Source organism: Stegostoma tigrinum, chromosome 40, assembly GCF_030684315.1.
Source record: "Stegostoma tigrinum isolate sSteTig4 chromosome 40, sSteTig4.hap1, whole genome shotgun sequence".
NCBI lineage: Eukaryota > Metazoa > Chordata > Chondrichthyes > Orectolobiformes > Stegostomatidae > Stegostoma > Stegostoma tigrinum.
The window spans coordinates 12,342,681-12,457,722 of NC_081393.1; the positions used below are offsets into that span (position 1 = coordinate 12,342,681).

General features: G+C 41.9%; 1 protein-coding gene across 2 annotated transcripts; it reads left to right on the forward strand.

Moving 5' to 3' along the window:
* Positions 1-265: 265 nt before the first annotated feature.
* Positions 266-98,606, forward strand: LOC125448010 (pleckstrin homology domain-containing family A member 2-like). Of its 2 annotated transcripts, XM_048522881.2 has the most exons (13): positions 266-652; positions 21,516-21,679; positions 42,231-42,287; positions 53,924-53,972; positions 56,979-57,076; positions 58,883-59,017; positions 72,434-72,583; positions 74,880-74,948; positions 79,146-79,210; positions 80,007-80,070; positions 84,811-84,894; positions 91,384-91,611; positions 95,420-98,606. In XM_048522881.2, exons 2-13 carry the CDS (start codon positions 21,527-21,529, stop codon positions 95,519-95,521), a joined length of 1,254 nt encoding a protein of 417 aa, XP_048378838.1. In that variant the 5' UTR covers positions 266-652; positions 21,516-21,526; the 3' UTR covers positions 95,522-98,606. The 2 variants fall into 2 exon arrangements, with proteins under 2 accessions (XP_048378838.1, XP_048378837.1); XM_048522880.2 differs by having other exon boundaries at positions 91,384-98,606.
* Positions 98,607-115,042: the final 16,436 nt, after the last annotated feature.

The window sequence follows — 115,042 nt, forward strand, 5'->3', positions numbered from 1 at the left end:
AGCCCTCGTCCCGTAACTCGCCAGTGCAGTCACTGAACAACTGACGAAAGGGGAAATAAAGCTGGCTACAACTTGATTTCGATAGGTTTTGTGTTGTAAAGACTTTTACAAATAGGGAAGTCAGAGAGGGGTTGGGGGGGCGGTGGGGGATGCGGGGTGGAATCTTCGTGTTGGGCGAAGCCGCACCCACGAGCAAGTCCAACCTCTGAAAACTTTGCTGGTTATTTGCATCCAGCGACACGCCCCACCCACCCCGTCATTAGAAACTCGCTTATAAACTCTTGAAAGGCTTTCTTCCCCATTCTGCCTCACATCTGCAGTTCAAATAATCTGATCAACTGGTCTCCCTTGTCAGAAAGAGAGAGAAAACTTGGCTGACAGTTACAATTTATAGTTAACGTTGACATCCGGGTTGGGTTTGTTGGTTAGCTCGCTTTGCTGACTTGTGTTCATGTAAATTTCACCCGGAAAAAGACGAGCGAAACAGACAAAACTTTGTGTTTAATCTGCCGTTTGAACCCGCTGCGGAAAACAAAAGAGTCGGATTTTATTTTTTTTTGGAAAAAAATCCGTGTTTGAACTCTGCATTTTGCTCACAGGCTTGTGCAGTGTTGCTAGGCTGCGTGCAACAGATTCTCCTGGTTCTCGCCTGGTAAGTTGATGAATAACGATGCTTAATTTTATTGACCTTCCCCGGCCTCCTGTGTGACAGTGTTCAGCACCTTGTTGATCGGCAGAAGCCAGAGCTGCAAGGTGGCAAGTTACGACCCACCTCTTCCCCTCCGCAAACACTCTCCCCACCCGAATGCTCAGTTTTCAGTCTCGGTGTATTAAGACTTGAGCTTTCTTGCCGGGTTTTGCATCATTTAGACCGACCTCGTCCGTACCAGCGGCTAGCCCGGTGCGAGTCGAGGTGGTTCGCCGGCAGCAAAGGTGCTCTGGTTCCGGGGTTCGGGGGAGCTGTGAGGATAGCCAAGTCAAGCAGAAGCGCACGGCTATGGCGAATTCGGACACTTGTGACCCATCGTTTTGGCCGTGTAATAACGTGACCTGCGCGCTCTGCAGAGAGGTCCAAATTTGGCCAGACTAGCTTAGCTGTTTTAATTTGCGCCGACTGTTTCTGCAGCTTCCACCGAGTCTGGAAGTGAGGTGGACTTAGTCATGTTGGTTCAGGTACGACACGACATGAAACTGTCTCGAACGGCTACAGAACTGGAAACCTTTCTCGTCGAGAGCTCTAGAATTCGAGGAGGTAGAAGTCATGCTTTGTCTAGATCAAGTTCTGGTTATACCACTAGTGGAGTCCATCCAGTAGCTCTGACCAAGTCATTACGAAGGCTGCATTGGCTTTGGAGACGGTGCAGGGCAGATTTATCAGAATGCCGTCTCGCCTCAAGGGTTAAACTACATGGCGAATTTGCACGAACTAGCATGGTTTTGCTCGAAATAGGGAAGTTTCCAAGGTGATCAGATCAATATTTTCAACAAATGGAGTGTTGCAGACTCTCAATGCAACCTGTTTCCATTGGTTGGGCACATGAGGCGAAGGGGGCACAGATGAAAAGTGAGATCTAGACCCTTTTTATTGTCGAAGTTTGGGTACAATTGTACACATGAAGGATGGTAGATGTTTGGAATTCGTTTTCACCAGTGATAATTGATGTCAGGCCAACAGTCCTTTTTAAAAGTTGAGTTTGAGAAGACATCAGTACTTCAGAGATCAATGGGGATGTGGGATATTCAGTTATCAATTCACTGTGATCTGGTGAATGAGTGAACAGGTTGGAAGGGCTAGGCTGCCTCCTTTTGTTCTAATGCCTATAAATTTGTGACAGCGTGATATGGGGAGCCAGCAGAAATACCTCACCCACAGCCCTGGGTGTGAGACACAAGTAACCGTTCTGCTAGACATTGGGTGAATCCATCATACTCAAATGATGCACTGCCTTCTGTTAGATAAACCCAGATTTAACAAAAAATAGATCACTACATCAGTCAGCAGGCATGTTTGAGATGTTGAGGAGATAGATGTGACAATTCTTTGTCTGAAAGAGCCTTATTGGTCTGATTTTCTGATTGTAAATTAGATTGTAGCAACTGGCTTTAAAACACAGATTCTCACTTGGCAGCTGTCACAGGCATCATTATTTCTAAATCTGGTGCAAGAGCACTCAGCTCTTTTTCAGAAGCACTGCGGCCCATGCGGTAACATGACAGTCTTTGGGATGAATATCAGCAAAAAGCTCAAATGGGAAGAGAAGACTTGGACACATTGGTTGTGCATTTCACACAATTGAGATAATGTCGCAGATGAGGGAAAAGCTTGGTCAAGGAGATCAGGCGTCTTAATAAAGAAAAGAGAGTCTAAGAGGTTTATATTGGTAGCTAGCAAGCTCAAGATCCAAGCAGTTGAAGGCACACATATCAATAGTGGTGCATTGAAAAGCAGGCATGGTCAGCAGGTCTGGATGACCTTGATATCTTGAGTTTGTGGGGCTGGTGGAAATTGTAGAGATAGGGACACCATGTCTCACACCCAGTGCTGTGGGTGAGGTATTTCTGCTGGCTCCCCATATCATGGCTGTCACAAATTTAGAGGCAGTAGAACAAAAGGAGGCTGCCTAGCCCTTCCAAACTGTTCACTCATTCACCAGATCACAGTGAATCGATGACCGATTATCCCACATCCCCATTGGTCCGAATGAAAAGGGTCTAGATCTCACTTTCCATCTGTGCCCCCTTCGCCTCATGTGCCCCCTTCGCCTCATTTGAAAATGCAATTTAAAATTGTTCGTTTGTTTGACCCCAAGCCAAGCACAGGGATGATTGCTAAATGGAATTTGGTTCAAGTAATGGCATGGGTAGAAGTTTCAAATGCTCACAAGTTTCATGAGGTTGGTTGAATCTAATCGCAATGTTTTCAAAGTATGATGTACTGTTGACAAGCAGGAATGCATTCAACATATCATTCCAAAATATTAACGGTGGAGCCAAGTTCATCCTTATAGTATTTGTGGAAAAACCCATCGGGTTCACTACTGTCCTTTAGGGGAAAGAAACTGCCATCCTTACCTGGCCTGGCTTACATGTGACTCCTGACCTACAGCAATGTGGTTGACTCTTAACTGTCCACTGGGCAATTAAGGATGGGCAATAAATGCTGCCTAGCCAGCAACTCCCTCATCCCATGAGTGAATAAAGAAACAACAATTTGAAATAATGTCTGGCCAGACATATATTTGACACTCTACTGATGTCATTTTACACCAGACTTCATCATGAACACAAAATCTTGCTGTGATACCTCCAGAGGATATCTGAATTTGCTTTGCAAAGTTGTGCTTTAAAAAAAGGCAGTTAGTAGTGCAAACAACAAGACTTCACAGTTGAAAATGTAAGCAATTGCTTGTTAATCTGTTCTGGACGATATTGCTTCACAGACATACAGTTCGACCAGAATGATAAGAAAACTCTGCTTGGTGCGAACAGTGCAGCAAAGTCACCTGACAAATTGTAAAAGGTGCAATTACTAGCAATGGACTATTCCAGCACTGCACTGAAGTGAACGTTTTAGAGCCGAACCAGTTTGATCAGTTGCTTGCGTGTAATTTCACAATACTTTGTCATAAATGATGTGACCAGTGTCCATTCAATCTGGGAAACCATACACCCATTTCCCCTCCAAGACACCTCTCTGTGTACACAGCACTAAAGGGTGTTATTGTTCTGCAGGACAGCTCTGATTTGATGTACGCAAACTCGTGATTTCATGCATAAATATCTGAAACAGTCTGATTCTTAAGATGGTGACTTATATAAAGCATGGCTGTTCTTGCAGTAATACAGTGGCACGTTTAGAGCTCCGAGGGTGTGTCCAGAAAGAAATCCACTGCCAAAAAACCACTGATTTTACTGTGCAGTAATTTTGAAGAGTTTCATTGTCTACTTCGACTTTGCAGGCACATCACAGACTTGTATTTTAGGCTTCTTGGAGTTGAAATTCTACTTTTTATCAAAGTCTGTGATAGAAAAATAAACTGTCATCACTGAATATTGACAACTATTTGACCTATTTTGGTTGTATCTTTTTCTGTTTGTTTCTCTTGCTAATTTTTGCTCCTACTCACCAGTGCTGAGAATTTTGACTATTCATTTATCCAGTCAGCAGCAATATTATTAACGTTAACAGTGTACACCAGGAAGTGATTTATTGTTTTGGACACGGGGCCCAATGGCCCATCTAAAACCCGTGCATTTCCACTGATGAGTAATAGGGGGCAGGGAACCTGGCTGACTTCTCAACCTTCCCCAGAAGTAGGACCCAATCTCTCCCTGAGGTCAAAGGTAGACAGGCCATAGAGCTGGGCCTACCTTTGTCTGTTGTGATGCAGTGATTTGTTGGAGAAATGTGTTGAGTCAGTGCAGGACAGCATTGGAAAGCAGAAATTGAAAAAGGAAACTGACTGTTGTCAAGTAAAACGTGGATCTTGGAATCAAGAGCTTTAAATTTGTAATCAGTAGTGATTCAATCTGCTGTTGTGGTTAAATAGGTTAGAATAAAACTGGTATAATAGTTGAATGATTACAAAGAATTTCTTGTATTGTTTCCCAGTGCCGTAGTTAAGGATAACATTTCTTATGTATTATCTGGGATGAGGATGTAAAACCTCTTGTTAACTTGCATTACTTTTCCCAAATTTACCAGCAGTCTCCTCCTTAGTTGGGAAACTGTTGCAGACTGGTGCCACCCCATCGATACACATACATGCAGACACACATGCGCATACACAAACACGTGGCATAAACATTTCACTGATAGTGACTTTGCAAACCTGCTTGGCTCTGCCCCAAAGAGATTCTCCTTGGAATCGATGTTCCTGTTACCTTCACCCAGAGAAAGTACCTGCATTTGGTCTTTCGTCCTGAGCCAAGCAAGTACTTTTGAAATATAGTCAGTGTGAGCCATTCTACTTACCATCTCCATTCTAGTTGCTATGAGAGTAAGATCAGATGAGCAAATACATTGCATCTGAAGGGAAGCTGAGATCAAAATGTTGCCTGAAATTCTAACCTGCAAGTCAGGAGTTTCCACAGGACGGTGGAAGAGGTTGGATAAAGAGAGAGGCATTCACATGTAAATTTATTCAGACAAATACCATGAAGCCATGGCATTCACAAGCAAGTTGTCCTTTTGTATTATGCCATTGTATTCTGTGATAATCTGAAGGTTTCTGGAATATCAAAACTAAGTTGGCAGAGGCTGTTTTGCTTTGACAAGCTGTCAGATAGTGATAACACCAAACAACTGAGTGGAATTCCTTTTTATTTGTAATACATAGACTGATAAGTGATTTGGCCAGGGCTCGTGCTTATATGTAATTAAAAAGAAGTTTTAAAAACAAGCTTGAATAAACTGTGTCAGACAGCTACAAGCTTTAAAGGCAAAGGACAGGGTGATGTGAATTGTTCAACATCAGAACCATTTTTGGTTCCATTTCAGTTAATTGTTATTGCACCTCCCCTTCATATTTCGCATGGAGAGTGTGACAATTCCAATATAATGTAAGGTGAGAAGCAGATTTGAGGGGCTGAATGACTGACTGTAATTATGTTTGGGACATCACAATAGTCTGGCTGTTTTCAGCGCAAATTTTCTCTCCAACTGTTGCCGGGTATGTTTCCATTTGCCCAGCTCGCTCTGGCACTTGGTCCAAACACCTGTTATTCACCAAAATGTGAGGCTGGATGAACACAGCAGGCCAAGCAGCATCTCAGGAGCACAAAAGCTGATGTTTCGGGCCTAGACCCTTCATCAGAGAGGGGGATGGGTTGAGGGTTCTGGAATAAATAGGGAGAGAGGGGGAGGCGGACCGAAGATGGAGAGAAAAGAAGATAGGTGGAGAGAGTATAGGTGGGGAGGTAGGGAGGGGATAGGTCAGTCCAGGGAAGACGGACAGGTCAAGGAGGTGGGATGAGGTTAGTAGGTAGATGGGGGTGCGGCTTGGGGTGGGAGGAAGGGACGGGTGAGAGGAAGAACAGGTTAGGGAGGCGGAGACAGGTTGGACTGGTTTTGGGATGCAGTGGGTGGAGTGGAGGAGCTGGGCTGGTTGTGTGGTGCAGTGGGGGGAGGAGACTAACTGGGCTGGTTTAGGGATGCAGTTGGGGAAGGGGAGATTTTGAAACTGGTGAAGTCCGCATTGATACCATTAGGCTGCAGGGTTCCCAGGCGGAATATGAGTTGCTGTTCCTGCAACCTTCGGGTGGCATCATTGTGGCACTGCAGGAGGCCCATGATGGACATGTATCTCCCCTTCCCCAACTGCATCCCTAAACCAGCCCAGTTCGTCCCCACCCCCCACTGCACCACACAACCAGCCCAGCTCCTCCACTCCACCCACTGCATCCCAAAACCAGTCCAACCTGTCTCCGCCTCCCCAACCTGTTCTTCCTCTCACCCATCCCTTTCTCCCACCCCAAGCCGCACCCCAATCTACCTACTAACCTCATCCCACCTCCTTGACCTGTCCCCTCCCTACCTCCCCACCTATACTCTCTCCACCTATCTTCTTTTCTCTCCATCTTCGGTCCGCCTCTCCCTCTCTCCCTATTTATTCCAGAACCCTCTCCCCATCCCCCACTCTGATGAAGGGTCTAGGCCCGAAACGTCAGCTTTTGTGCTCCTGAGATGCTGCTTGGCCTGCTGTGTTCATCCAGCCTCACATTTTGTTGTCTTGGATTCTCCAGCATCTGCAGTTCCCATTATCTCTCACCTGTTATTCACCTGCATGTCTGAATGGTCTGTGTTGGGTGACTGTACACCATTGGAAGCATCACAGCCAAATCCCAAATCTGTCAGCACATGTTCAGAGAATTGTTTTTAGAAAAGGGCTTTGTGGTTAAGACAAGGATAGCCTAACCTAAAATCGTTCGGTATGGTATATCTGAGCAAAAAAGGCCAGCTGAGCTAAATGCTGGGGTGCATCATGTTCATCCCTTTGCAGCTGAACTAAATTTACCATGACGGCACGGCTGGCAACAAAGCATTAGGGGTTTTAATGGGAAAGAGAGGGTGGCATGTTGCAGTAATCCCAAGTCCTGCACAAAATCATAATTCACCCGTTTCAAATTCCAAGTCCCACTTTCAGAATAAGAATTCAGTTTAAATCAAAAAAACATTACAAGAAATTGAATCTAGTTTGGAAAATAGATAACGCTGTCTTTGTAAAAGTGACTTTAATGCTGTCAGAGAATTTGCTTTGAGAAAACCACAAATGATTCAAACATTAGTGAAGAAAACCTGCTCTCCAAATCAGTATGTGACAAATGTTCCTCATCATGGTGCTTCAAATTTAACTGTGCACTGAAGTGTCAACAGCTCAGTTGCATTATATTGCTTCCGTCTTCTCTTATTTTGTTAATCAACCTGTTCAGAGATGTTATTATACACTTGCGGAGCAATTGGGTCTTGAACCCAGACCTCTCCATACAGGGATAGGGACATTACCAGTAAGCCACAATCTTAGTGAGAAATGGGAAATCTCCACTGATAATACCCACTTTATAAGAACAAATGTTTTATTGGAGAGCCCCTTCATGCAGAAATTACACATCATTTCCTTTATACTGTCCTTTGAACTAAAAAAAACACACCAACTGTTAAGACCATTCCACATGTATAATCATTTCTGTTCTGGGTTCTTCTGGTGCAGTGGTATTGTCCCTAACTCTCAACCAGGTGACCTGGGTTCAAGTCCCACCTACACTAGAGGTGTGTTGTAACATCAGTGAACATAGATACAGATATTTTCAATTAAATCTATGATCTAAGCCTTTGTACCAACTTCAGGCCCATGTTCCTTAATGCCTTTGCTTAACTGAAATCAATTGATCTCAGTTTTAAAATTAACAGTTATTAATTCAACATTACCAGTTTGTGTTGGAGAGATCCCAACTTATGCTATCATTTTGTAGAAATAAACTTGTTTCCAAATTTCACTCCTGAAAGGTTTGGTTCTAACATTCAGATTTTGTCTCCTGTTCTACACTCTCCAACTTATGGAAATAGTTTCCTTATCTATTCCCATAAGTATCTCGGAAACCTTGATTAAGCCAATCTTCAATCTTGTAAATTCCAAGGAATACAATCGAGCTTTGTTTAGTAATTCCTTGCCATTAAAACTATGGAGCATAGATTTTATTCCAGATGTTATCCTTCATACATTTGGGGTCCAAAGCTCCCAGTGTGATCTGACCAAAGTTTTATATGCTTTAAAATTTTCCTGTCATTTCTCCGAATGTGCAGTGGGCCTTTCAACAATGTGCCCTGTACCATCTTGGTAACAGAGTTTCCTAATCTCTCCTGAAAGTACCTACGCATCATCCACTGAGTAATATTCCATGAGGTGGGGTCTATCATTTGGGACATGACGTTGGCATGATCAAAGTGACACATGCCCACTCAACATGAAACAGAAAACGATTTCCCACATGTCCTTGTTGTAGAGTGAGTGCAGACAGGGTAGCATGCTGGCTTAGTGGTTAGCACTCACCATGTCAGGGACCTGGATTCGATTCCATCCTCGGGTGACTGTCTGTATGGAGTTTGCGCCTTCCCTGTGTCTGCGTAGGTTTCTTCTGGGTGCTCCGGTTTCCTCCCACAGTCCAGTGATGTACAGGAACTTTGATGGATTTCCCACTGTCCACGCAGGAGTCTAACCCCATTTCACGCACGTGCATAAACAGGAGCAGGTTATTGAAGAAATAATTTATTTTATGCTGAGTCCCTTCAAGTCTTGTAATGAGAGAAGTCTCATTGTGGCTATTTTCTGGATCTTGTTAAAAATCAGTGTGGCAGAAAGCAGGAATTATGTGACCAGTGGCAACTGCAGGGGCACGACACGTTTTAGGTAAATGATGAAACACTTCCCGTACTCTTGCGGGATAGTCAAGTTTCATTTTCCCCTTCAGAATGGCATGGAACCCACATTAAAACAGTCTGAGGTGAAAGCTGATCTTCTGTCTGCCAGCCCCGTGGGTTTCGCTTTGCAGCTTTTTCAGTGGGTTGCACTGTTTTCTCTGAGGCTTTTCACAAAATCCTGTTGCTGTTGCTTTCACTTCAGTGACAACACTGGTTGTTTTGTCTTTATTGTCCAGGTTGAGCCAGATTCGACTGGTAACTTGTTTTGTTACACATCTTCTGATGGCTGCCCCTTGTTTCGACAGACTTGGTTGACTTGTCACTCAGATTGTGTTATTGATTAGTCTTTTGCATATAAGGAGAGATTTCAATAGCATGGAATTCCCTATTCATTGTAAAGTCACTTTCAGCCGTGAGCTTGAGCATTTAGTCACCTCTCCTAATATTATCTGCAGCTCAGTGACTTGTTGGCTTTCATAACGACATTTTAGCATGTTGAAGGTGGTATATAAATGCAAGCTATTGTTGTAGCTTACAGAGGAGTTTTATTATGCACAATTAATATTTGAAGCAGTGATAATGGGAACTGCAGATGCTGGAGAATCCAAGATACTGAAATGTGAGGCTGGATGAACACAGCAGGCCCAGCAGCATCTCGGGCGCACAAAAGCTGACGTTTCGGGCCTAGACCCTTCATCAGAGAGGGGGATGGGGTGAGGGTTCTGGAATAAATAGGGAGAGAGGGGGAGGCGGACCAAAGATGGAGAGAAAAGAAGATAGGTGGAGAGAGTATAGGTGGGGAGGTAGGGAGGGGATAGGTCAGTCCAGGGAAGACGGATAGGTCAAGGAGGTGGGATGAGGTTAGTAGGTAGGAGATGGAGGTGCGGCTTGGGGTGGGAGGAAGGGATGGGTGAGAGGAAGAACAGGTTAGGGAGGCAGAGACCGGTTGGACTGGTTTTGGGATGCAGTGGGTGGAGGGGAAGAGCTGGGCTGGTTGTGTTGTGCAGTGGGGGGAGGGGACGAACTGGGCTGGTTTTGGGATGCAGTGGGGGAAGGGGAGATTTTGAAGCTGGTGAAGTCCACATTGATACCATTGGGCTGCAGGGTTCCCAAGCGGAATATGAGTTGCTGTTCCTGCAACCTTCGGGTGGCATCATTGTGGCACTGCAGGAGGCCCATGATGGACATGTCATCTAAAGAATGGGAGGGGGAGTGGAAATGGTTTGCGACTGGGAGGTGCAGTTGTTTATTGCGAACTGAGCGGAGGTGTTCTGCAAAGCGGTCCCCAAGCCTCCGCTTGGTTTCCCCAATGTAGAGGAAGCCACACCGGGTACAGTGGATGCAGTATACCACATTAAGCAGAGGTTCACCTGCACATCTGCCAATGTGGAAAGTCATCTTGGGGCCTGGGATAGGGGTGAGGGAGGAGGTGTGGGGCATGTGTAGCATTTCCCGCGGTTGCAGGGGCAGTTGCCGGGTGTGGTGGGGTTGGAGGGCAGTGTGGAGCGAATAAGGGAGTCACGGAGAGAGTGGTCTCTCCGGAAAGCAGAAAGGGGTGGGGATGGAAAAATGTCTTGGGTGGTGGGGTCGGATTGTAGATGGCGGAAGTGTCGGAGGATGATGCGTTGTATCCGGAGGTTGGTGGGGTGGTGTGTGAGAACGAGGGGGATCCTCTTTGGGCGGTTGTGGCGGGGGCGGGGTGTGAGGGATGTGTTGCGGGAAATGCGGGAGACACGGTGAAGAACTTGGACATCTGGGATGCCTTGAAGAACTTGGACATCTGGGATGTGTGGGAGTGGAATGCCTCATCGTGGGAGATGTCCAAGTTTTCTTGACCGCAACTTTTCCCCCCACAGTGGTCGAGAACGCCCTTGACTGCGTCTCGTGCATTTCCCGCAACACATCCCTCACACCCCGCCCCCGCCACAACCGCCCAAAGAGGATCCCCCTCGTTCTCACACACCACCCCACCAACCTCCGGATACAACGCATCATCCTCCGACACTTCCGCCATCTACAATCCGACCCCACCACCCAAGACATTTTTCCATCCCCACCCCTTTCTGCTTTCCGGAGAGACCACTCTCTCCGTGACTCCCTTATTCGCTCCACACTGCCCTCCAACCCCACCACACCCGGCAACTGCCCCTGCAACCGCGGGAAATGCTACACATGCCCCACACCTCCTCCCTCACCCCTATCCCAGGCCCCAAGATGACTTTCCACATTGGCAGATGTGCAGGTGAACCTCTGCTTAATGTGGTATACTGCATCCACTGTACCCGGTGTGGCTTCCTCTACATTGGGGAAACCAAGCGGAGGCTTGGGGACCGCTTTGCAGAACACCTCCGCTCGGTTCGCAATAAACAACTGCACCTCCCAGTCGCAAACCATTTCCACTCCCCCTCCCATTCTTTAAATGACATGTCCATCATGGGCCTCCTGCAGTGCCACAATGATGCCACCCGAAGGTTGCAGGAACAGCAACTCATATTCCGCTTGGGAACCCTGCAGCCCAATGGTATCAATATGGACTTCACCAGCTTCAAAATCTCCCCTTCCCCCACTGCATCCCAAAACCAGCCCAGTTCGTCCCCTCCCCCCACTGCACCACACAACCAGCCCAGCTCTTCCCCTCCACCCACTGCATCCCAAAACCAGTCCAACCGGTCTCTGCCTCCCTAACCTGTTCTTCCTCTCACCCATCCCTTCCTCCCACCCCAAGCCGCACCTCCATTTCCTACCTACTAACCTCATCCCACCTCCTTGACCTGTCCGTCTTCCCTGGACTGACCTATCCCCTCCCTACCTCCCCACCTATACTCTCCTCTCCACCTATCTTCTTTTCTCTCCATCTTTGGTCCGCCTCCCCCTCTCTCCCTATTTATTCCAGAACCCTCACCCCATCCCCCTCTCTGATGAAGGGTCTAGGCCCGAAACGTCAGCTTTTGTGCTCCTGAGATGCTGCTGGGCCTGCTGTGTTCATCCAGCCTCACATTTCATTATCTAATATTTGAAGCAGTAGTTTTGTACAGTCAGTAAATCGACATATATTCAACATCGGTGAGCTTGTTCACATCTCTGGTCGTGTGTCCTTGCTGCCTGAAATTTTACCATTTAATTAAGTTTGATACCTTGTTAAATGTGGCCCCAAAACTTCTCCTGATCCATCATCAGGGTTTAGGTGATATGTGAGCATGATACAGCATGATCTTGTCTCTAATTTGCTTCCCTCACCTCCATGCACAACTGTTAGGGAGTCACCAGGCAGCATTTGGTGGTTTCATACCCCAAAGCATTTCTGGGCTGAAAGAGTACATATTCCAGACAAACTCCTGCTGTGTGAGGGGTGCAGTGGGAGTGCGAGGGCAGGTTGGGAGTAGGGGTGGAGGTGCACTTTGAGGGATATCTGAGTCCCTGTCTTTATAATTCCTCAGTCTGATTATACAGCACTCTGAATCCAGAGAGGCAACCCTATGCACACAGGCTGTGTTGCACCACCATGGACATGTTCTCAGATACTCTGACTCTTATGAGACCATATGTCTCCAAGGGCCACAATTTAGATATCCTCTTGTCTGCTCTACAGCCTCCTGCAGAGTGCACATACTGTTAGTCAATGACTGTCCCTATCCATCTCGTGGTCTCCCTCCATTCTATTAGCAATGTCTTACAGTCTCATTGGAAATGATTACTCTTGGGCAACACACTGCTTCTAGAAGTTGGCTCCATGTAGTCAGCATGCTGATGTGGCACTTCAAAACAACTGTTCCCGCTTGACGCTTTTCATTTGTGAACTTGTGATGATCTGGAATGTTTGTGTTGGCAAAAGGGTGCTGTGAGGAGACATCAGGATAATTAAGAAGCCTACTGATGCAGGACCCTTTCCGTCAGCTCTGCTGTTGCAGTGGTCTTGCCTTTGAAGGCTTCTTGCAGGCTCTTTCCTTATCTTTTTATTGAATTGCATAGGTATCACATCAGTATGTAACTATTGTCGTTGGAGTTTAAGTCAAGTGTGAACTGAAACCATGATGGTGAGGAGAGGAGGTCAGTCCCTCCATTTCTCCCTTGGGTTAAGTCTGCTCTAACACCATTTACATCACAGCTTCAGGCAGAATTAGTCCAAAGTGAAACACGATTGTACTGTGAGAATATAAAGGCAGTGCCCGCTTCAGAAAGAACTATACTGCTGATCTTGGGGTAGATTGAAATGACAATTATGAAATACTGGAATCTTCCTGTGGCTTCAGAATCCTTTGAGATAACCATAGTCATTATTTATCCCACTGTTAAACACGCAATTATTAAAAGCTAAGAACAGTATCTGAACGAGTCCATCAGTTTTTGTCAGATTTTACTCAGTTTCAAAATGATGCAATTTCAAAGAATGTCTGTGCACAAACAGACTCTACTTAATGATTGAGTTGATGGATACATACACGAGTGGTGATATGAGACCCTATCAGCCTGAGGTTAGATTTCCAGCCCCTACGGGACTCACTTAGCCAGGAACTCAAATTGTTGAGGCAGTATCATTGGCTCCTGCAGTGCTAGGTTTTTTCTCTTCAATGTCCTTGCACCTGTCTCAGGTCATTTGCAGTGTTGCATCGTTTGCTTCTACTGTAATTGGCTGAATTTTGGTAGCCACATTTTATTGCTAATTATTCCAATGTTTGAAATCTCTGGCCACAAGTCCAATAGGTCATAGAGTGAATACACCACTGAGTGCGCCACATACCCCACTGGTGCCTGCATTCAGAGTCTTTGTTGTTTCCTTATTGGGATCATCTGCCCCTTCCATTGTTTTTGACTTCACATATTTTGAGGGGTGCAGACCCTTGTCAACATCAAACAAATCTAATGAGATTCTTTCCTGGATTAGCTCATCAGCTGAAATGGGGTACCAATCTGTGCGTTATGAGCTGCAGGGAGGCATCAAGAGATCAGGAAATGGTGGGACAACCACATTGAAAGCCAGAGTATGCAGGTGACAGTGAGTCAGAGACACCAATCCTGCTGGAGAAATCCCCCATGCACCTAAGGTAGAAGAGGGGAAGGTTATCCTGGATTCCCGCCTCTGATGGAATTGACTATGTCTGTTGAATGTGGATATATTGTTTGTGGTTCCTCCATGATAAACAACTTACTGCTGTCAGTCAACAAGACAAGTTACAGGCGGGGTCAGGACATGCTGCTGCTGTCTGGATAATAGAGCTGCACAAGGAGAAGTAACAGTAACGGTCCAAAACAGGGTCCAGTTAACAGAAAAGGTTTGGAAATCAGTAAAATTGATCGGAAAAGCAATTGATAGAGCAAGCTTGTAAATTCATTTGGTAAGAAATTATCACACTGTGGTGTCACATATTTGGCAGCAATCAGCTGGAAACTTGTGAACTCCAATGAAGGTGGCTGATTAGCTTTGGGCATTTTTAAACAGCAGCAATCATTGTGGTATCTCCTCTACAAGAGAGTCTCCTTCTTGAAAAACAAGAAACAGCAGATTTCTGATGTTATCAGACTCCTGTTGACTGGAGAAAAGACATGACCAAACAATCCAAAATGTCCAGTAGCAGACAGAATGCACAGAGCTAGCAGTGGAAAAGGAAATTTTATAAAGTTTACAAAGTGGAGAGAAGTCATCTCATGGGCATTGTTGGAGAGATGTTGAGGCAATGACAGCATTGACTGATCTCCTCTGTGGCCATCTTTTTAGGCTTCTGCTAATACTGGCCTTAAAATTGAATCCCTGTTTGTTTGTGTCACCACTATCTGTCAGACAGTTTACATCAGCTGAGATGCCCCAGAATCTTTACTGAGTTACAGCAATCATGGAGCATGACTATTGTAGACAGACGTGCCCTGCATTGATTTCTTAGGCTTTAATGTTACCAAAGACTGGAGGCAATCATCGAGAAATCAAACAAAGAATTCAAAAGGAGCTTGTTTCCTGGAAAGGGGAAAGATGGTGGAATTCACAGTCATTTAAATACTTGAGGTGACTAACATGAGTGCCTTGAAGGTGAAGCTGGAAAAGTACACAGGAAGAGAGGAAGTAAGTGCTAGACAATATCCAGATTAGGGCTGACAACTGGCGAGTGAAGTTTACAAACACAAATGCCGTGACCCCCTCCAAAAAGGGAGAATTGAAATGTCTTGATATTCAATGACATTATCATCCCCATTTCATCAATATCATATGGTAACCATTGACCACAAACTTTACTGGACAAGCTGCATAAATACTGTGGCTACAAGAGCAAGTCAGAGAATAGGAACATAACTCCTGAGTCTCCAAATCCTGTCCACCATTTACAAGGTACAAGTAATGAGTGTGATCGAATTCTCACCACTTAGCTGATGAGTGCATCTGCAGCAACACTCAAGAAGCTTGACATCATCCAGGTAGCCCACCTGATTGGCATCACATTGAAAAAAATTCACTGTCTCCACTTCATGTACTCAGTCGCAGCAATGTGTACCATCTACAAGGCACACTATAGGAATACACCAAGGTTCCTTGGATAGTGGTTGAGTTGAAACCCTGAGATTTTCTCCCTAATGACATTGTGGGTTGATGTACAGCACATGGACTGCACTGGTTCAAGAAGGCAGCTCACCGTCACCTTTAGAAGGATCACTAGGGATGGACAAAAACTGCTGGATTAGCTAGAGACATTCACATCCCATAAATTAATTTCAGAGTAAGGATCGTTCAAGAGTTAGATAAGTTAGCATGTGAGGATGCGTGAGTGAAACTTAAATGTTGACAAGGTCTGATTTAAATGAATTCCTTAATCATGGTATGTAAGGTCAGCCCAGAACTAGCTACAGCTACTTCCCATACACGATGGGTTCAGTCAATCACTTTGCTGTCGAGTTTAGGCTTTACTGGAATGCAATATAATTATTGTTACGTTCAGGTATCACATTGATGTATATAGCACTGCAGCAGTGCGATTGTTTAAACCAAGGTAAATCGGCGCAGGCGGTTGTATACCTCCTGTTGGAATGATCATCATGTGGATTGGGGCATACTGGTGGGTTTATCTCGGGGTGACAGTGGGTGGAACCCACCACTCCACCACTGGTCTCATGCAATGTACAACTGCTTGATCACTGCCAGCAGAGAATGTGAAAGTCAAAATCACAGTCACTGTTGCCTCACCACTGACATTTTTGAAGGCTGTAGGGCACAAAATTCATGGTAGACATTCCAGTGCAACATTGAGGGAGTGCTACACTGCCCGAGCTGTGTTTTTTTGACAGTTTGCTGTGCAACAGTTGGCTGCCATACATCAGACATGTCAATGATGATGCATTGATTTAATGAATCACAAAGGACAGACTGAAATCTTTGATCAAGTTGCCCAATTTGGCCCAAACCTCTGTGTTTCTCCCATTTCAAGTATTTGTCCATTTTCCCCCTTAAAAGAAATTGCCATCCGGATTTGAAACAAAAGGCCCAATTCTCAAAATAGTTTTGATCTGAATGGTACAAGACAGATAACAGACAAACTGCTCCAGCAAAATCTCAGCCAAAATTTGCACATCGGCGAATCTGTAAACTTCAGTCTGTGATGCTGGGAGGGGAAGATTTGCTTATGTCACACCATACATATTATACTTTAATATACTTCTTAACAATACTACTTGCGAAGGGGTTGCATTTTAATTCCGCAGAGAGGCTGCACAGGTAACTCAGGGCTCTGACAATAGAGCATCTGCTGTCACTTTGACAAGGAAAATGAATTGAGTGGAAACAAAATGAATGAAAGAAAAGGAGAAACCAATGAAAGAAGTCAGCTATAAGCAACAATAAGTATGATAAACTTTAGACATCATATATGACTTGCATCAGACATTTAATAGTTCTAATTGAATACTGAAGGGGATATACTCCACTGTGATAGCACCCAAACCACATCAAATTATAGTTCATAATTAATGTTATATTGTTTTGATGATACCTATTCCCTGTGAATGGATTGTTGACTAATTTGTTTCAAGAAAGTTGACATTATTTGATGAACGACCAGGATCACATCTCATCAAAATCAGATAGGATATTAGGTGTATAGTTGGGATGCAGAGATCTGTATGGCTGCATCCTATGAGTAAGTCTACTCTCAAAGCAAAGAATTGTGTCCTACTTCACCACTTGGCTTAGATCCATTTAACATTCCCCTGACATGGGAGAGCACATGTCATGAAGAGAGATGTGGTCCATTTTGTATGTTACCAGGGCAACTTACATGCATTCATTCCTATTATGTAAAACAGATGATGAGAGAGAAAATAATTGGTGATCCAACCAAGGATTATAATTATTAATACCTTAATATCGTGTCCCAGTCCTGGTTTCTCTCTAATCCCCACATTTTTCGACATTCCAGTCATTAGCTGATTTGCTGCTCCCATTTCAATTGGCTACCAAAACAATAAAACGCTGTCTTTAAAATTACTGTATTTTTTTATGAGCCTGTATGTGATGATGTGGAAAAGATAAGCTGCAGCACCCACCAGAGTTTTTTGTAGATTTGACTGACCTTAACTGTTTTGTCAACTCTCAAATGATCACAACCAAGTGAGCAGCTAAACAAATGAAATAATGCATTCTGGATATATGTGACACATTTACAATAGAAAGAGCTCATCTATGGCTATTAACTCTTTCAACAACAGCGAAATAAATTGGAGGTTGCAAAACTGAAAGCTAGTTTCATATGCTGCTGCGCAGGAGCCTCTCTTGATGTTACTTGTGTTAGATCCTGGAGATGCAGCAAACCTGCTTTAAGTTCACTTCACCATCTTCTAGGATGAGCAAATTTTACAAAGAAATCTCAAGGGTGTGAACTGTCAAACTAATAAAATCTTTAGGTGTCGTCATTAAGAGGAGTGAATGAACTTTTCATAGTGGCAACACAATCTCAATCTTATTGGGCTTAGTTTCATTGGATGATGGAAATTACTTTGTGGAAATTTTGGAAAATCCAAGACGTCATATGCTTGTTTAAATCGCTGTGCAGGAGTGGGAAGGGAGAGGAAGCTGAGTGTCTGTTATAAATTTCATAATTCATAAGGTAATTTTCGAAAGTAGATATTTATTGGAATTTCCAAATGTTGCTTTCGGTGGCAGTGTCCGGAACTGTGCTTTTCTATGAAGCAACCGATTGCTTACAACCAAAATAGGATCTTTGAAAGCTCTTCCCCTGCAGTACACATTTTTTCTAACTGTCTGAACATGTGGACACAAAAAATTAGGACTTCTAACAGGGTAATGACAAAATACCACATTTGTAAATACACTCATGCTCTATATAGTCAGACACCTCATTTTATCAAGTCAATTTGGTCATTTGGTAGCACTCTCAGTTCTGTTGGTTTGTTGGCTGAAGCTCTATTGAACACATGAGCATGCAATCTTGCTGACTCTTCAGCACAATGCTGAGGGAGTTCTGCACAGTAGGAGGTGTTGTTTTCATATCAGACATTAAATCAAGGCCGTATTAGCACAAAAGTGATTGATCCCTTAGCATTAATTTAGAAAAGTGCAGGGAGTTCTCTTCATGTCCTTTCTCCTTAACTAACATTACAACAAATAGACTGCCCACCCATTTATCTAATTGCTCTTTCTGAACTCTTGTGCATTTGCGGTGGCATTTGCTTATAGAACACCAATTGTCCTACTTCAGAGTAATGTAGTCATCATGAAGCTATTGAAATGTAATAAACTGTTTTATGAATGTAAACACTTTCTTCTTCTAACAAACTGACAATTTAGAAGCAAAGGACAGAGACTGGGATATTGTTGATCACATTTTAGCCAAAACGACTACAGTGAACATAAGAGATAATGGGAACTGCAGATGCTAGAGAATCCAAGACAACAAAATGTGAGGCTGGATGAACACAGCAGGCCAAGCAGCATCTCAGGAGCACAAAAGCTGACGTTTCGGGCCTTGACCCTTCATCAGAGAGGGGATGGGGTGAGGGTTCTGGAATAAATAGGGAGAGAGGGGGAGGCGGACCGAAGATGGAGAGAAAAGAAGATAGGTGGAGAGAGTATAGGTGGGGAGGTAGGGAGGGGATAGGTCAGTCCAGGGAAGACGGACAGGTCAAGGAGGTGGGATGAGGTTAGTAGGTAGATGGGGGTGCGGCTTGGGGTGGGAGGAAGGGATGGGTGAGAGGAAGAACAGGTTAGGGAGGCGGAGACAGGTTGGACTGGTTTTGGGATGCAGTGGGTGGAGTGGAGGAGCTGGGCTGGTTGTGTGGTGCAGTGGGGGGAGGGGACGAACTGGGCTGGTTTAGGGATGCAGTTGGGGAAGGGGAGATTTTGAAACAGTGAACATAATACCATTTAATGCAACGTTAATATAATTAATTAATTAATTGATTAATGTAATGACACCCCACAAATTAATATGATATGGTTTAGTGAGTGCCCTTATCAAAGTAAGGACAGCGGTATGAGTTTCCAGTCAACATTATTTTACCTGTTTAAAATAAACAGGTTCACATTAAAGTTGCAGCAATGCAAAATCAAACAACTGAGGCTACCCTTAATGAAAGGAGGGCAAAATCAAAAATGGAAATTGGTTGTGTGCTGTTGCTCTGGCTGAGAAATACAGAGCCCTTTGAAATTCGTTTGTTAGATAGCATGATGGTTACTAGGGGAACGTTTGTTTCGCAGCAAGCACTTTCAACACCGATTGTGGTCCAAACAGTCAGCTTGTTTGGTCTGGCCCAGATATGGAGTGGAAACAGAAAGCGCGTTGGCTTGGTGCTGCCTTGCACGCTGAACAATTTACAGTCACAGTGCAACATTTCTACCTTCTCGTGAAAAATAAACAAGCGACAAGGCTATGGAGAGAGCAAGGATGTGGGACTAATTTGATGAATCTTTCCAAGAGCTGGTGGTGACAGTATAGACCAAATAGCCTTTTATTTTCTGTTGTATGATTTTTGTCAGTTTCGTTCTCTTCGCTGGGTGTTTTGCACAATCACAGGTACCTCACACAAACAGCTGGGCTTCACATATCTACCTGTGCACACTTGAGTCTGATCCTATTGTTAACCCACATCTACACTTGCAATAAAGCCTATTCAAGAACAGGGAGATTGCTCACCCTTTTCAAACCTTATCCTCCTCCCAAATCTATGTCATCAAGGTTGATGATACTACCTTTTCTCCAGACCAGTTCATCTGTTGAGTGCAAGCTGAGAATCAGAGCTTCTTAGCCATCCTTGGCCTGCCAGTCTGGATTGTTACTCAGCCAACACATTTTGGCAAAACTTTCTCAATCAGAGGAGCTGTGAATAGTGATGGACACGGACTTAAACATGCTGGTTTAAAATATGTGCAGAATGTGAAGATCGTAACCAGAAAAATTAAGCCACAACATGTGATGCCACCAAAGCACATGATGAAACAGGTTCTATGGGAAAATTCAGAAGACAGTTTGGTCTTGAGTAAATATCGGTTTGACAGGTCTAATGATCTCCTGGTGTGCTGTTAGAATCTATGGTAAAAGGTACAGATGTGATGGAGACAGTGAAGGGCTGCATTTCAATTGCTTTATCTTCAGCTATCACCTTGTGACTATTCTCACCCCAGTTTTTGTGCCAAAAACAGAAGTTACTGGAAAGGGTCAGCAGGTCTGGCAGCATCTGTGAAGAGAAACCTGAGGTAACGTTTTGGGTCTGGTGTACTCTTCTTCAGAACTGCGAGTGCTGATACTGCAGGTAGGCCCAAGAAGGTGGCTCTCAGCTGAATTAACTGGACATGCAGACAAGCCTGAGATTTCACTGTTACCAGATTGACAAGTTCCACAGAAGGTGGAAGAAATTAATGCTGCGATAAAGTTGGATAGGAAAGGGGAACCGTCAGAAGTTTCAACAAGAAGCAATTCCTCCCTCAATCTCCAGCCGCTGCTTCTAACTGGCCAGAAGCCGACATGACTGAATGTCCAGGGCTGCGTGTTGAGAATCATTTAATTATTTTCCCATTATGGGCCTCAATTAGACCATGGATTTTTCAAATCATTTTCCTTGTTGTTCATGATGTTGCAAGAGAGGTGTAGGAGGGATTGGTGGCATGCACGCCATCATTAGCTCAACACCCTAATTTACAAGTGCACCCATCCGCTTTCTGACCCATTGATGGGCTGTTCAATTTGGCTTAATGAAACAGAGTGTGATTACAGAGCGAAAATGTAACAGGAGAGTAACTGTGGCACTTGACAATAGTCACAGGGTACGGGAGTGTTAGTTGGAAAGAAATTGAGAGGACAGAACTGACTACTATGTTGTTGTTCATCATAACTAAGTCATTAACAGAAAGACGACAACAACAAGGCAAACTTCCAAACTAATATACTTTAAATAATTTTCAACTGTGTCCACTTCATGTTAATTTTTTCTGATGAAACATTTAAAGCTTGGTAATGATGCACCATTGCAAAGAACTGTTTGCAATATGGAATGTTTTATTCTCTTCAAAAGAATTATTGTTCATATGAATTACTGTTTCAATTGATCTGAATGATAGTCAATGATAGACTTTTACCATGTTTTTTACCATATCTTGTTTCTTCCACAGTGTGATGTTTAATGAGAATAGAAATGCCATATGTGGATCGACACAGTCGTGTTTGTGGGTTCCTAGACATTGAAGAAGTCGAAGGCAGCGGGAAATTTCTGAGGCGGTATTTTATATTGGACACTTCGGACAATGCGCTGTTGTGGTACATGGACAACCCACAGGTTTGTTTTTTGTTGCATTACTGATTGTGCTCAGCTCCTTTATTCATAGGGCCAAGTCATGTCTTGGTACATCCAAGTGTCAGAATTTTAGATGCATGGTTTGCATTGGCCTAGGCTTCTTTACCTGACAGTCTCCTCCAGCTTACTACTCCTGTACTTTGGAGAGGGCAATAACAAAAAGCCTTCTGCTCTTGCATTATTTATAACTCAAGACGCAGTGAATGAGGGGAAAGATGAGACGAAATCCCAGTGCATGCCAGTCTGTCAGTTTTCCCATAAGAAATGATGGAGGCAAGGATCACTTCACCTTTCAATGACTGGGACCTGAGTCAGCCTTTCAGCATCCCCAACCTATTTCGACCACCCAGTGAGTTCAAGGCTGATCTGAACCCATTCAGCAAGCATCAAGTGGATTTTTTGGGAGAGATTTTCACACTTGCACTATTTTGCATGAAAAATTATTTCCTAATTTCTCTCCTGAGGAATTTGGTACTGATATTAGGGTCATGCTCTCTTTGAAACTCTGCCAAAACCTGAGGTGAATCATTATTTGACTTTGCATTTCCGAAGGAAATCAACCCTAGACGACATAAAGGGAAAGAAACAAAGCCTTGATCTAAATTTTTGTGTGGATAAAACAGGGCAGTGGAATTGCTGTAGAAAACTCTATTTATTTTTCTATTAGATGTTGGTATCATTGGCCACAATTGTTGCCAATCCCTAATTGTCCATGCATGGACAATAAAGTATCTGCAGAAGGATAGAAACAGGTTAAGTGATTGGGCAAAAACTTGGCAGTGGATGATAACATGTGAAAATGTGAAGATATGAACTTTTCTAAAGGCAGTTAAGAGTCTCCCTATTGCTGTTAGTTTAGAAGCACATGAAAGCCAGCAGATTTCCTTCCCTAAATGATGTGAGAGAACTAGATGAGCTTTGACATCAATTATTGATAGTCATTGAGATTAAGTGTTAATTCTAGATTTTACACATTCAAATCAAATTTACCCTCTGCTGTTGAATTTGAACTGATGTTTCCAGGGCACTAACATGCATTGCTGGATTAGTAGTCTTGTCTTGTTATCTCTCCTCTCCCATACATTGTCAAATTATAAAGGCTATGCAACTGGACCTCAATGGTTTTTCTGAGTGATTTGTTGAGATGACTGAGACTTGAACTGACTTGGCCCGAGTATAGTTTTGCCTCACTTAGCCTATCTTGACTAGTTCTTGCTGTTATAGATATAACCACCTTACACTGAATTCATCATGATGTTCCTTTGATCCTGTAATGATTGGATTCTGGTCAGCCAGGGAGACCTCATAGAACTTGAATTCCCCGATTGGACCAGGTTAACAGCCAATCATGGAGCCCTGACTGACAGATATAATAAGGAGTATTGGGGTTTCTGTTTACTCTAGAAGCCAGCTGTGAGCTAGCTGGGTCAGTGTCATGTATTATGCGCATGTAAATAAAAGGTGACTTGGTGACAATTGATTTGCCAATAATCGAGGCTGTGCCCTTGAAAGAATAATCAATTGAACAATACTCTTTAATACAGTTGTCAAAGTGACCTATAGGTTAAAATTTGGAAGTGACAATTACAGATCCTTGCATGACAGCCTTTTAGAGCTCTGACAATTTTCTTTTCATTAAAACTGGTCATTCTTTTTTGATATCTCTACATTTTCATTCTGGGAACTGAAATTGCATTGGCAACATAGAAATTCATTCCCTGGTGCTCTTTAGCAATTACTTCCTTATTTGGCAGAATCCAGTTTTCCGTTCCCTCTCAAAAAATTAAATACTGGAGAAATTGTAAGTGCTTGACTTTGCAGCATGCAGTGTGTGATCTCACATTAGCTTGAACTGAAAAAACACTGGTGTTGGGCAATTGACAGGCAATAACCATCTTTAATAAAAGACAATCTAACCAATTCGCCTTTACATTCAATGATATTACCATCAGCAAATACCCACTGTCAACATCCTGGAGGTTACCGCTGACCACAAATTGAACAGAACTAGCCAGTTTTCTTGTCTTAAAATCCATCCTTGGACTCAATATCCTCTAGCTCTGTAATATCCTCCATCCTTCAAGATCTCTGTGTTTGTTCAGTTTTGGTTTCTTCGTTTTCATTCATGATTGGGACATGGGTGTCACAGGCTGACCAGCATTTATTGCCTGTCCCTAGTTCTTACCCTATGACAGTGAAGAAACAATGGTATATTTCCAAGTCAGGATGGTAAGTGGCTTGGAGGAGAACTTGCAGGTGGTTGCGTTCCTATGTATCTGTTGCCCTTGTCCTTCTAGATGGAAGTGGCTGTGAGTTTGGAATGTGCTGTCTAAGGATTATTGGTGAATTTCTCCAATGCACCTCGTAGATCATAAACACTTCTGCTTATCATCGGTTTTGGAGGGAATGAATGCACGTGGATGTAGTTTCCAACAAGTGGCTGATTTGTCCTGGATGGTGTCAATATTCTTGACTGTTGTTGGGGCTGCACCCAAGCAGAGAGTAGTATATCACAGTCCTAACTTGTGCCTTGTAGATGGTGGACAGGCTTTGGGGAATCAGGTGATTTACTTGCCATAGTCTTCTTAGCCTTTGGCTTGCTCTTGCCCTGTGATTATGTGGCAATCCAGTTGAATTTCTGCTCAATGGTGATATCCAGAATGTTGATAGTAACACTTTGATTTTAATGGGAGATATTTTTATTGTCTCCTTTTTTGTAAATGGTCATTGCTTGGCATTTGTGCAATTCAAAAGTTACCAGTGACTTATCAGCCCAAGGCTAGATATTGTCCAGATCTTGTTAGATTTGAACATCAAGTTCAAAGGATTCAGTATCTGAGGAATTGTGAATGGTGCTGATCATTGTACAATCATTGTGAATGTCCCCAGTTCTCACCTAATGATGGAGGGAAGGTCATCGAGGAACCAACTGAAGATGGATGGACCTAGAGCACTGAGGAACTCCACCAGAGATTGTCTGGAGCTGAGAACAATCACAACCATATTCCTATGTACTCTATTTCTGTGACTCTAACCAACAGAGTGTTTTCCCCTGACACCCATTGATTCCAGTTCTGCTCCGGCATGAATTGAGGCTACACATGGTCAAATGTGGCCTTGATGTCAATGGCTGTCACTGTCACCTCACCTCTTGAATTCAGCACTTCTGTTCATGTTTGAACCAAGGCTGTAATGAGGTTAGGAGCTGAGCGGCCCTGGTAGAACCCAAACTGAGTTTCACTGAACAGGTTATTACGAAGCAAGTATTTCTTAATAGTACTGCTGATGATACCTTCCTTCACTTTAGTGATGATCAAGAGGAGAATGATGGGGCAGTAATTGTCCAGGTTTGATTTGTCCCTGTTTTTGTGATTAGGACATACTTGGGTAATTTTCCACATTTTCAGGTAAATGCCAGCATTGTAGCTGTACTGGAATAGCTTCATGAGGGGAGCGGCAAGTTCTGTAGCACAAGTCTTCAGTACTAATGCCGGAATGTTATCAGGGCTTGCAGCCTTTGTAGGATGCAGTGTCTCCAACTGTTTGTTGACATCACATGGAGTGAATCAAATTGGATGAAGAATAGTATTTGCAATGCCGGGGACCACCGGAGGAGGTCGAGATGGATCATCCAGTTGGCTCTTTTGACTGAACATTGCTGCGAATGCTTCAGCCTTATCTTTTGCACTGATATGCTCGTTCCATCATTGAGGATGAGGATACTTGTGGAACCTTCTCCTCTAGTGAGTTGTTTAATTGTCTACCAGCATTCATGTGTGGATGTGGTAGGGTTGCAGAGCATCGATCTGATACATTATTTGTGGGATTGCTTAGTTCTATCTATCACTTGCTGCTTATGTTGTTTAACGTGTTGTTTTAAGTCCTGTTTGGTAGCTTCTTCAGGTTGACACCTCATCTTCTCTGACATGCCCTCCTTCATTCCCCCAGCATTCCCAGTCTTCATTACTGCATGATTGGAGGCCACACCTTCATTTGTTTGGACCCAAATCTTTGGAATTTCTCCCTCATCCTTTCTCCTCTTTTCAGATGCTCTTGCAAGTCTGAAGGGTAGGCAATGCCTCATGGAATTATCACTAGACTATTAATCCAGAAATTTAACTAATGTTCTGGCAACCCACTTTCAAATCCCAACATGGTGGATGGTGGAATGTGAATTTAATAAAAAATCTGGAATTAAGATTCTAGTGCTGACCATGAAACCATTGTTGATCGTTAGGAAAAACCTATCTGATACATTAGTGCTCTTGAGGGAAGGAAATCTGTCACCTTTACCTGGTCTGGCCTACCTCTGATTCCAGACCCAAATCAATGTGGTTGACTCTTAACTGCCCTCCTGGACAATTAGGGATTGTCGATAAATGCTGGCCCATCTAGAGAAGGCTAGAGAAGTGAATTCAAAGACTTACCTCTTCAACCAAGCTTTTGGTCACGTCTTCTGGTTTTATTCCATGGTTCAGTGTCAAAGATATTAGGCCAAATGACCTGTTAAATTTACTTCGCTGATGTTCATGGCTGGGGAATCTTTTGAGATACGAAACGTCATGTCTCAATGTAAGCAGTTGTTCTGCTTCATGGAACAGCAGCCCAGATTTCCTCTCCTTTCTCCTGCTGAAATCATCGCAATATAAATTGTGTTGTACTCGGGACTAATTCAGGATATGTTCGGTCACATTCCATTGCATATATTCAAATAGAGAATCTTAATTAGGTTAAGACTGGGTAGTTTCATTCCTACATTTTTTCTGGCAGAAAAAGTCTTCTCAAGGCAAGACAAAATGCAAGACAAATTGCTAGCACCTCACTCCCCCTTGCCCCCACCAATCCCAAACCAATGTGGAGATATCAACGCCACACAGGTGAGATTTTCTGTACCCTGGGAAGACTGGAAGCATCCGTGACCCTGCCCTTGACCCAAGGCAAGATACTAAAAAAGATTAACTCTCCTTTTGCACAGAACTTGGATTCCTCATTCAAAAGCAAAATACTACAAGATGTTGGAAATCTGAAAGTAAAATCACAACAATGCTGGCAAAGCTCAGCAGATTGTGTAGCATGTGTGGATCAGAAGAGAGGTAATGTTTCAGGTCTGTGAACTTTGACCAGAACCATTTTGATGAAAGGTCATTGATCAGAAATATTAACACTGATATCAATATATTGGTTTGCACAAATTGTAAGGATAAACTCCGATGTTGTTCTCTTGTGATTAAATATCTTCTCTGGGGCAGCTTCACTTTTAATATTTTTGTTCAGAATTTGTCTGTCTTCTCAGCAAGTGTTTTTGATTGAGCTAAAATATCCCAAAAATACATGAATATTCAGAAGCAAATCCTCAGAATTAATCAGATCAAAAAAGTCTGGGTAAGAACTAGCGGGTAAGAAAAATGACCTATTTCTAAATTTACATTGTCACACCAGAGAGGTCTGCACCACTACCTCTTGTCTTAAATTAGGCCGTGCAAAAAGCAATAACATGATTGTAACAGAAGCCAAATTTGTGTCGTCAGAGCGTTATCTGACTTGTCTTTCTTTGGCCCGCTGACATATTGGTCGACACACTTCCAGTTAATCTGACTTTCTTTAAGATTATCTTTATCTGAAAAATAATATCAGTAGCAGTGCCAGAATGTGTCTTGTCTTTTTTCATCACTTCACTTTACCTCAGCCCCACCAATCCCCTGCAGATCACACCTTCCCCCACAAGAACTTGACTGAACAAAATATACCAAAGAACTGCAGGAGCTGGAAATCAGAAACAAAAACACAAATTGCTAGGAAGACTCAGCAGGTCTAGCAGCATTGTTACAGAGAAAACAGAGTTAATGTTTTGGGTCCAGTAATTCTTCTCAAACACATAAGGGTATGTTCCCAGCAATTTCTATTTTTGTTTAAGAGCTTGACTTAAATGTGGACAAAAACATTTCAAGGCTCTTCATATTTTTGTTTTAACATGGATGTCAAGCCAAACAAAGAGATATTAGAAGTGAGGGAGAGTGGGAAACCAGCAAAACTGCAGACTAGATTGAGAATGCAAGTGTCTAAATGCAAAGTTCAGGCTATATAAGGTTTGTGTGATTCAAGTGCAAATAGCCACATGGAATGATAATCCAAAACAGCACAATAAAAGGAATTTTGAAGAACTGCCTCAAACAAGAAGTTGAAAGCTTGCATAATATTCCTCATTACAATATATTCAGAGAAAATCAAACAGGAAGGAACAAAACGGTGTTGATGAAATGCATTAGTTAGCATAAGAGAGTACGTACTTGAGAGTTCAAAGTCAGAATCTTATTGGTTCAAATTGATGAACAAGGCAGGCGCATTGGCTGTATGCTCCAGGCCACCAAATGGGGGGCTGCAGTTAACTGGACATATTTGCAAGCACAAAAACAGAAGTTGCTGGAAAAAGTCAGCAGGTCTGGCAGCATCTGTGAAGAAAATGTTTGCAAGCAGGTTGTAGAGAGATACAAGAACTTTACCGATAATAAACTTTGATTGACATTATACAAATCGGGAAAAAAAGATTGATGCAAATAGGGGGAGAAATTTCTGAAATATAGGCAGGAACTTTTTTGATCAACGTGTTTCCAGCCTCAAAGGGAAAGGGGGCATTCTAGGGGATGAAGTCTCTTTCAATGGGAAAACGCTGGAAATGGGAATCACAAGGTCAGTCCATTTCACGGAGGTCTGAGAAAGGGCAAGGAAAATTTAAATGTGAACTCACTGAACTGGATGGGGGTTAATTTCAGTGAATGGAGAAGGAATTTGGCCCAATGGTTTGACAGGTAAAACAACACTGGGGTGTCTTTGCAGAGATATAGGTACTGATGTGACACATTCCCACAAAGGGAAAAAGGAAGGGCATCTAAAGTTCCTTAGATGTTTGAGGATATACTAATTAAAATGAAACAAAGAAATGAGTATTATAAGTAGGCAATTCAGTAGAAACAAAGGAACGTAGAAACTGAAGGAAAGTTGAAGAAGGAAATAGAGAGGCCAAACAGAATATATGGATGTAGATTTGTGGGTAACAAATCTGAAGCCTTTTCATAAGAATAAGAATTATTAAAATGTGTAGTTAAAGGAAAGCGAAGGAAGAATGGGAACCATAAACACCTTTCGGTGGAAGCAAAAGGCAGGCTGAGCTATTAAATGAGCAATAGTATATTCCTTTAATCAAGAGGATGCTATAAATAACAACTTAAAAAAAGGGTAGCTGGTAAATGGAAGACTTGAGAACAAGGGGGAACATATCTGAAGTCATTTGCAAAAGAAGCACATTGGATTGAAGAAGAAAACTTCTTCACTCAGCGAGTGGTTAGCATCCAAAAGGCACTATCTGTATTCTTGGTGGGGGCAAGTTCAATCGAAGCATCTAAGAGCATAAAACAATGTACATGTTTAAAAGGCAGGAGTGTGGCACAAAGTTATCATGGTAATTCTGAGAACCGGTACAAACATGATGGACTGAAAGGTCACCTTCTGCACTGCAATAATTCCGTGATCAATTAGGATGATAGTTTATCTTTTGGATTATTCACCAAAGCAAGGGTAGTAATTCTGGATAGAAAGTGAAAGGACTGTGGATGCTGTAAATCAAGAGCAGAAACACACGGTGCTGGAAAAGCTCTGGCAGGTCTGGCAGCATCTGTGAAGGAAAAAAGACTGAGTTAACATTTCAGATCCAGTGGCCCTTCCTCAGAACTGAGGGCAGCTAGGAAAACGGTTTATACGCAGAAGCTAGGTAGAGGGATGGGTTAAGGAGTAAATGATAAATGGAGATGGAGGCCAAAGAGAGAAAAGAGCAGTTGGATGGACAAAGGAGTTGATAACAATCTGGTTAGGAGGGTGAATAGCTGTTAATTGGGACTGTTAGTGAATAACAATGGGTAGTGTGTAACGGCAGACAATGTGATATGGGATGAACGGATGACTCTGTGGGGCCAAAATTGCTGAAGTGGTAGAAAGCATAGAGTAGTCCTTAATTGTTTCAGAGATAGTAGGAACTGCAGATGCTGGAGAATCTGAGATAGCGAAGTGTATTCAGAAAATTTCTGAAGAAGGTTCTAGACCCAAAATGTCAGCTTTCCTGCTCCTCTGGTGCTGCTTGGCCTGCTGTGTTCATCCAGCTCTTGTTATCTCAGTAGTCTTTAATTACTGTTTTCAGGCTAGAGGGAAATATGCAATCATGGATACAGTCAGCACAGTTTATATTTTACAAATCGGATACTCAGTCGAACAGGAACCAGAGAGGACGACGGCATCAGATGAGAGGAGGACGGGTACATAATGATGAAATGGCAGTTGAAATTCAACATCAGGAAGTGTGAAGTAATTCATGAGAAGAGTCAATATTAAGTAACATTTTCAAAGTGGGGAATGCAGGAACCTGGTCTGGTCTACATGTGACTCCAGACACATAGCAGTACGCTTGACTCTCAACTGCCCTCTGAAATGCCACTCAGTTCAAGGGTAGCTAGAGTTGAGCAATAAATGCTGGCCAGCGATATCCACATAAAAACAAAAATGGACAGAGGGTCACGCTGTGTTAACTCAAATCTGACTTTCTGATCAGAGTACTCTTTGAGTGATGTCTGGGCTGAGTACAGTCCTTTATGGAGCCAGTGTGATGAGACTCATGAAATTGGATTATAACTGTATCCTTCCATCTTGCCCAACAGTGAACTGTAATATTTTGAATATGTAGATTTATAAAAGTCACTTCCAAATGGATCTGAGTCTCTGTTAACGAAGAATACATTGGCTTGTATGGAGGCTTCTAAATTGTTTCTAATTTTGCTACAACTTCCTCCACCGCTCCGGCCATCCTCTTCAGAAGGCAAGACACATTTCCACAGCTCAGTATTTTCCTGAACGGCTTATTACTAATTTGAACTGGTGCCTGTGGATGCAGCTGTTGGTTCGATAAGACATGACAGCAAAATCCACATTTGCTTATGTGATAGAAATTTAACTCAAACAGTATTGCAAAATAGGCAATGGCAAATGGCTGGACATTTAACACTGGCAGCAGCAAAGAAAACTGGAAGTAGTGTAACACAGGCCACCAAGATAAGTTTTGCATTGCCCCTCACGTTTAGGCAAATTTACAGTGAAATAGTTGCGCGTACAATCACAAACACACAGTCTCAAACATTGATACACTGGTGCACAAGACAGACAGACACCTACAAACACGATTGAACTTGGCACATTGTTGATCTGTATGATTCAGTGGCACTTTAGATAACCATTTACTCACTGAGAATGGACTGTTGACAATGGGTTGCAGCAACTTAGTCCAGAGGTTCTGTTGTCACAAACTAACTTCTGCTGGTGAATGACATGGTGAATCCTATCATGGAGTAACTACTTTCGACTCATCTCATACATGAGGTGTAAGGAGAGGGTAGCAAGCTTGTCACTCAGTGAGATAGTTATGGTTCCAGTGTCCAATCCTGGGGACTTCAAGGCTTCCATCAAGGTAAAAACTCAGCTGGGGTGCCGAGGAGTGCTGCAGTCAAAACCAGTGGGTCCCAGATGACATACGAAACCAAGTCTCTATCCATTCTCTCAGGTGAAATTAAAGGATTCTATCGCGGTACTTTGAAGGAGAGCTGGGGAGGTCTTCTTGAGGTCGTGGCTAGTATTCATGCTTCAATCAACATCACCAAAATATATTTAATACAAGAGAGATCTCCCATTTGAGGGAGAGATGACTAGAATCTTCTTCTGTCAGAGGGCCATTAGCCTGAAGTTCTCTTCCCTGGAAAGCAGTGCATTTAAATATGTTTAACAAATTAAAATTGATTAGTTCAGTTCTGAGGAAGGGTCACTTGACCTGAAATGTTAATTCTGATTTCTCTCAACAGATGCTGCCAGATCTGCTGAGTTTTTCCAGCAATTTCTGTTTTTGTGTCACTAAGTATTAAGGCAGACCTCTCGCTACATTTTTGTTTGACAAGGGAGTCAAAGGGTATTGGGGAAAGTCAGAAGTGTAGAGACTTCACTCAGATCAACTGTAATCTTATTAATAGCAGAGTAGGGTCAGAGCCTACTTTTATTCCTAATTCTTATCAATGATAATGGTCTCATAATCAATCTTTTGTCAGGTATTGATCTACTCTGTGAGTTAGTTTATTTAACATAGTGAAACACTGATAAATTATGAATGAGACATTTCAGCAACCATCTGATTTGTGTGATTGAGCAGTTTGCAAACTCAGTGCAGCCAAATGCTAGGCAGAGTTGCATCATTGTGTCTACACAGCACATTCCTTAAAGATGAATCTGTTAAAGGCAAGGTGCACAAACAGTTATCTTATTGCTGCATGTTGGGGAATTCTGTTAGCAAATTGACTGCCATGTTTCCAACGTTACAAGAGTGACCGGGATTTCTGTGTCTTATTTCATCGGTCACTGATTTTCAAGGTCAGGTTATCTTCTCTTCAGTAAATGTTCTCTCAGGTTTGATATTTGAAATTTAATAGGATTTATACAAGCTTGGAGCGTGACAGACCTGCTGGTTTCATTGTTTTATGTCTCGAGACTTTCTAAAATAATGTTACATTAAGAGATAAAGCTGCTCTTGCTACTTTTTTTACATGTCCTGCAACATGCTTGCAATGAAAGCACCAATTGTATTTGACTGCCTCAGAACTGGAGAGAAACATTTTTGGTGTGTAACAATGGCTGCTCAAAGAAACACATTTTGTGTGAGTGACTAAAAGCCTGTCTTGTCCAAACACCAACTCAACCACCACAGTAGATAATTATAGGCCTGTGAAAGTACTCATAATCAGAATCAGTTTGCAAGCACATCCTATGTAGGAAAGCGGAATCTCATGTGATGAAAGCTGTTTGCTGTATCCTCTCTTTTAATGCTTGCTGTTCAGGATTCTAGCTTTGGAATGCTGAACATGCAGAGACCCCGCCATAATTTTCTGAAAAACTACTGTTTGAAGAAAGATGCTTGTGCTCAACACAGGTGCTTTGGGTATTATTGGCTCAGTACAATAAAACCCTTTGATCATGGGCGTGACCTTGTATTAGCTGATCTCCTCTGTGGCCACATCAGGAGGAATGAAATAGTTGAAGATTCCAATCCTAATCACCATTCTCGACCTTTTGGAAATTGTGTTCTCGTTAACTATTAGATGAAATCAGGGACCAAGAATGGTGGTGATTCCTCTTTTGCTCTGATAGCCAACTCCCATTCATTTCTTTGAAATCCAACATGTGAACATGGACAGAGTGCCAGCGACATTCTGACTCCTACTGACAAGTGGGGAACACACATCAACCCTCTCAAAAACATAGGACTAAATTCCAGCACAAAAAGGGAGGCATCACTAAATACCTTCACTAAGCAAAGTGCACAGTCTGTTTCCAGAGCGTTTGGGGGAATATTTTTCACAAAATTTTGGGTCACTAAGTTATAGTGGCACTGTTATTTCTATAGTCCAGACATCTGTCCAGCTGGCTGTCCTGTTCTATGATATGAATGGTGCTCAGTCCTGTTCCAAATCTGTAGCTTCTTTTTCTTTTAGCTTCAACTAGACTTAAAAATCAGATAACTGTTGGCAAGTGCGTATCATTCATAAATGGACTCTGAAGTGTTAATTTTATCACTGACATTCCTAGCAGTAGCAAAGAAATTTTCCCTTTGCCTTTATGAAACTGGAAGTTGAAACAAGAAGAGTTAATAAGTGTCAGGTGACAGAAAGCATTTTTTCGGGGATGACTCACTTGAACGGACCATGTTGAAATATAGGAGACGCAAATGGGATTGATTTCAGTGTCTGCCAGCACTCTTGACAGGTGAAACTAAATAATAATAGGTAAACTCCCTAAACTTTGGCTTAAGTCCGAGTATTGTTCACATTTGGAAACTACCTGTTCTAGCAATTCTCACACAGATTGAGAGCAGAGCTACTTTTCTCCTTACCTGGCACACTCATTTCACTATCAACAGCAAGTGGGCTCACATCCCAAATGTCACTTGAATCCTTCTGACTGGTGGAGACTTGCTTTTTTTTGATGGCCCTGGTCTGTTTGGGGGTGCTGAATTAGAACTCACTTTAATGCCTTCTGTCACATAACTCCTTCTCCTCAGAAGAATTAGCACTCCACTTTTTCTGCAATCTGCAGATTGGACTGAGCTGAATTTATTTCTATTGACATTCAGGATTTGAGCATAAGTGGCAAAGCCAGGATTTGATGTCCATTCCCCCATTTCTCTGGGAAGCTGGCGATGGTCTGTCTGCTTTTTTAGCCATTTGATACCTCACTCAGCCACTTCAGAGGGCAGTTAAGTGTCAGAATGTGGGTGAGGAATTAGATTCATACATCAGTAGTTTCCTTTCTCTGAAAGGCATCAGTGAATGGGCTGGGTTTCAAGTATATCCAAAGACTTCATAGACACTTTTTAATTAATAACCTTTGCAAGCTTTCATCTTTTTTGAATAACTAAATGAAATTCTCATACACCATGGTTAGATTCTTATCATTGTTCTGGACTTTATCATTTAGAACTCTGAATTACTCTTCCAGTAAGTGTAAAATAACTTCTATATTACCATATCTGGATTGTGTGGTGATGAGAAATTTCTTTGAGGAATGTAAGGGAGGATGTGGGGAAACCCTAGAGAAACACTTGCTTTTAATTTATGTATGTTGCTGAAGTTTCTGTGGAGTACCACAGTGGCATCAGATGTGGGCACATTGACACAACTCATTACTCAATGAGTTCCTAACTATGGTTTGAATGCCACTGGGAGGTAGCACTAAATGGTATTCTGCTGCCACCTCTCCTTAGACGATTAGTTGGGAATTCAAGTTGCCTACTAAGGCATCAGAGAGCTGATAGATCTAAAGTAGATCATCACAAAGAATCCATTTGAAGAGAAGGGGTGGCAATAGGGTGAAAAAAAAATTACCATTTATGGGATTTATTTCATTTATAAAGTACTGGATATCAACAGCTAAGAACAGGTTTTGATTTACTTTTCATGTTGAGATGAATTAAGTGTGGAATGAAAGATTAGCAGGCAGGAGTGTTTTCCTCAGTCCTGATAACTCGATCTGTAGTAGTTTTATGGATTATTCGCTGATCAATAACATTTTTTTAATAATTTTAAGATCCCCCCTTCCTTCACAGTTTTAAGTTGCACTTTGGCTGCTTGGGCAAATGACCACAATTTCTTGGTGAGAAGGTGGTGGCAGGCCATTCCAGGAGGCAAAACAATCAAGTGCAATCCTGCCCTCAAACTTTCTCAGGAGTTTAAGATAGACTCACATGTGACCGATAATAGAGCTCCAATATGAGTTCCATCCCAACTATCTCAGTGATGCATGCACAGCCCAAATCTCGCCCTTGTTACTGACGATCTATGGGAAAGTGCATGAACAAATGTTGATTTTGTCTGATACAGCATTTGTTTTGGATGAAGACTGAGCTTAGAAAGTTGATAGTTTTGCTATCATTTACTGGTGTACTCCCATTATGTACATTATGAGATGTTCCTATCATCCGCAAACCATTTCCACTCCCCCTCCCATTCTTTAGATGACATGTCCATCATGGGCCTCCTGCAGTGCCACATTGATGCCACCCGAAGGTTGCAGGAACAGCAACTCATATTCCGCTTGGGAATCCTGCAGCCCAACAGTATCAGTGTAGACTTCACAAGTTTCAAAATCTCCCCTTCCCCCACTGCATCCCAAAACCAGCCCAGCTCGTCCCCTCCCCCCACTGCAACCCACAACCAGCCCAGTTCTTCCCCTCCCCCCACTGCAAGACAAAACCAGCCCAGCCTGTCTCTGCTTCCCTAACCTGTTCCTCCTCTCACCCATCCCTTCCTCCCACCTCAAGCCGCACCTCCATTTCCTACCTACCACCTCATCCCGCCTCTTTGACCTGTCCGTCCTCCCTGGACTGACCTATCCCCTCCCTACCTCCCCACCTATACTCTCCTCTCTACTTATCATCTTTTCTCTCCATCTTCGGTCTGCCTCCCCCTCTCTCCCTATTTATTCCAGTTCCCTCACCCCATCCCCCTCTCTAATGAAGGGTCTAGGCCCAAAACGTCAGCTTTTGTGCTCCTGAGATGCTGCTTGGCCTGCTGTGTTCATCCAGCTTCACACTTTGTTATCTTGGATTCTCATTATCTTGGTTCCCATTATCACTGATCCAAATATTACTACTTCTTTTCCTCTTCACTCTGCTTCTGAAGTTACAGCAGTGTAGAACTTCCACTCAGGCTGAAATTGGCCCACCTGGCACAGAATGAATGCAGACCAGGGAAGAGGCAGGGGGAAGGGTTTGTGACAACACTTTGAGCAATGGATCTCATTTAAAAATCAAAACCATTATATCCGAGTCCCAGCCCTTCACTGCTGATGCTTTGAAGTGTCTGCTGCTGCATCTTCAAATGGCTTCATTTTTGCCTTTCAGCTCACTTAGACTTCCTGCTTTGTTTTAAAAGCTTCAACAATAGTTCCTGAACAGATTCTCAGGCCATCAGATCCATCTGTATTGTGTTTCAGGAAGTGGTTAAGAGATGTTATCCGAGCACATTTATTTTCTTTGTAGACTGTCAGCTGATCTCCAAAAGAATCATCTCTTGATCCAATGTAAATGTAACCCTCTTCCCCTGCTTGCACACATACAAACAAACACATACAGAGAGATAAAGGAATTAACTTCCACATTACCCAGGGTTACAGCACAATTGTGGGTAATGAGTAATTGTTCTGGTTGCAGCTGCAAACCTTGCCCTTTACTGTGGTTTCTAATCAGTTGAACAACTGAGGAATTTCTCCCCTTCTGCCAACATGTCATCATTTATGCCCAAGATAATTCAACACCTTTAGCAGACACAAATATTTTTGCTGCCATTGTTTAATCAAAATTATGCCTTTATGAGTCGAAAACAAATGAACGTTTGATTGATTTGCCCTTTGACATTGACCCTGATATTGCAAGCTCTGCTGGCAAGTGGCTGTGGGTGTGAGAGATTGCGTAGGATTCACAGAATCTCTACAATTTAAAAAGCTGCTGTCACAGAGTCTCGTCTGCAAGGAGGTGATGACATGGTGGTCTTATTGCTGGATGAGCATTTCAGAGACTCAGTTAATGGTCTGGGAACCCAGGTTTGGATCCCACTGTGGCAGATTGTGGAACTCACAAGCAATAAAAAACCTGGAATTAAATGTTTAATGATGACCATTGTCAATTGTTGTAAAAACTCATTGGGTTTATTCATGTCCTTCAGGGAAGGAAATCTGATGTCCTGACCTACATCTGGCCTCTGGACACTATTGTAATGCAGTTGATTCTCAACTGCCGTCTCAAATAATCTATCAAATTTGTATCCATTTGTAAAAAGTGTCTCATAAAAGGAATGAAACCGAACAGACCCCTGGCATCAACTTCTGCAGCAGATGCAACGTTGGCAGTGACTATCTCTGGGACTAGGTTCTGCAATTCCCCCCATTGTAGGTCAAACAGCAGCACATGGACTGCAACAGTTCAAGAAGGCAGCTCACCAACATATCCTGAAGGCAACTAGGGATAGTCAATAAATGCTGATCAGTCAGCAAACCACATGTCCTACAAACGAATTTAAACAATTTTTTTAAAAGTCCCAGCCCCACCCACACTGCAAAGTCATCCTCACTGTTATCTGGGTTTAGTGCCAAAATTGGAGGGTTGCCTCAGACTCTATCTTTGTGGCAGAAAATGTTGGAATATTGGACAACAGCTATGGACAAGGGAGGATGTAGGCAAAGCAACTGTTAAAAAAGAGCCCCAGCTTGTCCAGTCTCTCCTGGATGATATAATTTCTCACTTCTGATATTATTCTCCTAAGTCTTCATTTACACCTTTGATTGTTGCCACCATATAATTTTCATGAAGTGGTGCCAGAACTCTCTATAATATTTCAACTGTTGTCTTGTGAAGGTTCAGTAGGTGTCTAGGCTACCTCCTCTGTCTTTTGAATCTGCCCGAGTCATGGTATCTGATTGGTTTGTAGGAGCTTTTTTTTTGAAACCATTTACAGGATGAGGGTGGCGCTGACTCGGCAGTATTTAATGCCCAGCGCTAATTGCCCAGAGGGCAGTTAAGAGTCAATCATTGATGCAGTCCGGAGGGTCACATGTAGGCCAGACCAGGTAATAATGGCAATTTCCTTACCTAAAGGACATTAGTGAATTAAATGGGTTTTTCCTGACATTCGACAATGGATTCATGGTAATCATTAGACTGTTAATTCCTGGTTATTTTAAGTTCAGATTCCACCATCTGCATTTGTGAGATGAGAACCTGGTCCCCAGAACATTATCTGTGTTCCTGGATTAACAGTCCCAGCAATAGTGCCATTGGGCCATTGCCACACCATATACAAATGGTAATAATTCAGAAAGAATGAAACTGGCAGGTGTACAAAGTCATGAGTTGCCTCTTCAGATTCCGGTAACTCAAAAGAAGGAGAAGTACAGCAGAGGAACAGGCCCTTTGGCCCTCCAGGCCTGTGCTGATCACCATGCCCTAGCTAAACTGAAAAAAACAAACCTTCTGCCCTAATTCGGTACATATCCACTTATTCCCTCCTGATTGATGTAACATGCAGATGTCTCTTACATGTCACCAGTGTGCCTACTTCCACTACTTCTTCTGGCACTGCTTTCCAGGCTCCTACCACTCTCTGTGTGGAATAACTTCCTTCGCACATCTCACTTAAACATTCTCCCTCTCACCTTGAACCTGTGCACCTTTGTAATTGAAGCTTTAACACTGGGGAATAAAAAACCCTGACTATCCACCCTTTCTGTGTCTCTCATAATTTTGTAAACCTCTGTCAGGTCTCCTGTCAGCAACTATCTTTCCATTAAAAACAATCTCTGTCTTTTTAACCTTTCCTCGTGGCCAAGCCCTCAAAAGTGAGCAACATTCTGGTGAACCTTCTTTGCACTCTCTCCAAAGCTTCCATGCCCTTCTGGTAGTGTGGCTCCATGCATAACTTTTCTGCTTTCTCCTTGAGTGGGCCTACTCTTTCCCTTCTTCTTAGATGTTTTCTAATCAACAGTTCAGTTATTATATTCCTCTGGACCTGGTGGGATTTGAATCCTGGCTCTCCTGGCTCAGAGGTAGAGACATTATTCCTGCACCTTAAGGCCCCTGTGACAACTGCTGTATTTTTAAAATATGTCCAGAAATATTATCACAAAACTGAACGGCTGTTTTCCCATGATTTATTAGTCATCTGTTAACTACCCTCACTTAATCATGCGTGTTTCAACTGATTAATTTATATGGAAACCCCATTAACAACAACGTAATAAATCAAAGTTAAGGCAGAGAGGCAGAGGATTAAATCAAAATGGAGCTGGAAAAGGAGATAGAGAATCCATTCCCTGCAGCACGCACATTTCTGTTCAAGCATTGTAACCCCTGTCCAAAGCGCACAGTTTAAATTTTTACACATTGAACAAACTTAATGGGATAATTCTGCAAGTCAAGCCTTTGAATGAAAAAAGTATGGAAATAGACCATAAGACCGTAAGACAGAAGTGGAAGTAAGGCCATTGGGCCCATCAAGTCCACTCCGTCATTTAATCATGGCTTTTGGGCATCTCAACTCCACTTCCCTGCACTCTCCCCGTAGCCCTTGATTCTTTAATCTTTGAAACATTTCAAAGTTATGTGAGCTGGAGCACTGTGCACAATTCAGGGCATGACTTAAAGGAAGGATGTTGAAGCCTTGTGTAGGGTACTGAAGAGGATTACCAGGATGATCAACAGCAACCAACTGGTTCAAGAACAGCTTCTTCCCTACTGTTATTACACTGCTGAATGGACCTCTCTAACTTCAAGCAATGTTGATCTTGCTTTGTGCACCTCCTGTGCAGCCACAACCTTGAATGCTTCACTCTGTCTCAGCACCCTGTGACCTGTATGTCCTCCTTTGCTGTGATCTGCCTGTAGTGCTCACAAACCAAAGCATTTCACTGTACCTAGGTCCATGTGACTACAAAAAATCAAATCAGGATGACAGAAAAGATAAGGGAACTCATTCATTTTGAGAGATTGAACAATTTGGGATTGTACTGCTTATTTTCCAGAAGTTTAATGAAAGATCTCATACAGATCTTCAAAATCATAAAGAGCTCTGACAGATCAAGCAAGAATAACTATTTCCTCTGGCGTGTTCGTTACTAAATGGGTTACAGATTTAAAGCCATTGTCAAAGGAACAAATGAGGAGCTGAGGAGTAATTGTTTTGCAGAGAATATTGTTAAGATCTGGAATGCACTTCACGAAAGACTGATAGAATCATGTTCCAAAAGACTTTTCAAAAGCATTGGGGCATTTACTTTGTTTCAGGTATGGATTAAATGCTGTGATGTGGGACTTAATTGGATTCTATCAAAGAGGTACAACAGGCTCAATGGTCTCTTTGTGTGCTGTGAGGTTTTATGGTTGTAATAAAGTGGAGACAGAAAATGGCACTGGAACAAATATTAAAAATATGCAGTGTCAACCTATTACCTATGGCTGCATGCAGTTCTTTCAGCTAGTACTGGGTGGGGTAGTTTGCACAGGAAATACTCCCCACAGATCTTCCTCCTTGTTTAACCTTTATCTCATTTTGAATCTGTTCTAATTGAGGGCATCTATTTGTGCTCTTTGTTTTCTAAAAAGTATTACATTGCAAATAGGGAAAAACAATTCTTTCAAAGAGCATAATAATATCACACTTCATGCCCAGTGGTTTCACTGACAAACACAAACCCATGCAGGCAAAAACAGGACAGTTGATTTGATTCATCTCACTCGACTTGCAAAATTGCAAAGAGAAGAAAAGCTTGCATCTTTTACAGTGCCTTCCACATTGTGAGGACAAGCTAAATCCCTTCACAACCCATAAACTACTTTGAAAGGGAAAAGCTTTGAGTGGATTGCACTGTGTTAATCAGAACAAATCAAGCACAACTTTGAGCAATTGCAGTAAGGCGAATAAACTGCTTTTGAACATACTCCCAATCTGGTAGTAAATTTGTTTCCTTACAGCAATGAGACACTCACAACCAAAATAGTGGGCACAAAACCTGTTATTTTTGTGTTTGCTGCGGCTCAGCTTGTGGCACTTTCACTTCTGAATCCGAAGGTTGAGAGATCACGTACCAATCCTGACAGCTGAGCACAAAAATCCAGACACCAAAAAAGCAGACACTCCGACACAGTTTTGAGGGAGTACTGCATTATCAGACCTACCACCTCTAAGGTGAAACATTAAATCATGGCTCTGTCTACACCCCCCAGGGGGGTGTGAAAGGTCCTACAGCACTTGCTTTGAAGCAGCAAAGAAGACGAATCCCACTTGGTCAATATTTGTCCCGCAGCCAATATGCCTCTAAACTGTTCCTATTCATATACCCACCCAGATGCCTTCTAAATGTTGTAATTGTACCTGCCTCCATCAGTTCCCCTGTCAGCTCGTTCCATACATGGACCATTCTAGGAGAAAAAGCTGTCCCTCAAGTCCTTTTTAAATTTTTCCCCTCTCACGCTAAACCTGTGCCCTCTGATTTTGAACTTCCCCACTCCAGGAAGAAGTCCTTGGCTATTCACCCTATCCATGTCTCTTTTTATTTTATAAAGGTCACCCCTCAGCCTCCAACACTCCAGTGAAAAAAATGCCCCAGCCTGCTCAGCCTTTGCCAATAATTCAAACCCTTCAGTCCCAGCAACATCCTTACAAATCTTTTCTGAACACTTTCAAGTTTCACAAAATCTTTCCTGTCGTGGAGAGACCAGAATTGAATGCATTATTCTAAAAGTGACCTTGCCAATTGGCTCCCCTTCATGTTGATCTGGTTAACTAAGTTAATTGAAGTGTGAAAGCTCTGTGCATAAAGGATGATTGGGTCCTTTTCACTGCTTTATTTTGGGACCTGCTGAAAATTCACTGAAGTGTTTCCTGTATTATAATCATGATGGTATTTGGAAAAGTACATAACTGGCTGGAACATGCTTTGGGATGTCCTCAGGTCATGAAAGGTGCTAAATAAATGCAAATATTTTCATCACCTACCACAAGTGCAAGGTGGTTGCACTATTTGTGTATAAACTGTAACCACAACACAAGAACTGAGGCTTATTTGGATTGAATTAAAACTCAATGCTTTCCTATTGGTTGCTTCTGTTCTTTGCTCATTCCTAAGCAGTATTTGATAAGCAATCAGTATCTTTCATGTACTCGGAGACAATTTCGAGGGCTGCTGAGAAGTACAGAGTTTGCTCTGTGCTGGGACTCGTTAAAACACCCCAGCACAGAGATATCACAGAAACAAGGAGAGAGAGAGTGTTGCTTGTTTCAATTTGTCATTAATAACTTACAGCGGATCCTTACGCCAAGCTTGAGTCGAAAATACAGCTCTTTATGCAAAATGTATGAACTCAGACAGGAATAATTATCTAATAATGTGTTTTCTTGTTTGCTTTCAGAATCTACCACCTGGAACCCAATGTGTAGGCAGCCTGCAGTTACCTTACATCTCCAAGGTATTTTGTCTCTCTTGCTTGCAGAAAAATAATCATATTACATACACCAAAATGAATGGCAACCCCAAAGGGAAAGAAAATTCGACTGGTTTTAAAATGCAGTGCAGTTAGCGATGAGGGGTTCTCGTACAGAGCTGTGGCAGCAGTGGAAACTTGGCCTTGTTGCCTAATTGTTAACTGTTTAGGTTATGGGATGACCAGCTCCCTTTAAGTGACACTCTTCCTCGGACTGTACAATGGCCCCTATTATCTTTTCAGAGACTGTAAAACATCAGTAAATTGACTTTTCCATCAGTGGTTCTTTCATCATCAGCCAACAACAGTAATGACATTCATAGAGGCACTCACAACAATTAGGGAAACAAAAGAGTATTCTTTATAATGGATTGCAAACCCCTGCCATGAGTGCCCAGTTGGATAGGAAAGCATTGCTTTACAGGTGTGGATTGGGAAGATTATCCCTCTGCTGTTGCTGTGACATTGTAGCTTCAGGGTGTAACTGCAGCATGTGCAAAGAGTGGTACTGTGACATGTGTAACATGTGGCATAATGTCACCAACCCTATTTAATATTGAAGTCCTCTCATTATAACTGATTATAATTTAGATAATCCATAAAGCGATTGCATCGTGTTCAACAAGAATTACAGTCAACTAACTGTGAGAGTGAAATTCTTTTCACCAGTAGCTTTAGCAAATAAGTCTGCACCTAAGTAAATCCATTTAAAGGTTATGTGATTCCAACACATCCCCCAAAATGTTAAACTGAATTGGAAGACGTCACTGGGACTTAGAATGAGTTATGTTTTTAGCTCCCACCCCATCAATCTCTTCTCTCTTCTCACGAAAAGAAGTAGCTCCTTTGGATGGAAGTTCAGTAGCCCGTTGCTATTTCTTGTAATTGTGAATTCTGCCTGTGTGAGCCATAGCAGACAGGTTGCTGTTTGAGAAAGAAGGAAAGGACTTGTAATTATGTAGAACATGTCACCATAGCCAGTGAAACATTTATGTTAGTCTTTGTTGCAATGTGAAATGTGGCAGCCCATTTATGCAAATCTCTGGCAAACAGCAACGTGGTCATGGTTGGGCCATGTTTTAATAATACTAATTAAAATATAGATATTTGCAAGGTCAGCAGGATAAGTTCTCTGCTGTTTATTGAAATAGTGCATGTGATCCTTTACATCCCTTTGAGAGGGCAGCACCTCTGACCAGATGACATTTTCTTGGTGTGAGATTGGAGCCTCAGTAGGAGATTTCTGTCTTTAAGATTCTGGAGAATGATTTGAATTCACAACCTTCTGAGGAGGAAGGGTGTTGCTCACTGAGTCATGATTGACAATCCATCACCTCACTTAGAACAGAAAGGAAAGAGTTGAATGTGTTCCACCCTTCCTCTCAGCAGCAATTACAGGTACTCTGCATATGGGTACACCAAGGTGTCATTAATGTGCAGGCTTGACTTTTGTGGTTTTGTTATGCCTAAATTCAAGACCAATGTGCAAATTTGCAGATGTCTGCCTTCTAACATACATCACTGCAAAGATGGAGTTGTGGTACAGAAGCATGCCTGCAAAGGATAGCATGTCCTCAGCTCTAAAAATTAGTGAAACCTTTGGGTTCATTTTGCCACACTGATGGAGAGAAGCTAAGTGGGGAAAGGTCAGCAAACACAGGCAACAGTCAGCGCCACTATCTGTTGCCAGCAACAGAACAACATTAATGTCATCAAGAGGCAAGGTGTGAGGAACATTTTACCTGCTAAGTTCATCACAGGTTTGTTCTGCTGAGTCCTCCAGTGTGTATGGGCCTCGAGCTCTGGATTTCTTTCCCTAAATGTCTCTGTCCCTCCCTGCTTCTCACTCACTCCTTCTTTACAAAATTCTATAAAATCTACTTCATTGATGAAGCTTTGGTTATCTGCCCTAAAATCTCCTTGGGTGACATGGTGTTAATTTTGACTGATAATCACTCCTGTGAATCACTTTGTGGTGTGTTTTACTGCAAAGTAGCCTGTGCTTTCTTCAGATTTGAAGTGGAAGACAGCAGATGGTCAGGTTGCAAAAGCGAAACATACCTTAGTGCCCAAAAAAAGCAACTGTTTTTATTCATTCATGTGATGTTGCATTTCTGGCAGGGCCAGCATTTATTGTGCTTATGAGGCGGTGGTGAACTACTTTCTTGAACATGCAGGTGTCAGGACACCCATTGTGGTGGCTCGGGAGGGAGTTCCTGGATTTTGATGCAGTGACAGTAAAGAAACAGAGACATTGTTGCAAGTAAGGATGCAATGTGACTTGGAGTAATTGGTGAATTATTGCTAGTCAAAATGTTCTGGCATGGTTAATTAACTACAGTTCAAATACAGAGGTAAAAGGCAAAAGAAATACTGATGAAACTTTAGATTAATTTTGCGCTCTGACAGTTTCAAAGGTGCTTTATTCTGCCAATTTACATGATAAGACATGCAGATTTAGGTCTTAAACCATTGTAAATTGAATGCAAACAACTAGTTTTCCATAATTGCTGAACAATCAGCGCGTTAATGTAGTGCTGAATCAGACACAAGACAGTGAAAACATGATTGTTTTGATGTTGCTTGAAACCCGAATTGAAGGATTATATCATGTTGAACAAATGTGTTTGAGCTTCAAAGAAAAAAACATTCACTTTGACCTATACAGACTGTGTCCATTGTTGCACAGTTGGTAGCACGCTTGCACCTAAATTGGAAACTTATGGGTTTGAGTCTTCCTGCAGAGTCTTGAGCACAAATTGTGGGTTGATGCGCCAATGTCCTAGAGCAGGTCCTACCCTCCGGATAAGAGTCGTAGAGTCATAGAATTGTACAGCATGGAAACAGATCCTTTGGTCCATGTCGACCAGATATGTCCATTAATTTTGGATTCCCTTATCATGGGAATAAAAGACCTTCACTATCCATCCTATCCATGCCCCTCATAATTTTACAAACCTCTATAAGGTCACCCCTCAGCCTCCGATGCCCAGGGAAAATAGCCCCAGCTATTCAGCCTCTCCCTACAGCTCAAATTCTGCAACCCCGGCAACATCCTTGTAAATCTTTTCTGCACCCTTTCAAGTTTCACAACATCTTTCCTATAGGAGGCTTGATTTGTTCTCTCGCATGAAAATATTTCAAAAAGAAATGGAGGCGCCCCACTTGATGTCCTGGCCAATATTTGCCCCTCAACTAAAGCAGATTATTTAATCATCATGATAACATGGCTGTTGTTGTGGGCATTTTCTGTATGCAAATTGACTATTTCTTCCATTAGAACAGGGATTATGCTTCAAACATGCCTTGTTGACTGTGTAATTCTTTGGCACATCTGAAGGTTTTGAAAAACATTGCAAAATTGGAATCCTTTCTTTTCTTGCCTGTGGTCATCAGCTTTTTCCTGCTATTCCTCTGTTTGTAAGCCTGAAGAATGGATAAATCTATGTTGAAAAAAAATCAGTTTTGCTGAGGAGATCTATTGCAAACAATCAGAACAGTTTGTACAGCTGCAGGCTAACCATCCTTGTGGCAATGTTGTTCCCACAATGGTGCTGAGTTGGAAATTGAAGGATTTTGACCCAGTGGCAATGAAGGAACAGTTTACACAAGGACAGTGCCTGGCCTGGTAGGGTCCTGGAGCTGATTGTTTATCCTTTGTGTCACTGTTTTTGTGCTTCTTGGTGACTGGGAGATTAGGTGGGTTTGATTGAGCTGCACGTGTTTCTGTAGATACTATGGTGTTGGTGGTGGAGAGTGGAACAATGCAGCCAATGATTGTCCTGGCAATTAAGCAAATTTTTCTGTCCTTGGCAATATTAAGACTTTAATACGTTAGCTGCACTGATGTAGATGAGAGACACGTGTTCCTTTGCAATCTTAACCTGTGGCTGGTGGCAGAGCTTTGGGGAAATGGCCCATTTGTTTGCATCATAACCTGGCCTTCTCTATCTGACAGGGTGTTCATGTGAGGTTGGTCCTTCTCAGCTTCTGGTCAAAACTGGTCCCCCATCATGATGCCACATGGGTTTTCCTGTATGGCAATTCTGGGTAGATGGCTTGGACAAGTGGAGGTCGTGGGAGGGGACTGTTTCTCTTTTTGATAATGGTCAGTTTCCAAACATTATGTGACGTGAATCCCACTTACTAGTCAGGTGTTTTCTAGGACTTGATTAAGGATGGTATAGACTGTTCCCTGGTCAAAAATTTTGAAATGTTCATTTGGTATGCTTTTTAAACTCTCTCCTGACAAAATAAAATGATAGAGTTCCTAGCTATTCATTGTTACGTGAGTGACTCACATTTAGAAGAAATTACCAACCTTGAGCTACATTAAGCCACAGTTTCTGATGCAGGTGAGGGCTGCAGCTAGCCAATAAAATTTCCAATTGAAGCACAGAGGGACCATGTCTTCTTTCTATGGCCAATGCGAGGGTAAATAGAAATGATTCCCAGTTCTTTCTGTGCACTAAAATGACTGATATTGCCTTTGGTTTGGTAAAGGAAGGAATGGTTGTTGTGAAGAAGATAGAGAGCAATGGCAGCAGAGGTGAAAAACCCAAAAAGAAAATTGTCATTAAACCAAAAAAACCTAAAGAACTGTGGATGCTGGAAATCAGAAACAAAAATGGAAATTTCTGGAAAAGCTCAGCTGATCTGGCAGCATCTGTGGGAGAAAGCAGAGTTAACGTTTTGGATCCAGTGACACTTCTTCAGAAAAATGTCATTGCCGATTGTGGACAGCTGCCCAACTTTTATTTGCATGTTGAATTGTACAACTTAAATAAAATGGCTATTTCTTTGAATAAAGAAACGAATTAGGGTTGAAAGGACACTCGTCATCTCCCATAGTGTACTAATGTTTTTGAACTCCAACCTTTCAGTTGGATAAGAGAAGAATTGATCAGGTGGCCAAAACTGGCTTCAGATAACAAATCGTATTAACCTAAGAACTGTACTAGGGTGGACCAGGCTAAGTGCAAACCAAGAGCTCAAGTACAAAGAAATAAGTAACTTGAACAAGCAGTCAATCCAGATACTCAGGTTGGAGAAAGAGAAATAAATTGTCTGATTCGTCTTCACCAAGAACAGATTCATATCATGTAAAAGTGGTGACATCCTTGTCTGGAAACCCAGAGTCAGAACCTTCTGAGCCATGTGATATGGTTACCTTCCAGGATTAAAATTTGGTCAGATGTTGCATTTTTGCTCATAACCTGTTTTGTTTCTGGAATTCATCTTTACTTGGATGAGCGTCAGCGTTTCTGAGGGAGTATGTTTTCAGTTTCGGCAAATCGTGAGAATAAGTATTACCCTTCCTTTTGAACTGAACTTAGCAAAAGCCTGCTTTGTGGTGATTATTGCAAAGGAGATTTGATCACTCGCTGGTCCACAATCACGCTATTCAGTCTCTTCATTGTTTTGTTTCATGAGTAACAATAGAGCATCCTAACCAATGAAAAAATAAATTGATAGATTCAGGACAAATAGCAATTCAGTTACTTTAGTCATTTCTAACATTATCCAAGCCAGCATGTTTGTATGTTATGGTAATTCGGTTTTTCTAAATTCCCTTATTTGTTTGTCCTTCAATTGTTAATTTATCTGTCCTTGCATTTCAATGCTTCATGAAATGATTTGATCTATTCCCTCTTTTCTGGACAGAAGGAGAAAGAGATAGAAAGTTTGTTTAGTTTGTTTCTAGTCTGTATGTGTGCTCGCAGACCAACAATTGAATTTCCTTCTCATTTTTGCCTCCTCCAAAAGGTACTTCCCCTAAAAGTTGCACCTGAGCTGGGGAATCACTGGTTTGAATCACAGCGCTTCAGATTAACTCATACAGACACTTAGAATAGGTTTTGCAGAACTTTCTTCTTCCAACTGCTGTGTTTAAATATGTGGCAATGACTGCATTTCATCTACGTTGCAAGTATATTTCACAAGAGGAAGATTTCAGCAATCCAATTGGGAGGCACTTACAGTTTGTATTAGTCAATACATACTGTCACGTTTGGGTTCTGAAGATTGAACAGATACCACAGGAACCAGTTGCATTCACACCTAAATGTGGATATTCACTGTTTCTTTCTGAAGGGACACAGTTTGTGTGTTTCCATGACAGTGAGAAGATGATCTTCTTATTTTAATTGGGTTTTGTAGTTACCCCACACTGCCACAGTGAACCTTCTTCGATGAGGGAGATGACCAAAGAATATCCGGTGCCATTACACAGTTAGCTCTTGCAGAAAAGGGGATAATTGTTGCATCTTGCTGTTGGAAAACATTTTTTTCCATTGTTATTCAAAATGAGATCAAACTCACGTAGCTGCATGGAAATGACAAGATGCTGCACAAACGCAATCTGATGTGAAGTAGGTGAACTGCAGTGAAGTCTGCAAGGAAAGGCATGTTTCAAAATGAGCAGCAAAGCTGCCTGGAAATGGCTGTTTGTCGTTTCTATCTCATTTATAATGTATTTTGTATTTAAGAGGCAGGTTCTTCCTTTGGAGACGGACCACGCAGTGTCCACTAATGTCCTTGAGCTTTCAGAGAGGGGTGGGCACTGTGGGGCTGGACTGCATTATCTCCTCCTTCAACTTCATTATGACGTAGTCCCTCCCTTGGTTCTTGCCCTTTTTGGATTTCAGGTATTGGTACTCTGTCCCTGGTGAGTAGTGTTGGTTATTTGGACAGTTGGTGACTGGGCAGTTTGATAATGGGTGCTTAAAATTAAAGAAGATCTGAGTTCTGAATTTGGAAAGTTGGTAAATTGGCATTGGATTTATTTTATGAGAAAAATGTTAAGTTCTGCAGGGTCTAGTGCTGGTAACAAACCAGTTGCTACCAGTTGGCCCGTTTGACCCCTCCCATCGGCTTTGTCCCAGAAATTGAGAAGACGTTGGTTGTTTTCTTCTGGCATGAGGATGACGGAGGAGGTGACAGTGTGTGCTCACGATGAAGGATAGATAGTCATTGTGCCATTGCGTTGAGGAGGCAACTTTCTGCAGCAATACATTTATGTCATAGTTCATTTTGGATGTGATGCTCTGACAATGCATTACTTCTGCCAGCTTCACTGCCTGAATTAAGACACACAGCTCCTTTGTATAGCCAGTAAGTTTGTGGGTGAGGGGTGGTTTCTGCAGGGAAGGCCTAAAGCACTGCCTGTCTTTTACCAAGACTTTATCAAAGTCTGAAATGTGGTTGACTTTTGTTGCATCTTCTCACCATCATAAGCAGCAACTACCTTCATACAGCTGCCACCTTAAAGGGTTTGAGTCTCTGGTGGAAGGGCGACCTGTGACTGTCAGGGTGACCAGAGTCAGGGATGTGCTGGGTGTTGGTGGACTGGTCTAGATGTCACCACAGAAGCGGGTGGATTGTGTAGTGACAGACCAAGCTTGGAGCTGACGTACTCCATAAACTGACAACACTGGCACTTGTACAAGTTGGAAGACCCTGAGGGATGCGGTAGTCACCTGTCAGCATGTACTCCTTCCATATCCAGCTTGGAGGGGTGTTCCACTTCAGCCCTGGGTTCAGAAGTCTTCAGCAGCCTGTACCCCACAGCCTGATGCACAGCATGGGAATTCTGTGGCCGTCCTTCCATGGAGTTTAAGAAGTTTCCTGTATGGGCTACAGCTGCATAACGTCCAGTCCATTTCTTCTCCTTTATCCACTGCCTGGACTTGCCTTTTCTGTCACTGGGCAGGGGGTCCAGTGGGGAGGTCACTATGTTGATGTCCTCTCACTTGCCACTGGGAACCGGGGTGGAGGGTGTTTCCTGCAACAGCCCTGTATAATCATTGAATAAGGTGCTTCTTGTGCTCCAAAGGCCAACTGTTTGTTTCACAATGTTGTGGAGTCCATGTATCAAGTGAGTTTAGGTTGTCACAACACCTGCTTAGTTTTCTTAACGATGTTTTGTTCTTTTTCACACTTCATTCCAATACTCCTGATCTTTGGCCACTCAGTGTGGAAGGGAATGTTCACAAGCAGGTTGAAGGACTTCCTGGTGGCCCCGCACCTGGGCCTGGCTAAAGTGGTCATCAATAGGCCCAGGCAGTAGGTCATGTTGCCTGACTACGTGTCCTCTACCGCAGTAGCGTCAATGCTTCTGTGTCCTTGGACAAAGTGCATATCATGTCCGCTGGTAACCTCAGAGTTCTTAGAGATCAGGAATTAAGAGGACTGGAGTGCATTATCTCCCCTTCTGACACCATTTTGATCTTGTTCCTTACCTTGTTTTTCCCCTTTAGGTTTTGATATTTTTGACCACACTACGCCTGATGGACAGGGTTGGTTGTTTGTCAATTGGGTAATTTGGCGCTGGATTTCTTGATTAATAAAGAAATGAGTTCTTCCCCAGTGGTGGGACAGAATTGGACTTCTAGCCACAAAAAGTATTTGGCAAAGGTGTAAACATGTTTTTATTGGACATTAGATTTTCAATAAAATGCTTGTAGATTTCTGAAAGTCTTTTGACATACAGATATTCATGCATAAAAAAATTCGCCCTTTAAGTTGTTAGTTAGCTCACTGACCCAGTTGTTGTATGCAGTGCAGATGTTTTGTTACCCTTCTTGGCAACACCACCAGTGCAACCTCCGTTCGAAACGTTCAGGATTTATATGATCCTGTGGTGAGATGGTTTTGTCACTTTGGGTTCTGTTGCCTGAGCAGTGGTCTGTATATGCAGTCAACTTCTATATGTTTGTTAATGGAATCTCATGTTGAGAATCAGACTCCCAGAAATTCCCTTGCATGGTCCATTGTTCACTCGTCCCAGTATGGTCAGTTTGCCCTAGTTGAACTGATGGCCCTCATTGTGTGTATATTGAGACAAGTGAATATTGGCCGTGTTTTTTTACTGCCAGTTTGTGTTCATGTATTGTGGTCATCAGTTTCCTCCCTGTTTGTCCAATGGAATATTTGTTGCACTCACTGCATATCTGTATATCACATTGGTATTTTTTGCTGTCAGTAGAGGGTTATAGACAAGCGAACACCAGACATGCAAGGGGATTTCTGGAAACCTAGCTCTCAACACGGGACTCCATTAACAAATACATAGAAATAGACCCTGTATACAGACCACTGCTAAAACAACAGAACTGGAAGTGTCAAGACCATCACACCAGAGGGTCAATATAAATCTGGAAGGAAGCAGAGCACCAAGGTTTTCATTAGAGTTTGCGCTGATGTTGCTTCGAAGGGTAACAAAATGTCTGCATTACCACAGAACAACCTGTATCCACAATTTGATCTACAAATTTTTGCTAAGACCTTAAAAATCTGACCTTTAAGTTCAGGTCATCACAAGTCAGCTTGCAGTCGAGACTCTTCTGACTAATTATTCCATGTCTCTAATTACACAAGGAAATTCCCATCCAGTTCTGTGTTGCTTCATACTTTACAAACAAGGTCTGATTTGGCTGCTAATGAGCATGTCATTGTAACCTACCAAGAATTTCTCAGAAAAGAAGTAGCAAGAAAGCAGTCAGAGAACAGGGGAAGATTAAAATCTAAGATTGATATTAAGCATGAATTATGCTTTGTAATTGATATGAGGCAATAGCTGCAACTTAAGAAATGCATTAGGCAAGCCCTAGTTCTATACATGCACCTCCATGAAGGGGATGAACTCCAGGTATTGGATGTTTGCCTAATTCATATAGAATTTTTACTCTGGTTATTTTGTGATAACACTTCGTGAGTCTATAGTAATTGCGCATCACCTGCAGGAGAGCCAGTACAAGTGCTCACATACATTTTTAAACTCCGTTCTGTCTCTCAAACTAGCTGTTTCCTGCAGCCAGGATATGGCCTTCCTGAGGTAGGGCCTGACACCTCTTGACTTCCGTGCATTCAGAAATTGGGTCAGTTTTGTTTGTAACTTTCTGATTTGAAATAGTTTTACACTCACTGGGACATTCATATATGAATTAGGAGTAGGAATGGGCCACTCAGCAGCTGAAGGCTGCTTCATCATTTAAACAAGAGCACGGGCTGATAGGATGACTGCAAATTCCTAATCTACCCCTGATAACCTTTTGACCCCCTTGCTTATCAAGGATCTATCCACCTCTGTTTTAAAAATGTTCAAAGATTCTCTTTTTAGCACTTTTTGAGTTAGAGTTCCAAAGATTCACAATGCTCAGTGATTAATAAAAAGAACTCCTCATCTCTTTCTCAATTTAGAACTGCTTATTTTGAAATAGTGGGCCGTCATTCTAGATTCTCTCTTAGGAGGAAACATTGTTTTCACCCTATCGAGATCCCTTAAGATCTTCCATGTCTGTTTCAGTCAAGTTGCCCTTTAGCCTTCTAAACTCCAGCAGATGTGAGCCTAGGGCAATACGGTGCTCAGTGGTTAACACTGCTGCCTCACAGCACCAGGGGCCTGGGTTCGATTTCACTCTTGGGTGACTGTCTGTGTGGAGTTTGCACATTCTCCCCATGTCTGCATGGGTTTCCTTCCCCTATCCAAAGACATACGGGCTCGGTGGATTGGCCTTGCTAAATTGCCCACAGTGTTCAGTGATGTGTAGATTAGGTGGGTTATAGGGAGATGGGTCTTGTTGGGGTGCTCTGAGAGTCAGTGTGGACTTGTTAGGCTGAAGAGCCTGGTTCCACACTGTTAGGAATCTAGGTCTAGCCTGTTTAACCTTACCTGAGAAATCAAACCACTCTATTCCAGGTGTTAGTCTAGCAAACCTCTGAATTGCTTCCAATGTATTGCACCCTTCCTTCAATAAAAAGACCAATTCTGTATAGAGAATTCCACATGTGATCTCACCAATGCCTTGTAAGTAAAACGTAACCTCACTACTTTTGTATTCAATTCCCCTCACAATAAACAATATTTAGATTGCAAGTGTTAGTGGCTCACAGTCTGTGGCTATCACAGTGAACCACTTGCCACACTTTGCTCCAGCGACAGTGGGATTGCTCACATGGTTATGTGTTCAGACTATATGGTTATGCTTAGAGCAACTGTACCTTGAAATTCCTTGAAAGAGCCAGTCATATGAAGCATCAGTGAAACTCCCTGTGTACTTCTGCTGCAGTGCCATAGATAAACATGTTGATCTCTTGCAATGGGACTGAACCAAACCAAAAGCTGTGATTGCTGGAGATACTGCACTGGCTCATCTGTGTCTTAAAGGAGAGAAAGCCATAGAGTCATATTCAGTTTGTGCTGAGAAGCTTTCATTTGAAAATTGTCACAATTGTCAAGATGCTTCTGTCCTGTGGTGTTTCCTGCTGTTCTTGGAAGCAGGAATAAATCTTCAATATTTTGAACTGGAACCCCTGCAATGCTCTGGCAGAATTCTTGCAAAATTGGGAGAGATAAGAGGTGATGTGCTGCTGTGGTATGCTGAGAACCGCAGTCAATATAGATGTGAAAATCAAGGGTATGGGGCCTTTGATACATTCTCTGAGCCCATTAATTACAGGCTGAAGCTCTCTGTGACCACTGACCCACCTCTAACAGGCAAATCAGCTCAACTGCTGCTCACTGTCTGTACTCCCAATCACTCTCAAACATGCCAACTGTTATTGAGAAAAGTGGACAATCATTTTGAATGTATCTCACTTAACTTTTATTTGGCTTGTAGGTCAGTGAAGCTACTGCAAAGCAGAAACCAAAAGTCGAATTTTGTTTTGGTAAGTGTTAAATTTGACAGAAATGCTTAAATATTAAGACTGGATAGGTTTAGCCACTCTTGGAGTCGCTTACATCTAATTCCTTTGTAAAATTGGACATTGTATCAGGTAATTGCAAACCACTTAGGTGGTTTTATTCCTTCAAAGTTGATGCAAACTGAATAGTCTCCAGGTGCTCAAGCATGTCCGCTATATATTGGCTCTGTGAGCAACAAGCTTAATGAACAGAAAAACTGTGAAATATCTCTTCCCCTTGAATAAGAAGCAATTCATTTATTCCAGACAAGTCGTGCTGTCAACAAACACACTCAGCATTCACACCATCACTCTATGTTCTTCATCATTGAACTGTGGTTCTGATTCTGGTCAGGAACCATGACATAAAGGACACCCCTGAGAACTAAGTGACTTGGGGCAGTATCAATGGCTTGAAAATCCACTGATACCTTTTCTGTATATGTAGGACAGTCATCACACAGCCATGTGATACAACAACATTTTGGAAGGTCCCTCTTCTGCAGAAAGACCTTTTGAACAACTTCTCCATTTCATAGATCATGCAGTGAGCATTGCACAGACGTCAGATTTGATCAGCTTTCACCTGGTAACCATAAGCATTTGAATCCACCAGGCTTAACTTACCATTTCTGAACTGCAGTGCTTGTCGTGTTTCAATCATCAAGTCTTGTCACATGACAGGTACCTCTCTCATTAAAAAGCCCATGTTCCAAATTGTGCCTGCCTTTGCTCGAAGCACTATTCCATTTCATAAGAATATTTTGGAAAGGTACAGCCTCCTGAGGTTTTATCTCTTTCATACATACTTGGTGCAGTGACCAAGTTGAAATCCTATTTCACCATGTTTAGATTTTCATCCTCATCCAATGATACTACATTAATTTTTTGGCTGGTGGCAATAGATTTCTCTGGATCTGGTTGTTTACCACAGCCCAGATTTTTTTGTTTGAAATGAAAGCCTCAATGTGACTCTGATCTGATATCATGACCTGAAACTGCTTTGCTTGGATCCTGTATTTTTAAAAGCTTTGCAGTGCTGGTAAATCGAATTGGACAAAAACATGAAAAAGCAGGAAGGAGTGCATAAACTCATTTGCCAGGCACAATTGGGGTTCCTTAGATAGTGCTGCCTCCTTTGTCTTGTCAACTCACGACTCACTCGTTCAGCCTGACTGCACAATTTGTGAAGGTGGATGGGGTGAACTACTTGAAAACCAGAAACAGGCATTCATGTAAATCGTTTTGCATCTCTTGAGGAAAGAAGGTCAAACATTTATCACTCCCCATTAAGCTAATTTTTGATGGGAGGATATGCAATTAAAGAGATGTGGGAGAGCAGAGGTCTGGCTCTCTGACATTTTCCCTCCTCCGTGCTTTGCCCAGAAGTGGAAATCTCTGGCAATGTGAGTGAGGCAGGTAGTTCTGCCAGTTAAAGACGTATTGACTTGATTTGTGATGAGCAGACTGCAGTCTTGTTAGACTGGTGTGTGCACCCTCTCCCATTCTCAACTATGTACCTAACCTACCAGTTAAGGGCAGATAGCTGCACAGGGGAGGTAGATGCTGTGTAACATACAGATGAGGTTATGCTGGCAAAAGAAATGGCATCTAACAGCTTTGTCATTGAGTATGGAAATAATGGAAGTGCGTGCTCCCAGTTGCCCTACAGCCCCTTGTAGAAAACAGCTTCTACACAAAATGTGACTGCGTCTCTACTCCCACTTGTGCTGCTTGGGCCACATCAGGCCAATCAGTGGGAACCGCACTGTCCTCAGCTCCCAACTCAAGAACACACTCCCACACTCAGATCTAAGTGGACAGTGAACACAGTGGACAGCCTCCTACTTCCCTGTGAGTTGAAAAGACATGTTAGTTGCGCAACAGGAACTAGTCCTAAAACTAAGTTCCAGATTCCCAGGGGAAATTTCAGTCCCAAATGTCAAGTGTGTTGATACTCTGGTGAAGAAAGGTCAAGTGATCTGGGGGACAGCATGAGGATTTGGTCAGCAGCTCTCCAATGAGGGGAATTTCTAAGGCCTGGGAGATATTGTTCATGGGATTTGGGTGGCGAACCAGACAGGATTAACAGACATTTGAATCAGGTATAAAACCACTAGATTAGGGTTGAGTTTTTCAAGTTTGGGGCCAGGCCTTTCCCGAGCAGATGAATTGGCGAGGTTATACATCAAGCTAGCAATGAGCTGAACTGACGTAAACTGATGTACAGATAAAGCAGGTGTTATAAATCAACCACAAACTAGTAACAGATGAAAGAATGCGTGGGCAGTTGTTAAAGCCAATGGAGCTGTCTCCACATACTCTTGTTGCGTGACCTTTCAGCTAGTCTCCAAGTGTACAGCCAACATCTCTTCTGGGTCGTAACAGTATTGAAATAGGAAGTACTGAATGTTCTGTTTGCTTGTGGCGCTTTTGTTCTGTTGTTATAAGGCATTTCAGAAGTAAGGATGCATTCCAAGTGCTGTTTTCTTAAAATGTGCCACCTTTGCCTCCAACTTTTTTTGGACATTGTAAGCAATGTCAGCATTCCCTTGGTCTCCATGCCAACAAGCATGCATTGCCATTGTCTGTCATGAGTACCTTGCAGGAGTGAAGTGAGCATACCTCTCAGCACCTACTTCATGAAGTGGCAAGCCTCATCTCATCAGCTAGCTCACAAGTGACAAACCCAGTTTTGTGCATCAGAATTGACTTGTCTCAGTTTATATTTTTGTTTTGTTTCTTCACATGGAGTGGGTGGACAAGTCTCATGCTAACTTCACTGACTTGCCATATCTGAGCACAGCAGAGCTTGAATTGATTACACCTCATTGGACCGAGCAAAACTATCAATCCATGACTTAGCTCACCACAACTCCTAACTCCATTTTAGATAAAGGTCTTGAATTTTACTCAGTTTACTTTGCCAATGCATTGTATGCATATTTCAGTGAAAACAGTCTAATCAATCAATTTCTCTTTGAATTGCAGTCATAAATGCAGGCCTACGTCGCTACTTTTTACAAGCCAATGATAAAAATGATTTACTCGACTGGGTTGATGCCTTAAACAAGTCATGCAAAATTACAGTAAGTTATCTCTCACTCAATGCAATGGTTACAGTTGTTAAGTGGGCATGCAGTTTGCTTTCGAGCTTTGGGTGATGTCGTCTGCTTCAACTCCTGCTACCTCTGACCAACTCAAACACACCAATCAGCTTGTCTTCTGAAGGTTTCAGAGGAACGTGACCAGGCTATTCACCCTCATCAACCTGCTCCACATTTAGTTACCACATAGCTGATTTGGTCCTGCATTGATCCTCCTTAGCTCCATGCCCTTTCATATACCATGACCAAATAAAGAAAACAAAATCTATGCATCTCTGCCTTGAAAGCTCCAATTATCCAAGCATCAGCAGCCAGGATGAACAATGTAAGTCTCGACAAAGACACAAATGACCAGATCAAAAACACATTCAGTGTAGGTGAAGAGAAGAGACGCAGTCACATTTTGTGTAGAAGGTGTTTTCTACAAGGGGCTGCAGGGCATGTGAATACAATCGGAAACAAGTGGGAGCGGAAAGAGTACATCGCCATTATAAACAAACATAGGCAAACCCAGGGAAGTTTGAGTGGGATGATGTAAGTCATAATCTTGGTTAGGTAACAATATACAATCAAAGGTTCAGTGAACTATAGTGTATTAGTTTCAGCCAGAGGTTCTCAGGTTAGAGGAGCAGCATATATCACAAGAAATTGGTGCCAGAAAGAGATATGCAAGACTCTGAGAAACAGTGGTGTGAGTCTTTGGTATGTAGTGAATGATAGATGATGGACATTGTATTAATTTTGTAATAGATTATTAATGAGAATGGCACTCTGGAACACAAAAGCAGAATTCAGCAAGATACAGATAGTCTCATATTGGGTTCTGACTGATTGGGATAGAATGTTGAAATGATGAAATGTCAATGATGAAACTACTGATTTGTCTGATAATTAGTCATAGAGGATAGACTAAGAAAGAAAACACAGTTGTCTTATGTAACATGAAGGAGCTTTTTGTCTGACAGCATTAGTTACAAGTTACATTGGTAGTTAAGGCATAATGATGTCAGACTATCAGGGGCCAAAGATAACACTGCTGTGTCCATTGGGACCCCTTGCTGAACTGCTTTATTCTTGACCTTAACATCCTGTGACAGAATCAAATTGGATTGAGTGGGTAGAGTTAGGTTTTTCATGGAACCGTAATCTTAAAAACCCAACCCCAATGTCCCTTTGGGAAGGAAATCTGCAATTCTAACTTGGGCTGCAGATTCACAGCAAAGAAACTGCAGATTCACATGCCCTACCCTATCTCACAGTAAAGGACTCAGGGAGCGAGTCAATCTCTGCAGTGTTCTGACGTTGTTACCTGGAATTTGCGCGATGTTAGGGGTCTGTAGCCTCACTAAGTTGTGACATTTCATGAAGATGATACAGTACAGTCTTTCATTTTCTGTAACAGCTAAGCTGAACATTTTTTCAAAGTTGTCCAGCTTTCAGGATGTCCTTCATGTGGGCAAGATTTCAACAGCTTCTAATTTTTGTGGAAACTGAACAGAAGAATAATTAGTTTGAGCAACAACAGTGGTTTTGCATGGGACATCCACAGATGTTTGAGGGATGGGGACACTAATTTGCTCCAGAAGTGGAATGAACAATGGCACTGTGAAGAGGTTTTGGACACCTCCCAAAATGATAAACTTGGTATATCTGAAACAACAAAAGTGAACAAAGTAATGTCTCTTTTCCTCACTCTGACTAACTGTAAGAAATACAGGGCCAAGCATGATCTTTCGAGGTATATGTATGGCTCTACTTATTTTGCTTTTGTTTGCTTAACATTGTCAGGTGCCAAAGGGTAATGCAAATGACCCACAACCCAGTGCTGAGCCAAAAAGACCAACAACAGAAAGCCAGAAGCAGCAGATCCCATACAAGACTGAAATCATTGGAGGGGTAGTGGTGCAGACACCCATCAGTCAGGTGAGAGTTATAGTTTCAGTCTGTACTCTCCTTCCTATTCAAGATGTTGGAACCTATTTGTGGAATGTATTTCTGTTAATATCCTTGTCTTTTGTAGCATGGAATTCACAGGCTATAATCTAGGAAAAATAGTGCCAAGGCTTGCCACAACATATGACAAAAGAGGAGAGATTAGAACTATCTTCCAAAAGATATGTCAAGGGTATGGATTTCAACAAAGGCCTCAAAGGAGGAGGAGGGGATGGAGAGTTTAGGGAGGGAATTTCACAAAATGGAGTGTTGGGCAGCAGTTAGAATTGGGGCAGAGAGAAGGAAAACGCCATTTGGTGAAAGGGAACGTTCTCTGAGTCGGATGTAAGACTCTGGAGAAAGCGAAGCCATGACGGGATTTAAATTTTCAAAAGAGAAGTACAACTTGGATCTTTCCACTTTGTCCCAATGTAAACAGTGCCATATAAAGGCAAGCTTCTGTTGCTGATCTACAGTCACGCCTGTCTTGCATTTTGCTAGGATCTCAGTGAAGAGATAAAGAGCCACAACTTGGCTTTTTGACAGTTTCAGACAACAGTTCATCGTCCTGCTGCATTAGGTGACAGTATTTTCATTTTTGGCACTGAGTGTTCAGGGCATGACTGCAAGAAAATTGTCATTGACATAAATGCAGAAGGTGATAATTTTTTTGTACTGTGCTTGGGCTATTTATGCTTTATGATGAATTGAGAAAGCCACAGTGTGAAAATCTTTAACTGCAGTGTATATTGAATGAGAGTAGCCAACGTTTTGATGACAGTTTTTTTTACACACGATCTCATGAAATAGGACGAAGTAAGGCAACTTTATCACTCATGTTTTTTACACTGTCTGATGAGTTTGTGGAACTGCAACAAACAGCTTATTTATGGATAAACTTTAATTTTCTGTGTTTATCCTCAAAGCCCCTTACTGTCAAGAATGGTCGTATCATTGAACTGGGATTGACATGACCATTGCAGAACCAAGGTGGTTGAGTTGAGTGATGATGCACATCAAGCATGGTCGAATTGAATGGCAGAAAGGGCGAGAATAGCTTAGTCCTGTTCCCATTGTTGTAATAGAATTAAGAGTTTAATGATGACCATATATCCATTGTTGATGATTGGAAAAACCCATCTGGCTCACTCATGTCCTAAGGAAACTGCCATCCATAGCTCGTTTGGCCTCCATGTGACTTCAGACCCACAGCGATGTAGTTGTCTTTTAACTGGCGTCTGGGCAATTTGGGATGAGTAATAAATGCTGGCCTGGTCAATAACAATCTCATCCCGTGAACGAATTTTAAAAATCCTTTTCTTGCCAGGCAAAGCAGAACTGGCTCGTGGTCTTTTCTCAAGTAAGAAGAAGGTTGAGTGGTAACCAGACAAAGATCTTTAGCATTTGGAAATGTTTCAATCAGGCAGGCACTAAGCAGTGTCAAAATAAGTAAAATCCTTGTTCTGTCACTTCCAATCACTGTAGAGAAAATAAACTCTCACCTTTTCTTGCAATCAGTGTCAAATATTAGAATCCGAGTCTCTCTTTCTGTCACCTGACAGTCTGGGACCAAAACTTGAGACCCTAAAAATAACAATGTCACCAATGAATACAATTTCAGGATAAACTTCTTTAGCTAGTGAGTGGTGAGAATGTGAAACTTACTATCGTTAAGATGAATTGAGGTGAAGAGCACAAATGCATCTGAAAGACAAGCTGGATAAGTGTATATTAGGGAGAAAGGAATTGCAACAGCACTCGATGAAGAGGCTAAGAGGAATGAGTATAAACATAAGCATAGTCCAGTGGGGCCATATGGTCTGTGAGCATTGTTGTGGGTCTTCTGTAATCCATTACAAGATTAATAATTCAGTTCCAGTAAACCGTGGAAAACTGTTTATGCCTGATATCTGGATAATAGAACTTTTCATCTGTCTCAATTTAATGAGAGAGATTGTCAAATTATTTGAGCACCAGGAAAACTTTCACATGAACATGGGCCCATAATTGGGTAGTTCTTCAGCCTTCCGCCCCATGGGGCAGCACGGTGGCTCAGTGGTTAGCACTGCAGCCTCACAGCGCCAGGGACCCGGGTTCGATTCTAGCCTTGGGCGACTGTCTGTGTGGAGTTTGCACATTCTCCCCCTGTCTGTGTGAGTTTCCTCCGGGTGCTCCGGTTTCTTCCCACAGGCCAAAGATGTGCAGGCTAGGTGGATTGGCCATGCTAAATTGCCCATAGTGTTCAGGGGTGTGTGGGTTATAGGGAGATGGGTCTGGGTGGGATTCTTCAAGGGGCAGCGTGGACTTGTTGCCGATGGGCCTGTTTCCATACTGTAGGGAATCTAATCTAATCTAATCTAATACCATTAACCTGCTCTGTTGGGCAAATGACCAGAAGGAAACCAGCATTGTTGAGCTGCTTTAGATTGGCTGACCAGGGATTCTGGGGCCAAGTGATAGGGAGCTGCTGCAGGGGGAGCAGAGAGGTGGGGCACCTGTTGCAGGTGAAGTGGGTATGAGATGGTAATTCAGACATTTCAAACAATCTGTAGTAACACAACTTAATGCATGTTTTTGACTGGTATCACTGTATTTCCATATTGAGATGCAGTTGCAGCTGTCTGCAGCAAGACGTGAATATCATCTGCAGCTTTGCAACTTGTATCATTTATATTTTGGACCTCTGGGAAAGTTTGGCACCATACCTACCTCTTTGGCTAAGCTCCTCTTCATTCTTCCCAATATATCCATTTTTGTCAGATTACATCTGTGTTGAAGACTTTATAAATATGTGAGGGGTTGGAGAAGATCTGGAGGTGACCAACTAGACAGGTAGCTTGCATGCTTCTGATCTGTGGACTCCACAGGAACAACTGAGTTACTGCTGAGTGACAAAACAGACAGGCCTCCTCAAAATTTCCTGGGAGCATTGCCATTGAAGGTGGAGGAGTGAGGCAGAGAGGTGCCAGGGCAAACCAATATGAATAAGTGTAAAGGTGAAGGGCCTGAGCTGGGAAAGGTTGGCATGAACAGTCAATAGGCAACTCCCTCCAAGGACAACAAGCAAAAGCACATTTTCTAAGACTGTTGGAACGCTGTATATAAGGAAGGAAGCAGCAGCGTGTGGTCATAGAGTGAACTCTGCCCTCGTGAGCTCACAAGATTGAGGAACTAATCATGTGTATGTCTGGGGAATCACCGTGAAGGGAGAAACAGAGGATAGGTGAGTTTGAGATCACCAACGATAAGGAGTTGCCCATGGGCCAGCAGATCAAGGGAAGTTTCAGTAAGGCAGCAACATAAAGTAATCACACCATTGGTGCATCGTGAGTAATCTTAGTCCCCCCTGGATTTGAAGCAGAAGTTACCTGAAGGAACTGCGCAGTGTTTTTCTTGGACTTGACTCCATAGAGGTTTGTTTCTTTTTTCTTTCCTCCTCTTTGCAGAGCATGCCATGAATATTAGGTGTGGCTGACCATTGACAGGTCTGATAGTTTCTGCTCCCCTTCTGGGACTGAGTGGTCATATGGGACATTTCGAGATTTCACAATTTTGTTTCTTGAGCCAGCATTCCTCAAGAATCCTGCACACTTTTGGGGAGGAGAGAATTGCCAGCTGTGTCCAATCCAGATCTTGCCCCACCCCCTTCTGTCTTGATGTATTATTCATCCAAAGATCACAAAAAGTGATGCCATCAGAACTTTCTCACAAGTACTAAAATAACTGTCCAAGTCAAACAAAAACTACAGCATAAATTTCACAAGTAACTTCCACACCAGAGAGATGTTGGGTGAGGAGCTGCAACCCTTTCATTTTGCTTCTGAGACTACTGATGTGGTTGAACTCACATTGCCATCCTGTGACATGGGTTAATTGACAAGGTGGTTGACCGTTGCTGGTTAACTTCTGGTTCAGTTATCTCATCAGCCAAGCCAGTCACTTGTGGCCACCGCAGCACTGAAATTACTAATTTAGAAATTGTATTTGCATTAAACCTGACATCTGTGCCATTCTTCCTCAATTTCAGAAAAAAAATCTTTAACCGTTTGAGCACCAGAATACCTTTGTTCTCAAAAAGAGACATACAGAAGGTTATTCAAGCACACAAGATATCTGCAGGAATTTACTGAATGCCTGTTCTCCATCAGTTCTCCATTAAACTAGTGCATGTCTGGAATATTTAAAACAATTTTAAAATTCCTGGAACACAATTATACTTGAGTGTAAATTCCTTTGGCAGTGAAAGGGTCATTAATCTCAAACAGTCTGTGGAATCAGCCTGTGCATCATACTTAAGTGTAACTTAAGTGTGATACACAGACTGATTCTACAGACTGTTCAAGTTTAATGACCCTTTCACTGCCAAACGTTCCAATGGTGTGGAAGATAACTCTTCTTTTTTAACATTTTCAATTCACTCACAAACAATGAGTGCAACAATAAAGCTCCCCAAATGCTAGGAGCAGTTTAATTACCACGACAGTAAATCTGACCTGCAGAAATAAGGACTTACATTTTAAAATCTCTATTTAAATTACACTTCCGCAGTTTCTGTCTGCTTTGCCTCCCCCACCCTGTCTTGCCTGTTGGTCTACTTGTCTTTCCTGCTTTCATAAAATTGTACAACACAGAAGAAGCTGTTTGGCCTATCAGTCCTCTGCTAGCTCTTAGAATGATTGGTCTGACCATTTCCATTCTTCAGCTATTTCTCCTCAGGCCTACATAGATTTTTTTTCCCCTTTTGTGTAATTGTCCAATTCTATTTTGAAAATGACAAGTTTCTTCCTTTTGAAATAAATGGTGTGCATAAGAAAAAATCCTAGTCTCCTATTTTCTTCTGTTCAAAATAGCATTCAAGCTCCATTTCCTAGCCCCTCATAACATTTAAAAATATCTTAGCAAGTGTTTTTGTTTCACTGTTTTTCATTTTGCAAATAGCCCAAAAGAAATAGCTGTCATTTCGAAAACAATCCCAGTGTTTGCTTTTTTGGTTACTCCGAACCAGGAAGTACAGAGACTTAAAAACAGAAAATATATTCATTTGTAGGCTATGGTTATTTGTTTGACTGATGCATTTATTACAATGGTATCCTTTGCTCTCTGGAACTATTGACACATTCCAAGAGTACGGATTATGAAATTGTCAACTGTCTTTTAAGGGATGAAATAATCAGATACTTTGCTGCAAAAGATATCTGCGGGAATTTACTGAATGCCTGCTCTCCATCAGTTCTCCATTAAACTAGTGCGTGTCTGGAATAGGGGGTGGGGCAAGATCTGAATTGGACCGCATCCCAAAACCAGCCCAGCTTGTCCCCGACTCCCTAACCTGTTCTTTGCTGACAATCGTAGAATCCCTACAGTGTGGAAACAGGCCACTGGGCCCATCAAGTCCACACCAACTCTCTGAGGAGCATCTGACCCAGACTCGTCCCCCTAACCTATCCTTGTAGCACTGCATTTCCCTTGGCTAATCCACCTAATTTACACGTGCCTAGACACGGTGGACAATTCAGCATGACCAATTCACCTGATCTGCACGTCTTTGGACTGTGGGAAGAAACCACAGCACCCGGAGGAAACCCACACAGACACGGGGAGAATGTGCAAATTCAGTCACCCGAGGCTGGAATCACACCTGGGCCCTTGGTGCTGCGAGGCAGCAGGGCCAAACACTGAGCCACCATGCCACTCCCAAAGGAGAGGAACAGAAAGTCAGAGGTTTCCCATAAGTGAGACATGGAGAAGAATGTGCTTTTGTGTTCATTTTCATAACATTCCCAAAGCACCTTCCAGGAATTGAATTCTTGCTGAACAGGAGTTGGTTGAGCAATAAATGCTGGGAAGGTTGGGTGGAGAAATGGGACAAAATAAATGCTGGGATGTGTTAGCAGGGACAGTTTTCACTGGTACTTTTGGAGACCCATGACTTAGACTGGCTTTTGGCCACCTCTCTGTTGCCGTACAAGTTACATTCATCTGACAGGTGGGTCCACAAGGTTGTGCGACACTCCTACTTGGAGTGTCAGTCTGGATGTCATGTACAAGATTCTGGAGTGGGCCTAACCCCCTGACTGATCCATCCTATGTATGTTATTGCTGAGCCAAGGCTGAGAATTGAATGGTGAAGATGACTTAGAGCGCCACACAGAAGCAAAGAAGTCATCACAATTTGCTGTTTGACATGAGTATGCTAGACACATATATTGAGTAACAGGCATTCACAAGACAAACATTTCTTAATGGGTTTGGGTTATACACGATCACCTGATCCTTTAACTTAAACAAACTTTAAATGACCCCAGAAAATCCCATGATACATACATATATATGTATAATATACATATATAATGTTCTGAAACTCATGTTTGTACATCAATGCTAGTTTCTGTGGATCCCAGGATAGATGGAAGAACTTCCAACCAGGGTTCTTCCTTTCCACCCTATCTAGGCCAGTTATAATTTTGTACATTTCACTTCAGCTTTCTCTGTGCCAGAGGAAACGATTCTAGCCTCTCCAATCTGTCATCACGGTTAAAATTACCAACATTTGGTAAAAACATTGTAAATCTCCTCCGAGATAACAGGAATTGCTAATGCTGGAGAATCCGAGATAACAAGGTGTAGTGCTGGATGAACACAGCAGGCCAAGCAGCATCATAGGAGCAGAAAGGCAGACCACTCTCTCCGGGACTCCCTCGTCCGCTTCACACTCCCCTGTAGCCCCACCACACTTTTCCCTGCAACCGCAGGAAGTGCTACACCTGCCCCCACACCTCATCCCCATCCCAGGCCCCAGGAAGACCTTCCACATCAAGCAGATGTTCACCTGCACATCTGCTGATGTGGTATACTGCATCTGCTGTACCCGTTGCAGCCTCCTCTACTTCGGGGAAATCAAGCGGAGGCTTGGGGACTGCTTTGCAGAACACCTACGTTTGGTTCGCAATAAACAACTGCACCTCCCAGTTGCAAACCATTTCAACCCCCCCTCTCATTCCTCAGATGACATGCCCATCCTGGACCTCCTGCGGTGCCACAGTGATGCCACCCGAAGGTTGCAGGAGCAACAACTCATATTTTGCTTGGGAACCCTGCAGCCCAATGGTATCAATGTGGATTTCACAAGCTTCAAAATCTCCCCTACCCCCACTGCATCCCAAAACCAGCCCAGCTTGTCCCCGACTCCCTAACCTGTTCTTCCTCTCACCCATCCCCTCCTCCCACCTCAAGCTGCACCCCCATTTCCTACCTACTAACCTCATCCCGCCCCCTAGACCTGTCCATCCTCCCTGGACTGAACTATCTCCTCCCTACCTCCCATCTACACTCACCTTTGCTGGCTCCATCCCCGCCTCTTTGACTTGTCTGTCTCCTCTCCACCTATCTTCTCCTCTACCCATCTTCGATCCGCCTCCCCATCTCTCCCTATTTATTTCAGAACCCCCTTCCCCTCCCCCATTTCTGATGAAGGGTCTAGGCCTGAAACGTCAGCTTTCCTGCTCCTATGATGCTGCTTGGCCTGTTGTGTTCATCCAGCTCTACACCTTGTTATCTCGTAAATCTCCTCTGTATCTTCTTTGTGATAATTGCCTACCTTTGTTGCAGGAACCAGAACTGTATGCAGTACATCTAGCTGCAGCTCGATTAGTGTCCGAAATTTTCCAGATCTTTTACTCTCAGCATCTGCCAATAATTGAACAACTAACATGCTTCCAATACCAAGTGTCCCCAGTGTAATTAGACATAGTTTCTGATCCCCTCGGCTAATTGAAGGCCAGCAGGAGTCCCCATCTTCAAGATCAAAGCCAAGAAGGTTCTCTCACTCTACACACCTCAGAGACACTTGTGCAAAGAATGACTTATGTGAATTCATCCAATAACTTCAATTCTAAAACCTACACTTTAATTTCTTCACCATCACTTAAAGCTAAACGCAAATCAAAATAATGAATCATTTCAATCAAGGGTACAGAATAGAAGGAAGTGGAAATTTTCTATTTTTTTTAATCACAACCTAACCAATGGTGAGAATTATCTTTGCCTTATTTGGCCAGTCACCTAGTGCAGTTGCTTAACTCAATTCCGATCTGAACATAACAGAAACCACTTCAGTTTTCAAACATTGGGAACTGTGCTGAAAGGTGCAAAAGCATTGCATCAGGTCTTTCATTCTCTCTTCACTTTGTTCTAGTACAGTCTTTCTCACAGAAGTTTGCTCTGCAAGTACTGAATTCAGCATTTAAAACCCAGCAGGAAACCATGTTCAGTGGGAGCACAGGCCAGAAGATCAGCACCGCACATTTGCAGCCACATCACTGACTAGCTCTTCAAATCTGGTCTGCCTGTCAAGGGCATGAGATCGGTGAATTTATTTCCCTGGAGAACTGAGGCATGGATCTGATACTGGCCCCCAAGGCCATGGCTTAAATACAGTAGCCCTTACTGTCAAAATAATGGACAGGCTTTTGATGTTATTTCTGCTGAAGCTCAATTCAGGGTATGGGCTATATGTATATATCAAGTTTGTATGTGTAGTTATACATATCTGTTATACATATCCCTATACATATCCCTATACATATACAAAACCCAAACTGTACATCAGCACAAATAGCCACCAAAAACCTCACCATTAGTTTGACAGTCACACATAGATATACATATGTGTATGAAGGAAGATGCACGTGTGATGCAGATACCTAGAAATACTGTCCAGTTCTCAAGCAGCATCTCCTTCAGATTCACTTGTAAAATGTTATTAGTGTGGTGAAGCCCCTGTTCCTGTTGGTTAGAAATAGACAGAACTCACCAAAAATGCTAATTGTTGTCTAGTTCAGTCCAAATACTTTTTAATTCAGTGATCTATACTAATAATTTCCAGCCACTCTGTCCAGCACTGGAAATGATATGTTATCAACATGGAGTCTCATTCCTACACATTTTATTCGTTAGTGGTGATTTTAAAAATGCTCAAGTTTAAAACATTTTTATTAAATCACTTTTTGTTTCTGCCTCTCCCTCTGAATTCATCCAAACTTTCTCTTCCCATCTTTACCTCAGTTATGCATCTGATTTGACATTTAGTTTATGCAGCCTCATTTCTGCTTTCCTCAGCCTGAGAATGTAAAGATTCTGAAATTCGAATCTGAGCCCTCAAAACATTGTGAGCCCTCTTTGCTTAGCTCTCAGTTGCTCATTTTCCCTGACAGTAAGATTATCAGCTTGCACTTTCAGTAATATGCTGCAATCAAATACTGTAGGTCTGAACCTGCCAGGGCAGATACATTAGATTCCTTGTAATCAGAATCATGTGGTTGGGCTCTTCCTATGAGCAGACACATGCCAGTGAGGAGTAATATTGTCGAGATTGGAATGTGGAAAGTTTCGGGTACTGATGGTGTTGTATTTTGCTCGTGTAAGGTTCATTTCCTGTAAGAGCAGTTCGCTTTGGGGGAGCTGGACTCAGAAAAACACCTTCCAACTTTTACAAAAAATGAAAATAGACTGCAGGAAGAGTCTTTTTACACACACTCCAACTTGCTGTCTCCCCTAACCCTGCCAGCCCACTACAAACCCCACCACCACAACATATGTGCGCCTATGTCAATGACAGTAGGCAGGATGAAATCACCAAATGCGGTTCATCCTGCATTCAACATCCAAACACCTGTCAGAACCATGAGATACTGATCAGACATGTGAACTGCCAGCACCCACCTCCTACTCCTGCACACCAGGGCTGCTGAAGCTAGGTGGAGCAGTTGGGTTATTGCCCATTTTGGGTTCAACACAGGCCCTTTCCAGGCCAAAGCAGTTCACTTAATCGTTTCCATATCCAACACCTTTTCTGCTTAGCTGCAGCTTGTACTATCTACAAGATGCACAGAAGCAACTATTAAAGAATGCTTTGGCAGCATCTTCCAAATCTGTCACCTTTGCTACCTAGAGGGACAAGAGTAGCAGATACATGGGAACACCATCCACTGAGAGGTCCCCTCCAAGCCATTCAGAATCCTGATCTGGAAGTATATTTCTGTTCCTTCATTGTCACCGTATCAAAATCCTGGAACTCCTTTCCTGAGAGTGCCCTATTGGGTCAGACCTTGGCCATGTGCACTGCAGCAGTTCAAGAAGGAAATTCACCACAACTTGCTCCCGGACAACTTTGGGTGAGCATTGTTCATGACTCCCAAGTGATAAAATTTTTTAAAAAAGGAATTGGAAACTCACTTCTGGGATCCTCCAGCCTCTGCAGCTTATTAATAAAACACAGTTGTGCATTTGCACATAAGAGAAGCAGAGTGGAGCAGCGGCCAGATGCCAGGAGAGTCTTATGGTGTATCCAAGTGCTCTTGTGCACTGCAGTGGGCCTGACAGTGCTCTGACTTCATCATGTTTCCACTTTAGGATTTGATTGAGAGAGAGTTAACGCCACCACCAAAACAACTGTGGGCTTCAGTGGGTGTTGAAACACAGCTGTATGGGCCAGCAATACAAAAACCACAATGCTTTCCTGTACAGGTGGAACAAGAAACTGAATCATTTGCTTAGTTGGAGGTTATGGTGTACTCGAGAGTACAACTGTGAGACAACTGAGAAAGACTTGTCTTTCTATCACTCCTTGTATGACCTCAGCATGTCCTTAAATGTTAAAGTACAGCCACGTGCACAACATAGCAATACACAGCAGCCAATTTGTAAACTTCCACAAAAATGACATTGTATTTTAATGACATTGAAATATTAAAACCTTAGGGGATCTTTCACATTTACCTGATAGGGTGTAAGAGGCTTGATCAAGCCTCTGAACTGCAAGGCAGCATCTCCCATATTGAAACCCTCCCTCAGTTCCACACTAATATGTCAGCCCTTGGTTTTTGTGCTTTTTTGTGACCTGAACACAACCTTCTGACACAGAGTCATCAAGCTGCCTGAAGAGTGGGTCAGTGGCTGTGCTTCAGGCATCTTTTGGCACCATGCTGAACTTGACCTCTGCATTTGGGGCGCTTCTGACATTCCCTCCTCTGTTGTTATAAAAATGCGATGGCCCTCTAATGCTTCCTGCCGGTGATGTAGCTGAAACCCGAAGTAGTACTATCGAGAGAACACAGCACATCACAGACTATCACACTCAGATTGGTTTTTAAGAGTTTAATTGCAATACAACAGTTGGGGATTGCCACCTGCTATTGCGGTCAGTCTAAAAAACAAGTGGGATGTCTGGAAACTATGGACAGTGAAGGTTGCACAAAGGTATAAATTAGCTCAGTTTATTTGAGACCAGCCAGTTATCAGCATGGCATGGATAGATGCACAAGTAATTTTGAGACATGCTCAGGAAAGATTTTTAAAAATTAATTCATGGGATATGGGCGCCACTGCCTGGATTAGCATTTATTGTCCATCCCTTATTGCCCAGAAGACAGTTAAGAGTCAACTACATTGCCATGGGTCTGGAGTCACATGTAGGCCAGACCAGGTGAATTAGGCAGATTTTCTTCCCTGAGGAACATCAGTGAACCAGATGGGTTTTTCCTGACAGCCAGCAATGGTTTCATGATCATCCTTAGACTCCTATTTCCAGATTATTATTGAATTCAAACTCCACCATCTGCCACGTGGGATTTAAACTCGGTCTCCAGATTATTACCTGGGTCTCTGGATTAATAGTCGAGCGATAACACCACAAGGCCATCTTCTGCCTTATTTTAGATTCAGATGCCAAACACAGAATGTGATTAGATCCAAAGACTATTGGGGAATTGGAACACAAAAAATAAGAAGGGATGGATTCAGTGCTTTGTTAAATGTAAAATCTTCTGAAGACCATACTAAGAAAACAGTTTCTCACCATACCTCCAAGCCAGCTTTGCCAGGATCTTCAAAAATGTGTGCAAAGACTTTGGTCATTGTGGCCAACTGGCATTTGGCCCTCCTGCATGCCTTCTTTCACGTAGTGGCCTTGATAATGTGGAGTCCTGTCTAAAGTTCTAGAAGAAGGCCTTCTTAATCATGGATGTATGGAAGGAAAGAATTTGTGTTCATAGACCGCCTTTCACAGTTAGAAATCGTCTAGGAAAGCTCCACACTGAATTAATTTTTCCAGTGTTATCACTCTGGGTAAATAGAGCAGACAATTTGCAAAATATAGGGTTCCTCAATTTTTGATTTATGATTGATTAATTTATTTTTCTGGTGTTGGTGACAACATCCAAAAAGCTCTGTACCCTCGTTCACAAAATCCATCTCCACAACAATGAACACAATAATAATTAATATGTCAGCAGCAATCTACACAGGAAATAGGGGCAGGAGTAGATCATAGGGTCAACTGATCTGCTGATCTTCTACTTTAACTGTCTGGATGTATGTGGCTCCAACAACATGAAAGAAACTTGACATCATCCAAGACAGAGCAGCATGCTTGATTCATGACCCATTCACCACCTTCAATATTCACTCCCTTGAAAATGAACATTGAGTGGCAACAGTGTGTACCATCCACCAGATGTACTGCAGTAACTCACCAAGGCTCCTTCACATCACTTTCCAAGTCTGTAATCTCCTACAAGGAGAAGCGTAGCAAATACAAAGGAACATCACCGCTACAAATTTCTTCCAAATCTCACATCATCCTGACTTCAAATCACATTGCTGTTCTGTCATTGTTGCTGGTTGAAAATTCTGTAACTCTCTTCATGACAGTCCTGTCAGTGTGTGTACGTCACATGCACTGCAGGAGTTGAGAAGGTGGCTCATCACCTTCTCCAGGGCAACTAGGGATAAGCAACAAATGTTGGCCCAGTCAACAATGTCCACATACCATGAGAAAATTAATAAATGAATGTCCCTATCCTGCCCATTTCCCACATATCTTGAATCTTTCAGAGACCAAAAATCTGTCTATCATAGCCTTAAGTATATTCAACAATGCAGTATCCATTACCTTCTTGCATTGAGAATTTCAAAGATTCAAAGCCCATCAATAAAGTACTTTCTCCTCATCTCAGTCCGACGCAAATGGAAATAATTGCTGGCATCTATCTTCCAAAGTCCTTTCAGAATCTTGAAGGTTGCAATGAGGTTGCCTTTCATTTGTCTGTCTCTGGAGCACACTGACCTAATTTATTCAATCTCTTGTTTCTGCTTCACAGTTAACTGAGAAACACAATGGAAAGGGTCATTCCTTTGTGCAGCTTCATACTGTGTAATCCTGTGTTTCGACAACAAAATGAACTCTGCTTATTCAGGGAGACGAATGATGACAATTGCAGGGAGAGTAGAGAGCTCAGTCTGTATCCCAGCCAACGTTCAACCAGAATAATATGAATTCATGTGATTATTGTGCATTCTGTGGGTAGTTTATGACAAGGAATTCACTGTCTTCTTTGCTTTGGTTGAAAGGTGAATGGGGGCGAAAATCAAGAAGCTGCTGAATCGGCTACACATAGTGGCTTGAAACGTTCCTTAAGCCACATTCCAGTGTCCGGAAACAAGCAAACATTAGGACCTCAGGTTTTGAAAAGTGGGTACTGTGTGAAACAGGGCATTGTGGTAAGTACTCTCATCGGGAAATTTTAATTGTTGTTTCTGAGAATAAGGTGCAATCTTAAAATAATATGGACTCAATCTGGATTGCTGTCAGCTCATGCATTTGGCTGAGATTAGCCCAAATTTAAATAATTTGACAAGGAGTGCCTGGTATTTTAAATGTTGGAGTCGTATTCTGGGGCCTGCAGGCACAAACTGCCTGATGGAAAGTCAAGGATATCACAAAAGCAAAAAAAAAGCATACAATGTGGTGTGAAGCTACAGGATTAGGAAGCCTTTAAAAGCCTGCAGAGGACAACCAAATAAACTAAAAAAGCAATAAGGGGGAAGAAGATAAGTGAGTAAAATAAAAGAAAATTACCAGATTTTTTTAGATATAAAAGGTAAGAAAGAGGCAAGAATGGACTACTGAAAGTAGTAAAGGGAACAAAGAAATGGCAGAGGAACTGAGTAGGTACTTTGCATCAATCTTCATGGTAGAAGACACAATTAGCATATCAGAACTGCAAGACAGTTTGGGGGCAGAGGTGAATGTTGTAACCATCACTGAGGAGAAGGTGCTGGGGAAGCTGAAAAATCCGAAAGTGGACAAATCACCTGGACTGGAAGGCCTGTACGCCAGACCTCAGAGGAGATGGCCGATGAGATTGTCGAGGCATTGCTAGTGATCTTTCAGGAATCATTGAATTGAGGGAGGATCCCAGAGGAAAATGGCTATTGTCACACCCTTGTTTAAGAAGGGAGGGAGGCAAAAGCCAGGAGATTATAGGCTGTTAACCTGACTTTGGTCATTGGTAAGATTTGAGAGTCCATTATTCAAAATGAGATTGTAGTGTTAAATAGGGTTGAACCAGCACAGCTTCATTAAGGAAAAGTCATGCCTGACAAATCTTCTAGTATTCTTTGAGGAGGTAATGAACAAGTTATAAAACAGAGAGCCAATGGGCATGATTTATTTGGATTTCCAGCAGGCCTTTGACAAGATGCTGCACAAAAGGCTACTGAATAAAATCAGAACCCATGGTGTTGGGGATAAGGTACAAGCATGGATAGAGGAGTGGCTGATTGGCAGCAGGCAAAGAGTGGGGAGAAAGGGGTTTTTCAGGCTGGCAGCCAGTGACTAGTGGAGTTCCACAGGGGTCATTGTTGGCACCACAGCTATTCATGTGATACATTAACATTCTGGACGAAGAAACTTAGGCCATTGTTACTGAGTTTGCAGATGATGCAAAGATAGGTGGAGGGGCAGGTAGTATTGAAGAAGCAGGGAGGCTGCATTTGCACTCAGGCAGGTTAGGAGAGTGGGCAATGATTTGGGAGATGGTATATAACATATGAAACTGTGAGGTACTGCAGTTTGGTGCAAAGAATAAAGACGCAGACTACTTTCTAAATGTGGAAAGGCTTTGGAAATCACAAAGGGACTTTAGAGTCCTAGTTGAGCATTCTCTAAAGGTTAACATGCAGGTTCGGTGGCAAATAGGAAGGCAAATGCAATGTTAGCATTAATTTTGAGAGGGCTAGAACACAAGTGGAGAGATGCACTGCTGAGGTTTTATCAGACTTTGATCAGAATATGCAATATTATGAGCTGTTTTGGGCTCTGTATCTCTGGTAGAATGTGCTGGCCTTGGAGGGGATCTGAGAAAGTTTATAAGAATGATCCAGGGATGAAGGACCAATCATATGAGAAGTGGTTGAGGACTCAGGGTCAGTACTCAGTGGAGTTTGGAAGGATGGAGGGATGTCTGATTGAAACTTAACATACACTGCAAAGCCTGGAAAGAGTGGATCTGGAGATGTTTATACTAGGAAGAGAGACTAGGACCACAGGGCACAGCCTCAGAGTGAAGGGATGAGTGAAGTGAGATGAGGCTGGTGAATTGGTGGAGCTTATTGTCGCAAAAAGCTGTGGAGGCCCAATCATTGAGTGTCTTTGAGACAGAGATAGATATGTTCTTGAGGGGAAGAGTCAGGAGAATAGGTTGAATAATATGCCAGCTATGATCAAATGCCGTAATGCTGCTCCAATATCTTGGAGCCCTATGGCTCTGACCTGAGCGATGCAGCTGCTACAGGCTAGCCTATGTGAGCCTCGGTGCTATGAAATAATGGCCAAACCTCATAACCTCCCTCCTGCATCTAAGCAATATTCAGCACGTGAACAATAGAATAAGTAAGTTGACTCAAAGTTTTTTGTGCAATTTCATGTTCTGTATTTCCAGTTATCCTTTGTTTTCTGAAGTGCCAGCGCATAACACCTCCAGTTTAGTTAATGAACTTATAATTAATGTTGCAGAGAAAAAGCTGGAAGAGGAGATACTTCACACTGGATGAAAATTTTTTCAGTTACTTCAAGTGTGAATTGGTAAGCTGAAATTGGATGATTTTCACGATGAACTCGTTGATGTTTTTCAATCGGCTTCTCCAAGTTTGCTTTTTACTTCGGTTTTCTCAAACAGGACATTGCATTTTTTAAAAATAGAAACTGTCCTCATTTTGATCTCAGTTGTACCACCAAAAACATGAAACTTAGGCATCATGTAAGATATAAATGTGATTGCACCAAAGTCTCATCTGTCTTTACCATTGTAGTGTGCTATCACAGAGGTCTGTTAAAATATCTGATAGTATTTTCAAAGACCAATTTTGTTTTACATCTTCTTCTGCTCTCCATTCCCTTGAGTCTCCAGCAGTGACAACACAGCAAATCATTGCAAGCTTTGGTATTTCTGTGATCAAATGCTTTGTCAAATGCTCCAAGCTGCACACTTTGAGATTTCATGGAAGGATCAGAAGCGGTTACACTATCCCTTCATGGAAATATCTTGTTGGCACTAAGTGAATGCTAACTTGTGAGATAGAGAGTTGGATTGGTAGAGTCTAAGCAATACTCGAGCAGGACCCACTGCCTTTTCAGCAATGATCCAGTTGAATGGCTGAACAGGCTCTTACAGAGGAGTTGATGGGAGAAGAACATTGGGTGAGTCACCTGAAATAACTCCACAGAGGCAGATATCCTGTCACTAAGTCACTCTTTATTTGCACATGAAAAGTGCTTGACTCTAATACTGCCTCTTCAGTGTCAGCTCTCAGAGTACTAGTATTTCTGACACTCTTGTTCTTAGCTATCAGCCAGGGCTCCCTGATTGGACCAAATTAACAACCCCAGTCAGGGAACTCAGATTGTATATATCCTTCCCTATTAGACCTTACAAAATGTGTCACCTCTCACACCTACATTAACATCCAAGTTGTTCATGTACATAACAAAGAGTAAGCGTCCTAGACTGATCCTTGTGATACACCCTGGTCACTGACTTCCGATGACAAAAACAACCCTCTACCATCACCATTTCTGAAGAGGGGTCACTGAACCTGAAAGCCACATGCTACCCAGACCTGCTCTCTTTTTCCAGCAATTTCTGTTTTTGCCTCCAATATCACCCTCTGTTTCCTATTACCAAGCTAAGTTTGGATCCAGTTTGCCAGCTTGCCTTGAATCTCGAAGGCTCTTACTTTTTGGATCAGACTTCCATGTGGGGGCCTTGTCAAAGGCCTTCTTTTGAAGTCTGTGTAAACCACACATTTACAAAATATAGACTTAACTGCAAGAAGCTGCTCCCTGTCTATATTTGCAAGATCCTGTCAAATGATATTGAAATTAGCCTTCCCCCAATTTAGACACTTGACTTCTGCATTATCCTTATCCTTTCCCAAAATGACTTTGAAAATGCAGAGTTATAGTCACTATTCCCAAAAACCTTGCCGACTTGACCTGTTTCATTCCTTAGGATTAGATCAAGTCCTGTTCCCTTTCTGGTTGGGCTATCTATGTGCTGGCACCAAAAGGTCTCCTGGATGCACTCAAAAATTCCAGCCCATCCAACCCTTTCACAATAAGGCAATCCCAGGTTGTGTTAGTAAAGTTGAAGTCGGCTAAAACAAGAACCCTGTTTCCCTCACACCTTTCTGATTTACCTACATATCTGCTCCTCTATCTCCCTCTAACTGTTAGGAGGCCTGTAGTATAATCTCAGCAAAGTAATCGCCCTTTCTTTTTTTAAGCTCTACCCAGATGGCTTCATTTGAAGATCCTTCAGGGATATTCTCCTTCATTATTACAATGATGGTTTGCTTTTTCAATGCCCCTCCCTCTCTTATTTGTACCCCTATCATGTCTGAAACCTTTGTACCTTAGAATGTTGAGCTGCCAGTTCTGCCTGTCCATTAATCATCTCTCAGTGATTGCAACAATATCATATTTGCTCATCAATGCATCCACCTTGCCATCAAGTACCTTGAATTAAAATAGATACAATTTGGCTTTCTAGACCTCCCATGTGTCTTATCCCGTCCATTTTTCTCTATCCTTCTCCACCTACTGGACTGTTGTAGCATTCAGTCTATATCTGATCGGACTTTGCTCCTGATTTCACAGCTACCGTGTGCCCCGTGCCCCCAGCTAAATCAGTTTAAAACCTCCTCACAGCACAATGAAACCTCAGTTTGAACTCCTTGCAGTGTTTTATTTCATTTTTGAAGGACCATCAATCTGCAAATCACTTATAATTTGTACAGGAAATGTATTTATCATCTTTCAATAGTTTGCCTGGTCTGCCATGCTTCAGAATGGAAGTGACAATAGTATGCTGCGAAAAAGAGGATGGCTTTGGCTTATGCATCTTATGATGAAACTAATTCCAGAAAGATTTCCCATCGCACTCATACTGTGCCTGATAAAATGTTTTTCTAAATATAAATAATTTCACACCATGTGTTCTAAAATAGAGCCTGTGGAACGGCTCCTTACAGATTTCTATTCATGAAGGCTCAGTATTTGTTTTTGATGAATGCTTATTAAAACATAAGTCAGTTTGGTTTTGCCCATGTCTTTAATTCCTTTTCCCCCTTGGGTGGTGTGTTTGAAAATGGCATGGTTCCACGGTTGCAAGCAGTCCTTTAGTACCTCACTCAAATGTCCATTGTGAGTTTTAAGTGAATGACTGTGAAGCTGAGTTCAACTGGCAAGCACTTGTCTTTCTGGTAAGGCCACTGGAGATAGAAGTGCGAATGCTGGCTATATTTTCTTTTTGCTGAGGCTCTGTTAAGTCAAAGGAGATCAGGACTTGAGTCTGGATGCATTGACTTTTATTTCACTCATAGCATCTATTGCCTGTCCTTCATAGCCCCTGGGAAGGCGGCAGTGAGGTGCTGTATTGAAGATCATGTTGTTAAGAGTGGGTCTGGAGTAACAGGCATTGCATTTTGATAAAACAGACAAGAACGGGACTTATACAATTACAAATTGGGCCTTGGGTAGTATCTCAGAACAGAGAGTTCTGGCGGTTCAGGTACATGATTCCTTGAAGTTTGCACCACAAGTAGATGGGGTGGTTAGAAGGCGGTTAGCATGCTTGCCTTCATTGCTCAAATCTTTGAGTATTTGAGTTGGGGCATCATGTTAGGGTTGTTCAGCATGTTGTTGAGGCCTTCTGGAGTTCTGTATCCAGTTCTGGTTGCCCTGTTATAGGAAGGATACTATTAAGCTGGAGATGATTCAGAAAAGATTTACCAGAATGTTCCCAGGAACTAAGGGTTTGACCTAAAAGGAGAGATTGGATAGGCTGAGACTTCTTTCATTGGAGCATTAAAGATTGAGGATTGATCTAATAGAGGTTTATAAAATCATGAGGGCTATACATAAAATTAATGGCAGGTGTCTTTTCCCTAACATGGGGTCTTTCAAAACTAGGGGACATATTTTTAGAGTCAGTAGTCATACAACACCAAGTTATAGTCCAACAGGTTTATTTGAAATCACAAGCATTCAGAGTCCACCTGACAAAGGAGCAATGCTCTGAAAGCTGATGATTTCAAATAAACCTACTGGGCTATAACCTGGTATCATGTGACTTCTGACCGTGTCCACCCCAGTCTAATACCGGCACCTCCACATCATATTTCTAAGGTGAGAGGAGAAAGATTTAAAAAGGACTCAGGGGCAACTTTTTTTACATAGAGAGTGGTTCATGTGTGGAATGAACTTCGAGAGGAAACAGTAGATGAGTTTCAACATTTAAAAGACACTTGGATAAGTACATGAATAAGAAAGGTTTGGAGGGATATCGACCAAGCACAGGCAAGTGGAACTAGTCTAGTTTGGGATTATGATTGGCAATGGGCTGGTTGGACTGAAGGGTCTGTTTTCATGCTATATAACTTATGATTATGTGACCATGGATATTCGGGAGATTTCATTTCATAGAAGACATCAGTGAACCAGATGACCTTTATTATGATCTGACTGTTACATGGTCAGCATTATTGATTCAAACTTCTAATTCCACATTTATACTGAAATGAGTTTAAGTTGCCGAGCTGCTTTGCTGGGATTGAATTCATGTTTATGGAGTATTAATCCCAGACCTCTGGATTACAAATTCAGCGACAGAACTACTGTGTTACCTTATTCCGGAAAATGCTATGCATTTATTTTAACACTTATAGGATTTAGAAACCTATCTTTCAAACTGATTGTGTGATTTCAATTATACTTTTTCAGGAAAAAGAACCACTTCGAGCAATACCACTTAAGGACATACAAAAAGCTCAGAACTGTAGTTGCAGGTACATGAAGTTATTTGCTTCAGAAATTCTATAATTGAATTCTATCCAAACTATGGCACCTTCCTTCCAGGATTCAAGTGTTTTCTCTGTTGCAGGCAGATGATGGGGAGTGAATCAGGTTCCTACTTTGAAACTTCCTTGGTTAAATGTAACACATGTTTAAAAATGTTCTCGCATTGAAGCTATTATCTCTCTCTCATACAAATGTTACCAGGCATTTTTCCTTCTTGAAAGGTCAATGCAGCATTTTCTCCAGTTATTTCCAATTGCAGTCAAAAATCCATGTCAATGATCTGCTAATGGCATTGCTGGAACAATAAATTGGTTTGCGTAATCCTATGTCTGATATGTTGTTTCCAAGATTGATATTTGTCGGTAATATCTTTGATCTCTACTCTGTGAAACTCATCATTCAAGTGCAAATCGAAATAAAAGATGAGAGTTTCTTCAAGCCTGAGTTGATTGATCATGATACATGTTTGATAAATATTAATTTAAGTTCATGTAGTCTTTTATAAATCTCATGGAACATTGGTTTCATGTCTTGCCAACCTGTGGTCAGGTAATTGCTATGAGCATTTGAAGCTTTTGAAAATCATTTCATTCCATGAAAGTCTTATGGGTTAAAATCAGATGATGGAGTTTGAAAATAGATCTATACGTATCTAGATATAACATATCCACATTTTATCACTGTTGTGACATCTGACCTTGCTTTAGCTAAAATATAATGCATTATCTTACCTTTTATCATAACTTATTTTGTCCTTTCTTTTCTCCACCCACCCCAACACAGTCAAGCACTGATGAGGGACAATCTGTTTGAAATAGTCACAACATCTCGAACTTTCTACATTCAGGTAATTCTCACAAAAGTCTTAACATCCATCTGCATGCCTACACCTGAGTGCATCCTGACTGAGATCAACAGAGGTGATCAATGTATTCAGAGACCAAAACAAGATGGAAGGGAACTGAAACTTAAAGTGATCCATGTTTTTTCCAGTCAGTTTTAAGTCAGCTGCTTTGATCATTTCTTGCATGTATGCGTATGGTTGAAGAATCAGTGCTCTGATTGAATTCATCAACAATTTACAACCAGATCCCATTGTAATCTGTCACCAGAGAATCATAAAATAACACAGCATAGAAGAAATCCCTTGGCCCATTATGCAGTATTCTGTAATCAGAAGGTGAATATTTTCAAATGGAAAATGTAAAGTTGTTCTCAATGCACAATTGTAAGTGATTTAAGTGGATCACAAACATTTTAAAACAATTTTGTTTGGTCAGTCACCTCAGAGCAAATCCCTGTCACTTCCACCCTTAGCCAAACCCCATTTTAAAATGTCCCCTTTTGTCAAATGAACAGTTGTGTTGCTTGCATACAACATATTTTCATAATATTGACTACCTCAAGAGAAATGCTTGGTCAGTTTTTGAGTTTAAGTTCTGTATACACTATGCTTCTGGTGACAGGTGTGGGAAGGGGTCTGAAGGGTATGTTTACTGAAACCGACTCACCACTGATCGTTGCGTCCAACAGACCCAGACTTTGTTCTCCTCACTGTCCCCAGCCAGCAACCCCACACTCCCCAGGAAGTCACTTGTTTTCCCTGCTACCCTTGGTCTTCAGTGCTGCTATGCGGTCTGGCCCTTTCATTGGTGAGCAGATTCAGGCAGGATGGGACATTGCTGTCATAGGAAGAGATTGACTGGGATGTTTATTAGGTGAGACTTCACTGCTTGATTGGCCTATGAGTAGGCAGCACTTTTCCTTGGCGATGGTCAGGAATATCTTGCATCAAAAGATGCTTCTGTAAATAGGGGAAAGCTCAGCTGTTGAGTTTATTTTTGAACAACGACACTGAGACAATAAAATGCTGTGAGGGTATTTGCTGCTTTCAGCCATTCTAACATTTTAATGCCTGCAGCTCAGGGCAAGAACAAAACCTGATGCTTATGTGAACAACCTCTGCCACCTTAGACCCATTCTTCAACTTAGACTGCTCTGATCAGTAGCCCAACTCTGTGCAGTCATGGCCAGGAGCCTGGATTTTCCCAAATTGGGCTTCCCTACACCTCCAAAAAGAATAAGAGGGGCACAGAAACACCACATGATAAGCGGCGGCAGCATCAACCTGACAAGGTTCCACATCACCTCACAATTCCTTCAGAACTTTCTGGTCCATTCCCCAACTCTTGGCAACAGAGAGTTACTAGTTGTGTTTCGCCAGAGGTAAATTCTAAAGCACAGCAAAGGCAACAGCAGATGGTTTGAATCCATTGTTGCTTCTCACCAACTGACAAGTGCAGAATCTCAGTAGGGCATGTGAGGCCCAAGCTAAAGCATACTGCAGTTTAGCCCAAAAATTCCACATACCTTTAAGCCTCCACTAGCTGTTAATACCTCAAGAATGTAATACTTTCGGAATGGAAGATGTGTTTCAGTTTGCCTCCTATGCTTGATGGCCCTGAATGGGTAAGTGTCAGGATGATCCTGCTATTATTCCTCTCTTACTTTTAAAAAAGCTGTAAATGAAGAGTACTTTTTACATCCTCAGCAAGTCTGAAAATACTTAACAGTCAAGGAATTACACTCAAGGAAGTTGAGTCACTGTTATACAAGCAAACTTGGCAACCAGTTTTTGCTAGTTCCACAAAGAGCAAATTAAACAAATCATCGTCTTTTCACCTTTTCATTAGCAGTCATGGGATGATTTTGGCTGGAGAACTGAGAGTGTGCCTCTGCTTTTTAATCATACAAACTATTTACGGCATAGTAACTGGCCATTCAGCTCAAACGGTCTGTGTTGACGACCTAGGTGAGCACCCCCATGCCTCTTTATTCAGTGCCAGCGTATAACCTTCTGTACCTTCCTCACTTCCTTATTGAGGTAAAGTAAATTCCTCATTTTTGTTTGCTGCTTTGTAACCATTACACTCGCCATTGGGAGACCTGGATTACAAAGTACAACAGCACCATGTGATGGTTAAGAAGCAGAATTGCATCTAAAGTGTCAGGAGACTGTCCTCATGCTGTCTTTCCTCTTCAAACCACCAGGCTGCACACTTGTACAATTGGAAAAGGAAGCTGAACTTCATCAAGTAATTCTCAATGCTCTTTGGCAGTCATTTCATGCATATTCATCCATGAGACAGATTTCCGAATTACTAGTGGATCTCCCATGATGTACAGTAAATCCACAAAAAGGTCTTTCTTGCAGCTGTGTTGTAATTTCCCTTTGAATGATTTCATAAAATAAACCTAGATGACTGAAGAAAAATTAAATTTAAAAAAAGCTCTTCATTGATTGATGTTAATGTCGATATCTGCCAAGGCAACTAAAATTGGGAGCAGTCCCGTTAACCATACAATCATGTTTATTTTTCCATTAAATGCCCATTCCCCCAACCCTTCATTACATTTACTTTCTCTGTCTTCTGCCTGTTCCGTAATACTTCATAACTGAGGAATTAATCACATCAGCATCTCTCCCTGTTCCTCTTCTCTAGCTCTTATTGCTTCACTCATGGTGCTTTTCTCTTTTATTTTGGGAGGGGGCCAATTGGTGGAAGTTCTGGTGATGATAGGAGCCATCCGCAGCAGCATGCTCTTTCTGGTGTGGAATGCAGGGAAAGAATGTTTTTTTTGTTTTCTTGTTCCCATCCACAGTCATTTGGTTAAACTAGATTTCAGTTGACAAGACATAAAATACTGAAACATAAAAGACCATGAGGGCCTTGACAGCTGAGTTCTCAAAACGATATTTCCTCTGAGGGAGAGTGTAGAACTGGGTAGTCACTATTTAAAAATAAGGGTTCGCTGTTTTTCATACATAACTGAGGTGACCTTTTTTTTATCTTTGAGGCTTTACAGTCTTTGGAACTCTCTTCCTGAAGTAAAGTCCTAAAATATTTTGAAAGCAGAAGTGGACAGTTTCTTGTTAAGCAGAGGGATTGAAAGGTTATCAGGGATGGGCGGGAATGCAGATTTGGGTTTATAATCAAAATTAGCCAAGACTTCATGGAATAGCAGAACAGGCTCAATGTACTGAAAGGCCTCATCCTGCTCTTTGTTCATATGTTGGTAACAAGTGTACAAAAGGAAGCAGAATTTGAAAGGCAGGAGCTGATCCGTCTTGCCTTGAAGTGTTCCTGATTCAAACCTAGGCTTCAATCTTTGTTATAGTCAATCAGTTATCATCAACCTTTTTCCCAAGTCAGTGGCATTCTTTGCAGTGGCCGTCACGCAGTTCAGGAGCTAAGTAAATGGCTTCAGTCCTTATTATTGCTAGCAGCTCTGTCTCCCAATTACACCACAGATGCATCACAACTCATAACCAAAAGTGGTGATGGGCCAGATTTTAACTGCCAGTTTGTCATGATCTGTATCAAATTTATGAGTGGCAAAGTCACCAATTCAAGCACTACATTTTTAAAAAAAGGCATTGTCAAAATCTGAATGCAAATAGCATGAGTCCCACAGCGTGGGTGAAACAGCTGGGTTTGCTGAATCTATTCAGGTAATGGTTCTGCACTATAATTGCAGCATTGTATCTGTGCGCATATTAAAGCCCTGATGATTTTTGAAAAAATAAACAGGTCTTCAGGAACCCTGTTGGTTTTGCAGTATGTTTAAAAAAGGCCACTTCCTGTAACTGGAATAGTATGGGTGGGTATATCCTGAGTGAAAGTTCCTGAGGGTGACCACATTCAGCAGCAGTTACTGTATTTTAAAAGCTGACTTTCAAAGATCAGCAGTGCTATTTCCTGGTAGGTTAAAAAAAACCTTGAAATTTTTCGCATTATTGCTACCTCATTCTGTGCCTTTCTCTATCAATAATTTCTTCATCATTGAGTACAAAGTATTCCTGAACTGATTATCACATTAGAAGTGTCTAACATTTTTAATTTCCTTGTGGTTCCATTGTTCTGTTCAGCAGTTCTGTGATGCAACTAAAATGCAGAAATGCAACAGACTCAAAATGACCAAACCAAGATTTTCAAATCTCCAGAGCAATCATTGCATTGTGAGTGGTGTTATATCCAGTATGGGAATTATTGTGATGTGTAACTCAACTATTTCTCATTTCTAAATTAGTTTAGTTGTGCAATAACAAAAATGTGAAAGACAGATTGGCCAACACATTATTTTGAAAAAGTAAGACTCACATTTATAGGGTTTCTATTTAAGCATTTTACAGCCATTGAAGGACTTAGGAAGTCTCATCACGAATGTAATGTCAGTAACAGCTAACATGCCATAGAACAATATTTATTTACAGTAAAACTTGCAATGTGGAAGAAATCTACCAAATGATCCACTTCTGTTCCTATAAATCAATAAAGATTGAGTGTGATTGTACATAGAAGAGAGGTGTATCACAAATGTAGTTCCTAAAAATTTTACAAATTGCATTTCATGAAGCACTTTTCATGATATGAGCACACCTTGAACTGCCAATATTGGTCAGGATGGCTCGGAGATTGGGTAAAGGGACGCATTGAATAGAACTGTGCAACAGATAACTTGTCTCTCTGAGTGTGTTGCTGAATTTAAAATAATTTCATTTTTGTGTTTTGTTTTCTCTTAACAGGCAGATAGTCCTGAGGAAATGGAAAGCTGGATGAAAGCCATCAATCAGGCAATCAAGGCACTCAAGTGTTCGAACAATCCCACAGTACGTTCCCCTCCTATGTGTAAAATACTTGATTTGTTCAACTCCACTGCTTATTAAAGATAAAATTTTGAATTAAAAATACAGTAAGCCTGTATTAAAATCCTAACAGTTATCTTATTGCTGGTTTGCATGGTTGCAAGGATACTGTCTGCTAAAGAGCACTCAAAGTAGCATTTTTCAGGAAAATTAGCCATGCTGCTTTCAAAAGAGGTAGTGAAATCGTGATAATAGATTTTGGGTTGTAATCAAAGAAGTCTGAAATGATATTAACTAGTTGATCTCTTATTTTTTCCATAATTCTGATCTGATCATTTATCACCCCTTTCTTCTTTCCAGAGCCACCAGGCGGTGGCTCAGTAGGGGTTGCAGTACTGGCCATTGTGTGTCCCTCATGCCTCTGTAAACCTTGATGTACTCGTGTGTGAGTAAGCAGTCTATACAGTTAGGATGTGTTTGGGCTGGGGCTGGGGGAAGAGGTGTTTTTGAAGCTGACAAAAAAGTCAGCTGATCTTCACACCATCAAATGTTTGTGAATGGCAATCAGAAGCAAACACAATACCTGCATTCATTTGGCACCTCTGAAGCCAAGATGCATCCCAAAGTACCTTCTCAAAGCTGAGCCACTTGCCACTTCTCAGCCCAAGCCTGGTATTGTCTTGTCTTGCTGCATTTGGTCATTGGTATTTGGTAAGGTGACTGAAAGCTTTGTGAAATAAGTCAGTTTGAAGGACAGTCACAGGCAGAAAGAGGGATTGCTGGGCTAAACAAGAGAACTAAAGGACTTAGCTTGCTGAAAGTATCAATGACGGTGCAAAGGGGGAGACAAATGCAATTGAAGCTTGAATTTTTATTTATTTATTTAGGAATGGAGGTATCGCTGGCCAGGCCAGCACTTATTTCCCATCCTTCATTGCCTTTGAGAAGGTGGTGGTGTGTTTCTTCATGAACCACTACAGTTTACTTAAAGTAGATCAGCAACAATGCCATTAGTGAAGGAGTTCCAGGATTTTGACCCAGCAACACTGAAGAAATGATGATGTATCTCCAAGTCAGAATCTTGAATGGTTTGCAGGGAAGCTTTGGTGATGTTCCAAGACTCAGCTGCCCTTCATTTCTAGGTTGGAAGGTGCTATCTAATGAGCCTTGGCACATTTCTCTTTTATAATGCATACAATCCATATAATGGACAGTAACCATGTTGGAACTGTGTTTTGATAGAGAGAGTTAATGGTTGTGGATGTGGTGCCACTTAAGCATGCTGCTTTAATCTGGAAGGTACCGAGCTTCTTGAGTGTTGTTGGAGCTGCACTCATCCAAGCAATTGGGGATTATTTCATCACACCCTTGACTTGTGCCTTGAAAATGGTGAACAGGCTTTGGGGAGGCAGGAGGTCAGTTACCCACTGCAAGATTCCTATCTGCTGACCTGCTTTTGTAGCTCCAGTATTGATATGACCACTTGTGTAGCACAAATGTTATTTGCTTGTTTTCTGCCCAAACCTTATTGGCTTGGTCTTGTTGCGTTTGGACATTGATTGCATCAGTATGTGAGGAGTTGCAAATGGATCTGAGCATTGTGCAATCATTTGCGAACATCCACACTTCTGACCTTATGAAGGAAGAAGGTTCATTGATTGCCAACTATCTTCAGCAGAACAGGGAATTTGGAGTTGTTTCAAGGGCTGGAAAAAGTTACAAAGATAGGGAATCTTGAGGAGACAAAAGGATTTAAAGATGGCAGAAGCACAGCACTGCAGAGTGAGCTTGGGGGTGAACCGCAGCTACTGGACAAATACATGAGAAGCAGTGTCAGTCAGAGGGAGGCTGAGATTAATCAGAGCCTTAGCGGCAGGAGTGGAGCTGTATCCAGAGGCAGAGCTCCAGAGGTGATGTCACAACTCAAAATGTGACATCAGCTTGGCTGCGGAGGAAGCAGGTTTACAGATTGAGTGAGTAATGTCTGCAGGAAGGTAGAATATAAAGTAGTTACTTTTGCCTTTGTTGTTTGTTGGGAATAAAGAGCAAGAGTGAGAAATCTGATTTGGTGAGTAGTGGGTAAGGTTGTGTACTTGGCTAAAGAGCTAGTGTCAGGAGGAGTGATTCAGATATCTGGATCATTGAGATCTTTTCAAGGGCAGATGGGACCTGCACAGACAAGACAGGTTGCACCTAAACTAGAGGGGCACTAATATATTTTCAGGGTGGTTTGTGAGTGCCACTCAAGAGGGTAGGAACTAGTGTGGCAGGAAGGTGGGAACCAGAACAGGGGGGTCAGTATCTGGAGTGTTTGAAGAGAAGATGGGGTGAAATCTAGTAAGTCTAATAGGAGGAATGGGCAGAGTGGAGTAGGCAATGGCCCCGTGGTATTATCACTAGACTATTAATCCAAAGATGTAGGGAATGTCCTGGGGACTCAGGTTCAAATCCCACCATGACAGTTGTTGAAATTTGACTTCAATTTAAAAATTCTGGCATGAAGAGTCTCATGATGGCCATGAAGCCATTGTCATTTGTTGGGGTGAAAACCCATCCTGTTCACCAATGCCCTTCAGAGAAGGAAACTGCATCCTTACCTGGTCTGGCCTACATGTGGTCGGCTCTTGAACCGCCTTTTGGGCAATCAAGGATTGGCAATAAAAACTGGCCTAACCACGACACCCTTATCCCTGAATGAATAAAAAAATTCCTGTCCCTAAGAATCTTGCCCAATAATTTCCCTTGCACTAATTTATTGGTTTACTGGCCGATAATTTCCTGGATCATTCCTCTTGCCCTTCTTGAACAAAGTGACAACTTTGGCTATTCTCCAGTCTTTTAGGAGCTGGCATCTAGCTGGACAGGGTACAAAGATCTGTATCAAGCTTCCAGAAATCTCCACCATTGCCTCCTTCAGTATCCTGGGACAGAACCCATCAGGCCCTTGGAACTTGCCTATCTTAATGTTTTTCAAGATATCCAACATATTCTCTTTCTTAATATCAACATGCCTCAGAATATCAACAAACACTTCTCTTGACTTACCTCCATCTATATCTTTTCCCTGGGTGAAAGAACTCATCAAGGACCTCAATCCGTCTTCTTCTGGCTCCTCACATAAATTCTCTCTTTTGTCTTTTCTCTTTTGACAGAACCTACCCTTTCCCTAGTTATTCCCTCATTCCAATAATACATATATTGGATTTTCCTTAATGCTACTTGCCAAGGACATTGAATGGCCACTTCTAGCCCTCCTAATTTTTTAAAGTTAATTTGTGCTTCCTTTATAATCTCCAAGGGCCTTGTTTTCTAAACCTTACATATGCATCCTTTTACTTCTTTACTAAACTTACAACATCTCTTCTCATCTAAGTTCCCACATCTTGCCAGCCATATCTCATTCACAGGAACATGCTGGCCCTGAACTCTGATCACCTGGCCTTTAGGAGACTCCAATATGTCTTGATTGCCGGGCCAGTGAGTTTGATTGCAGACGTTTCATCTGGTAACATCATCAGTGTGCCTCTGATAAAGCGTTGGTGTTCTGTCCCGCTTGTTATTTATATGCCTTGGTTTGCTCGGGTGGTTGGCATTACATCTATTTCTGTTTTTCAGTGGTTTGTATATCTGATCCAGTTCAATGTGTTCGTTGATGAAGTTCTGGTTGGAATGCCAGGCCTCCAGGAATTCCCTGGCAGGTCTCTGTTTGGCTTGTGCTATTGTGGATGTGTTGTCCCAGTTGAACTTGTGTCCTTCTTTGCCCATGTGTATTAAGACCAGTGAGAATTGGTAGTGCCTCTTTGGTAGCTAGTTTCTGTTCATGTATCCTTATTGTCAGTTTTCTTCTTGTTTGGTCTATGTAATGTTTCTCACAATCCTTGCATGGTATTTTATATATTATGTTAGTTTTATTGGTTGTGGGTATGGGATCCTTTACATTCATCAATAGCAGTCGCAGTGGTTGTTGGTTTGTGGGCTTCTCTGATACCTAGGACTGGAGCAGTCTTATGGTCATCTCTGGTATGTCTCTGATGTACAGTAGGTGACCAGTGTGTCTGGCCGTGTTGTGACTTCTTGTTGTGGTCTGCCATGGAGGTAATGGCGGATTGTGCTTTTTGGATATCCAATCCTCTTAAACACTCTGTATGGGTGCTCCTGTTCTGCTATGCACAATTCTGGGTTGCTTCAGCGTGTTGTGGCTCATTTGAATAATGTCCTGATGCAGTTCTGTTTATGAGTGTTGGGGTGGTTGCTGGTGTCATTAAGTATCTGCTCCGTATGTGTGGTCTTTCTGTATACGCTAGTCTGGAGTTCCTTGTTATTCTTACGTTCTACTGTTATATGTAGGAAGGGTAGATTTAGGATTTGGAATGTGCTGCCTGGGAGAGTGGTGGAGGCAGATTCCATAGGAAGTTTCAAAGAAGAGGCTGGATATATATTTGAAAGTGATTAATTTAGAAGGCTACAGAGAAAGGGCTGGAGGATAGATCAAGCTGGGTACCTCTTTTGGGAACTGGTACAGACATGATGGGCCAAATGGCATCCTTCAGTTCTGTATAATTCTATATTCTAACTCTGTTTCTAACAGCACTGTGAGTGTTCCTGCATCACACAGTTTCTAACAATTTTAGAAAACAACTCATCACTACCTTCTCAAGGGCAATTAGGGAGATGGGACAAATGTTGGCTGGATTAACAATTGCCATCTGCCATGAAGGAATAATTGAAGAAAAATTCCATGACTCTCTATTAGCTGCTGTTTGGTAATTTTGAATGGCTATTTTTGAACAGATTCGTTGAAACTCTCCTCGTTCTCTCGGATTTGAAGCAGTGTCCATTCAGAAATTCTGGACCTTTACATTGCAAGCATCCAACCATGGAAATAAACTAGAGGGCAAACCATCTTGGGTTACTGTTATTTCTAAGGCCAGCTCAGGTGCAAGAGCATGGATCTTCAAACAATCAGTTTGAAGAATCATTACTGAGACACGCAGAGCCTAATAAGTCAAATGAGTTAAATTATTAAATTAATTGTCAAATCATGTGAAACAAAAGTTAACTAATGAGAGAGAAAGAAAGATGGTATTTCTGAATTCTCTAAACTAAAATCTCTCAATTTTGAAGGAACAAGATCCTACTTCGATAAACTTAAATTTTCAATGCTGGAGATGCTGCTCCCTCATAACTAAGACTTATTGTACGATTTAAAATTCATTTCAGCCTTAATGCATACATGGTAACTTATTCTTTAGTGTTTCTCACAGCTTCATGTTCTGAGGTGATTTCTAATTCTGGTTCTATTGGTGAGATACCAGTTTTGGGTAGCCTGTGGAGGATCAGGGCAAATCACACAACAACATCAGAAGTTCTGTATTTTGACTATATGTGTGCAGACCCTGGAACTGATTGCATTATACCAGTAATGACTGCTCATCCATTCTCTATTCTCAGCACAAAATCTGGCCATTCAAATGAATAAGGAGAAAGAAATTATTACTGCAGTCCAAAATGCCTATGCTCCATACATAAGAATGCCATGCAAATGATAAATCCAGTTGCCATTTTCTGCTTTTATTTGTGCCATCTGCTAACAGCACATAAACATTTGGTCTGGTTGTTGTTTTTGACAAGCTCTGGATGGGGTATTCCATTTCAGATCAAATTGGAAGAGAAAAAAAAACAACTGTGATTGTTGACCAGTCAGTTACCCACTGACTGAAGTGCCAGGGGAATGAGTCAGAATGCAGATGGTTGTTCATTATTTAAAGCTGAGGCCTTGCAGCTTGGTGGAATATGATTAACTTCCTCTCGTCTTGAAAATTCAGCAAACAAGATGGCACAGCAATCACTTTCTAACAGTTGATGTGAAGTGACAACTATGATCAGTTTGGCAAGAAATGCACAGTTTTCGAAGCTGTGTATTAAGCAGTTTCTCAGAAGTAGGTTTGGAGCAAGAGTTCATTATTTTCAAATGACGTGTGGATAATTTCATGGAAATTTACCAAACACTATGAAAGCATTGACACTTCTCAGGGGGACCATTTTGCTTCGGGTGCATTTGGTTAAATAGAACAATTAATATTCTTCTAGGTGGGTTGGGCAGCATGCGAATTGTCATGGGAAAAGGAACAGAATTTTTTGGACAGGCTGCAACTATCCAAGAAAAGAGCAAAAAAAAAAGCTGCAAAAGCCCAGTATCTGTGGAGGGAAACAGTTATTGTTTCAGGGTTAATGAACTTCCATCAAAATGAGTTCTGATGAGAGGTCCTGCAACTACCTGGAACATTATTTCTGTTTCTCTCTCAACAGGTGCTGCCTGATGTTCTGAGCTTTTCCAGCTTTCTTTTCTCATCTATCAGAGTTCCAGTATCTGCATCATTTTGCTTTTGCAAGGATTAGAGGATCATATCCTGGTCATCATTTTTGAGAGGCTGACAGATTGCATGGTGTTTAGGAAAGAAATTTGATTGATGTTAAAGTTCCTCTTCCTCATGAGCTTAATATCATTCACAGGCTCCGGTTCAATCCGCTTTCATCAGCAGAACCTCTTCATCGCAACCACTTGATTCCCTGACTGCATCAAACCCATCCTGTTCAGTGTCGTTATGGCCTCAGTTCAGTTCCAAGCCCCAAGGAGAAGAAAAACGACCTCTCTCCAAGTCTACCTCTGTGGTATCGTCATGGCAGCCATGGACCCCTGTGCCAGGTGCTGGTGAGCCACCTATGTCTCCAGTAGAGGAGGTGAGCAGGAATGAGAGTGCCCTGAAAGCACCATCTGAAGTATGCAAACCACAGCTGTCAATGAAGGAAGATGTGAATGGTCAGGGGAAGCGCCGCAGACACAGGTCACAACCTGCACCCAAAAAGGAGCATCAATTTGAGTACAACGTTGATGATGATGGCATCCGAACAACAGATGTTTAATGACAGTAAACTTGTCTTTTCCCATTGTTTGTTTTATCTAGGATTAGTGACTCAAGTAGTTTTCGTTTCGGATAAAAGTGCCTGCTTGTAAACAGCTTAGCTTGCCAGTGTCCTTGCTGAAGCTTCATTATTGAGTTAAGTCAGGAAACAGTGTTGGAGACTGAAGGTTCAAGAAGGGCAGCAATATCATATTTTTGTGTGGCTGCCCTGTACATTTCCATTCTTACTTGATCCAACAGGATAACAACATGGCTGAGCTCTGGTAACTGAAATGCAAGCTACCAAAGGGCCCAATACAACCTAGCACAGCCAATGGGTCTCTGTGATACACTGATGATGAGGAATGTATTAAAATTAGTGCAACTTTTACATTCCTGAGGTGTAGCTGAGCCCTTTATGCACATTTGTCACTGAAACACTGGAAAACACAGAAGCACAGATATATGCTGCAACTTTCCAGCCATTGAGGAAAATGGAATTTGGATTCTGCATTCCTTAATTGCGACAATTAGCTGTGTTATTTGCAGTTCTAAAATCTTTGTTGCTGCCTTTCTGTAAATGGACATGGGTCAACTTCTCAAGGAAGAAGTGCATCAAGAAAAGAGCTGTTCCAGTCCCAAAATCATCATGTCCTATACCTGCTATTTCCTTCCTCAGGCAAGGCACGGGACCAGCATTAGTTTTAGCCTAGTGTTCCCTGCACTGTTCCTCCGGAAGCATTTCTAATTTACTGATCAGTAGGCCTTGTCCTCCCACTTTTCTACATATTATTAAGGTTCAGGCAGAAACCATCACTGACATTGCAAATGAAAACAGCTCCAAAGTGTCTCAACATAATGTGTGACTCAGTTCAATAACCTCTCTAGGATAGAGAACGCAGCCAGTGAAAAATTGCAGTAACGCATAATCAGCTGCAAGGCTAATACTTAATTCCATTCTCAACTAATTTGTGCTGTTTGGGGCAAGTTTGTTTGCATAAGAAAGATCAAGTCGGGAAATAAAAGAGCCAGAATTATCTCTTTGTTATTTACTGCCTTTGAGGAGGATAGCATGGATGTCAAGAGAAGTTGGGGCGGTGAGAATTATAAAGCAAAGTTTGGCAGTCGATTATATTCAGGGTGAGGAAACGGTTTGTCCAGATTCAAATTACTGACCTTGCTGAGATACACTGAAGTGAGGAATGTCAAGTATGGTTTGGATCTTGTCATGGCCCAGAGAATAACTGTCCTGCCAATGATCTCTGCTGAGGTTTGCACATCAAAAGTCCTCTGCAGGATGAGGCACTGTTAAATTGCTAACTTTATACCTCAACAAAGAGTTTCCAGGAGAAGAGGGCAGAGAATCAGATTTGAGAAAGGAAATAAAAGTAAACATTGTGTAGATTGATGACTGACTTTACTAGAGATGATAGAATGCTAGTTTCATGCTGATCTTTCAACTTGGTGGGCTTTATTGAATAAAGAACTTTACAGTACAGAAGGAGACCATTTTATTGCGTCTGGACTGACTTCTAAAAGCTAGTCCCATTCTCCAGCCCTATCTCCGTGGCCTTCTAAATTCACCACTCTGAAATATATCCAGCTCTGTTTTGAAACCTCCTGTGGATCCACTTTCACCATTTTCCCAGGAGCACATTCCAAATCCTAACAATTCTTTGAATAAAGCAGCTTCTCCTCATCTCACTCCTTGCTCTCTTGCTGACAATCTTGAAATTATAATGTCTAGTTACTGACATACCAACTTGTGGAAACAGAATACCCTTCTTTACCTGGTCAAAATTGTTTCTAATTTTGAACATCTCAATAGGGTCTCCTCTTAATATTCTGTGCTGCAAAGAGAATAAGCTCATTTTCTCTCACCTTACCTTGTATCAAATATCCCTGATTCCTGGTATCATTCTAGTAAACCTCCTTTACACTCCCACAAGCACTTTAACGTCCTGCCTTAAATAAGGTGCCCAGCTCTAAACGTAATGTTTCAAATGTGGTCTGACCAATGATTTGGAGGGGTGTAGCATCACTTCCTTGCTTTTATACTCAATGACTCTATTTATAAACCCAAGGATCCTATCAGCTTTCTGAACAACTGTTTCAACTTGCGCGGCTACCTTCAGAGAATCATGCAAATTATTTCTGCTTCCAGTTTCCCAATTTTGTTCACTACTCTTCATGCATTTACATACAGAGAATTTAACTCTGCCTTTATCTTCTTCTTGCCCATTGGAACACAACCATTTCACTGTTCACTATTTTTTAATTCAAAAATGTACTTTCTATCATAAAAATCTTTATGTACATACATAGTTACTAGAGTAGTTTGATTCTGTACACAGTCATTACAGATACAGAAAAAACAAACCCAATGTGTTTCTTACTTACAGTAAACTATTTGCACATGTTTCAGGCATGAGGAGGGCCGGTGAACTGAACGGTTCCCCATTTAACTTCAGCAGAAAGACCTTAGATGGTGGTCGTTTCCTCTGTGTTTTGCTGACAGCTGCCCCAAGCTTTTGTGTATCCCTTAGCACCACCTGCAACAGTTGGTTGAGGTCAACTCCTTCCTCTGGATGACCAGCAAGTTGTGGGAAGACTAAAGAGCGCCTTTCACTGAATTGATGGTCCTCTAGGCACAGATGATGTTTTTCTCAGTATACATCCTGAGGAACAGACTGTAGAGCAGACTCCTGCATTTTGGAGCTGCTCGGGACGAACATCGACAAAAGTCACTGAAAACCACCCATGCACAAACTCCACACACACAGTTGTTCAAGGTCTAACTGAACCCAGGTCCCTGGTGCTGTGGGGCAGCAGTGCTAACCACTGAGCCACTGTGCCCCTGTATAATCATTTACCAATTTAAATTTTAAATCAAAACAGTAACAGAAGTTTTATTTTTCTTTATTAAGCTCTATGTGTCAATGTAGTCAATGTAATGCCCTCCAACGCAAACTCACAAATGTCTGAAAGTACCATTCACCAAACGTTTGTTACTTCTGATTACACTATGGGGTACGCAGGCTCAGCATCAAGGTTTTTTTTAACCTTAAGTTGAATGCTAGGATTTGGCACTAAAAACTGTGGAAGTAAATACACAAAGTAGAGTGGAGTGAAAAGAGATATGTGTCTTTTTTGGTGATGATGGCTTGAGAGTTGGATATGATGTTTGCTCAAAGAGCTGACATGTAGAGGAGTACACACTTGGATATACAGTAATCTGTATATTGATTTTCCACCTCCACACCAATAACGTATTGGATTTCCAAATACACTGCCCAGGCATTGTCCAAAGGCAGTGGTGGGGTGGGATGTAAGAGTTCAGCTTAGTTCTTACACTTGACCAGTGCCCAGTCCCCCAACCCACATGTAGACATGAGATGAATTATATTATGGTACTACCCAGGATAAACAGTTGTGACTTTTGTTTCAAGTTTAGTCTGACTCCCACTTGGCTCAGGTGGCACCATTGCATCAATTGACAACTTCAGACAAGTAAGTTAGAATGGATGAAGAAGATGGGAATGACTTTGTATTTCTGTGAACCGTAGAACCTTGAAGTGTAGAAGGAAGTTATTTCGGCAAGTCTGTCTGTCCACTTTCGTTGTAACCTCATTTTGTTTTCCTCATAGCTCAACATAATAATCCTGTTCAAGCATGGTTCCAATTGCCTTTTGGAAGCTCCTGATGAATCTGTTTCCAGCTCCCCTTCAGAGGGTATGTTTAAGTTCTGACCCGTCCTCAGTGTGAAGAAATTTGTCCTCTTTTTCCCAAAGCATCTTGTGTTTCTCTGCAAATTCACTCTTGACAAATTCCTGTGGGGAAGTCATAATTTCTGTGTCTTTCCTACATGGAACCTTTAACCTATATTTTGGTGTACGCTTACTAGGGCTTTCTGTTGCTGTGGGCAGAGAGCTGATGATAAACCATAAACCTTTGTGAACATCCGCATTTTGAATGTGGAATATCTGGTACCTAAAGTTTCTGAGCTTTTCTGTTTCAATGAGATTGTCTGAATAAACTTTCCCAAGAAAGGAGCATGAGGAGGGGTAGGTGTGCTCAAAACCAAACAGTCACGAACTACAACTTCTCAGCATGCTGATTTCAGTCAAAATTAAATGCCTCAGTGTGTGACAATGTCATTTAAGACTGGGGATAGTAAAGGTTGTATCAACATGATTCCCCAATGATTAACCAGTTATGACATGTAAAGTTCACTTAACTCAATTCACCATTCAATTCGATATTTGTGGTTGTAGTCTGTTTGTAAAGCATTTCAGTTCTGCAGTAAGCTTCAGAATGTACTCCTGCAAAATACATTGCTGATCAACGAGGGTGGGAGCTCTGTATTTGCCATCCCTTTGTTATGGGAGTGGCCACAGTCCTAATTAACGGAGTCTCTGCAGTTGTACCAATGAAATAGTTATCGTAGAACATTATGATCCCATTTTTCTCTTTAGATTTGAGAAATTGGGGATTGTTTTGACTGGGTAATGATGTAAAATGGAGTCGGCAAATTGGCAGCTTGCATTTCGTCTTGATCCCTCATTAAATTCTTTGTAATGAAAATGGGGCAATGGGACAATGAGCAACCAACTCACCAAGACCAATTTAATACGACGGATGAAGTAAAAACCACCTATCTTCCTTTAAAAAGGGACAAAGAAAACTGAATCTGCCATCTCTGATTTATCTAAAATTAAATATTCAAAAACAAGATAAGATTTATTTTTCTGTGTTGTAACACCCAAACACTAAAATAGAGATGCACCTACATGCCCAGCTGAGATCTTAACATTTACGTGCTTTCTGTCTGAACTACTGATAGATTTGATTTGAATGTTAGGACTCGAAATGGCAACCTCAGGAATGTGAAGCAGTTTATAAAGGGCACTGGTGCTCCTTATCTATCCTGACCAAAATCTCAGCAATGGAACAAGGAATGAAATCTGAACAAGCAAATGCTGGAATTTGTGCAGCATGAGAGAATGTGCAGACTGTTGACGCTTTTGTCTTTCATGTCTAGGCTGCTGAACATTTCTTTCATTTCTCACTTGACCAGGTGTTGCTTGGTGTCAGTGATTCCAAGCCAGATTATCGATTTATAGATAAATCTACATGAGCTGAAAGACTTGTGGTTATTAATTCTCTCCTCATTCTTTGGGAATGATTCAAGAATTGCAGGAAAGTAGCTGATTTAGGTGTGCCTGCCTCCTGAAATGGGCAGGTCAAGGTAACAGTTATCTTTTATCAAAGTTTTATAATGAATGGAAAGGAAAATATGGTTCCAAAATTTAAACTAATAAAAATTAGCTGTGTCTCAAATTACCACTGTGCTTCATAGCTATCCTGAAGTCATGGTTACTAAGATAAATACTTGAGATAATTTGTTCACTTTTGAAGTTGCAATTTGGCCACGTAAAGTATGATGATATATGAATATCAAATTCAGAGCAAAGTGACTTTCATTATTGTGTTTTTAGCAAGTCATGCATATCTCATCTCTGTTGTCCTCAACAGATAAAAGACCAGGCAAAGCAATACCTGTTTTTACTTTATAACTGAACAAAGCTGAGAAGCCTTTCAGCTTCTAGACTTTACAAGTTATTTTATTCATACATGAGACCTGATTCAGAAATGCCGATGGTTTTTTGTTTCCACTTGGTCAGGAATAAATGGTTCAAGAGTCTCAGCAACATTGCATTTGTGCATGATTCTATTCACAAAATAAAAATTAGTTGCTCATACCCAATGAAAGGTGTAATATCAAATCGACTGCAACTCATTGAAAATAATTGCTTGCTGAACCCAATCCCATATGCAAGAACTATGCAAGGCAAATGTGTGGACTTGAAAGGACAGTGTGGCCTTGATGCTTGGTCGATAACTGATAATTTAGGAAAAGTGAGTAATGCACGTGTACTTTTAGTAGCGATGATTAAAGCTTATGAGAGTGGTATTTCTAAAAGAATATACACCTTGGTTAAAATTATGGAATATTTTCAATACTGCCCCTCAAAAACATTACAAAGATTACAATTTTGGACTCGAGCCACCAAGTAGGTGGTCGTGCATGTGGTCTGGTAGGCAATTATTGTTACTGTAGAAAATCTTCAATTTATATTTTGCCAAACAGCATAAAAGGCTTTTTGCAAGGAAGTTAAAGGTGCCTTAATTAGGCCAAAAATTAAAGCATTCAAATGGATTTACCCCGTTTATCAGGCTCAACTACACTGTGAATTTAAAACAGATATGCTGAAAGGTGAAGATCAGTGCACATTGTTTTAAACCGATTTCTTTTAAGAAACATTGTTTTGGTGAATTCTTTGGTTATCTTTCCATTCCCAGCCTGATTCTGTAGCTATTTTTGCTTGGTTGACATTACATCAACATTTTCTGGGTCTCAATCTCCATGTGTGCACAGATCAATGTTAAGTTTTTCAGTTCTTCTCTGATGTTGTTCCATTGTAACATTTCAAAAAAGTTTAAAAAATTGGAGGAAAAGTGTGACTGTAACCAATTTGTACATGTTTATTTGGTATTTTGTGCTCAGGCACCAAGCATTATAAAACAAACTTGTGTTTTCTTTAACTTATGGACTACCCCAATCTAATATGGGAGGTGGGTAAGGGAAACATCTAGATCATTGAGAATGGCAAGAAAAAAAACCTATCATCCAGACAAACATATTCTGCTGTAATTCAGTGGTGACCGACAATAACCAATTGCTCCTGTAATTTTGATAAATTTCATTGCGAATGGATGCATAGGTCAGTAGCATTTGTTGAACTTATGTTGCATTAAACAATTTCAAATTTTTTTTTGGAAAAATGATCTGAATTACTTTTCATCTTCAAAGTCAGTCTTGTGGTGATTGATCTTTTGAAAAAAAACACCCTTTGGGCTGGAGCTTGCATTTGCACGTTTCTGTGAGAGTTGTGATTCAGACATCCACCATTTATTTTATTTTCAGCCAGAGAAGTAAACAGTTGCATTCCTAGAAGTTCACTGTCAAGGCAGTGTCAGGTTGAGCAGTCTGGGTATTTATGTTTGCAGCGCTGCCAGATGACTTAAGTGGAGATCGCTGCTATAAGATTCTCAGCTGCCATCCTATGAAGAGGAGCTGATTAACCAACACAGTGGCTGATGTGAAGGAGAAAAGGAAAATATGCATATATGTAGCTTATTTCACAACTTCAGGATCTTCCCTAGATTTTCACAAAGTTGTTTTGAAGTTTTGACATTATTATAATAAAGGAAATGCATCAGTTACCATAAACAATGTGGTATGACCAAAGAAGCAGGTTTTATTTTGATTGTTGTGGAATAACTATTTGGCAAGATTTGGGAAGAACTTCCTTTGAAATAATTCCATGGAATCTGTGAGTTGAGAGGAAGCCTTGATATAACATATCCTCCAAAAGTCAACACAGCTCTGGGCAAGGCTCTGGGCTAGCACATGAACCCACAGCCTTCAGAGGCCAAAGTGATACTTGCTCAGCTGAGGCTGACTCTCATGATGATTTCAAAGCAGTAAACTAGAACCAAAGGAATTTTCTTAAGAATTTTTTTTCTGAAGAAGTGTGTTGGCCTGAAATATCAGCTTTCCTGCACCTCTGATGCTGCTTGGCCTGCTGTGTTCATCCAGCTCTACATCTTGTTATCTCAGATTCTATAGCATCGGCAGTTCCTACTATTTCTTCAACTAAATTCCATGTCAACAGTCCAGGGTGGAACAACTGAGTTTTCCCGGGGACCACTTGTCACTGGAGGAGTGATGCTGCATTCATTGCCACAAAACAATACAGCCTTGATGAAAAAAAAACAATGTACTCATGATAAGAGTTGCAGAATTAACTTGTTGGCTTGTGACTTGTCAATTTACATGATCAAACAATGTCAGGATTTATTTCATTGATTGCTCTGCCGGGGTACAGTGTGAGATTATGTAACAATGCACTTTGCATGGGTTTGCCTTACACTGATGCTGGATAGAAAATGATGTTCACATTTAGCTGCAAAGCTTTGCTGTCAAGATTGGCAGTAAGAACAGTCATTGAGACCTCATGCCATCATTCCACTATGGGGGATAATTACATACCTAAAATTCTTTGGAAAGCAAAATGCTTCTGAGCTTTCAGGATGGGGCACATGACTAATCTCTTCATCATGCAAAAGATTGAAGGCAACAATGTTGTGCAGGTTTTTAGAATGCCAACTTAATAAATGTTGAAAAATGTGGTGCTGGAAAGAGATGAAGACCATCAGTAGTGAGTTATTGAATACGCTGAGCAATTTTTGGAAAATGCAGAATGACATTCCACCAAGACAACCCAGCCATAATAACTGCAAATGTCTCTCCATCTATAGTTTACAACTGAGCTGCACTTCCAGGAAAAGAACACAGCTTTATGAGCAGTATCCCCGACCACTGAGCTTTCAAATTTAGTTTTCAAATGCCATCCAATAGAAGTCACCTTCCAGTTTCAATCCAACTCTTGCCATTGACTAATTTGACCAATGCAACCACAATAATAGAGCAAACAAGGGAAGAACTGCAAGGAAAACGTCAAATTTCACTTTACTGATCTAAGTCCTGCAGACCTCACACTTCAAAAAGATGTGTGGTGTTTGCATCATTCCTCTGCTCGTAAAGTTATTCTGTTGGTTTTTTGAAAAATTTCTTTTGCATTGCTGTCTGCTGTAAGCATGGTTTTATAGAATGAGTTAACTGAATACTTTCTAGTAATTCCATTTTAACTACCTCAAGAGCATGAATAGGAAATTACTACATGAAGGTGACGGTCAGCAAAGTTGAAAGAGCAACAAGACAAACAGTCAGCCATATAAATTTTTACATCTGAAAGAGTCTGTGGGTTTGAGATTCAAAGAATTCAGTGCTTCTCCACAGCAATTTTACAAAAAATCTTTGACTGCTAATACAGGGTCCAATGAGGTTTTGAAAATACTAGAGCAGGTGTGAAAAGGATTTTGCTGTATCTTGTATTTTTCAGCATCTCGTGCACGAGATGTGCTTCCCTGAACATTCGGAAAGCAACAACCCCTTGCTTTTACATTGTGCCTTTAGGTGACTGAAATGTCCCATGGTATTCAACAGCATCATTAGCAAACAAGACTTGTCGCCGTGCAACCTAAGGAGATGTAGGCACATATGATCACAGGTTTGATCAAAGAGTTAATTATTAAGGACCAGCCTAAAAGAGGAAAGAGAGAAAGAGAACGGTTTGGGGAAGGAATTGCAGAATTTACAGCTGAGGGTGCAAATGCTGGAATAACTCAAAAGCAATCTTTCTGCAATAACAAGGTGTAGAGCTGGATTGACAGAGCAGGCCAAACAGCATCATAGGAGCAGGAAAGCTGACGTTTCGGGCCTAGACCCTTCTTCAGCAGAAGCATCTAGGCCCAAAACATGAGCTTTCCAGCTCCTATGATGCTGCTTGGCCTGCTGAGTTCATCCAGCTCTATACCTTGCTATCTCAGATTCTCCAGCATCTGCAGTTCCTATATCTCCGAAACAATCTTACTGCACCAGGGTTTCTGCTCATGTTCTATATCATGTTTGATCCAAAAGCTACACATGCACACAATTGAATTGCTGCTCCTAACATCACTTACAAGTTCATAAAAATGGCCTATATCCATCTGTCCTTTCCAAAATATCCCAAAACCTTTCTGTACTCCACTTGCCCCTATCGCATCACTCTGCCACTCCACTTGTCAACACACCTCTCAACCCATGCATTCTTTGAGGTACTTGCAGGGGTTGAGATGATCTGATCGTATCTCATCTGAAGCGCAGAGGAATTCTAAACTAGTACTCACTGGGTTTCAGAGCCACAAAGATTCCTTCATTTGGACGTGTATACGGAAAGGACAGCCTTCAGCTGGCTACCAGCTTGGAAGGAGAAAGAGATGAGGCAATGGGTGAGAAATGATAGCGTCTGAGTGTCATTTTTATTTTCCCATCCGCTTGCAGCATCAGCCCTCTCTTGGGACAGTCACATCATTGACACTATTCTACTGCGTGGAAATTTAGAATGAATTGGGAAACAATCAGCAAGACACCTGTCAACCTGGTTAAGGTGACAGACATTGGCATTTTAAGGCAGCCCAGCTGTGTAAATAGTCTGCATGGATTCATTTGGGAAACATGTTTGAATTTCAATTGTTGTAAAGTTTCTCTGGGTAGAAGGTATCCTTATACCCTGGGCCAAAATATATTAACTATTGGGAATAGGAGCCTTGTTTAGTAATTTAGAACATAGAACAGTACAGGCTCTTTGACCCACAGTATTGTGCCGAACTTTTACCCTAATCCTAAGGTCTATCTAACCTCCAACCCTACCTTATACTATCATCCATGTGCCTACCTAATAGCAGCTTAAATGCCCCTAATGAGGCCGACTCTACTACCCTCTCCGGGAATGTCATCCTCGCCCCTCCCCAGTCTCTGAATAAAGAACCTAGCTTTGATGTCGCCCCCATGTCTAAGTCTACTTACTCTAAAATTATGCCCCCTCGTAATAGCTACCTCTACCCTAGGAAAGTCTCTGGCTGTCCACGCTATCTATACCTCTGATCATTTCGTACACCTCTATCAAGTCACTTCTCATCCTTCATCATTCCAAAGAGAAAAGCCCTAGCTTTCTCAACCTTTCCTTGTTAGAGCTTCCCTTCATTCCAGGCAACATCCTGGTAAGTCTCCTCTGCACCTTTTCTAACGCTTCCACATCTTTCCTGTAATGAGGCAACCACAGCTGGACACAATACTCCAGATGTGGCCAAACCAGGCCTTTGTATAGCTGGAGCTTAACTTCACGGCTCTTGAACTCAATCCTTCTATTAATGGAGCTAACACACCATACGCCTTCTTAACAACTCTATCTACCTGCGCAGCAGCTTTTGGGGAAATGTGGACATTAACCCCAAGATGCCTCTGCTCTGCCACACTGCCAAGAATCTTTCTGTTAACCCTATGTTCTGCTTTCAAATCTGTCCTTCCAAAATGAATCACCTCACACTTTTCAAGGTTAAACTCCATCTGCCGCTTCTCAGCCCAGTTCTGCATCTTATCAATGTCCCTTTGTAACCTAGAACACCCGTCCGCACTATCCATAACTCGACCCACGTTCGTATCATCCATGAACTTACTAATCCACCCTTCCACTCCTTCATCCAAATCATTTACAAAAATCACAACGAGGACCCAAAACAGATCCTTGCAGTACACCACTTGTAACTGATCACCATGTTGAATATTTTCTTACCACTACTACCCTTTTGTCTTCTAATGCTCAGCCAATTCTGAATTGAATTTGCCACATTTCCCCTATCCCATCCCTCCCTACTTTCTGCATGAGCTTACCATGGGGAACTTTATCAAATGTCCTACTTAAATCCATGTATATATATCCATTGCTCTACCTTCATCCATGTGTTTGGTCACCTTTTCAAAGAATTCAGTAAGGTTTGTGAGGCATGATCTACCCCTCACAAATCTATGCTGACCATCACAAATCAAACTGTGCCAATTCAAGTGATCATAAATCCTATCTCTCAGAGCCCTTCCAATAATTTGCCCACCATTGAAGTGAGACTAACTGGCCTGTAATTTCCAGGGTTATCCCTCTTCCCTTTCTTGAACAAGGAAAGGACGTTTGCCACTCTCCAATCTTCCGGTACTATACACGTGGACAGTGAGGATGAAAAGATCACTGCCAAAGGCCCTGTAATCTCTTCCCTCGCTTCCGATAGAATCCTTGGATAAATCCCATCAGGCCCAGGGGACTTATCTATCTTCAAGTTCCTCAAAATTCCTAGTACATCTTCCTTACTAATATCTGCCTCCTCTAGCCTACTAGTCTGTTTCATACTGTGCTCCTCTACAGCTAGGTCCCTCTTAGTTGTGAATACTGAAGAAAAGTATTCATTTTAAAAGCAGTTTGCACAGGTGAAGTCAGCAGAGTCACTGGTGTTGACTCTTAGCTCCCACATCCTGCAGGAGGAACATTGTGCTGCTCTGACTGCCATCCCCTCTAAATTTAAACTTTCCCGAAAGATCTGTAAAAAGTAGTGAATAACTTACTTACCCTTTTATTCTTTGGCTAGAGGAGGTGGAAGGGTGGGAGACACCACTCTTGTGCTCTCGCTCCCGGTCTCCTCCTCCTCCTCTGCCCCCAAAAATGAAGGCCCCAAAATCAGATTTTACCTTCCCAGCAATCTCCTTGTGCTCTCTCCCGAGTTCTGCCGCTGAACAACATCATTCAACATATGCAGGTCATAAATCCTCATGGCAAATTCCCTGACCACTTACAGGATGCTTCAACATTTCGATACAGCACCACTAGCTGCATTACCAACTGTCATTGTAATGCTCCAGTAAGGAAACTGAGCTATCAAGGGCACACAACCAGTTTATGGGGAGTATAATTTCTCCACATAAACTAACCTTTGAATGTATTGTAATATTCAGCTAAATCTGCACTGCCCTTATTCCGATGCCAACAGATACTTTATAGGGCGCAGTGCCCAGACATGTACGAAAAACTCCCAGTGTTCTAATCAGCATTGGTATTGCTGCAACACAAGTTCTTCTTCTTTGTTAATCAGCTGATTAAATGCAAAGGCAACACTTTGATAGCTTTTCTGATTGGAAGTTGGAGAAAGTAAATTCTGAGATACGGAGGGGCAAATATCTGCAATTTTAAAGGAAAACTCAGAACTAAGTGGCTTAATGGCATACCATAAATCACAAGAACTGGGAGTTTCCAAAGAATAAGGACACATCAGTAAAATGTGAACAAAAATGAATTTATAGCACTTGGAATTTTTTTTAGACTAGTAGTAAATCCAAACTGTCAAAGACTGAAAGATACAGTTTCTCTTTGCTGTGTTGGGACATGCTTAATGCCAGGAGATAAATAACACAGAGATTCTGAAGAATGCACCCATCTTTTTGGCAGAAGCTGAGATTTAAAAAACAGCGCAGCATGTCTGAGCAATTTGGACTATGCAACATTTGTGACAGAATCAGACAAGAAGTCTATCAAGGTTGATCTTGACATTGGGAGCTCCACCGTTTATGCCTGTGAAAAACAACATTTTCAAGTTTCTCACCAGGCAGTGTTGCCAATTAAAAGAGATTATTAGTTAAATCATTAATATCATAACTCATGTAATTAACAATCAACTTTGAATCTAATCAAACATGCCAAACAAGTTAGATGCTGAGAAATCCTGACATAGAAATCAGCGTAGGTACCTGGCAAATTCAGCTCACAGATACTCCAAAGGACCTCTGTGTTGGACAGTGGACACATTTCATGACCATGAACCACACACATCCAATGTCCACAGGCATTGTAGTTCAACATATGCAGGTCATAAACCCTCATGGCAAATCTCCTAATGACTTACAGGATGTTTCAACATTTCAATATTGCACCTCTAGCTGCATTACCAACTGTCATTGTAATGATACAGCAAGGAAACTGAGCTATGGGGGACACACAACCAGCTTATGGGCTATACCAGGCTATATGTCTGGACTCATTGCTTGTTATTATCATACACATTCAGTCTGAGCTGACGTGGATGCTCACAGCATCCTTGCCTTGCACTGCTTTGCAATTTTGTGCTTTGGCCCTCAATCAGAGATGCCAGGTTCCTATTACTTCTGTCTTGCCCTACCATTTAGTGCAGACACAAAGCCAGGATGTTTGTCATCATTACCACAAGCCTCAGTCAGGTCTTAACTAAAGGGGTCCCAATACAGTAAGTCAACAGCAGCCTTCAGTACCAATCCAGAGGATTGGAATGGTCAATCAGTCACTTGGAATGGTTGGAGTAAGAGTGCTGTCTACAAAGGGTTAAAGAGCAGATCTTGGGCAACCCACAACCTGTTTTGACTGTACTGTAGGATGTTTTCCTCACAGAATGAGGAAAGAGGCAGAGAAAATGGGAAGTGAAAGTGGCTGGCACCGCTGTTACAGAGTACAGCATGTGATGTCCTCAGCAAGTCATTACACCATGCAGAGGACATAAAAAATTAATGCTGTCAGGGGTTCTGAAGGACATAAAGCAAATGAGGGAAGATATTGCACACAATAATGAGTGGTAGAGCATTGGTGAGAGGTAGGTACAGTGTAACAGATAGAGTTAGTATGAAGAATTGATCGAAATGATGGCACTTAACCTTGGCAATGTGAAGATATTCATTGACTTTCTTCATATAGAGCTAGGCATTCCTCTAGATGGCTGAAAGTGCTTTATCCACAGATGGGGTAGGCAGTTGTGGACCAGGCTAACATGGTTTGGCGTGGCTTTAACTGCTGGTCCTGGGGGAGGAGGAAATTCTGCCTCTGTATCACTTCATCCAGCAAGAGATCTAGGACCTTGCCCACAAAGCAGGGCAACAATTTTCCCCGTCTGTCATGCCCAACGCAAACGTCAGGAAATGTGAAAGGCAACTCCAGACTGACAGTGCTTTTCCGGGTGCTTTTAAAAATGTTGTTGCTGCAAGGAATGCCAGTCAATTCTGGGATATTCACTGAGTGGCAAGTTGTTATGGGAATGGTATGTCTGGAAGCAGACATGAGGGACGTCATAAATGCAGGGTAGGTAGTTTTTGAGAAAAGTTTGGGAGGTTATGGTAACAAAAGTACGAGGCCTCACAGTGGATACCTGTCCAAAAAACTGAATGTAACTTACACTTAGCCAAAAGTTTTTAAAACATTTTTTAAAATTGGCCTTAATTTTTGAAAAGCAATTCTCACAATTTGTTTTCGATGTTCTTTTTCAGCCCACACAACACATGGAACACAGGGTGGAATTTCATTGTGGCTTCAGTGATTCACGATTGACTTGTGTGAGTCAACATTTAGTAACAGTGCGGGTTGCAGTTTCAACAGTCTGGAATGGCTGTGGAACATTCCCACATCCTGTCGATATTGTCTTCTTGTCCATTCACTCATTAAGGGGTAAAGTTTCACCAAATTGCAGGAACACTCCTCGGGAATTTACATTTCAAGCTAGTTTTTTCTGTGATTTTTTTAAGAATTTGAGAACACATATTTGCGAAATCGACATCAAAAAGCAAGTAAACAGTGAAAGAACTGCATGCACTGGATATCTGAAAGTAGCCAGAAAGACATAACCTGCCAACATTATGGAGAAAAAAGAGAAGTTATTGTTTGGAATGGCATTATTCACTGGAACTGGAAAGTGGAAGATAAATGAACTGGTTAATCTAGTTGAAACCAATGGAAAATTTAGGACAGCATGCACACGAATACACGGTTCAGCTGGAAACACAAGCCTCAAAGATGTGCCATATTATCTCCACTTCAAAAATGAGCACTTGCTTCAACTCATCCTACAAATTCTCTCATAGAATCCCTGCATTGTGGAACCAGGCCATTTGGGCCTTACTGACCCTCTGAAGAGCATCCCACCCAGACCCACCACCATACCCTATCGCTGCATTTGCCAAGGGTAAATTGGACTGTGGGAGGAAACTGGAGCACCCAGAGAAAACCCACACACGTGGGGAGAATGCACAAACTGCACACAAACAGTTGCCAGAGGGTGGAATCAAACCCAGGTTACTGGCACTGAGTCCAATGGTTGCCTTACATCTTTTATCCATTTTGCCTAATACTATTCCTGATCAACACCAGTCAAACATACACATGGATATGTAAATTTTGAGTCAGAATTCAGCCTCTTGAGCCTTCTCTGCCATTCAATAAAATCATAGCTGATCTCTCCACATCCAGAATTCTATGTTCCAATCAATCTAACATCCTAATTCATAAGGGAGACAAAGACAAGTAACTATAGGCCACTTACACTTACAGCCCCTTGAGGAGATGACAAGTAGGGGTTAATGGGGAAGCAGCAGGTATTATTGTTGCAAAGGATGATCATAGTCAGGCAGTACATGATAGGCTATTCACGAAGAACTGAAGGGTTGAATGTCACCCGTGGTGTTGGGGTCATTTATTAGTATGAATAGCAGATTGGCTTACTAATAGAAGATGGAGAGTTGGGATAAGGGGGCATTTTCTGGATGGCAAACTGCAACTGCAAGGATCATTGCTGGGACTACATTTATTTCCAGTATATATTAATGACTTGAAGGAGGGAAGTGACGTGCTAGAGCCAAGTTTGTGAGTGGCACAAAAATATGTGGAAGGTCAAGTGGTGAAGGTGACACACAAACAGTTTGCAGAGGGATACAGCTGGGTTTGGGAAAGTGGGTGAAACATGGCAGATGGATTATCATGGGGGGAAATGTGAGCTTATGCACTTTGCCATGAAGAATAGAGGAGCTGAACAATATTTAAATGGAGAAAACCACATTACAGAGGGACTTAGGAGTTCTAATACATGAATCAAAAAAAGCTAGCAACCAAGTTCAGCAGGTATTAGGGAAGGCAAACGGAATGTTGGTCATTATTTCAAAGGGAATGGAGTATAAAAATAGGGAGGTTTTGCTAAAACTATACAAGGCACAGACCACACCTGTTAACTGTTTTCATCTCCTTTGCAAAATAGAGATATATCAGCATTGGAGGCCGTTCTAAAATAGTTCACTCAGTTGATCTTGGGTATGGAGGGATTTACTTATGATGAGAGGGTGAGTAGGTTGGGCTTACATATAAGGCTCTAATGGGGCTTGACAGGGTTGCTACACAGACAGCGTTTCTCCTTATAATCTGGGAGCAGAGGGCAAAATTTCAGAATACGGAATTGGCCATTTAAAATAGAGGTGAGGGGTAATTTCTTGTTTGACGCCATAGTGAATCTCTTGTACTTAGTGCTACAGAGAGCTGTCAAGGCTTGGTCAGTAAGAATATTCAAGGCTCAGACAGACAGATGTTTTAATCAATAAGGGAATCAATGGGGATAACACAGGATAGTGGTGTTGTTTGTCAGATCAGCTATGATATTGTTGATTGGCAGAGCAGTTTCAATTGGTCAAATAACCTATTACTTCTGATGGTCTTTTAGTCTTACACCTTGCTTTTATTCACGCCATTGCAGGGCCAAAAGGTCCTTCTTACTAGATAGGGTGTCACACTGAGCACAACATTCTGGGTGGTGTCTGACCAAAGCTTGATATAATTGAAGCATCACTTGCTTTTCCAAAACTTGTGATAAAAACCAACATTTCATTATTCTTTCAGAGCAGATCAGAGGCTTGGAATTCTGAGGCGAATAACTCACCTTCTGTGTATCCAGAACGTACTCACCATCTATGAGACACATGTCAGGAGTGTGCTGGAATACTCCCCACTTGTCTAGATGAGTGCAGATTCAAAAACACTCAAAGCTTTAGCATCATCCAGGCCACAGCAGTCTGAGTATCCTGCATCCCACCATTCACTCTTTTTACCACCTATACAGAGTGACATCTACAAGATGACTGCAGAAATTCACCAAGTCTTCTTCAACAACACTTTCTAAGTCATGACCACTAGTGTCCAGAAGGACAAGGGCAGCATTGAAACATAACCAGCAAAACTCTCTCCTGCAAGTGACACACTATCCTGACTTGGAATTGTATTGCTGTACCTTCATTGTCAAAAGTCTGGGACTCACTTCCTAAAGTGCAGAGTATGTCCCTATAGCTCGTGAACTGCTCTATTAAAAAAGATGGAATATCACTTCCTTTACCTGGACAACTAGGGATGGGTAACAAATACTGGTCTAGCCAATATTGCTCTAATCTCATGAATTTTTTTTTAGAAAATAGATTTTAATGACTTTTACACATGAAAATTAGATCCCAAAACTAACATTCGCAGCCCCTAGTCTCATGTTGTTTAGAAAATATTCTGCTGTCTCATATATTTTCTCACATAATTTCCAAACATGGAATAATATATGTCAAGCTCCGTCCATAAAAATTCTTTCATATTCATTTGTAATTTCCCACATCTGTTTATGCAATTCAGGGAAACTCCTAACAAATCTCAAATGTCGATACAATAGCCAGAAACTTCCAAACCCTGGATGACATAAGTGTAGTGATTATAACAAGGTCAGCCAGGTCGACCTCATAGAACCTGAGTTCCCTGATTGGGGCTGTTAATTTGTCCAATTAGGGAGCCCTGACTGACAGATACAATAAGAAGTGTCAGAGATTCTGTTCACTCTGAGAGCTGACTCTGAGGAAGCCGGACCTATGTCAAATATGACATACAGGTAAATAAAGGCTGACTTGGTGACAGGATCCTGCTCTCTGTAGAGTTATTTCAATCAGCAATGGTGACAAAGGAAAATTGTATGAGATGATCAGCGAGAAACTTCTCAATGTTGAGGGAAAGAAGTCCCATTTTTTAACCGATTGTTGAACAACAAGACAAGGCTTTTGTTGAATAGAAAATGGATGGCGAAAATTCCCAACATGGAAGTTAGAGTGGTTAGCTGGCAATATCAGCTTACCAATTGCGTCCCTGTCTTGCCATCTTAGTCACCAGGCACCAACAGCTCAAGGTACACACACACACGCACACTCATCCACAGATATTGGCATCTGACGCAAAGCAACCTCACTGAATCTTCAAAGCACATCTTCAATCTATTTACAGGATGGTTTTGCACTTTGAAGTGCTCCGGTACCTTTGATTGAAATGGTGATGCAAGGACACTTTGCACACATGGACAGGGATCCATCTCAGGGACTGAATCTGGAATAACTTGACAGGGGCCGGTCTTCCGACACCAAGTTACCCTTTATTGACATATGCATAGTACTTGACACTGGTCTGGCTTCCTCGGAGCCAGTTCTCGAGTGAACAGAATATCCGATACTCCAGTTTATATATGTCAGCCAGGGCTCCCTGATTGTACTGGGGAGTTATCAGTTATACCAATTGCTACAAAGTCTCTAAGAAATGAAGCCAGATGGAATACTTGGCATCAACCTCGCCACCAGAAAATACAACAGCAGAAACAGCCCTGTTGAGCTTGCAAAGTCCTCCTTACTAACATCTAAGGGCTAGTGCCAGAATTGGGAGAACTATCTCATCAATTGGTTATGTGGCAGCCTGACACAGTCACACCCACAGAATCATACCTTACAGGCGATGTCCCAGACACCACCATCACCATTTCTGGATACGTCCTGTCCTACCGGCAAGACAGACCCATAGGGTGGCAGCACAGTGGTGTGCAGTCGGAAGGGAGTTGCTCTGAGAGTCCTCAACATTGACTCAGGACCTCACAAAGTCTCCTGGCTCCAAGTTATACACGGACAAAGAAACCTTCTGCTGATCATCATGTGCCGTCTCCCCTCAGCTGATGAATCATTCATGTTGAACAACAGGTGGAGGGAGCACTGAGGATGGCAACAGCATAAAATATACTCTGGGTGGAGGATTTCAATATCCACCACCAAGAATGGCTCAGCAGCAGCACAACTGATCGAGATAGTTGGGGCCTAAAGTACATAGCTCTAGACTGGGTTTGAAGCAGGTGGTAATGGAATGAACAGAAGGAAAAACATACTTGTCCTCAACCTTACCAATCTGCCAGCAACAAATGCATCTGTCCATGACAGTATTAGTAAGAGAGGCCACTGGACAGACCTTGTGGAGATTAAGTCCCACCTTCACATTGAGAATAGCCTCCATTGTGTTGTGTGGCATTATCACCATGATAAATGGGACAGACTTCACACAGATCTAACAACTGAAGTCTGGGCATCCATGCAGTGCTGTGGGACATCAACAGCAATAGAATTGTACTCCAGTACAATCTGTAACTTCATCACCTGGCATATTCCTCACTTAACCATTACCATCAAGTCAGGGGATCAAACCTGATTCAGTGGAGAGTGCAGATACCAAATCAATTCACTTCGTGTAATATCATGAAATGGCTGGAGACATTGGATACTGCAAAGGCTATGAGTGCTGATAACATATGGGGATTATACTTGCGCTCCAGAAATTGCCGCTCCATGAGCCAAGCTGTTTCAGTACAGTTACAACATTGGTATTTACCTGGCAATGTGGAAAATTACCCAGAAATGTCCTGTAAATAAATGGCAGGACAAATCCAATCTAGCGAGCTATTGCCCCATCAGTCCACTCTTGATCATCAGTAAAGTGTTGGAAGGTGTCATCAACAATGCATTCAAGCAGCACCTGCTCAGCAAATCCAGTTTGGGTTCCACCAGGGTCGCTCACCTCCTGTCCTCATTATAGTCTTGGTTCAAACATGGACAAAAGATTTGAATTCCAGAAGTAAGTGAGAGCAACAGCCCTTGACATCAAGGCTGCATTTGATTAAGTAAGGCAACCAGGAGCCCGAGCAAAACTGGAATCAATGGGTATCAGGGGAAATGTCTCTGGTGATTGGCATCGTACCTGGCACTCAGGAAGATGGCTGTGGTTGGTGGAGGTCAGTCATCTCAGATCCAGGACATGTCTGCAAGAAGTTCTTCAGGTAGTGTATGAGGCCTAACCATCTTCAGCTGCTTCATCAATGATCTTCCCCCCATCGTAAGGTCAGAAGTGGGGATGTTTGCTGATGATTACACAAAATTCATCACCATTCGCGATTCCTCACCTACTGAAGCAGTCTATGTTCAAATGCAACAAAATCTGGACTATATCCAGACTGGGGCTAACAAGTGGCAAGTAACATCAGCACTACAAAATCCTAGGCCATGACCACCACAGTGAGAGACAATCTAGCCACTGACCCTTGACATTTGATGGTGCTATATCTCTGCGTCCCCCACTATCAAGATCCTGGGGGTTATCATTGACCAGAAACTCAGCTACACACCACATAAACATAGTGGCTATAACAGCATGTCAGAGGGTAACTCACCAACTGACTCCCCAAAGCCTGTCCATGAGGCACAAGTCAGGAGTGTGAGGAAATACTCACCGCTTTCCTGGATGAGCACAGCTCCAACAACACTCTATACTTGACACTATCCAGGACAAAGCAGCCCATTTGATTGGCACTACATTCACATGCATTCATTCCCTCAACCACGAGATCTCAGTCGCAGCAGTATTTACGATCAGCAAGATGCACTGCAGAAATTCACCAAAGATCCTCAGACAGCACCTTCCAAACCCACAACCACTTCCATCTAGAAGGACAAGGACAGCAGATACACGGAAACACCACCACCTGCAAGATCCCCCACAAGCCACTCAACATCCTGAGTTGGAAGTATATCACCATTCCTTCACTGTCATTGGGTCAAAATCCTGGAATTCTCTCCCTAATGGCAAACCCAAAGCAAGTGGACTGTGGCAGTTCAAGAAGGCAGCTCACTGCCATCTTCTCAAAGGCAACTAAGGACAGGCGATAAATACTGGCCAACCAATGGTGCACACATCCCATAAATGAATTTTTATAACCCCAAAACTTCTTTTTAAAAAGTCATGACTATCTCACCAATGGAGTGCTGCAGTTGGAAGTGCTGTCTCTTTCATCTAACAGAAAAAAGTGTCCCACATCTATTCTCTTGAGCAGCCAAAAAAGTTTCCATCATGCTATTTGGACTTTTCTCTGGTCAACATTTATCCCGCAGCCAAAATCAACAAGCCTGATTATTTCAATCACCACAACATTGCTGCTTGTGGAGGCTTGCTCTTTCAAATTGGCTATCATATTACCTGCATAATATCAATGACTACGTTTCTTAAGTAAATAATTTGCTGTCAAATGGTTTGAGGCATGTTGAGGTGGCAAAAGGCTTTACCTGAATACAAGTCTTTTGTTTGTCACTTTTCAGAGTGCTAACTGTGGTTCAATGTGTCGCTCGCTTGCAGCTGAGGTGCAAAGTTTTGGCTTAAGTCCCACTATGCTGCAGTGCGAGAGAGTGCTGCACTGTCAGAGGTATCAGCTTTTTGAATTAAACTTTAAATAAAGGCTCCATCTGCCCTCTTGTGTGGATGTAAAAAATCCCATTGTGATACACCAAAGAAGGGGAAGGGAATTAGCCCTTGTGCCATGACAAATATTTATCTCTCAATTAATAGTGCCAAAACAAAAGATTTTTAGCTGATTATGTGTTTGTTGTTTGTAGAAGTCTGAAATGGTTGTAAAGCACTTGAGATTGTGAAAAGTTCTGTGTGAAACACATGATCTTTTTCTCGTGTAGACTCCTGAGAGAAACTTGCCAATATAAATTTCCAATGGAAAACATTCATTCATTCCCATACATTTTACTGTGTTGGAATATTAACAAATGCCTGGGAAAATAAAGAATTACCATTTCCTCATCCAAGTTTTAAATCTGCACTTTCTTTAAGGACTTTAGAATAGTTTGTGAACCATGGGATCTCAAAGCACTTCAATGCTCAGTGAATGTTCAAAATATTACAAGGACAACAAATAGTTTCAGTGGATTAAAGGAAAAGTAATTTGAATTGATATGGTGATTTACATTCCTCATGTTTGCTTAACAACAATTGAAGTGATTTTGAATGGCAGTCACTGGTATAATGTTGGTAGTTAATTTGAACATGTTATGGAAAAATCAAATTATAAAATGACAGGAAGATAAATGACCTTCAAATAAGTTTTCTAGTAATAATGGTTAAAAGCAAATGACAAGAGATAGTGATATAGGGATTATCTTACTGAGATAGTACATAAGATCAAGTGTAATGCTTTGGGTGCACAGGTTCAAATCCAACCCCAATGGCGAGTGGAAGTTAAGTTCAACCAATAAATCTGGAATATAAATCTACTTTCAATAATGGTGACAAAAAAGCATCACCAACGTGTGTAGATCCTAGCTAGTTCTGTCTTAACCTTTAACAACATTTTCCTGTCCATGTTGACATGAGACTCCAGATCCATGGTAACATTGATTCTTAACTGAAATAGCCTTGAAGCTTGCAAAGTAGCTAACAATAGTGAAGCAAACAATTCAGTTCAAAGGCAATTAGAGATGGGCAATACACGTTTGCCTCACTAATGGAGCTCAAACCCCATGAAAAAAAATTTGGTCAGGAAATGGGACAAATTCTAATCCTCTTCTTTGATAAATGCCATGGAATATTTTGCACCCACTTGAGAGAACAGATGAGGCTGCAGATTAACATTTTACCTCTGTAAACAGGTAGTGCAGTAGACCTGCAGTAGTGCAGTGAAATATCATGCTGAATTCCATTTTCAAGTTTGGACTGCTTGTTTTAACCCTGACCTTCTGACACAGAGGCCATAATGCCAACAGGCTCAAGGCTGAAACC

Coding starts and splice junctions, on each gene's coding strand:
- LOC125448010 (XM_048522880.2), top strand. CDS start 21,527: ATGAGAATAGAAATGCCATATGTGGATCGACACAGTCGTGTTTGTGGG. Junction 59,018..72,433: donor TGCAGACACCCATCAGTCAG/GTGAGAGTTATA, acceptor TTTGGTTGAAAG/GTGAATGGGGGCGAAAATCA. Junction 80,071..84,810: donor CTCGAACTTTCTACATTCAG/GTAATTCTCACA, acceptor TTCTCTTAACAG/GCAGATAGTCCTGAGGAAAT.